The sequence below is a fragment of the Papio anubis genome, chromosome 18 (assembly GCF_008728515.1).
Source record: "Papio anubis isolate 15944 chromosome 18, Panubis1.0, whole genome shotgun sequence".
Lineage (NCBI taxonomy): Eukaryota > Metazoa > Chordata > Mammalia > Primates > Cercopithecidae > Papio > Papio anubis.
Window position 1 is genome coordinate 14,937,860 of NC_044993.1, and position 136,399 is coordinate 15,074,258.

A 136,399-nucleotide genomic window follows, 5' to 3' on the forward strand; every position below is an offset into this window, starting at 1 on the left:
GCTGAGGCGGGAAGATCACTTGAGCCCAGGAGTTCAAGGCTGCAGTGAGCTATGATTGCACGACTGCACTCCAGCCTGGGTAATAGAATGAGACTCTGTTTCTTAAAAGAAAAGAAAAGAAAGAAGTCAGACACAAAAGGACAAATACTGTATGATTACACTTATATGAGGTACCTACGACAGGCAAATTTATAGAGACAGAAATTAAAACAGAGTTACCAGGGACTGGGAAAAAAACGGATGGGGAGTTTGTGCTTAAAGGGTATAGCATTTCTGTTTGGGATAATGAGAAAGTTCTGGAAGGAGAAAGCGGTGATGGATATACAACATTGTGATGTGAGTGTATACATCAAATTTTTCTGAAGATCTTATACCAAAATTCAAAAATTATAAATTACCATAACCTATAATCTTATGGAAAGATGTATATTCAAGAATGTTCCTCACATTGCCATTTATATTTGCAAAACATTGGAAAGGATCTAAAAATCTTTTAGTGGGTATACGTAAAATAAATTGTGGTGATATGTAAGGAGAATTTGGGGAAACACTAAAAAGGATAAGGTGTACTACCCACATGGGGGTTATTTCATTGAGAAATGAAATAATACTGATCACACAAGAATATGTGGAGCGTAATCCTATTTTTGTAAAAAACTACGCATATTTTAAAAAGACTAAACACTGAACTGTACAAAGAGAATGGAGAACCCCCCACTATAACACACACACACAAGATAAACTCCCCTTACCGCCTTATGTGGAACAGCACTGACTAAGCACCATGTGTGGGGGCTGTATTTTTCAAGACCTTCTAAAATTTACAACCACATTGTCCTCTATTAATTTTCCCTGAAAAATCAAGAGAAAGTGTAGAGGGTGTTTTTGAAAAACACATTACTGACCTGGCCAGCTCATGCAGAGCTTCTAAATGTTGACACCTTTTATTATACAGTATCAAACAACTACATTAATATCACCACTGGCGGTTGGTGTGGTGGCTCATGCCTATAATCCTAGCACTTTGGGAGGCCAAGGCAGGCAGATCCCTTGAGCCCAGGAGTTTGAGACAAGCCTGGGGAACATGGCAAAACCAACTCTACCAAAAAAAAGTAAACAAAAATTAGGTGGGCGCAGTGGCATGCGCCTGTAGTCCCAGCTACTCTGGAAGCTGAGGTAGGAGGATCACTTGAGCCCAGGAGGTTGAGACTGCAGTGAGCTGTGATCATGCCACTGTACTCCAGCCTGGGCAACAGAGTCAAAAAAAACCCAAAAAACAAAAAAACGAAAAACAAGAGTTTCACCTCCTGGGTCCCCAGAAAAGGTCTTGGAGACCCCAGGGTCTGTAGATCATACTTTAAACATAGTAACAATATTATCACACATAAAAAATTAACAGGGCTAGGTGCAGTGGCTCATGCCTGTAATTCCAGCACTTTGGGAGGCCAAGGTGGGCAGATCATCTGAGGTGAAGAGTTCAAGACCAGCCTGGCCAACATGGTAAAACCCCGTCTTTACTAAAAACACACAAAAAAATTAGCTGGGCCTGTTGGCATGCACCTGCAGTCCCAGCTACTCAGGAGGCTGAGGCAGGAGAATTGCTTGAACTCGAGGGGCGGAGGTTGCAGTGAGCCGAGATCACACCATGGCACTCCAGCCTGGGCAGCAACAGTGAGATTCCATCTCAAAAACAAAAACAAAACAAAAAATTCAGGCCCAATGAATCCACATACTCAGATTGTTTGATATCTTCTCATATATATATTTCCCCTCCATATCTTTTCTTTTCTTTTTTTTTTCTGAGACGGAGTCTCACTCTGTCGCCCAGGCTGGAGTGCAGTGGCGCAATCTCGGCTTACTGCAAGCTCTGCCTCCCGGGTTCACGCCATTCTCCTGCCTCAGCCTCCTGAGTAGCTGGGACTACAGGCGCCCACCACCACGCCCGGCTAATTTTTTTTTGTATTTTTTAGTAGAGATGGGGTTTCACTGTGTTAGCCAGGCTGGTCTTGAACTCCTGACCTCAAGTGATCCGCCCGTCTTGGCCGCCCAAAGTGCTGGGATTAGAGGCGTGAGCCACCGTGCCCGGCCCATATCTTTTTTTTTCTTTGCCATTTAGTTGTTGAAAACACTGGGTTATTTATTCTAAGGAATTTTCATATGGTCTGGATTTTCCTAACCATGTTTAATTTTGTATATCAATTGTCAAAGTCAAATAAAATATAGAAATGAATCTCTAAATTTAAAATGTTTTATTTAGGGACTGGGTGCAGTGGCTCAGGCCTGTAATCCGAGCACTTGGGAGGCTGAGGCAGGAGAATCACTTGACCCTGGAGGCCAACGTTGCAGCGAGCCAAGATCGCACCCCTGCACTCCAAGCTGGGTGACAAAGTGAGACTCTGTCTCAAAAAATAAAAATATAAATAAAATAACGTTTTATTTGGGAAGCAAGAATTGCAATTTGAGGCATCCACATAGACTGGGTAGTCTTCAGTGTGTCAGAAGAACAAAGTGAAGTCTGGGAATTTTTTATTTATTTTTTATTTTTTTTTTTGAGACGGAGTCTCGCTCTGTCGCCCAGGCTGGAGTGCAGTGGCGCGATCTCGGCTCACTGCAAGCTCCGCCTCCCGGGTTCACGCCATTCTCCTGCCTCAGCCTCCCGAGTAGCCGGGACTACAGGCGCCCACAACCGCGCCCAGCTAATTTTTTGTATTTTTAGTAGAGACGGGGTTTCACCGTGGTCTCGATCTCCTGACCTTGTGATCCACCCGTCTTGGCCTCCCAAAGTGCTGGGATTACAGGCGTGAGCCACCGCGCCCGGCCGAAGTCTGGGAATTTTATGAGCAAGAGAAATACTATGAATTGTTTTGAAAGAAGCTCTCTGGTGCTAGATACGCTTTTGGGAGCTAGCAAGCTCAGACTGATGAGTGACAACAGTAGATTAAACTAGTCTTAGAGGCATGGCAGGTCACTTCAGCAGCTACTAGGTCCAACTGGTCTTAGGGTTACAGCAGATCGTTTCAGGAGCTGGCCTCACAGAAAATTTCTTTTTCTTCTTTTTTTTGACAAACTCTTGCTCTGTCACCAGGCTGGAATGCAGTGGTGCGATCTCAGCTCACTGCAACTTCCACCCTCCGGGTTCAAATGATTCTCCTGCCCCTCCTCGCTCCCTATAATATAGTCTGATCTTGCCCCTGCCTTAGCTAATTTTTATTCTTTTAGCAGGAAGTTAAGTTTCACCATGTGTGGGATAGTCTCGATCTCTTGACGACAGCGTCCGCCCGCCCTTGCCTTCCAAAGTGCTGGATTTTGTTATATGCCACAGCGCCTTTTTGAGATGGTCTTTCTCTCTGTTGTCAGGCTGAAATTACGTGCATAATCTCAAACCACCAACGTCCTCCTAGGTTTCAAGCAATTCTCCTGCTCCATGCTAACACTGGGCTCCCGCCGACAGTGGTGACACCGACCTGAGCCTGGAGGCCACTCTGTGACGTTTCTGTCCCGTGCTGCCCTGGTGGGGAGCAGAGACCGTGCCAAGGGCTGATAGGTGACAAATCTCAGCCCTCTCCCCAAACCACCCCAGTACACGTGTGCTCATCACCGAGACAGCCCTCTCGCCCCTCCCCTTCCAGCCAGCCAGCCACCCACCCACTCCTCCAGGTGGGAATCCTGCAGCAGCTGGATAGGACTCTTCTTTGATGCGCCCTCCAGCGCCTGGCAACTAGGAGGCGCTCAGCAAATGACCATTTCCCACAATCTTTTATTAAGAAAAATTCCAAACATACAGAAAAGTTGAAAGAACAAGTACACTGTTCACTGAAATACCAGTCACTGCAGATTCAACAATGAACAATTTGGCCTTATTTGCTTTGTGTATTTTGGGGGGAACCATTTGGAATTAAACTACACATTTCCTGAAGACATTCACCTATATAATTCAGCATCTATCTCCTAAGAATGAGGACATTTTCCCATGAACTTCAGTACCTTTAAATGGCTGTTAGAGGAATGGTTGGTCTTTGTGAGGGGCTCATATCTAGGAACCTCATCAAAGTGTGCTAGGCCCTTAGCAGAGTGGGTAGAACCTGCTCGCCGGCTCCCTCACGTTCTCTCCCATCCCAGAAAGGCAGAGCAGGGGCAACACAGGATTCTGGAAAGCTGTCCGGACAGAGGATCACAAACATGAGCTCCACCTGGGAAGCTCAGACAGCCCCAATCCCACCCCCACACCAAAAGCAGGCAACCTGGGTCTGGATTCAGAGGACCCCGCAGCCGGCAGAGGGCTGCAGCGTGCCAGGTAGGACTGAAGTCGCTGGGGGTGGGGATGAGCACCAGCCCCTGGAGCCTGGAATAGCACCCGGCGTGGGCTACAGCCCTGCCCCACCCAACTCACAGCTGCTCGGCTCACCCGTGGCACTGCCAAAGCAGCAGGCTTAAGCCGCCAAGGTGGGCACATTGAAGCCTCCGTTTCCAGATCCAGGGCTCAGGCAAGGAGATCTCCTTCAGGGCTGGGCCCTGCCTTGCCAGCTTTGCTGGTGGAATTAAATATAGCACAGGGAGACACAGTTGCCAGGCAGAAGCAGGAGGTGCTGTGAATAGAACAGTGCCCTTTGTGGTGACAAAGCTATGGGGAGCCTGCTGTGCATGTGCCAGGACCTGCAGGGCAGCTCCCCCGGCCCCCACAGGGACCTCTGAGCTGCATGGTTTTGTCCCCACTTCACATGTGAAAAATCTGAAGTTCAGATGAAGTCGTTTCCCCAAGATCATTCTGCCAAGTAGGAGAGCCTGAATGCACAGTCTAGAGCCCACGTTCCTGCCGTCGACTCACAACAGCCCCAAGGTCTTCACCCCAGACGGGTCCCGCGCTGAGGCCCAGGCTCTGAACCACCGAGTCGTCTTTAGTGTTTCTCCGCTGGCCCTGGCTCACGTTTGCCCACTGGCCTGTTGTGAATGCCCTTGCACACAGTAGGTGCCTCTGGAAGCATCTGATGGAGGGTGACTGCGGAGCCAGGGGCTGTGGCAGCAGGGGGGTGGTCCAGACATCAGGCGGGCCTGAGAAGGGTCAGAGCAGAGAGGCGGTGGAGTCGTCTCCCTCCACAGCTTTCCTTCGCTGGCTCTGCAGGAGGCTCTGGAACGCTGCTCCGGGAGCCCGCGGGGCATGGGGACAGAGGCCAGGCCTGCACTGCTGCTCCCTGCCCCGAGCTGCCCGCCCAGCCTGCATTTTGCCAACTTTTGTGAGCCTGAGCAGTTGGTTCTGGTTCAAGGGCTCTGAACTGGCACAGCCCCAAACCAGGGCCTCTTCCTGGGCCTCAATGAAGCATGCCCGTGAGTCAGCACTGAGATGCAAACTGAACAGGCAGGGCGAGTAGAACGTGGGATGGGGAGCAGAGGCTGGAAGGAGGGGGGCTGGGCCCACACCTGGAAGAACCCACATCCTTGCAGCCTCCAGTGGCTGCAACATCTTGGCCCCTGCAGATCTTTTCAGAGGTCCGGCACAATGACTCCACAGAGGAGGGCTGACTGGTTCCATGATGCTTAAGAGGTCAGGAAGCTTGTAGGAGGCACGCCTGACTTGCCACTCTCCCTCCACCCAGGCCTGTCTGAGGACCAATTCACACACCTGGAGCCCCGAGCAGCAGCCTGAAGGAATGCTAAGGAGGTAGGTGAGGGATTGGGGGGCAGGCCCCTGCCCCCATTCCTTGGTTGTATAACAACACCTCATTAAAATAAAATCACACAGTGTATCTTTTATTAGACATTTTAATACCATATCAAAACACCTTGACTAATGAAGAAAGCTTTTCTCCCAAGCTTTGAACATTTTTTTAAACATTTTATAAGTTTTTTTTGTATTTTAATATATAAATACAGAAACCTATCTTGCATGGGCTGATGCCACGTGTGAACATCAATGGCTAAAATGTTCTCAAACATAGTGCCTGAAAACAGGGGTAGCTGTACATATTTCTTAGTAAGTCTTTTTTTGTTTAAGTTTTCTGGAAAAAAAAATCCACAAGGGCCTAAGAATAATGTTCAGGCATTTTTGCAGGACACTTGTGATTGTTAAATCCTCTGAACTGACCGGAACCAGGAGGAAAGAAGGGAAAAAGAGATGGGATCAGTGGGAAGAAAGTTCTCGATGGGTTGTTTTTTGGCAATGAAGTCAAGATATTAGGGTCTCAAGGGGAGAAAAGAGCAAAAAACCAAGCCAGAAAAATAGAAGGAAAAAAACCAAACCCAAAGTAGACAAGTTGGTGGTGGAGAGGGCCAGTTGGGGCAGGGGAAGAGACTGTGTGCTCGCCCACCGTCAGAAGGCTGGCGGCGAGGGCTTGGCTGTGTTCGTCTGTCACTGAGTGGGTTATGGCTGGGCAGCAAACAGCAAGCTGTAAACATCACGAGGGAAAACACCAGTCGACACTAGACTTTTTTTTATATAATTTTTTTTTTGTAAACACTTTAAAGACAGACCCACAATGCCTTTCAAAGATGAAAAAGAAAATGCCCTTTCCCTCCTGGGCTGAGGGGTGAGGGGAAGGATAGCAGTTGATTCATTCTTCTCTCAAACTTGCTCTCATCCAATTTGGTGTCCTCAGGGAGGAAGGGAGAACCATGATCTGGAAGTCAGTGCAGAAGGGGTGCCCTGTTCCCGCTGGTGTCCCAAGCTCAGCTCTGCCCCAGGGTCCGGTAAGCCTCCTCCCTGGAGCAGGGGCTCTCTGTCCCTGTGTGGACCGTAATAAATAAGTCGTGCTCCGTCGGGCCGAGGGCTGGCTGCTGCATCCCAGGGCAGCTGCATCCCGAGAGGGCAGGCGGGGCTGGGGCATCTACACAGGACCCCAGAAGCCAAACAGCACATGGGGAATTTGCAGCCATGCGCCTGGGCAGGTTCTACTCCCCTGCCTCACTCTCCCCCTGGCTCTTTCTTCTCCCCTTGTCATCAGTTTTTGAGGTGAAGGTAAAAAAAAAAGCAAATGTCCCTGATTTGTCTGACATCATCAGCTGTTCTGGGAGAGTTTACTTGGAATAAATAAAATAAACCTAACAAAAGAAAACAAAAACAAGAGAGAGAGAAAGGGAGGGGGAAGAAGAGAGGCCCCAAAACCTTTGGCTGTGAGATGGAGTTCGGCTTTTGGTTTTTATGGGGGTTTTGTCTACTTGTTTGCCAGAAAAAGGAAAATGCCAGCCCAGAACTTGGAAGGGACAGGTGAGATGGGGGTCAGGGGTGGATGGCTGGCAGCAAGCGGGGTACCCCTGGGGAAGAAATGGGGAGGCCAGACCCAGCGGTGAGCCAGAGCGATGTGTGGAGTCAGCACCCAGTGCTGTGGGATGGAGGGATCGAGATCGAGTCTGGCCTGGAGGCCACAGATTCATCTGGAAGCGGCATGGGAAGAAGCAGTGGTCAAATGATAGCTGACGAGCACTTTGCAGGGAACAATGCACCGCTGCCCATGGCTGTCTGTTTAGTAAGTGCAATGTCCTTATGGCAACAGGGAGTGAGATTATCCCCGTTACCAGAGAAGAGGCAGAGACTCAGAGCTCAGCGAGGATGAGACCATGCCAGGCACAAACCCAGCGCTCAGGCTCCTTTTCCTGCCCGTGCACATTCCCAGGGGATATTCCTGAACTTTCTTTAGGAATGTAGAATGTACTGGTCTCTTCCCCAACTGATCCTAACTCTTCTGAGCCTGTTCTTCATAACTGCCCATGTTGATTTGTATCTCTTGTCCTTCCCAGGGAAAATCATTTCCAGATGACTAATTGATAAGGTTCTCCTTCCCTCTGCTCCTGCTTTCTTCTCAGTGGCATAAGGGCAGCCCTGCTCCCTAAACTGCATGCCCCCAAAGTGACCTGACCCCAAGCCTTGAGCCCGGAGCACCCCCAAACGCGGGCTCACCTTTGAGAGGAGTCAGCAAGCAAGCCCGCAGGTCAGTCCGCAGGGTGTTCCGGACAAGATCTGTTCACTTCAAACCACGAGTCTATGCAGCTGGTGGGAGGGGGCCGCAAGGGAAACCACATTACCTGCTGCCCAGGCTGCTTTGAAGGGGCTCTTTCAAAGGGCCAGATTCCTGAGCAGGAGCTTCCTAAGTCTCTTCTGAAAGGACCCCAGAGAAACACAATCATGTCCCCAGATATGGCTACTTTCTGAAGCAGGAAGAAGGGAGAACACCAAGATTAGTCTTGGCCCAGCCAGAGGCAGCGGTGGTGGGTACTGGCTCAGGGGGATCTGGTGCTGTAGGAAGGGGGAGAGTGGCCTTGAGAAGGACCAAAGCTTTCTGTGCACAGGGCCCAGGAGGATGGCAGCAGCCACCAGTGAGGTGAGAGCGGTGGACCCCGCAGGACAGCTAGTCAGCTGTCTCTAAGACTCCAAGGGCAGGGAAGTGGGAACAATGGCACGGCAGAAGGGCCATGGCTCTGGGTGCCAGGGTCCTGAAAGAGCTCCCTCCTGGGTCAAAAGAACAGCTGTGAGGCTCCCTCCCAGTGGGTGACCTCTTAGGAGAGCCCCAAGCTCTACCCTGCTCAGCCGTGATCAGCTGATAGCAGCATCTAGTCCTTACTGCAAGAGGCAGGAGGGGAGTCAGACCAGAGACAGTCAGCCCTGGTCTCCAGTGTTGACAGAGAAAGGCCCTCTGCATCAAAGAGGGAACAGAGATTGCCCCAAGACAGCTTCCTGATTTGTAAACCAACATCTGGGCATTTTCAAAGACAGGAACCAGACAGATAATTTGCATAATTCTCCCTGAGAGTCAAAGATTTCCTTTTCTGGTTCTGGTTAGTGCCTCCCTGGGACACAAGCAAGGCTCCGTGCTGGGAGCTAGACCAAGAATCTCTCCCAGGCCAGCCTTGAGCCTCCTCTGCACCAGCCATGCCGCGTGTCGTGCCTGGTTGTCATCCTGTGCAGCAGTGGCCCTGAGAGTCAGGCTTTGAAAGACCTGAGTGTCAGGAAGAAGCTCTGGGCTCAAGGATTCAGCAGGTGCTGGCCACAGGCAGCACAGTGTCCTCCTCTCTTGGGCAAGAGGATGCCTTCCTTCTGGCTGGAAACAAGGACCAGGCTCACACTGGAGCCTGAGGGTGAATCTGGGCCTGCTACTTACAACTGCTCCCAGTGCTGTGGCCCCACAGGAAATGGCTCTTCCTGCCTCCTGGCCCTCTAGGGAGAAGGCCAGTGCAAGGCAGTGGGCACACCCTCCACCTGGCCTTCCTCGCACAGATTGATGTTCTCCCCCAGCGGAGCAGAGGGCCCGTAGAAGAAGAGGCAGGGAGACAGACGGAGAACCAACCTTCCCGGTGGGATCCTAAGCTCCTCCAACCTGTGAGGCTCTACAGGCCTCCCCATCAGCTCCCACCACCTGAGTCCTCAAACCAGAGCACACCTCTGGCAACTCAGCTCTGCCCTGCGCTTGGGATGCCCACACCTTCCCGCCGGCACAATGGACACCTGTCTGACAGCCTCTGGCCTTACCCACTCGGAGCCAGAGGTTGGGGGAGAGATCATCCCATAACCAAAGGAAACAGAATGGCTGGAGATGGGGGTCTGCCCCTCTGGGAGGTGGGGTGCACTGAGCTACCCTGCCAACCCCTCCTACCTTTTGTGATAGATGCACAGGCAGGGCAGCCTGGCTATCGTGTCCCCCTGCAGCAGCTCCTCCAGGCAGATCACACACTCACCCGCATCTTTAGTCAGCACATCATCTGCAAGGGGGACAGGGGAGAGTGCAAGAGGGTTAGTCACCAGTGGACAGGTGGCACGGGGCAGGCGAGACCCTAGGAACTAGGGAACTGCTAAGCTGCCCCAAGCTGTGCTCGGCTCTGCAGGGGACACAGAAACCTAAGAGGGACCTTGACTCTCACCATGGAGATAGATAATGCGTGGACACTACATGTTAATTACCCAAAGACAAAATGGGATTAATCCCAACACGCAATTAACCAAAAGCCTAGGTGACAGTGGACAAAAAAGGCTTGGAGAAGGGTAGACACGAAGCAGGGGCAACATGAGGCAAGCTGTTTCCCTCCACAGATGCTTTCCCTAAACACACACGCAGCTGGTGCGCTGATGTCTGGTTTGGAAAAATATGGTAATGGGGAGAGTGGTAGGAGGCAAGAATGAGAGGAAGAAACTGGTCCCCAAGAAAATCCTTGTGCATGGAGGTTCACAGCAGCGTTGTTCACAACAGCCCAAAGGTGGAAACAACCCAGTGTCTACCAGCTGTGCAACGGATACACAGAGATGATGTATCCAGACGATGGAATACTACTCAGTCAGGAAAAGGAAGAACTGCCACATGCTACAACATGGATAAACGTCAAAAATATTACATAAAGTAAAAGAAACCACCTATTGTATGAACCCACTCATATGAAATGTCCAGAATAGATACATTCATAGAGAGAAAGGAGATTGGGATTGGGGACGGGGTAAACGGGGAGTGACTACTTAATGGGGAAGGGGTTTTCTTTCCCCCACCCTTTTATTTGAGGTAGAGTCTCACTTTGTCGCCCAGGCTGCAGTGTAGTGGCACTATCTCGGCTCACTGCAACCCCCGCCTCCTGGGTTCAAGTGATTCTCCTGTCTCAGCCTCCCAAGTAGCTGGGATTACAGGCGCCCACCACTACGTCTGGCTCATTTTTGTATTTTTAGTAGAGATGGCTTTCACCATGTTGGCCGGGCTGGTCTTGAACTTCTGACCTTGTGATCTGCCCACCTTGGCCTCTCAAAGTGCTGGGATTAAGGCATGAGCCACCACGCCCGACCCGTTTTTCCCCTTTTAAAAACTTTTTTGTGGTAAGACTAACATATGCTGTATCCTCTTAATGAATCTTCAAGTATACAATACAGTATTGTCAACTGTAGGCACTATGTTGTACGGGAGATGTCTAGAACTTACTCATCTTGCATAACTAAAATGTTACACCCATTAATCCACCACTCCCCTCCACGCCGCCCAGCCCCTGGCCGCCACTAGTTTTCTCCTCTCTGCTTCTGTGAGTTTGACTATTTTAGCTACCTCATATAAGTGGAATCACATCAGAGGTTTTCTTGTGGGGCAATGAAGTGTTTGGAACCAGATAAAGATGGGGGTTGTGAATGTCCTAAATGCTATTAAATTGCACATACAAAAATGGTTAATTTTATGGTGAATTTCATCTCAATGTTTAAAAAGAAAGAAACAAAAATGACCCTGCTCACCATCCCAAAAAGAAGAAATGGAAGGAAGCTACTTGCACCTGTGGGAACCCAGTGGTTTTTATTAACTCCTATGACATTCTGCGTGCTGGCGACAGTGAATAGTCGTGATCTTGGGATTCAAGCAGCTCACAGACTAGTAGGGATGCCGAACAAGGAGACCAAAAGGCACAGCATGAGGACTTCCAGGACATCTTCTGACGCACAGGCCCAGGGGCGAGGGTATGGAGAAAGAGACCTCATCAGGCTGTTCCAGGAAGGCTTTGGAGAAGGTTGAGGATGGATGAGGCTGGGGTGGTGACGGGAGATTCTGGGCACAGGGAACAGCCTTGTGTTCTGTTGTGGTGACTGGGGCTGACAACAAGGAGTGCGCAGCAGCCCTGCGTGTGCCGATGGGGGCAGCGGGGCAACCAGCAGGTGCCTGCACTAAGGGAGGGTGTCCAGAAGGAAAGCATGAGAAGGAAGGGACGGATTTTGAGTTGGGTGGGAGGAGGCCTGGCCAGCTGACGGAGACCTCCAGGAGGCTGCTGAAGCCTAGAGCTGAGGTTTGGAACAGAGACATGGGTGCCAGGCATGGATGTGGGATAAAAAGGCAGTCCGGGGAGAAAGTTCAGACCAAAATCCAAAGAAGGCAGAAGACAAACCCAGGCTGACATGAGAATTTGAAGGGCAGGTGAAAGGCGGCGTGAACAAAAGGCGACCCAGAAGTTCTCCACGCCACAGGGGAAGTATCAGGAGAGCAGTGTCTCGGCTGTGAAGAAGGCAGAGCTTGTGGCAGGATCCCTTCTCCATCACTAAAGGAGCTTAACTGTCCCGAACACTGCCAATGACAAACACGTGTGCGTGTTTTCCTTTGAGCCTCACCATATTCCAAGCTGGGCAGGTCACCCGGTATTATTCTCATTTTGCGAATGAGGATCCGGAAGCCCAAGGAAGTCACACACCTCATGAGAGGGTTCGCGGATGGTGGGGCTGGGACTGGGACCCTCTGCTTGAGAGGCCTTCTCACTGCTGTTTCTTTGTGTTCTCTTATTATTTCGGTGGAAAGGCAAACACCTGGGGCCCATAAAATGAAGATTCTTCAAGGCCCAGAAGGCTATGGCTTCCACTCCTCAAAGCCCCCTACCAGGAACCCCAAGGAAAAAGCATAAAATGGAACCGATTCGATCTTTAAGTCCCCAGGCACATGAGCTGCGAGAGAAGTCACTCGCTTCCTGGCCACCAGGACAACTTGTGGTCATTTTCTGTCTGGAACATCTGGCTAGCCTGAGGGCCCGCCTGAAAGGGCGACACAAACTGAGAAGGGAGATGGCACAGAGTCTGCTGCTGGAGTGTCTGTCCCCTCAGACTCCAAACATGGCAAGTAGTGGATGAACACATGGGCGTGATCCCCCTGCTTGAAAGCACTAGCTACCATACATATTCAAATGCGTGTGTAGGCACAGATCAAAGTCTGGAAGGATGCACACACTTTCATAGTGGTAGAGGAAAGGAGGACCTGGAGAAAAATCCTTTTATGTACTTCTGTAGTGTTCGAATGTGCACTACTTTATTTTTTTCTTTTTTCTTTTTTTTTTTTTTTTTGAGATGGAGTCTTGCTCTGTCACCCAGGCTGGAATGCAGTGGTGCGATCTCGGCTCACTGCAAGCTCTGCCTCCCGGGTTCACGCCATTCTCCTGCCTCAGCCTCCCAAGTAGCTGGTATTACAGGCGCCCGCCACCACGCCCGGCTAATTATTTGTATTTTTGGAAGAGACGGGGTTTCACCGTGTTAGCCAGGATGGTCTCAATCTCCTGACCTCGTGATCCACCCGCCTCGGCCTCCCAAAGTGCTGGGATTACAGGTGTGAGCCACTGCGCCCGGCCTCGAATGTGCACTACTTTAGTTAAAAACCCCGACAGGGAAGCATACTGGTGTTTGCATTTTACTATGAAATGCATCAGAAGGATAAGATGGGTTGGTGGATGGATAAACGGGTCTAGTACACTGCAGACTCCAGGTGGTGCCTGTGTTGTGTAACAGGGGTGTTCTCGTTTTTTTTGAGACGGAGTCTCGCTCTGTCGCCCAGGCTGGAGTGCAGTGGCCGGATCTCAGCTCACTGCAAGCTCTGCCTCCCGGGTTCAAGCATTTCTCCTGCCTCAACCACCTGAGTAGCTGGGACTACAGGTGTGCGCCACCATGCCCGGGTAATTTTTGTATTTTTAGTACAGACGGGGTTTCACCATGTTGGCCAGGATGGTCTTGATCTCTTGACCTCATGACCCACCTACCCTGGCCTCCCAAAGTGCTGGGATTACAGGTGTGAGCCATCGTGCCCCAGCAATAGGGGTGTTCTTTACACACTTTCAACTTTGCTGTACACCGGGTGCAGTGGTTCACGCCTGTAATCACAGCATTCTGGGACGCTGAGGCAGATGGATCACCTGAAGTCAGGAGTTTGAGACCAGTGCGGCAAACATGGTGAAAGCCTGTCTCTACCAAAAAAACAAAAATTAGGCAGGCATGGTGGCGCGCACCTGTAGTCCCAGCTACTTGGGAGGCTGAGGCAGGAGAATCATTTGAACATGGGAGGCAGAGGTTGCAGTGAGCCAAGATTGTGCCACTGCACTCCAGCCTGGGTGACAGAATAAGACTGTCTCAAAAAACATAAAAACTTTGCTGTGTGTTTGACATTCTTCATAATAAAACAGAGGGAAAAACCTCAACATAGATGGGAGGAAAAATGGCATAGCTTAGTGAGGGCAGAGTCATCCTGCAGACATTCTTGGACCTGTATTCCCTACTCTCTTTGTCTTGGGCACCTCATCTATGACATGAGTGTATGGGCTACAGCCCTTAGTTTCCTCTAAAGCATTCCTTCCCCTCCATACTTAAGGAGGATTTCCTGGGAACACAGCAATTACTGATTCCGAAGTAGTTTCCCTTTGCATTTTCTCCTACTGATTAGTATACTCCACTGTGAGCCGAAGGGACTAGCTAGAATTATCTGGGTCCCATACAGCTTCCCACACCAGGTGTATTCTCTCCCTATCTGTGTCAGCTCCAGGAGGGCACATGTGGTCTCCCTCATCGCCCCGCAGGAGGTGATGGATTCAGGGAAGGGACAGGCAGGTATGAGGATAAGGCTTAGGTGCTGTATAACAAGACTGTACTTCACTCTCCTTTCTTTTTGCACTGAACCTCACTGGTGGAAAGGGAAGGGGAAGGGGAAGGGGAAAGGCAGGGGGCACGAGGGCGATTCTTCTTGTCCTGGGACAGAAGGCCTGTGCACTAAAGGACTCGGACTTGAGCACAGGAAGGTTAGAGGCAGCTTTTCCTCACCACTCCACAAGGCGGTTTTATGCAGTGCAGTGTTGTGCCTTACCAGCTGGCCTGAGTCTGCGGCACTGGTGGGAAGAACTAAAATGTGCAGGCACCCCATGCAGGCTGGCACATGGCAGGGAGCACATTTCACTGGGACCAAGAGCCACTGGCTGCAAAAGGCCACCTGGAGGTTCCTGGCAATAGGGAGGAGTCGTGGGCTTCCACTCAGACTGCATGGGGAAGCCAGCAGTGCCCACACAGAGCCCAGTGCCCAGGGAGCAGCATTCTTCCACGGCAGAAGGCAGGAGGCACACAAACCCAGCAAGAGGTTGGAGTGGGCTGAGTACAACTTCCTGTCCCCACCCCTGGGGCTGTGGGAGTTAGTGGCCTCCGGATGTCCCTGGGATCCTAGCAGGGAAGTGGAAATGGCTGAAGCTGATGCTTGACTATCAACTGGTTCCTACAAGACTTCCAGAAGCATCTGACGCGAACCTGCTGCCTGCAGTCAGAGAAAAGCCATGGCGGCGGCCTTGCAGCACAAAACCCAGGATCCTGGCCCACACAAACTGAGACTCTGTGGCAGATGGAGTCAAATGTCCCCTGGTATCTCCAGGCCCCCAGAGAAGGAGTTCAACAAATGCTGCCGGATGGTCATGCGCAGTGGCTCACACCTGAAATCCCAGCACTTTGGGAGGCTGAGGCGGGTGGATCACAAGGTCAGGAGATCGAGATCATCCTGGCTAATACGGTGAAACCCTGTTGCTACTAAAAAATACAAAAAAAAATTAGTCGGGCGTGGTGGCGGGTACCTGTAGTCCCAGCTACTCGGGAGGCTGAGGTAGGAGAATGGTGTGAACCCGGGAGGCAGAGCTTGCAGTGAGCCGAGACTGCACCACTGCACTCCAGCCTGGGTGACTAATTTTTTTTTAATTTAAAAAAAAATTAAACAAACAAACAAAAAACCAAATGCTGCCGGATAAGAACACAGGAACAAAGCCAAACGTTCTGCCATTTGGGTTCTGCCCTTTTCTTACTAGCTCTCAAGCACCTCTCAAGTTTCCTGACACCACTGTACAACACCAGCCAATGTCACTGCCCAAGGGGGAGCTTGGAAGTGTGTTTGGCCTGGCCGGGGATGGTGCCAGTGCCTGTCCCTCTAACCAGACCAGGGAACCAAACCAGAATGGCAGGCACAGCCCTAGAGCCAAAACAGGAGGGAGGGATGACGCCTGTGATGGGCCAGGGGTGGGAGGCGGTGGCATCTTCTGCTCCCTCCTTGGGATCCAGGCACGGTGCTTCTGACAGCTGCTATTTGTCAAAGCAAAGATATCCAGGAGGAGGAGAAAAACAGCCTTACTTCTCTGAGCCAGCTATATGCAGGTAACTCCCCAGACACACAGATCATGACTCCTAAAGCCCCTGTGGGGATCTCCGGATAAGCTCATGCAGCTGCTAAGTGGTGATGACTCCCAAGCCCAAGTTTCTGCCACCCAGCGACCGGCCCCTTTTCCTTAAAAGACCAGTCCATAAGGGTGTCTTCCCTCGGGGCTGGAAACCACCACCCATCTCACAGGCACTTCACTCACATCTCCCTCTTTCTGTGAAGTGTGTGCAGGGGGCCCGAGGTGGATGCAGGAACCTGGTCACTGAGTGAACAGACCAGACAGGACAGACGCACACCTGCCCTCCACCACGCCAGGCTTGAGTGTCCTGCGGAGAGCTCTGGCAACACATCCTCAAGAGACCCTGGAGCTGCTAGAAGTATGGAGGGATGAGGCTCACACAGCTGCAGACACAGGTCTGCACCTGGCTGGGAGGGAAAGCTCGTGCAGCTCCGAGGCAGCAGCTGAATGCAGGAACATACCTCTCCATCTCCACTTGGGCCTGGTGGACATTACGGGCCCACAGAGAAGGAAGGTGGGAGTCAGAAGGGAAACCCCTAGCAAATGACGCAGAGGCTCAGGTTCCGCCCTCTGGCCTCATTTCCAGCCTAGGTGCGGTGGAGTGCCTGGTCCTGCCGCCTCTTCAGCATGCAGAGCTGCTGGCCCAGTCTGCCAAGGACAGGACAGGGCAGTGCCACCCATGCCAGGCCTTGTCAGCTCCCCTTTTGGGAAATCTGGGGGGCTGTGCTCTTCAGGCAATGGGGTGACCTTGAGCAGAGAGCATGGCCTACTAGCAGTGGCCCATCCAACTCCCCAGGCCTTTGAAGTGCAATACAATTGTTTTGGTGAGCTGGGTCACCCGCAATGAGGATAGTGGGGACAGCCAACTAAAGCTCAGGCCTGGAGTGCTCCATACTTTCCTACTGAGGCCACCACAGCTCCCTCCCACAGTCCCCTTTCCTGTAGCCACCTGTTTCTGGTTTCCCCACTTGTGTCAGGGCCCCGCAGGCCTGCCCTCATCGCTTTCGCTCCTCATGCACTCAGCAGCAGCCAGTCTGGCGGTTGGTACAGCTGGTCAGCAACAACTGGACACCTTGGGTGAGCGGTCACCTGCCCCTCCCTGCCCTCCTGTAGGAGGAGTAACAGGACAGACACCTCCGCAGTCTGACTCCAGCCTGTCCAGCCTGATTCCAGCCCGTATAGCATCTAACAATGGCTCTGGGCAGTGCCCCAGGCAAGGCTGGGCAAACTCCTCAGCCAGCACCCAGTTTCCCCAGGCAGGGAAAGGGTAGGGTGCTTTCATCCTGACCACAGGGTCTCTGAGAGGAGGAGACACAGGACAAAGAAGTGCCTGCAGGCACAGGGCAGGCTACAGCCGGAGCCATTTCTGCTTTTCCAGGAAGCCAGATCCTCTCACATTTTTATTTTATATTTTATTTTTTGAGACAGGGTCAAACTCTGTTGCCTAGGCTGGAGTGCAGTGGCGTGATCAAGCCCGCTGCTGCCTCGATCTCCTGGCCTCAAGTGGTCCTCTCACCTCGGCCTCCTGAGTAGCTGGGACTACAGGCGCTTGCCACCATGTCAGACAAAATTTTTATTTTTAGTAAATGGGGTCTCACTATGTTGCCCAGGCTGGTTTCAAATTCCTGAGCTCAAGCAATCTTGGCTTCCCAAAGTGTTGGGATGACAGGCGTGAGCCACTGCACCTGGCCTCCTTTGACTTTAAAAGATAGCTTGTGTGACATTTAGCATCTCAAGAGCCTTGAAGATGGGGGCAATGGCCTTTGGCAGAGGGGAGGAAGAGGGCATCATGACGTAAGAAGCTGGGCATGGGCTTCCGCCCCCCAGAACACAGCTGAAGGGAGCTCTCCTTGGTGCTGCTGGCAAATGAACCTGCTGCCCCCCAGATTCTCCCTAGGCCGAGGACCCCTAAGCTTTCAGTTAACAGCAGGTCATCTGCACAACTCCACAGGATTACGATGCTCTTCCATTCAGAGCATCGTCAATCAGACCCCCATCTCCACGCTTGTTCTGCTAGCCCAGAGACTCAGGGTAAAAATGTGAGTGCGTATTCTTTAGGGCACGGTCCCTCACTCTCAGAGTCACAAACAGAGATGTTAGAAAGGGAGAGAAATTAAAAGACCCATTCGGGTTGATCCATCTTACCCACAAAAAAGAAGCAACAAACCCCCTCCCTTCTATACATTATCCTCACCTTCCAGGAAGGCACTTAGGAGGACAGGGGGTTTAACGTTCGGTGCTCTGGGGTCGACCGACCGCCCTTCCCTGCCCCTCCAGCAGGGGCTCAGCACATTCCCAAACCTCCCCAGCCAGGTGCCTGTCCTCAGAGCATCAGGCACTGGCTAAACCAGTTAAACTAGTCTTGCCTTTCATAAGTTGTGTTTTTTCTAAGCTGGCAGGCAGCTACTGGAGGCCTTCCAACCCACCACTCAGGCCAACCCTCATAATAAGAAAAATACTACTTTCTATCTGCCTCATTTAGGAGGTTTCTACTTTTTTCCTTTGGTGGTTAACTAAATTTCATCTTATATAACCATCATAAATTTTCTAAAAATTTCTGCAATTGGTGCCAACAACCACAGAAAGTGTGTGTGTAAATGGGAAGTCTTCAGGGGAGTGACCAGGAGTTCTAGTGAATCTTCATAAGAAATCTCTTCACTCTCTAAGAAAGCCCCACCTGACCCCCTTTCCAGAAAGATTCCAAGAACTCACACCTCTGACTCTGAAGTCTTTTTTTAAATTAGAAAAGGTAACATGCAGCAGGTGAGGGTGGGATGATGACAAATCACGGAGAAAACATCGGAGCTCCCGAACCTTGGCCCACGGTCTGCTCCCTCTGAGCTGGAGCAGGCCCTGGGCGTGCCTGGGGATGCCCACTCCACATACACCCCTGGAAGCAAATGCTCTCTTCTTACCTGGAAGGTTTAGGGTCTTCAGAGAAGACAAAGACTGAACATGAGGAGTCCATACCACATGAACAGTGTCCACAGAGGGCCAGACCATTGTTTCTGAACAAAGCACTTCACCACCTTGAGACAAAGTCCACTGGAAGGACTGGAGACAACCGGCCTCTCTTTGCCTCCAGTGGTAAAGGACTGGCTTTTGCAAAAAAGATCCTTAGGTTTAAAGCCTCTAGTTTACACGCGCACACACACACACACACACACACACACGTACACATACAGAGACACACACACCCTTGAGGAGGTGGCCTGCTTCTCAATTCCAGGACAAAGGAAAAACTAGAACCAGAACCAGAGGAGCAGTGGTCATGCCTCAGGCTGGCTGGCCAACCTCCCCTTCCTCTAAGGGGGCCCTGGCTCCCAGTGTGGTTTCTGTAGCCTTGGGTGAGGCTGCCGGTGGTGGGGTATAGGGGGGTGAACCAACAGCACCAGGCACTCAAGTGCTGATACAGAGGGGGACATGGGGACACATGGTGGCGTCCCAGGCAGTTCTCTGGCAGAGGAGCTGGAGAGGCTCACCTTCCCTGTTCTCTACAGGGCAGTGGGGGTAACTCTGCATTTGGGGCATGGGGGCCCAAGAGCACTCTGTCCTCCACGGCTGCTCTTGCAAAGTTCTTGCTGAGAACCAGGTTTTCTCAGGCTGAGCCCCTCTGAGGCTTCTTTGTATTCTTCCTACAACAAACGCAGTGTCTACAGAGAACGCCCTAGCAACCCACAGGACAAACGGAGGACTTCATGAGGTCTCCACACATGTGGGAAAGAAGTGAATAGGGTTTTTGAGGCCGTGGCTGGGGAGGGCTGTGAGACGCAGGGAAGGCTCCTCTCCCTCCCTGGTCCCAGGCGGAGACGGCAAACAGGGACAAAGCCGAGCCTGAGTGTCCTGACAGCATGCACGCGACAGGACTGACGCGAAGCCTGAAGCACATGTGACAACAGACTTAGAGGCTCAGCAGCAGTCAGCCCAGGAGAAAGGAGGGGCTGTCCCCTGGGGAGGAAAGGGGCTTCCCAGACCACAGCTATGATGCCCAGGGGAGGGCCGTGCTGGTCCTCCCACCTGAGCATGGGCTAACAGACGCATAGAGCTGAGCCACGTGGGTAATATGCCCACCTGCATCCAGAGTCTTTTGGCTGAACAAGTAATTAAAAGAGAAGTTTTCAGGAGACCCGAGTGGATGCCATCAGTCAGTTACCTCCCAGGAGATGCTCTGAGACCATGATCCCTCCTAGGCTCATGCTTTGTAGGGGAAAGAGCCTTCTGGGAGTGAGGAGGCTGCAGGGCAGAAAAGAGTCTCCCCAGGAAACATTCTTGCCGGGCTGGTTGCAAGTCATCCAGTCCTCAGATGCTCTCAGAAATCCCAGAACTCTTTTTCCAACCACTACTATGACTTGAATCTGGGAAGGTGGGCCAGGACCAGGGTTGGAGCGCACTCAGGTCCACTGCCTGTTCTAGTGGAAGACGCCGTTTTCTGATGAACATGGTTTGGAGACCAGACTAAACACTAAGCATGGAAAACCAAGGGTCAGCCGTGGCATGGGCTGAGCAGCACTGAGCAGAAGTCTGTGGGCTCTGGAAAACTGCAAAAAGAAACCTATAGAAGGTCTCACATCTTTCATGGCAGCTATAACTTCCCAAGCACTGACCATGTGCCAGGCTCTGTACCAAAGAGCTTCATGTGCCATCTCTTACCCAGTTCTGACAATCCTATGAACCAAGTATTGCTATCCCCATTTTACAGACCAGAAAACTGAGGCTCCGCTAAGCTGAGATTGTAGACAGTGAGTGTACACTGCAAGACTATAGACAGTGAGTGGTAGAGGGAGATTCGAACTCACATCAGCTGAACTCCAAAGTCTTATGCACAGCATGCTAGGCAGATGTTGACAGTCATTTTGTTCCCCAGAGGCGTCCTGTTAGGTTAACTTGGGTGTTTTGAAATCCCCTGCCCTCAGGATCCTACCCACTGCGGTATTCGCTGTTCAGCTCTGAGGCAGCCTCCAAGGTAGGAGGCAACATGGCCAGGGTGGAGCAGCAAGGTGGCCCATCCGCATTTTCAATCCCCAGAACATCTCTACGTCACACATACTCCCCGTCAAGCTCTCTGGTGTGGAGTCATAGGACTAAATCAGGTGTTCGTCCGAGTTTGAACATGACAATGAGATGACCAGCCTCCCGGCACTCTGTACATGCCACCAGCACACAGCACCCACCTCCCCAAGGAGGGTGGGTGCTTGCTCTGGGCCTCTCCTCTGAGCCGTGGAGGACATCTGGCTGTCTTGGGGCCTTCCACAGTCAAGTGTGTGACGGGTGAAGGAATGGCTGCATCTCCCAGCCAAAGTCCTCAGAACTGAGTTGCAGAGAGGCAGGGGACTAACTGAGCAACCTGAGAGCCTTCCCAGGCCTCCGACCTGACCCCTGGGCCTTCCTTCCTTGTCCTGCTCCTCTTCCTCTCTGACTTGAGCAGCAAGGCTCCCTGAACAGTCCACTTCCTCACCACCACTCAAGGACACCTGCCAGAGGGCAGGGTGAAAATACGGCCCAGAGCCACCCTCGACTGGAGGCTCCCCCCAGAACTGGCCGGCTCCCCCGACGGATGCTCTGCAGGCTGGTGAGGCAAGCCAAGCCCTTACCGTTGTAGGAGAGGCGAGGTTTGCTCAAACACATTATAAAGTGCATTTCCATCTCGTCAGAAGCCACAGACTTGGAGCAAATGGGGCACTTGAAACCTGCAAGAGAGAAGAACGGGATGAAATGTTTTCTCCAGATCCAGTACATCCACAGTACATGTGGACACTCTCGAATGACAGCTGTGTGGGCTCAGGGTCAATGTAGAGGATGACCATTGGAACAGACCCTAGATCTGTCCTCCTTCAAGGACTCATTTGAGCATTTGCCTTTTTTTGTTTTTTTTTTTGAGACGAAGTCTCACTCTGTCGCCCAGGCTGGAGTGCAGTGGCACAATCTCAGTTCACTGCAACCTCCGCCTCCCGGGTTCAAGTGATTCTCCTGCCTCAGCCTCCCAAATAGCTGGGATTACAGGTGTCCGCCACGATGCCTGGCTAATTTTTATATTTTTAGTAGAGATGGGGTTTCGCTATGTCGGCCAGGCTAGTCTTGAACTCCTGACATCAGGTGATTCGCCTGCCTCAGCCTCCCAAAGTGCTGAGATTACAGGCGTGAACCACCGTGCCCAGTGGTATTTGCCGTTTTGATTGCAGCCTTTGACTGACTACCAGCTTTCACTAGGGCTCTCCCTGCCTTATGTCCCTCGTTAAGGTTTAACCAAGGTCACTGACACCTGACTTGAATTTTATTTGCTTTAGACCCTTTCTCAGAGGGGTCTGGTGGACAATGGGGTAGGAAGGCATCAAACTAAGGCACCTGGAAACTCAGCCTTTGCATAACAGTTTAACATCCTTCTGCCTCACAGCCTTTCAGCCACTTGGTTGGATCACCCTGGGAGGAATCTCATCCCTCACCCAGCTCCCAGCCTCGGCCGCCCATGCCAGGTAGCACCTCTCTCCCTCACTCACAGCCCCCTCTGCCTCCCTTGTGGCTTAAGGCCACTGTCCTTTGAGATGTGTGTGAGCTGAGGGGTGGCCCTCCAAAGTGCTCCCAGATGCCACACGAGCCTTAGCCAAATGCCACCAAGAGTAACAGCTGTTTCATGGTACCAGGCCAGTATCAGGTATTGTGATCCTGCCGTTTCATTCCCAAGGCAGTATGAACTGCTTACACATCCAAAGAGTTTCAACTGATACAGAATTGTACCCATACTGGAGAATTTTGGTTGAGAATCTTCCGAGTTGAACTCTGTTAAGCAAACCTAATCCCTTGATCCATTTTTCCATACAACACAGATGAATTATTTCTAATATTTTCCATTCTACTTTCATTGAAATGATTTTTTTTTTTTTTTTTTTGAGACGAAGTCTTGCTCTGTCGCCCGGGCTGGAGTGCAGTGGCCGGATCTCAGCTCACTGCAAGCTCCGCCTCCCGGGTTCACGCCATTCTCCTGCCTCAGCCTCCAGAGTAGCTGGGACTACAGGCGCCCACCACCTCGCCCGGCTAGTTTTTTGTATTTTTTAGTAGAGACGGGGTTTCACCGGGTTAGCCAGGATGGTCTCGATCTCCTGACCTTGTGATCCGCCCGTCTCGGCCTCCCAAAGTGCTGGGATTACAGGCTTGAGCCACCGCGCCCGGCCATTAAAATTTTTTTAATATTAGAGATGGGGTCTCGCTATGTTGCCTAGGCTGGTCTTGAACCCCTGGGCTCAAACAGTCTCCCGGCCTCAGCCTCCCAAAGTGCTAGGATTACAGGTGTTAGCCACCGTGCCCAGCCACTTCCTTATCATTTCCTTAATAACATTTTATTTTCACTCTCTTTATTGTAATACAGTATATAATACATTTATAACATACAAAATCCATCTTCATCGACTGTTTATGTTATTGGTAAGGCTTCTGGTCAACAGCAGGCTATTAGTAGTTAAGTTGTGGGGGAGTCCAAAGTTATACACAGGGCTGGGTATGGTGGTGCACGCCTGTAATTCCAGTACTCTGGGAGGCTGAGGCGGGCAGACTGCTGGAGCTTAGGAGTTTGAGACTAGCATAGGCAACATGGCAAAAGCCTGTCTCTACAAAAATTACAAAAAAAAAAAAAATTAGCTGGGAGTGGTGGTGTGTACCTGTAATCCTAGGTACTTGGGAGGCTGAGGTGGGAGAATTGCTTGAGCCCAGGAGGTCAAAGCTGCAGTGAGCCATGTTGGTGCCACTGCACTCCAGCCTAGGGGACAGAGCAAGACCCTGCCTCAAAAAAAAAAAAAGAAAAGAAAAGAAAAGAAAAAGTTATATGCAGATTTTTGACTGTGTAGGAGTCAGAGCCCCCCACGTAGTTCAAGAGTTCACTGTACTGTTGTAAAGACTGGACTCGTGTGTTCATTTTTAGTCAAATTTTCCATATGCAGTTTTAATTCACACTAGTGATAACCATCTACAACATTTCTCTTCTTTTCTTTTCTTTTTTTTTGAGATGGAGTCTCACTCTGCAGCCCAGGTTGAAGTGCAGTGGCACAGTCTCTGCTCACTGCAACCTCTGCCTGCAGGGTTCAAGAGATTCTCTCACCTCAGCCTCCCGAGTAGCTGGGATTACAGGTGAGTGCCACCATGCCCGGCTAATTTTTGTATTTTTAGTAGAGACGGGGTTTTGCCGCATTGGCTAGACTGGTCTCAAACGCCTGACCTCAGGTGATCTACTTGCCTGAGCTTCCCAAAATGCTAGGATTATAGGCATGAGTCATCCAACGTTTCCTTCTTTTTTTTTTTTTTTTTTTTGAGACGGAGTCTTGCTCTGTCGCCCAGGCTGGAGTGCAGTGGCCGGATCTCAGCTCACTGCAAGCTCTGCCTCCCAGGTTTACGCCATTCTCCTGCCTCAGCCTCCCGAGTAGCTGGGACTACAGGCGCCCGCCACCTCGCCCAGCTAGTTTTTTTGTATTTTTTAGTAGAGACAGGGTTTCACCGGGTTAGCCAGGATGGTCTCGATCTCCTGACCTTGTGATCCACCCGTCTCAGCCTCCCAAAGTGCTGGGATTATAGGCTTGAGCCACCGCGCCCGGCCCGTCCAACGTTTCTTATGAAACAGATAAAAGGCTGAATGTGGCTGGGCACAGTGTCTCACGCCTGTAATCCCAGCACTTTAGGAGGGCAAGGCGGGGAGATCACTTGAGCTCAGGAGTTCAAGACTAGACTGAGCAACATAGTGAAACCCTGCCTCTACAATTAAAAAAAAATGATAAAAAAATAAATTTTTATTTAATTGGGTGCCTAACTCTGCATGAAAAGCCGTGACTCTGGTGGCCCAGGGTGCTAAGAGACAGGAGGCTAACTGATGCACCACTTTGCTTAGAGTCCTCTCCAAATCTTTTTTTTCTCCCTTCATTGGCAGTGCTTTGAACTATGCGACCAGGCAGAAAATTCAGGGCCTGGTTAACTACAAAGTGGACACTTGACTCCATGGCACACCTCTTTCCCCAGAGATTCTTAGCGTATAAGCATCTCAGCTAAGAAGTCTTGGAAATGCTACCAATCCAAGGACTTTGGTGGAGCTCTGGGAAAGGGCTGTATTTCTAACCTCTGGGTGGTTACAAATCCATCAGTAACAAAGCTAGAAGACCAGGCCTAGTGTGGTGGCTCATGCCTGTAATCCCAGCATTTTGAGAGGCTGTGGTGGGAGGATCGCTTAAACTCAGGAGTTTGAGACCTGCTCAGGCTACACGGTGAGACCCTGTTCTCCACAAAAAGGACACAACAACAACAACAAACCCCAGAAGAAAGTAAAGAAAGGAGGGGAATTCCATCCAGTTTTCTTGCACAGCTGGATCTAAACACACCAGGCTGATTATTTTCTAACTCAGTTTAGAAATATGCAGATCCAGGATCACAGCTCGATGGGGTGGTCTCACAGACGGAAGATGCTTTTCCGATCCAGCCTAAGTCCCTCTACAGTCACATGGGGTTTTTGTCAACCCCAAAGACCAAGGTTTTGCAACCCTTTAAATAACTAAAGGACACCTGCACTTTAACCTGGGAAGGTGGCACCTGCCTGCAGGCTGAGGCTGTGGGAAGAGAGGAGGGATGTGGTCTAGGACAGGCCCTCTGCCTCCAGGCCCTGACACTCTCACTGCCTAGCGTTCAAGTGACCTGTGACTAAGAACAGAACTACACCTCATGGGTACTCACATTTCTGAGAACTCAGAACAGATTCAAGGTTATCCCTATAATAGCATCATTTACTCCCCTGTATTCCAGCGTGATTCCTTGAGTGCAGGAGCGGGGTTAAGTTACAGCTAAGGTGCTAGGAAGTAGGCCACCCAACAAGAAGGTCTATAAAGGAATGTCACCAGACACTCATGTCCTAGAAAAAAAGGGCTGAGACTCACATGTTTAGAGTAATCCCCTCACTGCCCAGATGAGGAAAGGGGCCCTGGTGAAGGCCTCTGAGTAGCACACTGTCACACTACTGAGGAGGTGCAGCTGAGACTAGCCTCAGGGTTCTGTGCTTCAAATCTAAAGTCCTTTCCATCAGGGTAGGGAGAGTTGGTCATAGGGTTTTAAGAATGAGGTAGGTTGGGAAATATTACCTGGAGAGGAAGCACCACTGGTGTAGGAAGAGGCCTGCACTTTAACTAAAACAGGGTTAGTAACACCAGTATCTACTACCTCTGGTGTTTCTGTTTTGTTTTATTTTGGCATAGCTCAAGAAATAACTCTGGGTTGGGCATGGTGGTTCACACCTGTAATACCAGCATTGTGGGAGGCCATGGTGGGAGGATCACTTTAGCCCAGGGGTTTGAGATCTGCCTGGACAACATAGGGAGACTCTGTCTCTATTAAAAAAAATTTTTTTTTTAAATTAGCTGGGTGTGATGGTGCAATGCCTCTAGTCCCAGCTACTTGGGAGGCTGAGGCAGGAGGATCGCTTGAGCCTAGGAGGTTGAGGCTGCAGTGAGCCATGATCATGCCACTACACTCCAGCCTGGCCAACAGAGTGAGACCTTGTCTAAACAAAAAACAAAAATGAATAAGTTGGTGTCTATTACACGAGTGGGAAATCGCATGACGACCTGGCTTTGCCATCCTCGGGACCATGGCAAGGGCACACTGGCCACGGGCTATGCAGAGTCCACTAGGGGGTGGCCAGCAGCCCCATCTCTGCTGGGTGCCATCAGCGTTTCCTTTGAACTTCTCGAGCACTGTACACTGTGACTGGCACTTGCCACACTGCCAACTGGAAACCAACAGTCTCTCTTTAACCTCTGCAGCACCTACTCTTGCATATGATAATAAATAATAGTTTGTGTTTATTGAGTCATTACTAAGGACAACCATGGTGCTTTATGTGTCTTCTCATATACGGTAGGTAGGTACTATCTACCATTAATGCCATTTTACAGATGAGGACATCAAGGCTCAGAAGAATACATAACCTGATCAAGATTCACATGGTCAGAAAGAGCCAGAGCTGGCCCACGACACCAAGAGTCTGCAATCTTGCTCACATGCTGTGCTACTGACTGACTAGCACAGAAGAGTTACATGGCAGAAAGAACAAAAATACTACCAGCTATTACCGAATACTCATTTATGAACCTTCTACATTGTCCCAGCAATTTCTCCTTAAGTGCCCCATGGTCCTGACTAACCTCGTAGCCTGAAACAATGGACACTTTTTTTCTTAGGAACTCTGTTAATCTGGAGTTCTGCTTTCCGTTTGGCACTGAGCCTACAGCACTGGTTGTAAGATGCTGAATCTGCAGATTACCTTTTAAACGGAAAATAAAGGGTAAAAGGTAAGAAGGACAGAAAACCACAGACAGCTAGAAAAGACTAATATCCCCACTTTCTTTCCTGAAAGGTCATCCGATGACCAAGATGGATTCTCCCACTCTGCTGCCCAAATCTTTTCCCATAAGCGTCCACTACAGCCCTACAGAATGATAAATCCTGTGACATTTATGAGCTACCTGAAGGTTAAAATATCCAGGAAATGTTGAGTCCATTTTGGAAAAAAGCTCTCACCAAATTAAAATCAGCCCTGCAAAACAAAAGTAAACCAAAGGTCTGCAAAGTCATCCAGCTCGCATGATTTTGTCAAATTTCCTAGGAGACTTTCATCAGCACTCAGAGCAGGTAAGAGATGCTTTTTATTTTCCTTCAGGAGAAAGCTGCAGGACACTCCCTAAGCCTCTGAGACCAGGCTCGGTGTGTCACACCCTGGAGGCCAGGGGGGCAGCCAGCCAGCGCTCCAGCAGCTCCCTGCACAGGGGCTGTGTCTGCCAAAAGTTTGCGACCGTCAGTGAAGGGAGATGTCACAGTTTGGTCAGGCTTGCTGGCCAAGCCTGACACTGGTTCACTGTAGGCTGTCATCTCCTCCCACCAGACAGAGGCAGAGGCAGAGGCAGAGAACGTACCCCTGGTTCCTTGTCCTTTTCTGCCAGTATCTTCAAATGAGGAAGGAACGAATGACAGAGCACTGTGGGGAATGTGTCCTTAATCACCCAGTTCTGCTCTGGGTGGGTTCTGCCAAGCAAATGCGTCTATAGGATCCCTCCACTTCCGATCAAGAGAAGCAAAGAGAGTCCTTCTAATGGAGACCTGGTTTCCTTTCTTTCTCTTGTCATTAGATCAGCTCACTGTTTACACAGCCAGAAGAGCTGAGCAGAGAGCTGGATCAGCCAGAGTCCAGCTGCTTCCTGTCTTTCAAAAAGTTCCTTAAGTGGGGAATCCTTTGCCATTTGGTTGGCTGTACCAGAGACAAAGCTCTTGAGAGAAGACAAGTCTGCACTTGCCATCTATGACCTCTTACTGTCAGGTCAAAGGGACACTCACAATGTCTGGGTAAGCCCACTGCTAGGTGAACCAACAGTGATCCCAGGAATGCTGATGTGGTCATGTGCATCAAGCATGTTCCTGGACCAGGGTAACTGGGCGTCCCTTCACCCAGGCCCTTCCATTTGACAGAGCAGCCGAGGAAGGATGGGGGCAACTGGTTCAAGCTACAAGAACTCTCCCAATCCACTACAACATTTATCATGCAATATCAACTCGCGTTTTTGTGCTCTGGAGACCGATACACTTCTCATTTTCCAAAGCTGCAACCTTTTCCTTTAAGACCTGATTTCTCAGGGCGGGACCATGTGCTGGCGGCGTGTTGCTCCAGTTTCCCTCCCCAACCCTCCCTTCTCCCCCTCCCCATGCTGATGCGCTATTTTAAAGGCTGCCCCAGTTCTGCCTGTCTCTGGGATCACCTAAAGGTAGAAGAATCAAAGGAAGCAACCAGGGTAAAGAAAGCCACGCCACACAGATGGGAGGTCCTGGGGCAGACGGGCAGATGAGGGTACCTCTTGGCCGAGGAGCTCAGAGAGCGCCCACCCCTTGACTTTGTCCTTAGCATTCAGTTCTTAGTTTCCAGCCTCAATCTTTCTGTCACATCCTCATGGTGCTTAGTGTCAATAAAATGGGACTTGAATAAACTAATTTTAATAAATGGGATTTATTACAAATAAAGATCAAGGGGTAACCCTGATGATTTTCTTTTACATTTCTAAGCTGTAGGTATTACATTCTTCACCCTCAAAGACACAGACTCCCTCTCTGTCAACACAGAAATAAGTGAAAACCAATGCACAATTTATCAGTTGCTGAGGTGTGAGTCAGTCTCTCCTAGAGAACATTCTCGACTGGGAAAGGCCCAGGAATTCTGGCTTTTGCCTCTTCCAAAACCTCTCTTCTGGACTCAACCTCTGCAGTTCTGTTCTGGGGCCTGGAGGTTCACCTGTTTCCCCAGAAATTTCTCATAAGCAGACATCAGAAGAAGCCATACTGACAATTAAAGTTTAATGTATCTGTGTGTGTGTGTTTACATACCTGTTGTGATAGGTCAATTTGACTGGATCATGGGGTGCTCAGATTATTTGGCTCAACATTATTTCTGATGTGTCTGTGAGGGTGGTTCCAGATGAGATCAACATTTGAAACCACAGACTGAGTGAAGCGGACCGCCCTCCCCAAGGTGAGCAGGCCTCATCCAATCCACTGAGGACCTGAATAGGATCAAAAGGCAAAGAGGAGAAATTTCACTCTCTCTCTGCCTAACTGCTTCAGGTGGGACACAGGTCTTCTCCTGACCTTGAACTAGGACGTACACCATCAGCTCTCCTGGTTCTCAGGCCTTCAAACTCGAACTGCAACTACATACTCCACGAGTTTTCCCAGGTCTCCAGCGTGCAGATGGCAGATCATAGGATTTCTCAGCTTCCATAATCATGTGAGCCAATTTCTTATAATACATCTCTACACACACACACACACACACACACACACACACTCACTCACTCTGTTGGACCTGTTTCTCCAGAAAACACTGACCAATAAATCTGTCTATTAAAATACCAAACAAAAACTTTAAAGGACTAGCAACATCAGATGTTGGTAATGCTGGTGAAGATGTGTAGCAACCGGAACTCTCACATGTGTTTGAGGGAATATAAAATGACACAACCACTTTGGGGAAAGGTCTAGTAGTTTCTTACAAAACAAACATACACCTAGCCTATGACCCAAGCAATTTCTCATCTATGTATTTACCCAACAGAAATGTCAACATATGCCTACAAATAGTCATTTACAAGAATGTTCATCACAGTTTTATTCCTAACAAGCAAAAACTGGAAACAATCCAAATGTCCGTCAACAGAATGGATATAGAAACTGTGGTACATCCATGGAATAAAATGAAACACTACTCAGCTATAAAAAGCAATGAATTACGGATACACGCAACAACATGGATGAATTAAAACATGCCAAGTGAGGGACACAAAAGTGCACACATGATTCTAATTATATGAAGTTCCAGAAAAGGCAAAATTAATCTACTGTGGAAGAAATCAGAACAGTGGTTGTCTCTAGGGGTCAGGGTGGGAGTGGAGATACACTGAGAAGGTAATGAGAGAACTTTCTGGGATGACAAAAATATTCTGTATCATGAGGAGGGTCTGTGTTACACATGTGCATGTGTTTGTCAAAATCGACCAAATACACACTTAAGATTTGAGATTTCATTGTTTGCAAATTTTACCTCAACCAGAAAAAAAACCTGTAAGCAAGTGTGGAACTATAGTTAACGATCTGTATCAGGGAAGTACACTGATGTCTGCAATAAAATGAACAAAAAAATAAGATGCATAAGTTAAACTTCTTCCAACTTTTCCAAACGTTTGAAATTTTAATAAACATTGAACAAAGTGTCAAGCAGTGAGCTGTGTTGTGAAGAAAAAGCCAAGCAGAGTGGGTGAGGGTGCTAATTTGGATACAGCGGTCAGGGACAGCCTCTGAGGAGGTGACAGGTGTACAGAGCCCTTGAGGTATTAGAAGAACAGTGAGGGCAGAGCATCCAGGCACCGCAAGGACAAGGGCAGTGGGTGACAACTGGGGGCACACTCTCACTCTCAATCCTTGTATATGCTCAAATACCTTTCTTTCATTCTGACAGCTGAATGGATAGCTTGCCTGGGTACAGGATGCTTGAGTTGCATTCCTTTTATCCCCGTGGTCTGTAGATGAAATTCCAGCATCTTCTAGCTTCTTGGTGTTGCAAATAGGAAATCTGGTGCCAGTGTGACTCTTTTTCCTTAATAATTTGTTCCTTTGGCTTCTGAAAGCTTGAAGATTTTTCTCTTCATCCTAAGAGTTCAGAAATGTTACCAGGACATGCTTAGAGTGTCTTCTCTTATCAGTTTTACCTTTCATTATGCAGACTCAAGTCTTCCTTCTTTAGGGAAATGTTCTTCTATATGTTTCATTACTTCCCCTGGTGGTAAGTCATCAATGCTGTTCACCAAATATTTCTAGCCTTCCTCCTTTCATCCATATATAACGACTGCATGTGCCCGCTCTCTTCGAAGTTAAGAGTGGGTCTGTAATTTGCTTTGGCCAATGAAATGTGAGTGAAAGAACGTGCACACACCCAAGTGGACTTTAAGAGCCAGGGCATGACCCGCCATTCTACCTGATTGCTGCAGGGACCGGGGAGCAGGTGTTGTGAAGAAGCCTCTGCTGGCTCAGGTCCCTGAGTAACAACAGTGAGCAGAGTCCCCACTCTGGACCTGCACTGTCTGCGGCAGCATCGGGAAGAAATCAATGTGCCGAGCTGAGCTAGCGAGCTTCTGGGACCGTGTATTATGACAGCATAAGCTAGTCCTGGCCAGTCCTGCCTCAGGCACCCTTCCTCTAACCTTCTTTCTAGAACTCCTGCTGCTTGTATGTCAAATCTCTTGGTTCTATCTTCCAGGTCTCTTATCTCTTTCTCCTAACTTCTCTTTGCATTTTCTCTGGAGCTCAGCCTTTCTAACTTTGCCTGGCCCTCAACTGCCTCCCCCATGCTTGGCTCAAGGAGGTAAATGGTTGGCACTAGGAGTCAAGGAGTTAGGATATTTATATTCTGCTCTTTACAAATATAGGCTTCCTTGTATCAACTACAATCTAGGTACTTGTCATTTTCAATATTTGTATTCCATATGATAATCTAGTAATATTGTGCCTAGCCACTTTCTTCTGTTAGGTGTTAGGATTCTCAATTTTTACCAACTATAAAGATCCTCTTAGTATTGATCTTCATTTTCTACTCTAAGCATGGTATATTCCACTCCAATATATTTCTGCTGTTTCTGAATTATACACTGACTGGTATGGAAGAAAGAGAATCAGACTAGGCATCAGAAGAAAACAGGCTTTCCCAATCACTAGCCAGATGGCCTTGTACGAGATACTTAGTAATAGTCAAGTAGTGCCCTTCCTATTCCAGAATTGTTTTAAAGTCCAACCAAGGATGGATGTGTGAATGCTCTGTGCAGAGTAAACCATTTTATCGGTTGCATCTGGTACTGCTCAAATATACTGAAGCTTGCTGGTAAATCTGTCCATTCGAGGAAATTCACAAATTCTTCAGGCAAAAAAAGTGAAAAATGAGCTGAACTTACATAATGTATTTTGTGGACTCCAAGATGCCATCAATTGTAAGAGGCACCATTATAAAACTCCAAGAAAGGGAAGAAAAACTGCCAACAATTTTTTTCGATATGGTATTCCACAGATATTTATAATTTTAAGATGTGATTACATGACAAATCTCGATTTTAAAGTTGTTAAATTGTGAAGTGTCTGTGCCTTAGAATCAACGAACATATGAAAATACATATATGAATATTTGAAAAATCATACAGACTGAATTCCAATAATAGACCCAATGAATTTATTCCTGACCGGGTGCAGTGGCTCATGCCTCTAATCCCAGCACTTTAGGAGGCCAAGGCGGGTGGATCACTTGAGCTCAGGTATTCAGGACCACCGTGGGCAACACGGTGAAACCCTGTCTCTACCAAAAGTATAAAAATTAGCCAGGCATGGTGGCACGTGGCTGTGGTCCCAGCTACTTGGGAGGCTGAGGCGGGAGGATGGCTGGAGCCTGTAAGTTGAGGCAGCAGTCAGCCTTGATTGGGTCATTGCACTCCAACCTGGGTGACACAGCAGGACCCTGTCTCAAACTTATTCCTTTCCACTTACTGCAAACCAGAAGAGCCTGAGTGAAGACATTTGTCTACAGCTAGGAACAAAAGGAAGGACTGCACAGTGTGTGCATGGAAGTGAGCATGAGGACATCAAACCCACCCTGCTGTACAGTAAGTCCAGGCTACAGCCTGCCAGGTGGAGCCTCAGCAACAGCATTCCAGTCACATGAAGAATGGGGAAAGCATCTACCAGGAGCAGGAGCTACGGCCATTCATTGGTCCTCTTCCCTTTGACCCTCTAGCCCATTTCTTCCAAAGAGAGGCCCTTAAAGGGCTACTTAGGAGGGAAATGACGGGGAAGTAAGGGCAGGGACATGATGGTCCAATGACCTGAGTCTGAGCAGATACAAAAAGCTGAAAATTGACCAGGTGCAGTGGCTCACACTTGTAATTCCAACACTTTGGGAGGCTGAGGCAGGAGGATTGCTTTAAGTCAGGAGTTCAAGACTGCCAGCCTGGGCAACATAGTGAGACCCCCATCTCTACCAAAAAAAAAAAAAAAAAAAAAGGCAGCAGCAGCAGTAGTAGCAGCAGCTGAAAATGTCAGCATAAGTGTGAAATGTGAATCAAGTCTCTAACTACTGTCTAAGAAAGATGAATATTGATTTATAACTCCTTGTCACCTGGCTACCACGCCTGGGCAAATTTAGGGGCATTCAATTATGACTCAAACAGTGTGGATGTAAAGTCTCCAGGGAAACACTTGGCTTGTATTTTGGAGATGTCTTATTTAAAGGATGGACCATCTGTTGAAAAAGGAGATCCTCTTCCTCTTGGTGCAGTAGCCCAAGAATTTCTTCTAGTTCTTAGACATTAGGGATTACCTACAAGCTAGGCAGTAGGATAGATAGGTCTGGTCAGGAAATGCCTGGTCATTCGAATGAACATCACGCTCTCCTTGCACATGGCTGCTCCACCTCTGTTTCCACCGCCGACACACTGCACACCTACATCCCTTGGACCCAAAACCCACTGCTGCTGTGGTGTGGACTTTCCAGCATTTGGGCAATGCCAGAGAACACTCCTAAGAGTGGGATGAATTCCTCTGCCTGTTCCTCATAAAATCAGCAACAACTGGAGCCAAGGACCACCTTCCCTCAAGAAACAAAAACAAAAGCAACAACAAAAACTGCTCTCTAGGTAAAAACGGCAGTTACCACTCCCAAGGGATTTGTGGGCTGTCTACACAGCAGAAGAAAGTGTCACTTCCTCCACCTTCAGAAGGAACTCTGTCCAAGTAGGACCAGCCATGCAGGTCAGGCTTCACTCTTGGCAGATGCCCTCAGAAGATCTTCCTAGAAAAACAGGACTGGCCTTGGAAACGCCCATTTGCAGCTTGCTTCTTCCCTGGATATAGACTGTTTTCCAAGTCCTGGAGTCTTTATTTTTGTTTATTTTTGAGATGGAGTCTTGCTCTGTCCCCCAGGCTGGAGTGCAGTGGCGCAATCTCGGCTCACTGCAAGCTCTGTCTCCCGGGTTCACGCCATTCTCCTGCCTCAGCCTCCCGAGTAGCTGGGACTACAGGTGCCCGCCACCACGCCCGGCCAATTTTTGTATTTTTAGTAGAGACGGGGGGTTTCACCATATCGGCCAGGCTGGTCTCAAACTCCTGACCTTGTGATCCACCCACCTCAGCCTACCAAAGTGCTGGGATTACAGGCGTAAGCCACCACACTCGGCCCTGATTTTTTTTTTTAAGAGACAGGGTCTCCCTCTGTTGCTCAGGCTGGAGTGCAGTGATGGGATCTTGGCTCACTGCAACCTCCACCTGCCGGGCTCAAGCAGTCCTCCCACCTCAGCCTCTCAAGTAGCTGGGACTACAAGTGACTGCGCCACCACGCCCAGCTGGAGTCTATTGATGTCATTAGAAATCCCAACCTCCAACTAACTTTCCTTTTTTTGTGGAGTGTGTGTGGGGTCGGGGGAGGTGTTTAGAGGGCAAAAGGGAAAAAAGAGTTAGGGAAGGGAAAAGGACAATGAAGGAAACTTTCACAGAGAATCTATACGGGACCAATAGTTGATTTCTGGGCTCCTAAAGGCATCGTCTACCCTACTGTCCACCCTACTGGCTGATAGGAATTTTTCGCCAACAAGAAAGGAAATGCCTGAACACGCTATTAGATCATCTTCAGCACAGCATCTGACTCACCAGCGAACGAACAAGACACTCACATCTAAGTGACTGCTCATATGGAATGAAACCATTTGCCTTGTACTATGTAACTTATAACAGTTGATGGCAACAGCCCAGCCTTTCTGTCACTGGAGGTCTGTAAGAAGGCTCCTTGCACGGCTCCCAGTATAATCCTGGGATGCAGAATACGTGTGCTGCTGTATTCATTTCATTAAAACAATCAGCTCGCCCAGGCACAGTGGTGGAAGGGAAGGGGAGGGGAGGGGAGGGGAGGGAAGAAAGAAAGAAATGTATGGAAGAGAATTTAAAAAACAAGCAGCCAAATATAATGGAAAAACATGGATCTGGGCTCAGAACTCCAGCATTCAAGTGCTGACTTCTCCACGCACAAGTTATGTGACCAAGGGCAAGTCCCTGAACCTCCCTGAACTTCCATTTTCTCATCTGTAAAACAGGAATCATTTTACCACCCCAGCCATGACATGGGAACATGTGTGTAACCAGCTGTACAAAGATGTGGTAGGCAGAATAATGGCTCCCTAAACAAGTCCACCTCCAAATCCCCAGAACCTGTGAATGTTTTATCTTATGTGGCGAAAATAACTTGGCAGATGTGATGAATACAGGACCTTATTCAGGTGGGTCCGATGTAATCACAGGGTCTTTATTACAGAAAGAGAGAGGCAGAGAAGAAGATATGACTATGGAAGCAGACAGACAGAGATTTGAAGATGCTTTGCTGCTAGCTTTGAAATTAGAGTAAGGGACCATGAGCCAAGGAAAGCGTGGCCTCCAGGAGCTGGGAAAGACAAGGAAATGGATTCTCCCCCAGAGCCTCCAGAAGCAGCACAGCACTGGCTGCAGACACCTTGATTTCAGCCCAGTGAGACCACTGCAGATTTCTCATCTCCAAAAATGCAAGAAAATACATTTGTGTTGTCAAATTTGTGGATATTTGCTACAGCAACAATAGGAAATGAATGTAAAACCTTCTAAGAGGAATGGCTGTTCTTCAACAACTTTTTTTTTTCCTTTTTTTTTTTTTTGAGACGGAGTCTCGCTGTGTCGCCAGGCTGGAATGCAGTGGTGGATCCTGGATCCACCTCCCAGATTCGAGCAATTCTCCTGCCTCAGCCTCCCGAACAGCTGGGATTACAGGCATATGCAACCACGCCTGGCTAATTTTGTATTTTTAGTAGAGAGAGGGTTTGTACATGTTGGTCAGGCTGGTCTCAAACTCCTGACCTCAGGTGATCAGCCTGCCTCGGCCTCCCAAAGTGCTGGGATTGCAGGCATGAGCCACCGCCCCCGGCCCCAGCTACTTTTTTGTATTTTTAGTACAGATGGGGTTTCACCATGTTGGCCAGGATGGTCTTGATCTCTGACCTCGTGATCCACCCACCTCAGCCTCCCAAAGTGCTGGGATTACAGGCTCAAGCCACCACGCCCAGCCTGGATCAACTCTTAAAGGAGAGCAGCTGGGGTTCCCTGGCTCTGCTGAAAATTATGAAGCAGGATATCTTAGTCAGTTTGAGCTGCTGTAACAAAATACTGAAGGCTGGTGGCTTAAACAATAAACATTTCTCTCTCACGGTTTTGGAGACTGAGAAGCCCAAGATCAAGGTGCTGCCAGGTCTGATGTCTTGTGAAGGGCCTCTCCCTGATTTGCGAATGGCCACCATCTTGCTGTGTCTCACAAGCTGGAGAGAAAGCGCTGGTGTCTCTTCTTCTTTTGGGGGCACTAGTAATTCCATCACAAAGGCACCACACTCACGACCTCTTCTAAACTCACTTATCTCCCAAAGTCCTCCTTCAAATACCATCACATTGGGGATTAAGCTTCAACACATGAATTTTGGGGGAGTAGGGGGATAAAACACATTCAGTCCATAGCACATGGCATCCTCTCTCGGGAAACCATTGAAAACTGTGCCCCAAGAGAGGATGCCACGGGCTATGGACTGAATGTGCCACACTTAATAGGATAAGCAGCCAAATCAGTCAGTCTATCCATTAACATGTATTCTAGTTATTAAGTTGTAACGAAAATGGCAAAACAAATACAATTTCTCCCTTCAGTGAACTGATGACCCATTAGGGGAGAGGAGAAAAGACAAGGCCACAGAGTTCTCATTTCTTTCACATCCCGAAGTGGCTGTCTAGTGAATGTGTCCCACACACAGGCTCTTGACCTGAAACCAACGGGGATGGACATCAGCAGATCCATCAGCCTCCTGAAATAAGATGCCACATTCTAAGGGAGATTCATAGAGTTAGATGTCAAAAGTGTTTGGGCTCAGAACCCGAAAGTTCAGAACCATTTATATGACAAGAGAAAGATTATAGACAGAAGATCAAAACACATAATAGGTATTTCAGTAACAATCCAAATATTTGTGATTTACTTTTAGCATGGAGAAGATGGGACTCTGAAGGAAGAGGAAAACTGAATCAGCCCCTCCAGGGCTCTACATCTCATGATCAGGGTTGTTTGATATTTGCTAGGGCATACAAAAGGGCCATTCAGAACAAGTTCCGTTAAGCATATTTTTCCTCTCTCCTGCGTCCGCATATGTAAGCTATTCTCTACCTCACACAGCGCTCTCAATCCCACCTACACCTGCAGCAACTGCCCCAGTTCCAATGAAGCATCTCCAGTGGCCATCTTCACTTCCTCTCCCAGCTCCTCTTGAACCTGCTCCAATCTCTAAAACCGTCCTTTCCACAGTTGCCAATGACCTCCACATGATAGCATCCTAACATCGATTCCTGAGCACTCAGCAGCCATGTGAGAAAGGCGGCCCTCCTCCTCCACCTTTGCTGCACCTGCTGTCTGTGGCCCCCTTACAATATAAGCCCCTTGAAGGCAGAGTCTGTTTATTTTACTGCTGTAGCCCCAAAGCCTGGCATATGATGGGCTCTTGAAAATATGTGTTGGATGAATGAACATCACACTTCATGGAAATGTGTGAAAAAGGCCCAGCTGTACAACCGGAAAGAGATAACAAATTAAGGGCAGTCAGTCTGCTGTCTGAGTCCATTCCCAGCAGAGGCTACCTTCTACCAGTCAAGGTTCCAGTAACTGCCATACCACAGCGAGGGTTAAGTAGGACAGTGAAGCGTGTGTGAGACAGAATGTCGGTTAGGAGCCCACTGCGGTCATGCTGCTTCCTGCCCAACCCGCGGTTCTGATAAGGGGTGCAGATAACAATCATGTGTGCATGTGCACAGACTGCGGGCGCCCCGCCACTATGCTGTGGTGTGCAGTGGGCATGAAGGGAGCTGCTTCGGCTGCCACCTGGACAGGTCTTGACAGTGCCCAGAGACACTTCCAGGGGGGAAAAGCAGCCAGCACGGTGACCTGGGCTTATGACCCCAGGCAGGGGTTGGCAAAGGACCCAACAGCCATTTCCCGGACAGCGGGAACTTCTGCACTCTGATAGAAACATTTCCTTAATACATTTATTCAATATTTTTTAATTATTACTTTTTATAGAGACAGGGCCTTGCTATGTTACCCAGGCTGGCCTCCAACTCCTGGCTTCAAGTGATCCTCTTGCCTAGGCCTCCCGAAGTGCTGGGATTATAGGCATGAGCCACTGCAATGGGCCTAAAAAAAACTTTATTATGGAAATTTTCAGACGAACAAAAAAATAGAATAAAGTGAGCTCCCAGGTACTCATCACCCAGCTTCAACAATGATCAAATCAGGGTCAGTCCTATCTGATTTTCCCCTGAGGTGTCCATGTCTTCGTTTGCTGGAACAACCCCCGTTCAAGCTTGTCGTCTTGGTGTAATAGCTCCCTCTTTCAGTTTCAGACATGCCTGGGACTGAACGATAAATTACATGGTCATCTGATCTTTATCCCAACTCACTCTCCCTGATCCAGATTATTTTGAAGAAAATTCCAGACACTAAATAAATCCACCCATGAATATTTCACAATGTGATAGTAAAGGCTTAAATACAGCTCCACACCCTTTAGACACCCACTTATGCAGCACTGTGCCCTCTCCTCTCAAGGGGCTGTTGGAAGGGTCACCCACTAGGCTCTGTGCCACATGCTGGCACATGGAGCTCCACCGGGTGGCAAGACCCCAGCTTAGGGATGGGGCTGATACACATGCAGAGAAGAGACTTATGCCAGCCTGACTCCACTGCATCGCCTCCTTCCATGGCACCACACTGCCTCCATACAGGAGGTCTAGAAATGGTCACGGACAGCAGGAGAGCAGAACAGACCAGCAGTCTGTGGCTCATTTTACACATGCACACAGAAGGAGCAGCACGAGTTTCAATCATTCAGAGTGAAAAAATGCAAACCTCAAACCAATCCACAGAGAATAAAATCCCAATCTTTATCTCTGTTCTCTGGGTGGTATCACTGTAAGATTCCAGAGCTAGGCTGACAGGGTATTTTAAGCAACCTACCTTCCTGACATTTACGACAAAACAGTGAGAGAAAAGGGATATAATCATGTTTTCTGAGTCCTCAGAAGTGAACCGCAAAGTTCACTGGTCTATGATCCGGCAACCCTATTTCTGGGTATATTTCCTAGCAAAATCCTCACACAGGTCAATCAGAAGACAGCACAAGGATGTTGGCCACAGAACCATGTCAGGTAGCAGATGAGCCCCACGGGAATGGGCAAGGTCCCTGCAGAGCATGTACACGATGAATACTATGCAGCAGCCACAAGCAATGGATTCAATGTGCACACTGGACAGATCCAAAAATAGTGCTGAGAGAAAAAAAGAAACAAAAGAATCCGTAGCACCAGGCCATTTGTGCCATTTTACCTAAGTTAAAAACATATGCACACAACGAAAACCCTAGATTAACAAAACCATACACACAAAACCCATGTATGCACAGAAATCAGCAGTTAATAATAAACCAATACACCAAACATATTCAATTGGCTATGGCAGGGAGGGGAATGGACAACAGGAATCAAAGAACATATCAATGTATGAATGAATAAAACCAAGACAGCAGCCTTGTCAAGACCAGTGAGACCAGCAATAGTGTGTCACACATGTAATAGCAGTAACTCAACACCATGCACTGGAGGGAGGTCTAAAAAGAAAGGAAAAATAAAAGATATTAATAAAAACTAGCAAGCAATCAACGATTGTTCAAAAAAAATTTGCCTCAATTTTATATTTATGTAATACATAAATATACATAAATACACGTATATAGTGTGTATATATATATACATTGTGTGTGTATGTGTATGTGTATATACAGAGAGAGAGAGAGAGAAAGGTGGGGGGGAGATGGGGTCTCACTTTGTTACCCCAGCTGGTCTCTTAACTCTTAGGCTCAAGCACTCCTCCCACCTTGGCCTCCCAAAGTATGGGATTACAGGCATGAGCTACCGTACCTGCCTGGCCCCTCAGTTTTTTAAATGTTTTCTTTCACCAACTAGACAACCGGTTGAGTGTGATGAACAGTAGCACTGGGGCCCATCACTATACCAACACAGTACCTGCATCTCAGAGGTGAAGATGGAGGGGCTCAAATGGAGGCCTTCACTGTAATGCCTCCCTTGCAGTGAGGGCCTGGGATTGCTGGTCACAGGGCCACCTGCTTCCAATTGGGTGAGCCATGTCACAGCTCTGTTTACATTTCTTACTTGCAAAAGGAGGGGTTCAATGGGACAATCTACACCTAAAATTGCTTCCTGCTCTAACACTTGACACTTGCACAAGTGTACATGTGTTTGTGTATACTACAACATAGCTAATCCTATGTTCTAAACTGTGTTAATGCTTAATTTTGTGCATATGTTACTGTCTCTAGTGGGTGGACACTGAAGGCTGAATCCACTTTCTCCATTTAACTGCAGGTTACTCTGTGTCGGGCACTGGACTGGACACTGAACAGTACAAGGGGCGGTTTCAGCTCCTTTCTGGAGCTTAAACCTAATGAGGGATCCAAACAAGTAAACAAGCCAGAGTACTACCTTGTGATCAGCATTATGACAGGGACAGGACAAGGTCCCAAAAGGAACAAGGAGTGGGGCCTGCACTGCCATTTTGGGGCCAGTGGGTTCAGGTGACAGTGATGTGAGGAAAGCATTCTTTTAAGAAGGGAAATTTAGGCTGAGACTAAAAGACAAGCAGGCCAGGCATGGTGGCTCATACCTGTAATCCCAGCAAATTTGGGAGGCTGAGGCAGGAGGACTGTTTGAGTCCAGGGGTTCGAGACCAGCCAGGCCAACATGGTGAAACCCCATCTCTACAAAAAATACAAAAAATCTGACTGCATACCAAGTATCTGATAATTTAAAAAAAAAATTAACTGGGCATGGTGGCATGCACTTTGTAGTCCCAGCTACTCAGGAGGCTGAGGTGGGAGGATCGACTGAGCTCAGGAGATTGAGGCTGAAGTAAGCCATGATCGTGCCACTGCACTCAAGCTGGAAAGACCTTATCTCAAAAATAATAAAAAATAAAAGATAAGCAAAAGCTAGCCAGGCAGACAAGGGATACCCCAGGTGCAGGAGTCAGGGGTGAAAAGGAAGGAGTTCCAGGTTGAGGGGACATCCTGTGCAAAGCCCCGGGGTGACAGGGAGATTGTTCTTTCAAAGCACTGGAAGAGTAATGATGTGGTTGGATCAGAAAGGTAGACACCTCAGCAGCTGGGGGTACAATAGACTGTATTTTCCTCCAACAGTCCCAGGACTATTTCCTGTCCCACACGCACTTCCAAAACCTTGCCACCCTTCATCAAGCGCTGGGGTCTGTTTTCCCTCCCCTTGAACCTGGGTGGGCCTGGGACTATTCTGACCCAGAGTACAACCAAAATGCTATGACTTGTAAGGCTAAGTCACACAAAAGATGCAGCCTCTGCCTAGCTTTCAGGACCCTCACCCTTGAAAGCTTGCCACCATCCTGTGAGGAAGCCCAGGCCACATGGAGACACCACCGTCAGTATTTGGATTGATGGCCCTTGCTGAGGTCTCTGTGGAGAACCAGACATGTGAGGGAATGAGCCATCAAAAGATACCTGTGGCCGGGTATGGTGGTTCACAACCGTAATGGGGAGGCCAAGGTGGGCGGATCACTTGAGGTCAGGAGTTCAAGAGCAGTCTGGCCAACATGGCGAAACTCTGTCTCTACTGAAAATATAAAAATTAGCCAGGTGTGGTGGTGGGTAATCCTCCTGTAATCCTAGCTACTTCTGAGGCTGAGGCAGGAGAATCGCTTGAACCTGGGAGGCGGAGGTTGCAGTAAGCCAAGATCGCACCACTGCACTCCAGCCTACGTGACAGAGCCAGACTCTGTCCCCAAAAAATAAAAAAAGGCCGGCGCGGCGGCTCAAGCCTGTAATCCCAGCACTTTGGGAGGCCGAGACAGGCGGATCATGGAGGTCAGGAGATCGAAACCATCCTGGCTGACAAGGTGAAGCCCCGTCTCTACTAAAAAATACAAAAAACTAGCTGGGCGAGGTGGCGGGCACCCGTAGTCCCAGCTACTCGGGAGGCTGAAGCAGGAGAATGGCGTAAACCCGGGAGACGGAGCTTGCAGTGAGCTGAGATCCGGCCACTGCACTCCGGCCTGGGTGACAGAGCGAGACTCTGTCTCAAAAAAAAAGAAAAAAAAAAAGAAAAAAACAAAAGACACCTGTGCCTGGCCTTCTAGTTTTCAGCTGAGGCCCCAGACATCATAGGCTAGCAGAGACTAGCTGCTTCTGCTGTGCCCTATGCAAATACAGTACCTGACCCACGGAGTCCATGAGCATAATAAACAGTTGCTGTAGGTGATCGAGTTCGGGGGTATTTTGTTACGCAGCACCAGTACGAGAATAAATGGATAAAGCATATTTTATTCACACAATGGAAAACTATTACAGCAAGGTGATGAAAACTCTACAACCATACAGAACAAGATGGGCGGCTCTCACACACGATGTGAATGAAGGAAGCAGACATATGAGTGCACGGGGATCACTATCTGATCTGATCTACTTAAGATACAAAACAGGCAAGGCAAGTCCATGCTGTTACAAGTCAGGAAAGCAGTACCCGCCATGGGAGCTGCAACTGGGAAGGGGTATGGCGGGCGGGGTGGGGGGAGGGTTCCTAGGATGCCAGTACACAGAGGTGTTTAGTTTGTGAATGCATCAGGATGTATGCTTATGATGTAATATAAGCACTCCTTTGTATGGAGAGTAAACGGCAATAAATAGGTTTCCTTTTAAAAAATGCTGACAGAGTGGCAAAAAAATGTGCACGTGGATGCTAAAGAGGAAAGCAGGATCAGTGGGCAAGGCCCATTGAGGGTTTAGGTGCATCATTCCAGAAACACTGCAGAACTATCGAACAGTTCAGAGGTGGCTTCTATTTCAGAAATATTACTTTGGCCACAGTGCAGTAAATGGATTGGGAGGGGTTGAAAAGCTTGCAGAGCAATTGGGAGTTACTGCAGTCATTCAGGCTATTGGTGGTGTGAATGGAGAGGCCAGCCTGGGCTAGGCGGCCCTGCTGCCCTGCCAAACATGAAGGTCCCTATGCTCCTGGGGCCCCTGGGCTAGCTGCCCAATGGGCCATCTGCTGGACTTAGAATCCAGAAGGGACATCTGGTCAACTCGACTCTGAACAATTATTTGTCTTGATTACTGAGTTTTTTGGCATCCCCTTATATTTTCTGCCTGGGTCTGGCAGAAAGTGTATGGATTAAAAAGATTTTTAAAGGGTTTACTCTCTTGGACATGTTATTAGCTTAGAAGTCAGAGAATTAGGGGTGTAGAAGTTAATGATATTCAAGCGGCTTGCTTGGGCAATTGGGTAAATGGTGGTTTTCGCGGAGACATGAACTCTACAAGGGGAATGGGCTGCTAGAAAGGGGGCAGGGGTGAAAATGATGGTACAGTTTGGGGCATACCAAGTTCTAGGAATGTGAAAAACATTTAAGTGGAGATAGCTGGTTTATCTGGTGTGAGGGGCTGAGGCCCAGAGGGAAGATCTGGACTGGAGATACGGATTAGGATACAAACAGTTTTAAAAAGCCTGGATGAGGCTGTGCACAATGGCTCACACCTGTAATCCCAGTACTTTGGGAGGCTGAGGCGGGTGGATCACGAGGTCAGAAGTTCGAGGACAGCCTGGCCAATAGGGCAAAACCCCATCTCTACTAAAAATACAAAAATTAGCTGGGCGTGGTGGTGCCCGCCTGTAGTTCCAGCTACTCGGGAGGCTAAGGCAGGACAATCGCTTGAACCCGGGAGGTGGAGGTTGCAGTGAGCCTACATGACGCCACTATACTCCAGCCTGGGCAACAGAGCGAGACTCTGTCTCAAAAAACAAAAGCCCAGATGAGCCCACTCCAGGAGAATGTACAAAGATCCAAGACTAAGTCTGAAGGGAAACCATTTAAGGGAACAGAGTTAAACACTTGGGCAAAGATGGTGGATACACGAAATAGAAGAGAGCAGTGAAGAATATTTACAGCAGGGTCAGAGGAAACAAACACCAAACAAATGATATTCCCAAACTGGAGATGTCTATGTGCAAAGCAACTCTTCTTGCCTTCCTTTTTGTTTTTTTTTTTTGCCTTTTCTGAAAAGGCAATAGTGCTACTAAAAGATTACCTCCTAACTTTGGTTGAACAACTCAGATCTTTACAATGATGAGCCAATTAACCCTGTTCACCCCTTTGGCTAAAAAGCAGCAGAAAGTACCATTTTTCTGACTGTCTTGGGTCCCTTTGATGTTCCTCGGGCATCAACTTGATTCCATTCATTTTCTGAATGAAGCAAGGGACGACGGGTTGGGACCCTCATATTTTTTAATGCACCCAAAATAATTGAGTGAGAAACTTCTGGCCCATTTCCAAGAGGAAAAAAAAAAAAAGACTCAGACAAGTAAAGGAATAGATGTTGGGTGAAAAGGGAAGTGTGTTCTCTGGCCTTGGCTACTAGGGCCAAATTTTAAGTGTGGATCAGGGCGATTTCATTTCGTGCCTTAGAGGTGGTGGGCTGCGTGTCTACAGAAGTGGTGAGGAGCTTGTTGCACAGATGCTAGACCCCAGCGCCAGCTCCAGCCCTGCTCATCCACTGTGGCAGCTGGTCTCAGAGGCCCTCACATGCACCTGGGGTAGTCTTCCTCCAAAGGTCCTGCTATACAGCAGGATCACTGGGTCTGTAGCTTTTTGGACAAATATTTGAGTTTGGCTTTAATAGGCAAAACCAATTAACTAGACAATCCGCGAAAAAGGAGCGGTAGGTATGGATCAGAACCCACTCCCCACTCTGCTGCTGGAGGAAGGGATTGGCCACAGCAGCACAGCTGCTCCACTGCTTGTGCCCCCCCGCAAACTGAGACCCTGGCCGGGCCAGGGTTAATTGGTTCATGATTTTTTTGAGACAGGGTCTTGCTCCGTCAACAAAGATGGAGTACAGTGGCGTGATCACAGCTCACTGCAGCTTTGACCTCCAAGGCTTAAGCAATCCTCCCACCTCAGTCTCTGGAGTAGCTGAGACTACAGGTGCATGCAACCATGCCCAGCTTTTTTTTTTGCTTTTTTCTTTTTCGTAGAGACAAAGTCTCGCTCTTCCTGGCCAGGCTGGTCTTGAATTCCTGGCCTCAAGTGATACTGCCACCTAAGCCTCCCCAAATGCTTGGATTACAGACATGAGCCACTGTGCCTGGCCCTTTCATACTATTTTAAAATTTTTCCGAATGAAAGTTTTTATAATGATAGTTTTTTTAAAACTGCAGTGAATTATATGATATTCACATTAAGCTGGATAAATAAATAATTATAAATAGCTTCACCTCAGCTCAAGTTTTGCTGCCATGTGGGTTAAGAAAAAGCATTTAGTTTTCAGAGCTTTCTGGATTTCAGATTTCTAGATAAGAGATGTATTAATTTTGTGGTGTTACCATTCTCATTTAGGTCTTTAACCCCTTCTAGAGTATACCATTGTGTATAATATTCTGTGCAGATCCAGTTATGTTTCTCCATTTTAATTAGTCAATTCTCCTAACATTTTCTATTAAGCAGTCCATCCTTTTCCCATTGATTCCTGGTGCCCCCCTTTATCATATATTAAATTCCCGTATATATATGGGTCTTCCTCTGAGATCATTATTCTATTTCATTTGTCTATTACCTGTTTTTGCGCAGATGGCTTGGAAGGTTAAAGTTTCCTTTTCTCTTCTTTCTAAAGTTTAACTTAGGTAATCCAAATGCATTTAAAAATAAGATTTCTTCAAAAAAATCCAATTAGAATTCTGAATGGGTTTTACTTGTAGCAGACTGTATTTTCCAAAGATAGCTGCACCAATATATATCTCATCCCACATGACCTTCTTACAGAGTGATATTAACACTCCTCTATCAAGACATGGGGTCTATGTTCCCTTGTACCTAGAGTGACCTTCCCACCTGCCTCAACCAACGGAATGTGGCAGATGCTGTGTGACTTCCAAGGGGCAGTCAGAAAGGCAAAATGGCTTCTACTTGGTTCTCTTTTGGGCCAAGGGCTGTGGGAGCCCTGAGTCAACATGTACTTAGTGCAGTGACCCAGAAGGCACCACATTGGAGAGATCACATGGAAAACGTACACATAAACAGATGACGGAGAACTGCAGCTGTCCCAGCTCCAAACTGCTTGAGTCTTCCCAGACCAGGCATCAGGCATGTGAGTGAAAAGCCTTTGAGATGGTCGCAGCCACAGCCACCATCTGACTGCAACCTCAAGAGAGGCTTCGAAAGCCAAAAAATGCCTGGCAGAGCTGCTCTCAAGTGCTTGGTTCACAAAAAGTGTGAGAGAGAATGATTATTACTGTTTTAAGCTATTAAGTTTTGGAGTAATTTGTTACCCCCCAGTTACTGAAATAGCATTGAATTTCTAAGTAAACGAGAAAGGAAGATTATCATTTTATAATACTAGATCTAGGCTGGGCGTGGTGGCTCACGCCTGACGCCTGTAATCCTAGCACTTTCGGAGGCCGAGGCGGGTGGATTACCTGAGGCTGGGAGTTCGAGACCAGCCTGGCCAACACAGTGAAACCCCATCTCTACTAAAAATACAAAAATTAGCCAAGTGTGGTGGCACATGCCTTACAGCTACTCGGGAGGCTGAGACAGGAGAACTGCTTGAACCCGGAAAGTGGAGGCTGCGGTGACCCGAGATCGCACCAAGGCACTGCAGCCTGGGTGACAGAGCAAAACTCTGTCTCAAAAAAAAAAAAAAAAATCTTCCATTGAATGCAATGTTTGCTGTAGATTTCTGGTACAGGATTTTAAAATCAAATTAAATGTTCCTTAGTCAATATTTTATTGAGAATGTTAAACATAAAATGGTACTGAACTCATCAAATTTGTTTTCTGCATCAAATGAGATAATCATATTTTCCCCTCCTTTGGTCTATTGATGTAACAGGGTCTCTGATGTTGAACCAGTCTTGTATTTTGGGGGAAAACAGTATTTGTAATATATGTCCTCAATACACTATTAGGTCAGTTATCTGACTTTATTTGGGGTTTTTGTAACAGAGGTACCAGGGGGCTGTTTCATTTGTGATTAAACATTAGTATCTCTTTAGTCTTTTTTCTGTAGTGTTCAGTTTCTTCAAAGAGCAAGCCTCCAAACTCTTGTCTCTACCCCAGAACTTCTGGAACTGAATGGGAAACAAGTTTGGAGCCCAGCTGCAGAGATGCCTTCTGACCCTGCGGTTTGGCATTGCACTACTACCTTCCCTTCCTGGTGCTTGGCCAAGTCCACACACTCCTGCTCTCCAGAGGAGCTCTCCCAACAGGTGCAGGACTCGGAAAAAGTCACCTGACAAGAGGAGCAGCAGTGGCTTCCACATGCAGGACTTTCCAACAGTCCTCTTGTCTCTAAGGTTAATCGTGATCTGGCTAATAATTGGTGGAGTGTCCACAGGAGGGGTTACCGGTAGCCCCCAAAAGGGTAAAACTTCCATATACTGACTTGTCCACAAATTGAATTAAAGGGAAAAAAAGCAAGTTACAGACACGAAGAATGTGACACCCTTAGCAAACAAAACCCATTCCTGCTTGCATACGCATAAGGAAGGATACACTTCTGAGCACACACACCCATGTTTTCACAAGGGCTACCTGGTCACCCAAGAGCAGGGAGACCAGGGCAGAAGAAGGGATAACACCTTTAGCTTTAAGCTCTCTATATTGTTTGATTTTGTGATGATGAACTCAAATTACTTTTATAATTAATTAAAAACAAGTCGCCCCACACCCTAATCCCTACCCTAATTATCCCTGGATCTCAGCTAAACGTCACAATAGTTGGCACTGCTACTACAAAGGCATAAGTAACAAACGGCTAGAGCGTGGCTCTGGCCAGAACAAAACAACAAAACCCTGGAGGAGTTGAGGCGTTGCTGTCCACAGCAGTGGTCTAAGGTATCCCCGTCTCAGGGAGGTGCTAACACGTCCAACTCTGCAACACGCAGGGCTGACCTGCCAACCCCAGTGCAGGAGCCTCAGCCGCAGGCGCCCCTGGGTTGGGTGACTATACTAGAGTAAGACGTGAACAGCCTCCCCCAAGCTTTCTTACCATTTTTGCTTTTCGTCGTCTTCAGCTCTGGCTGCCAGATATCACTTATAATACTACAATTACCAAGGCAATGGAATTAGTATAATTTCTCGTTCCATGAAAACACATTCCCTTTTTTCCTTATTTGAACATACAAGAGTTACTTAGCAAGGATCACAGGGACACGGCCTATCTCTCAAGTGAAGTGGGGCGAGATAGCCCTACTCTACATTCCTGCAAGACCATGTTTGCAACCCCATGCACCTGCTGGTTTGCTGGGCCCTGTGAGGGGCAAAGGACGGCACACCCGCTGCTGAGGGAGCAGCAGGGAGAGCTGGGGCAGGGCCCAGCAGTCGGTTCTTCCGAAAAGCCCTCTCTGGCTTTCCTTGATACAAGACACACAGGGTGTCAGGTATTATAAGAAGGGCCAGGGGCAGCCTGAAAAGGTCTCTATTCTCTCCACAGCAGCTCTGAGTCCACTGCTCATTTAGATCTTCCATGGAGCGGGGCGGCTGAGTAGGAGGAAGAAAAAACCAGAGCGGCAGGCCACATTTCTAGAGCCACTCCTATGTGCCAGGCAGGTTTCTGGGAGATTTATTTACATTGTTGCATTTAATCCCATGAACCTCTGGCTCTAAGCATCTTTTTTTTTTTTTTTTTTTTTTGAGACGGAGTCTCACTCTGTCACCCAGGTTGGCCTGACCTCAGGAGTTTTCTTACGTATTTAATTATTATTATTATTATTATTATTATTATTATTATTTTTGAGATGGGGTCTCACTCTGTCACCCAGGCTAGAATATAGTGGCACAATCTCGGCTTACCACAATCGCAACCTCCCCGGCTCAAGTGATCCTCCCAACTCAGCCTTTCGAGTAGCTGGGACTACAGACAAACACCACCACCCCGGCTGTTTTTTGTATTTTTGGTACAGATGGGGTTTCACCATGTTCCCCAGGCTGGTCTCGAACTCCTGAGCTCAAGTGATCCACCTGCCTCAGTCTCCCACAGTGCTGGGATTTACAGGCGTGAGCCACTGCACCAGGCCAAAATCCTGTCTCTTGAAAAAGAAAAGAAATATCAAGAATGAAGCCCTGTATTTTAACAAAAATCCTAAGCCAGGAGACTATCTCCAATAATTCTCTAGTGCCGCCTAGCATGAGGGGGGCAGACACACACAGGGAGGTCACAGCCAACCCAAAAGGCCACTTTTTTCTCCTCATTGCTGAACAAAGGCAGCGACTGTGCTGTGCCTGGAGTTTTCCCTCCTCTCATTCCTTCTCTGAGTCTTCCACTTACAGACCTTAGTGGCGGGTGCACGTCTGCAAGGTGCTAGCAAGCATTCACCTCCCTTGACAGCCACTGAATTTCAGAGTTCACACAGTAACTTCACAAACATCATCACTCACTCTAGAAACTACCAGCAGTGTCTTCCTTGATTTATTAATTCAAATACTTTTAAGAGTAGATCAAGGTCTTTGGGCTAAAATTAAAAACACGCCAACAAAATATCACCATGTATTTTTCCAAAGCTAAATGCCATGCACACCTATCCACAGCAAACACTGAATGCAGCGCCCTGGATGCCAAGCAGGATGGAGGTGGAAGATGTCAGAGATGAAGGGAGATAAAGTAAAACAGGTGGGGCCTGGCTGGTGGCGCCCACCCCAAATCTAGGCTGGAATTAAACCCTCACCTCCAGGAATGTGCACACACCACAGGCAGGCTAGAGGGTCTGCTCGGGCCTCGCTGAAGGCACTCCCTGAAGATCAGGGTGGGAGGAATGACCTGGGGCTTTCCAGAGTCCAGCTGTGAACACCCAGCTTGCTGCTGGCGTGGCGCAGGGCAAGCGGGGCTACGTGGGGAGCTGAGAGCAGGTACGTTTTCATCCAGGCCTGTCCCTAACCACTCGCATGACTCTGCACAAATCTTAGCTTTGTCTCCTGTTTTCACTTGTAAAGTGAGGCTTATGCCTCTAAGTTTCCTTCCCATTATAAAGCCTCTGGAAAGTTAGAGATTATTGTCATGTTTCTTTCCTACCACAGGTCTCCTCAAGGGGAAGTTCCGGAAGAACCCTGGGTTCTTCCGCTCTGAAGAAAGGGGGCACTATCTCCAGGTGAGCAAAAGGAGCTGGGAAGCCCCAAGGCCTCCCACGTGGTAAATGTTCTATAATATTGTCAGAACTGACACCTCACTTAAAAAAAGTCTGTTTTAGAAAAGGCAAGGGGGTACTTGCTATTCACACACAGCCTATAACTTAGAAGATTCCTCCTCTTTCCTCCCATGTGTGGCATACGGCCAGGCCCTCCAGACGTCTCTCCTAGCAAGCACCAGCCCCACCCGGTATGAGCCTCCATCACCCACAGTGGCGTGACGTACGGAGGCTCTCACAAAGACATGAAAGACTGAAGACCGCAGGAACATTCATCTTGCTGCAGGCGGCCAAGAGAAGCCTGATAAGGGGGCATCCCTGCTCCTCCTGGGTAACCCTGCTATACACATAGATGACAAAGGGAGCTGGGGGGCATGCGGCCAAAGCTGCTGTGGAAAGGTAAAGACAGTCCACATTTGCACTCTCTTTGACTTAGCTCTTTTTTTTTTTTTTTTTTTTTGAGACGGAGTCTCGCTCTGTCGCCCAGGCTGGAGTGCAGTGGCCGGATCTCAGCTCACTGCAAGCTCCGCCTCCTGGGTTCACACCATTCTCCTGCCTCAGCCTCCCGAGTAGCTGGGACTACAGGCGCCCGCCACCTCGCCCGGCTAGTTTTTTGTATTTTTTTAGTAGAGACAGGGTTTCACCATGTTAGCCAGGATGGTCTCGATCTCCTGACCTCGTGATCCGCCCGTCTCGGCCTCCCAAAGTGCTGGGATTACAGGGTTGAGCCACCGCGCCCGGCCTGACTTAGCTCTTTTAATTGACTCTTTCTGATAAAGAATTCATTTCACTTCAGCAACTGCCAACTTTAGCAAAAGGTCAGAGCACTGGCCATGAGCCACTGTCGATGGAAACTTCTCAGCTGCCTTCAGAGATGCCTTGAGAGGCTGGTGCTCGATGGGCATGGGCCTCTGCTACCTTCATCTCCCGGGGCTGTGCTCCACGCTGCTTCCCAGGGAGACGACGACCAGGCGTTCCCTTCTTCTGACATGCTCTTGAACGCAGAAGGTTCTAAGCATGTTATTACAAATGAGCTGGAACAGCTCTGTCAAAGCAAGTTCTGTAAGTTGTCTCAATTCTTCTGAAGTGATTGAACAACCATTTGCTTAGATTTCTCACTTGGCTTAGATCTTGCAGCATAACAACGAGAACATGAATATTTTTTCATTGACACTTTGTCAAGTCAAAAGTGTAACCTAATTTTAAGCTTCTCTCACAGATTACCTTGAGGGAAATACAATATAAACCACCATCTTCTACTGTCTCGGCAGCAGGTTCTTGGGCAAGGGAGCCTCTCCCAACTCTACTACACCTGGCCCAACTGTCAGTAAAAGGTCTCGGCCAGGTCAGAAGCTGACGCAAAGCACCTGGTTCCTCAGATGAGCACCTTAAACCAAGCTGGTGGCAAGACGACTCATGTTAAGAAACCTGGAGGAGTGAAAGTCATACTGTGGTGCAGGGATGAATTGAGAAGTTCCATACTTCTTATGTCTTCTTCCCTAGGTAACTTCGCCATCACACACACATGCTGGCAAAAATATCAGAGCTGTCCATCAACAGATGAATGGATAAAGAAAACATGGTACATATACACTATGAAGTATGATTCACCCATAAAAAAGAGTGAGATACAGTCATCTGCAACAATATGAATGGAACCGGAGATCATTATGTTAAGTGAAATAAGCCAGGAAAAGAAAGACAAACATTGTATGTTCTCACTTACTGGTGGGATCTAAAAACCAAAACAATTGAATTCATGGACACAGAGAGTAGAAGGATGGTTACCAAAGATTGGGAAGGGTAGTGGGGGTGTAGGGGGAGGCGGGGATGGTTAATGGGTGCAAAATAATAGAAAAAATGAATAAGACCTACTATTTGATAGCACAACAGGGTGACTATAGCCAGTTAATAACTTAATGGCATATTTTAAAATAAAGAGTGTAACTGTTTCGTAACTCAAAGGATAAATGCTTGAGGGGATGGATATCCCATTCTCCATGACCTGCTTATTATTTCACATTGAACGCCTGTATCAAAACATTTCATGTACCCCATAAAAATGTATACCTACTATGTACCCACAAAAATTAAAAAAAAATTTTTTTTTAATCAGAGCTTCATATTAGGGTCTGACTTCGTTAGTGTCCCGTGAAGGGGAGTCGCCACTGCACAGCCTTCTTGAGAACATCCTTCCCCATTTTCTTAGCCTCCTCCTCCTCCTCATGCAGTTATAAAACTCTAGTACCCTGATAGTACAGGGGAAAAACAGAGATGACCTCAGAAGTCTACCATTAAAATCAAAGGTGCACCCAAGATTAAAATCCAAGTTTCCGGCCGGTTGCAGTGGCTCACGCCTGTAATCTCAGAACTTTGGCAGGTCAAGACAAGTGGATCACTTGAGGTCAAGGAGTTCAAGACCAGCCTGCCCAACATGGCGAAACCCCATCTCTACTAAAAATACAAAAATTAGCCGGGCATGGTAGTGTGTGCCTGTACTACCAGCTACTTGGGAGGCTGAGGTAGGAGAATCACTTGAACCCAGGAGGCAGACATTGCAGTGAGCCGATATCGTACCACTGCACTCCAAGCCTAGGTGACAGAGTGAAACTGTCTTAAAAATATATATATGTATTTTCTGAGTCTGGTATGCTAGGGTCGATTTGACGGTCATGGTGCTCAAATGTAGAGATAGGATATATTTCCCTGCTCCTGCCACAGGCAAGGTGGGACTACCCTAATTCAGAAAACTGTCAGCCGGGCACAGAGGCTCACGCCTATAACCCCAGCACTTTGGGAGGCCGAGGTGGGTGGATCACGAGGTCAGGAGTTTGAGACCAGACTGGTCAATATGATGAAATCCCGTCTCTACTAAAAATACAAAAATTAGCTGGGTGTGGTGGCATGCGCCTATAGTCCCAGATACTCGGGAGGCTGAAGCAGGAGAATCTCTTGAACCCGGGAGGCGGAGGTTGCAGTGAGCCGAGATTGTGTCACTGCACTCCAGCCTGGGTGATAGAGTGAGACTCGTCTCAAAAAAAAAAAAAAAAAAAAAAAGAAAAGACAAGAAAACTGTCACATCACCTTGGTTTATAACAGCAAGTCCAAGTGCTCCTGGGTTTCCTACAACTGAGAGAAGCTCCTAATATCCTGGGCTGTACCAAATAATCAAACCAGGCCTAGTCATAAAATCCAGCCAAACTGTCTGTCTCATCCCCTAGACTTTGCAAAGGAGTGAAGAGAGAAATGAGATGAAGGAACATAAAGAATGTGACTTCAAGGGTCAAATGAAACAAAGCCAGCCTGAAGGAGAGAAAAGAGCAGTCAAATCCATCAGCCTAAGACCTTTAGTCCACGTTTAAATTGATTTATACAATTTCCAAACATTACAGGTAGAGTAAAAACTTTGAACTTTTGGCTCCAAACACTGCTCACATTCAGAAATGGAAGGATCAGATAAGACCTCAGAACAAACTCCAAGAGATAGATGTGAGTCTTTTTGAGGGCTGAAAAACCGGTTCCTAGGAGATATGAGCCATTTCACCACAAACAAAAGTAAGAAAATGGGTAGTTTTCTCTGATATCCCCACTGCATCTGAGATTTCTTATGCTTGATCAGAATTCATCATGCTGTTCTTTTTGAAAATCCAAGATATCCAACCTGGCCAACATGGTGAAACCCTGTCTCTACAAAAAATACAAAACTTAGCCAGGTGTGGTGGTGCATGCCTGTAGTCCCAGCTACTTGGGAGGCTGAGGTGGGAGAATCACTTGAACCGAGGAGGTGGAGGTTGCAGTGAGCCAAGATTGCGCCACCGCACTCCAGCTTGCCTGGGGGACAAAGTGAGACTCTTTCTCAAAAAAAAAAAAAAAAGAAAGAAAGAAAAGAAAAGAAAGGTAAAGAGAAGAAAAAAGAAAATCTAAGATATCTGGGGCCAAGCCTACAAGGGTGAAGGGTAGCTGCAAAGTCCTGACAGCTACTCTGAAAACAGTCCTAATGGTGGGCAGTTTCTTGGGCTCTTCCTAGAGCAGGCAGACCTGACACATTCTGAGGCTTCCTTCACTGCTCCCAGATGCTCACACAGCTGGGGATCAAGGCCAGTATCTAGTTGTTTATACTCAAGTATGAAAAGCCTAGCGGGTAGCAGCCCCTTGAAGGGGAAACGTTTGGCAGCAGCTCAACAGTCCAAGGAAAACACAAGGTGGTCAAACACTCTCAACTAAGGCACACAAAAAGCCCAGCTCATATCCTGGGGCGTAAGACCGATTTATTTAAAGGAGAAATGGAAAGGAACCACGAGGATGTGAAACAACTCTCCTGAGTCCAACCAGCAGAGCAAGATGAGTACCAACATCCACTGCCATCTACCCTCTGCCTCGTCTGTCATCAGGTTACCAAATTCAACCCAAACCCCTTTTCCAAAGCAGCGCGATGAGGTTTGCTGCTTACTTTCTGCCCAAGTGCTGGGAGCCCTATTGTCCAGTAGGGCTCTGATTCCCCTTTAATTGATCCCCACTATGGCAGTCATTTCTGGTCTAGAGTAGTTGTCCCATCTTTAACAATTTATCTCATTCTTTCGAGAGGCCTTGGCCACTCTGTTCTTCCCCTTAGTTCCTGCTGCCTACAACAGTGTTGGGCCAGCAGGTTTAGGGAAATAATCCTTGGGTCTAACAGTTATTGTTATTCTTAGAGGGCTCCTTGCAAGCAAAGCTACTGAAAGCCAAAGTACAAAAAGTTGCACATAATGGATGAGAACAGCCCACCTCAAGGGACCAGCCACAGCACTCCTCAGATCTAAATGCTCCCACACAGAAAGCAAAGGAGCGGCCATTGTGGCACATGCTTGTAGTCCCAGGGAGGCTGAGGTGGGAGGACTGCATGGGACCAGGAGTTCGAGATCAGCCTGGACAATAGAGTGAGACCCCCATCTCTAAAAGAATAAAATAAAATAAAATAAAATTTAAAAAAGAAAGAAAGCAAGAAAGCAAGCAAACAAGAAAGAAAGCAAAGGAAAAAGGGCAGGTCAAGTATCAGTGTATTTAGAGGACCAGAAAGGATGGAATAGGGTTCTGTCTCAGGCCTCTTATTTGTTGAGAAGGTTTACAATAGCAGTGGTCCCTACTTTTCTCCACACACAGCCCATGTCTAAACAGCAGTTTCTGGCCGGGCATGGTGGCTCACACCTGTAATCCCAGCACTTTGGGAGGCTGAGGCAGGTGGATCACCTAAGGTCAGGAGTTCATGACCAGCCTGGCCAACATGGTAAAACCCTATCTCTACTAAAAATACAAAAATTAGCCAGGTGTGGTGGTGCACACCTGTAATCCCGGCTACTCTATTCAGGAGGCTGAGGCAAGAGACTCGTCTGAACCTGGGAGATAGAAGTTGCAGTAAGCTGAGATTGTACCACTGCACTCCAGCTGGGGTGACAGAGCGAAACTCTCAAAAAAATAAAAATGAAAAATAAATAGCAGTTTCCAAGGCAGAAGGAAAGAACCAATTCCATCGACTTCCTTGCAAAGCAGCAGTTATGACGATACTGAGGCCAGGAAGATGAATCCCTTATTTATAAAAATGAAAGAGGTCAAGATAGCACCTGAAAGACCAGAATGAATCTGGTCACTCTGCCATACCAAACAGGCCAAGCCCCTGGCTAAGGAATAAATTGCTCCTTAAGAAGCTTTTCTTAATCTAGCACCTCTTCATCCAGGACCAAATCAATACGTTAAAAAAAAATCTCCAAGTGTTAATCAAACCTGGTGATTCTAGCAGAGCAAAGAAGAAAACAAAACTGTGTTGCCATCTGTATTTGTATTAGAATAACCTTACTAAATTCCATTTAGATTAGAAATCTGGCATGAATAAGCAAGAAACAAGCATGTGAACTATACTGCAGTCAAAGGAGCAGGGACATGCAGCAGGATGGCAGGGTGGCAGTATTTCAAGATGCCCTGGTGGTACCTGATTCTGAATGAGAGAAACCCCCAGGAGATTCTGAACAAATCTGAAAGAAAATGCAACAGCATCACGGTACTCTGTATGGAGAAATGTCCATCAAAACAAGAATCTAAATCTGTAATACCAGCTATCCAAGACACTGAACTGGAGGATGCCACAGGCCTGAATGCATCAGGAGAGGAATCTAGTGGCATTAAAAAGTCTTTTCCTGGCCGGGCACGGTGGCTCAGGCCTGTAATCCCAGCACTTTGGGAGGCCAAGGCGGGTGGATCACATGAGGTCCTGAGTTCAAAACCAGCCTGGCCAACATGGTAAAACCCCATCTCTACTAAAAATACAAAAATTAGCCAGGCGTAGTGGCACACACCTGTAATCCCAGCTACTTGGGAGGCTGAGGCAGGATAATCACTTGAACCCAGGAGGCGGAGGTTGCAGTGTGCTGAGATCATGACATTGCACTCCAGCCTGGGCGACAAGAGGAAAGCTCCATCTCAAAGGAAAAAAAAAAAAAAAGTATTGCCCATGAGCCAAGTCCTCAGAATGAAAATGAAGATCTATCCTCTCACATCATGATACTTGTAAACTTCAGTATCTGTAACTTCAGTATCTTGGTCCAAACATATAGTTTCCATTCTTGTCAGAGGACCAATACCAGATCAACATCACACATAACATCAACATCATACATAATATTATACTTGACTTTCAAACCTATTCTTTTCAGAACCACTAGAACTTATGAGCAGTACTGTCACTGAAAACGATGGACTCCTCCACCATACTCAACCCTTTCAGGGCCTCTGGCCAGAGCTGCCTGATGAAAATGTGAGTGAACACACAGTCACTTGGCTAGCAAGCTGGGCTATATAGAATGAAAGAGATCCTTTTACAGTTCAACTTCCTTAAGCCCATAACTCTTAAAAAGAAGATTCCAATTCATCTTTATGTATCCTTAAACTTCGAACTGTATATGAAAAGGAGTCTTAATGTGATATGGGGAGGGGCACCTGCAGAACTGACCATCAGCTATTAATGGCTAAAATGATTACGGTCCTCAGAATTTTCTCCAATGGCAAATATGCCCGATTACATAGAAATGCAACATGCCTGCTCAGCAAAGGAAATGAGCTAAATTCTCAGCAGCTTAGGTCAGGCTTGGGTCACTGGTTGGCAAATGTCTTTACTGAGGAAACACTGGAACAGAAATATTGATGGTTTTCTTAGAAGACCCTCTTGGTCCTTCAAGGATGTGCCCAGTTGGAGACAAGGCCAGCTTTCCCAGGTAATGCTACTTTTAGTAGGAAAGGCAATAATTACCCCCATAAGACTGAGTATTTATGCTGTTTTTCTTCTGTAAAATCAAAGACCTTTAATCTCTAAGGTCACTTGGAAAGCATGGTAGGGTCCCGAGGTCAAGTCTGCAGCATTCTTATGCCTTTCCAGCAGAAATGAGACTCCACAGGCTGGTAGGCAGGAGCTCCTTCTTCCAGGCAGGCAGCTGGTGTGTCCACAATGATCTGTGGGCAAAGGAAGGAAAAGGCCTCTCACAGGGAGACGAGCAATGTCTGTCATCAGGCCTGCAGTCTACCCAAGACTCCAATGTTCGAGGACAGAACACAACCTACTCCTGGGCTGGTAGTATGGAAAGTGCTGGAACGAAGTTCTTCACAACAAAGACATCCAATAACTTAAATCAGGGCACTGGTTCTGCTGCAAGAAGGTGAGATTCTAAATCATATGTTGGGGACTGGAAAGACAGAACGAATACGTACAAATGAAGGAGTGGTTCTAAATTCTAGTAAGCCTGGGCGATAAAGCAAGACTCCGCCTCAAAAATAAATAAATAAAAATAAATAAGTTCTAGTTAGCCAGTGTTGCCACTTTATTTAAACCTGAGAAACAGTTCCTTTAGAAAGCATTAAAATGGGAGCAATAGGAAGAGTCCAAATGACGTTCCCACACTTCTCAATTCACTTCCTCCATCAATGCAGCATGGGGTGATGCCTGGCTCTGCTTGTTGGGAGAGGAAAGCCATCTCTTTACAAACGAACGCTTGCCCACCCACTCTGCCTGTTACAAAGGGCCTTCTTTCTGAATTTGCTCTGGAAAGCTGATATGATCACAGTAACAGTTTCATCAAGACACCCTGCTCCTTTAATTTCTGCTCTAAAACAAGAAAGCTATACAGGAGAAAAGACCAAGAAGAGAGTCAGATCCTTCTGTCTGGACTTGACCTGTAAAAAAGGTTACACAGAGACAAGGAGGCCTGGGATGGTCCCAGTGATGTGGGCAGTGAAGGCCAAAGCACCATCACCATGGAGCAGTTCCCACATTCCTGGAAACGTCACACTCCACGTGAATAGGCAAGGCCAATTCCCAGGGCTGGATTAGTATCAGGGGAGAAATCAAGTAACGCCACCACAGAACTTAGCTTGAGAAAACAGCCAGGGGAGCACAAAGTGCCAGTATTACCTGATGGCTAAATTATTAAATTGCTGCTTAGGGTAAAAAGCAATGATTCCTTAGACCCTGAATTAAAGGCACCTGACACAGACCAGCATGAGAACTGAGAAGCCCACATAGTGATCTCCCCTCTGGCCATACCCAGCTTTCCCCCACTTCCCTGCAGACCCTACGGAGAAATTTGCCCAGAGAATCAGGCAGGAAAAGATGAGCCAGTGCCTAGCTTGTCCCTTGAGCCACCAAAGTCAACAAAGCAGACAGAACAGGCAGGGTGCCAGGGAGGCAAAGTGGCGTCAGCTTCTCCCAGCAGGGCCACCCCTTACCACAAATGGACTTTTAGAACAAGAGTACCCTACACTCACAACAAAGGTCACTGCATTTATTTTCCTTCTCCAGAGCAAAACGGCTGAAGCCAGGAACTGCACTTCTGGTCAACACAGTTAAGGTCCTTCCCACTCTGGAAGACAAAACGCACTCTGCTTGTTGAAACACAACAGGATGAGGATTTTCCACACGGGCTTCTGCCTTTTTCACAGGAACCACGAAACCAGAGGGAACTAAGGGTCCTTGCTTAGGGCCTTGTAGGAGTACAAAGGCAATTGTCAACAAGGAAGGAAGAACTAATCTCAAATGGGATCAGTCCTATTCCCTGAAGGAGAAGATATACAGTTCATACGAAAAGTAAAGTTTTGACCAGGGCTTGGGAAGACTCCCATCACCAAAGGGAATATGTAACGAAGAACTTGTGTGGCCACAATGAGCCAAAGCCAGCAGAGGTGACCTGAACGGGGAGTACAGGAGCCCAGGAACAACCTGGGAATACCCTAAAGGCTCTTTTCTAAAGTCTAGACTTTCTCCAAAATGTGACGTGTACATACCAAAGTACAAATGAAGAGACATTTTCCGAGTTTGTGAGGAAATTACTACTTACATGAGTCCACTCTGCTTATTGAATAGGTGGATGTGTTTTACAGCATGGAGCACATCTATCATGGGCATCAGGGAAGCTCACAAATAGCCACTGGACACTGGCGAATTTCTTTCTTTTTTTTTTTTGAGATGGAGTTTCACGCTGTCGCAGATAGCTGGAGTGCAGTGGTGTGATCTTGGCTCACTACAACTTCTGCCTCCCGGGTTCAAGTGATTCTCCTGCCCCAGTCTCCTGGGTAGCTGGGACTACAGGCGTATGCCACCAGGGTTGGCTAATTTTTGTATTTTTAGTAGAGACGGGGTTTCACCATGTTGGCCAGGCTGGTCTTGAACTCCTGACCTCAGGTGATCCACCTGCCTTGGCCTCCCAAAGTGCTGGGATTACAGGCATGAGCCACCGCGCCCAGCCATTGGCGATTTTTATGTTTTTAGCTGGAGTCCTCAAGTTAGAGAACAGAAATGTTTTTCTGACCCTCTATTCCCACCTCATATGTATATTTAGATAATTGGTGTTTAAGGTTCTAGCCACCTACCTGAACCAATTTTATTAAGTGGGGTGGGAAGTGAGATCAACCCCCCTAGATTTCCTCTGCGGTCTATAAATAGAGCTTCGGGAAGGCAATCAGCCTACCTAGGGCAGGAATTTCAGTCCATTTCCTCAGGAGGCTCCTCCCTCACTTTCAATCCAGAGGCCCCATGGAGCTAAGTCAGAGGGTGCCGATTCACATCATGTCCGCAATGGCAGCAAATGAAAAGGTTCAGATTCTCCTCATTTTCACATGGGTTGCCAGCCTTGCTTTAACTCTGTAAGTCTGTGTTCCTCAGAGCAAAATCACAAAAGAGATCATGCAATGATTAAGAGTGCATTTGGTGAAATGCATCACAACAGTAAGCTGGACAGACAGAGGATGGAGGGAAGGTTCTATAGACAGTTTGTGATAAAGCAATATAGATAATGTTGGCTGAGGTCAAGGTGGTGGTTATATGGGTGTTCACTGAGCAGTTCTTTCTATTTTACTGTCTGACACACCTGCCTGCTGGAAATGGAGGTGGCCTTGAAGAAGTGAGAACGGCAGTCATAGCCCTGAGGTCGGAGGACATGGCCTCACCTTAAACAAGCCTGCTGACCTGGAGGAGGACTTTCGCATCCCCAAGGTTCTTTATTTAAAAGGGTAGTGGTCAAAATCAGGGACCTTTTTACAAATGTCTCATGTTTGGGCCCAACTGCAAGTCTACTGATTCACAATGTGAGGCAGGTGGGGTAACGTAACATTATCTTTTTTTTTTTTTTTTGAGACAGGGTCTGGCTCTGTCACCCAGGCTGGAATGCAGTGGTGCCATGCTGGCTCACTGCAACCTTTGCCTCCTGGGCTCAAGCAATCCTCTCACTTCAGCATCCCAAGCAGCTGAGACTAGAGGTGCACACCACCACACCCAGCTAATTTTTTTGTATTTTTGGTAGAGATGGGGTTTCACCATGTTGCCCAGGTTGATCTCGAACTCCTGGGTTCAAGCAATCCTCCAGCCTTGGCTTCCCAAAGTGCTGGGATAATAGGCGTGAGCCACCACGCCTGGGCATATTCTCTATCTTGATAGGGTTTTGGGTTTTGCTGACGCATGCACTTGTCAAAACCCAGTGAACAGGCCAGGCGCGGTGGCTCAAGCCTGTAATTCGAGCACTTTGGGAGGCCAAGACGGGCCGATCACGAGGTGAGGAGATCGAGAACATCCTGGCTAACATGGTGAAACCCCGTCTCTACTAAAAAATACAAAAAACTAGCCGGGCAAGGTGGTGGGCGCCTGTAGTCCCAGCTACTCGGGAGGCTGAGGCAGAATGGCGTGAACCCGGGAGGCGGAGCTTGCAGTGAGCCGAAATCCGGCCACTGCACTCCAGCCTGGGCCACAGAGCGAGACTCCGTCTCAAAAAAAAAAAAAAACAAAAAAAAACCCAGTGAACATGTACTTAAAATGTGTACATTTCATTGTATGTAAACTTTCCATCAAGAGGAAAAGCTATAAAGAAATACTTAACACCAGTTAATGATGTACATATCGAAATATTTAAAGATAAGTATACAGATGTCTGCAGTTTACTTTGAAATGTGTACAAAATAAGAGGTGGATAGATACATAAAGAAGTGGATAAGCCTGTAATCCCAGCACTTTGGGAGGCCAAGATGGGCGGATCACGAGGTCAGGAGATCGAGACCATCCTGGCTAACCGCAGTGAAACCCGTCTCTACTAAAGTACAAAAATAGCGAGGTGGCGAGGCCTGTAATCCCAGCTGCACAGGAGGCTGAGGCGAGTCGTGAACCGGGGAGGCCGAGGCTTGCAGTGAGCTGAGATCCGACCACTGAACTCCAGCCCTGGGCTACAGGCAGACTCCGTCTCAAAAAAAAAAAAAAAAAAAAAAAAAAGAAGTGGATAGATGAATAGATACATGATGATTAAACAAACATAGTTTAAAAAAGATGGGCTGTCTTTATTGGCTCACGCCTGTAATCTAACACTTTGGGAAGCGAAGTAGGTGGATCATGAGTCCAGGAGTTCAAAGACCAGCAGCTAACATGGTGAAACCCATCTCTACTAAAAATACAAAAATTAGCCAGGTGTGGTGGCACACACCTGTAGTGCCAGCTACTCAGGAGGCTGAGGCAGGATAATCGCTTGAACCCGGGAGGTGGAGGCTGCAGTGAGCCAAGATCGCGCCACTGCACTCTAGCCTGGGAGACAGAGCAAAACTCCGTCTCAAAAAAAAAAGGGAAAGATGTAGGCTGGATGTGGTGGCTCACGCCTGTAATCCCAACACTTTGGGAGGCCAAGGCAGGCCAATCACTTGAGGTCAGGGGTTCGAGACCACCCTGGCCAACATGATGAAACCCCTTCTCTACCAAAAACATAAAAAATTAGCCGGGTGTGGTGACATACACCTGTAATCCCAGCTACTGGAGATGCTGAGGCAGGAGAACTGCTTGAACCCCAGAGGTGGAGGTTGCAGTGAGCTGAGATCTTGCCACTGCACTCCAGACTGGGCGACAGAGTGAGACTCCATCTCAAAAAAAAAAAAAATGTATTTGGAGGTGGGTAGTAGTGGAGGGGGTGGTCTGTCATCCATACAGTGCAATCATAGCTCACTGCAGCCTTGAACTCCCAGGCTCAAGTGGGCCTACTGCCTCAGTCTCCTGAGTAGCTGGGACTATAGGCATGTGCCATGACACCCAGGTTTTTTTTTTCCTTTGCCCAACACCAGCCTGGGCAACGAGGTCTCACCATGTTGCCCAGGCTGGTGTTGAACTCCTGAGCTCAAGCAATCCTCCTGCTTCAGCCTCCCAAAGTGCTAGGATTACAGGTGTGAGCCACGGTACCTGGCTACAAGTATTTTTATTTATTTTTTTAATATCAGGAATATACTACTGATTGACTGATTGACTGCTGAGACAAGGCCTGGCTCTGTCGTCCAGGCTGGAGTGCAGTGGCACAATCTCAGCTCACTGCAACCTCTGCCTCCCAGGCTCAAACCATCCTCTGATCTCAGTCTCCCAAGTAGCTGGAACTACAGGTGTGCACCACCAAGCCCAGCTAGTTTTTGTATTTTTCGTAGAGACAGGGTTTTGCCATGTTGCCCAGTCTGGTCTTGAATTCCTGGGGTCAAGTGATCCTCCCGCCTTGACCTCACCAAATGCTGGGATTACAGAAGTGAGCCACTGTATCCAGCCACAAGTATTTTAAAAAGATCCTCGGATGGATTAAACAAACTGTGGTCCATCCATACCGTGGACTACTACTTAGCAATAAAAAGGAATGGACTATTGAAATACACAAGAGTTTGGAGAATTACGGTAAGTGAAGAAAGCCAATCCCAAGAATTACATGCCATATGATTCCATTTATATAGCATTACCGAAATGATGAAATTCTAGAGCTGGTGAAGAGACTAGTGGCTGACTGGTATTAGGGATGGGGAGGATGGAAGAGAAATGGGTATGACTATAATGGGCAGCATTAGGGATCTGTGAGGTAGTGGAACAGTTCTTTATCCTGATTGTGATGTTGGATACATAACCCATATATGTGATAAAACTGCACTAAACCACACACACGCACCCACAAATGGGTGCATATGAAAGTGATGAGATCTGAATATGGTCTATGGATTGTACTAACAGCACCCATGCGCATTTCCTCATTTTCCTATTGCACCATAATTATGTAGGATGTACCACTGAACAAAACTGGGCGAAGGTACAAAGGACCCCTCTGTGGTCTAGTCTTACTGTACAGAAGTAAGTAGAAGCAGCGAAAAATTTTTTTTGTATTTTTTGTAGAGATGGAGTTTTACCATATTGCCCAGGCTGGTCTCTAATTCTGGAGCTCAAGTGATCTGCCCATATCTTGGCCTCCCCAAGTGTTAGGATTACAGGTATGAGCCACTGCACCCAGCCCCTACAAGTATTTTTAAAAATTATCCAGGTGTGGTGGTGCACACCTGTGGTCCCAGCTGCTCAGGAGGCTGAGGCAGGAGAATTGCCTGAGCCTGGCAGGCTGAGGCTGCAGTGAGCCACAATCGTGCTACCGCACCCAGCCTGGGCAACAGAGCGAGACCTGGTCTAAAAAATTTTTAAAAGATTAAAGACATAAGAAAAAGGATTCGAGGCCGGGTGTGGTGCTCACGCCTGTAATCCCAGCATCTTGGGGGGCCAAGGCGGGCAGCTCACCTAAGGTCAGAAGTTTGAGACCAGCCAGGCCAAACCCTGTCTCTACTAAAAATACAAAAAGAAGCTGGGCGTGGTGGTACACCCCTGTAGTCCCAGCTATTCGGGAGACTGAGGCAGGAGAATTGCTTGAACCCTGGAGGCGGAGTTCGCAGTGAGCTGAGATCGCACCATTGCATTCCAGCCTGGGCGACAGAGTGAGACTGCCTCAAAAAAAAAAAAAAAAAAAAGGATTCCGAATTCCAGCAAATAAAATACTAATAAAGAATGGAAGGAGGGAAGGACAAAGTAGACAACAAAAATAACTAAACAATTTCTAGAAATGAAAAGAATAGTCATTAAATTTTTTTTAATTCAATGAATGTAAGGATTATCCATGGGTTGGATAGGAAGAATCAGTATCGTGAAAATGGCCATACTGCCCAAGGTACTTTACAGATTCAATGCCATCCCCATTAAGCTACCAATGACTTTCTTTACAGAATTGGAAAAAACTGCTTTAAAGTTCATATGGAACCAAAAAAGACCCGCATTGCCAAGACAATCCTAAGTCAAAAGAACAAAGCTGGAGGCATCACGCTACCTGACTTCAAACTATACTACAAGGCTACAGTAACCAAAACAGCATGGTACTGGTACCAAAACAGAGATATAGACCAATGGAACAGAACAGAGTCCTCAGAAATAATACCACACATCTACAGCCATCTGATCTTTGACAAACCTGAGAAAAACAAGAAATGGGGAAAGGATTCCCTATTTAATAAATGGTGCTGGGAAAATTGGCTAGCCATAAGTAGAAAACTGAAACTGGATCCTTTCCTTACTCCTTATACAAAAATTAATTCAAGATGGATTAGAGACTTAAATGTTAGACCTAATACCATAAAAACCCTAGAAGAAAACCTAGGTAATACCATTTAGGACATAGGCATGGGTAAGGACTTCATGTCTAAAACACCAAAAGCAATGGCAACAAAAGCCAAAATTGACAAATGGGATCTCATTAAACTAAAGAGCTTCTACACAGCAAAAGAAACTACCATCAGAGTGAACAGGCAACCTATAGAATGGGAGAAAATTTTTGCAATCTACTCATCAGACAAAGGGCTAATATCCAGAACCTACAAAGAACTCAAACAAATTTACAAGAAAAAAACAAACAATCCCATCAAAAAGTGGGCAAAGGATATGAACAGACATTTCTCAAAAGAAGACATGCATACAGCCAACAGACACATGAAAAAATGCTCATCATCACTGGCCATCAGAGAAATGCAAATCAAAACCACAATGAGATACCATCTCACACCAGTTAGAATGGCAATCATTAAAAAGTCAGGAAACAACAGGTGCTGGAGAGGACGTGGAGAAATAGGAACACTTTTACACTGTTGGTGGAATTGTAAACTAGTTCAACCATTATGGAAAACAGTATGGCGATTCCGCAAGGATCTAGAACTAGAAGTACCATATGACCCAGCCATCCCATTACTGGGTATATACCCAAAGGATTATAAATCATGCTGCTATAAAGACACATGCACACGTATGTTCACTGCGGCACCATTCACAATAGCAAAGACTTGGAATCAGCCCAAATGTCCATCAGTGACAGACTGGATTAAGAAAATGTGGCACATATACACCATGGAATACTATGCAGCCATAAAAAAGGATGAGTTTGTGTCCTTTGTAGGGACATGGATGCATCTGGAAGCCATCATTCTCAGCAAACTATCGCAAGAACAGAAAACCAAACACCGCATGTTCTCACTCATAGGTGGGAACTGAACATGAGATCACTTGGACTCGGGAAGGGGAACATCACACACCGGGGCCTATTATGGGGAGTGGAGAGGGGGAAGGGATTGCATTGGGAGTTATACCTGATGTAAATGACGAGTTGATGGGTGCAGCACACCAACATGGCACATGTATACATATGTAAGAAACCTGCACGTTATGCACATGTACCCTAGAACTTAAAGTATAATTAAAAAAAAAAAAAAGGATTATCCATGGGTTTTAAAAACCACTGGTCAAAGGTCACTGGGAAACAAGAGCTGCACACCATTTCAGACTTGGCAGCTGCAGATCACCTTTGCCAGCAGAGACCACCTGAACCAAGCCACGGACAGACGGACATCATGAGCTTCCTGACAGGATGCAGTGGGAAGGACACATCATCATCTGTGCAGTCCTTCTGCCAAAAATGCTTAACTGGCAAAGGCAGGCCCTAACGGTTCTATTCTTGAGAGCCGACAAGTTACAAAAGGGAATTTCTTTAACTCGGTGAAAGTATCTAGAAACTGACATCAACTGCCACTTGTAATGGCGAAATTTTAAGAGCATTCTCTTTAAAATCTCTCTATGGTCAGGAACAAAACAAGGATGCCCACTTTCATTGCTTTAATTCAACGGTGAATTAAAGAGCCAAGTCAGCATTATTCAATGTTAGGGGCTGAATAGTGTCCCCTCCCAAATTTATATTTTGAAGTCCCAACCTCCAGTACCTCAGAATGTGACTATATTTGAAAATAAGGCTTTTAAAGAGGTAATTAAGTTAAAATGAGGTCATCATTTTAACTTAGGTGGGCCTAAGTTAATTAGGGTGAGCCCTAATTCAATATAACTGGTGTTCATATAAGAATAGGAGATGAGGGGCTGGGGCTGGCTCATGTCTGTAATCCCAGCACTTTGGGAAGCCAAGGCAGGCGAATCACTTGAGTCCAGGAGTTTGAGATGGGCCTGGGCAACAGGGCAAAACCCCATCTCTACAGAAAATAACAAAAATCAGCCAGACGTGGCGGTGTGCCTGTAGTTCCAGCTACTTGGGAGGCTGAGGCAGGAGGATCCCCTGAGCCTGGGGAGGTTGAGGCTATAGTGAGCCATGATCACGCCACTGCATGCTAGCATGGGCGACAAAGCCAGACCCCTGTCTTAAAGAAAAAAAAGAATGATTAGGACACAGACTCATACAAAGGGAAGACCATGTGAGGACAGAGACCACCATCTGTAAGCCAAGGAAAGAGGCCTCAGAAGAAACAACCCCACTGATACCTTGATCTCGGCCGTCATGCCTCTAGAACTGTGAGAAAATAAATTTCTGTTGTTTAAGCTACCCAGTTGGTAGTACAGCAGCCTTAGCAAACTAACATGGTAGGCAAAAGATGTAAGGGCTAAAAAGGAGGAAACAGCTGTGATATGACTATCTATATTAGGAAAGGCAAGAAAATCTACAAACGGCAATAACTAAAACAAGTTCAGCAAAGTTGCTAGACACAAGATCTACACGCACAAAAGTCAACAGCACTCCTCCACATGCCAATAACAATTAGAAAACAGTCACAAAAGTGTTCATTGTGACTCTATTTCTAACTGCTAAAACGTGAAATTAAATTAACTGCCCCTCGCTATGAATACAAATAAATAAATTGAGCCAGGCACAGTGGCTCATGCTTGTAATCCCACTCTCTGGGAGGCCTGCTTGGGGCCAGGAGTTCGAGACCAGCCTGGGCAACATAGCCAGACTCCATCTCTACAAAAAATTTAAGAATTAGCTGGGCATGGTGACATGAACCTGTAGTCCTAGCTACTTGGGAGGCTGAAGCAGGAAGACTGCTTGAGCCCAGGAGTTCAGGGTTACAGTCAGCTGTGATCATGCCACTGCACACCAGCCGGGGTAACAGAGTGGGACCCATCTTGTAAAATAAATAAATACATCTGTTGAGGTATATTTATCCACATATTAAAGGAACACTATAAAGCAGTTCAAATGAATGGGGTGGATCTGTATGAAAACATCTCAAAAACATAATGCTTAATTTTTGTTTAATGGCAATAGACAGATACATTATATCCATTTTTAACATACACACAAAATTGTGGGGATTCATATAAGTGGTACAAATGCAGAGAAATCCACAGAAATAATAAAATATAAACATTTCATTTTGGTGATAACACATAGATGTTTGCTATATTATTTTTCTGTACTGTCCTGTATACTTGAAATACTTCATTCTGGGCATGGTGGCTCACACCTGTAATCTCAGCACTTTGGGAGGCCGGAGTGGGCAGATCACCAGGTCAGGAGATGGAGACCATCCTGGCTAACACGGTGAAACCCCATCTCTACCAAAAATACAAAAAAACAAAAAAATTAGCCGGGCGTGGTGGCGGGTGCCTGTAGTCTCAGCTACTCGAGAGGCTGAGGCAGGAGAATGGGGTGAACCCAGGAGGTGGAGCTTGCAGTGAGCCAAGATCGCGTCACTGCACTCCAGCCTGGCTGACAGAGCGAGACTCAGTCTCAAAATAATAATAATAATAATAATAATAATAATAATAATAATAAAAGAAAACAGCTGGGTGTGGTGGCGCACGCCTATAATCTCAGCATTTTGGGAGGCCGAGGCAGGCAGATCACCTGAGATCAGGAGTTTGTGATCAACCTGGGCAACATGGTGAAACCCTGTCTCCACTAAAAATACAAAACTTAGCTGGGACTGGTGGCGCATGCCTGTAATCCCAGCTACTTGGGAGGCTGAGGTACGAGAATCACTTGAACCCAGGAGGCAGAGGTTACAGTGAGCTGAGATTCTGCCACTGCACTCCAGCCTGGGTGACAGAGCAAAACTCTGCCTCAAACAAAACAAAACAAAACAAACCCCCAACTCATTGAGGCCTATATAAATGCAAACACTTGGCTGGGCGGGTGGCTCACACTTGTAATCCCAGCGCTTAGGGAGGCCGGGGCAGGTGGAGAACAACCGGGTCAGGAGTTTGAGAACAACCTGGTTAATATGATGAGACCCCATTTCTACTAAAAATAAAAAAAATTAGACAGGCGTGGTGGTGCGTGCCTGTAATCCCAGCTGCTCGGGAGGCTGAGGCAGGAGAACTGCTTGAACCCAGGAGGTGGAGAATGCAATGAGCTGAGGTCGCACCATTGCACTCTAGCTTGGGCAACAAGAATGAAACTCCATTTCAAAAAAAAAGCAAACATTAAATTCTAAATGACAGCTGGACACAGTGGCCTGCAGTGCCAGCTATTTGGGAGGCTGAGGTGGGAGGATCACTTGAGCCCAGGAATTCAAGACTGCAGTGAGCCGTGATCATGCCACTGCACTCCAGCCTGGGTGAGCTGGCCCTGTCTCTTGAAAAAAACAAAAAAAACAACAACAAAAAAGAAGATTCAGCTGAGCAAGCCACGTTTACTGGCACCAGATGAAGGTTCACACTCAAAGTCAAGACCATGCTATGGCCATGGCAGGAGGATCACTTGAGCCCAGGAGTTCCAGTCCAGCCTGGGCAACACAGCAAGACCCTATCTCTTAAAAAAAAAAAAAAAAAAAAAAGACTATTACTATGGATAGCTCAGATAAAGCCAGTGATTGATACTGTCATAGCATCTTCATTGCTAAGTTAAAAAAAAAAAAAAAAAAAAAATCTCGCACCCAGCACAATTTGCACTGGTCCCACCTCCACTTATTAGTAGTAATCTTCACAGCTCATCCATCCCCTCTCTGTGCCTAAGGTAATGACTTAAGCTTCTCCTTCCCAGCCTTTTCCTAAGAGAAAAAAAATGGTCAAGAGTATCTAACAAAAAACCATAATGCAAATGCAAAAGGGCAGGCAGAGTTCATGCATTTAATTTTAGGTCTGTTACCAGGTTTTTCTTGAGCCCTGGCCAGGGTTTTTCTGGTCCTGGCATAGAGAACATGGTTTGCATGGGTGTGGGTTAAATTAAAAACAAACAAACAAATAAAACTCTCACATCAAGTGCTCAAAGAACATGTCCCTAGGCCGGATCCTTGAGGCAGCCGGACAAGCACCACCCACGATCCAACCAGGATGCCTGCCAGAAGTTTGTTTCCCATATTACAGAAAAGGGACAGGGGCAGCAGCTAACATCATCATTATTTCAAATACTCTACCACCTCCTTCTTCTGGTGGAAGTATTATGCAACATTAGAGAAAGGAATTCCATTTTTAATAGGCCCATGGGTGACACAGCACCATACTAAGCTCTCCTTAGGGAATTATATTAAATAACAGGTAAGCTGCTTAAAATACTATGTTACTTCACTTTTAAGTATGTCACTCATGGTTCATTTGTTATAAATGCAGTCCCTTTTCCAAGGCAAAGGGGTATGCCCATCAAATAACTTAATTAAAAACTATGGCCACACTGCCTTGTGAAATTAGTGAGAGAAAAGTCAACAGGACGAGGAAGCCTAAAAGTCAAGAGCTTGGGCCGGGTATGGTGGCTCACACCTGTAATCCCAGCACTTTAGGAGGCAGGCTCGTTTAAGGCCAGGAGTTTGAGACCAGCCTGGGCAATATAGCAAGACCCCCATCTCTATTTAAAAAAAAAAAAAAGGTCAGGTGCAATGGCTCACGCCTGTAATCCCAGCACTTTTGGAGGCTGAGGCGGGTGGATCACTTGAGGTCAGGAGTTTGAGACCAGCCTGGCCAACACGGTAAAACCCAGTCTCTACTAAAAATACAAAAATTAGCTGGGCATGGTGGTGCATGCCTGTATGCCTGTAGTCCTAGATATTTGGGAGGTTGAAGTGGGAGGATCACTTGAGCCCGGGAGGCAGAGCTTGCAGTGAGCTGTGCAACTCTAGACTAAGCAACAGAGAAAGACACCGTCTCAAAAAATAAAATAAATTTTAAAGAAAGTCAAGAGCTCTACCTGTCCTACACCTAGGAAAGGTGACATCTAAACCACTGTAAGAAATTCCAAAGTTTAAATTCTGAAAGTCAAGATCACATTTTAAAAGTACAAAGCAGCTGGGCATGGTGGCTCCCGCCCATAATCCCAGCGCTTTGGGAGGCCGAGGTGGGTGGATCACCTGAGGCCAGGAGTTCAAGACCAGCCTGGCCAACACAGTGAAACCACATCTGTACTACAAATACAAAATTAGCTGGGTGTGGTGGTGCATGCCTGTAATCCCAGCTACCTGGGAGGCCGAGGCAGGAGAATTGCTTGAACCTGGGAAGCGGAGGTTGCAGTGAGCGGAGATCGTGTCATTACACTCCAGCCTGGGCAACAAGAACAAAACTCTGCCTCAAAAAAAAAAAAAAAGGTATAAAGCAAGAATGGCTGGTTCCTGATTTGCAACAGGTTTCTTGGAAAACCAGTACTCCACCCAGCCAGGGATCCCCCATGTCTCTTAGATGCTATCTTCTATACCTATCTGTGTATATATACCATACACTGTCTCTTTTATCAGATTTTATCAGATTGTGAGCTCTATGAGGGCAATAACCATGTCTTATCCATTTCTGTGTATCTATCAGGACTGAAAATGATTCCTTGCATATACTATAGTTTATTTTATTATTATTATTATTTTTTGAGACAGAGTCTCGCTCTGTCGCCCAGGCTGGAGTGCAGTGGCGCGATCTCGGCTCACTGCAAGCTCCGCCTCCCGGGTTCACGCCATTCTCCTGCCTCAGCCTCCTGAGTAGCTGGGACTACAGGCACCCGCCACCTCGCCCGGCTAATTTTTTGTATTTTTAGTAGAGACGGGGTTTCACCGTGGTCTTGATCTCCTGACCTTGTGATCGGCCTGCCTCAGCCTCCCAAACTGCTGGGATTACAGGTGTGAGCCACCGCACCCGGCCGCATATACTACAGTTAAATGTTCAGTAAGTATTAGCTGTGTTTAAGTGAATCCAGCACAAAAAGGCCTGGTGAGGTAGAAGCAAGATAAGAACTGTACAGTTTTGGAAGGCAGCCTGTTCAAAAGAAACACATGTCTAAAGAACATGCCAAATTTTGCAAGAAAGAGATAAAATGTTCCCTCAAAGTAAAACTGAGGAAGGGAAGCACCAGTTTCCTCTCACAAGCTTCCGAAACGATAAAAGCATGTCTGGTTTCAGTGATAATGTGTTACAGGCTTAGGCAAGAACAGGTGAAAAAAATCTGATAAATGCAATCAACCACGAAGCTGGCCACAGCTCAGGCTGAGGGAACCAGACTCGGCCAGGCTGCTTAAAAACTCACTGGTATAAACATGGCTTTAAAACAAGGGAGGCTCAAAAAGAGGAGGGATGATAAAAGCATCAGTCTCAACTTGTTCTTTATTGTAGACAGTCTCCCACTTCTATTGAAGTATTTTTGGAGTGCCAACTACCAGTGGTGGGATGACACCAAGTATAACACCAAGGGAAGCACTCGAGGGTCATCTTTACCGTTCTGGAGCTGGCCTTGGCCTGCGTTCCCACTGGCTGTTAAACCCAACATGCCAAACCCGGAAGAACACCGACTCATCACGCACTGATGTACAGCAGGCCTTCGCTTATTATAACCTCTCAAAGAGCAGTGAGCCAATTTCAGGCCCTCTGTGAGAGGTCACAAGAACCCTTGAATGAAAAAATATCAGGATTCAAAAACCATTCTGCAGAAATTAACAGGCTGATCCTAAAACATACATGGAAATGCAAAGGACCTAGAATAGTCAAAACCCAACATTATTTTGAAAAAGAGGAAAAAAATGGAGACTGTACACCACCCAATTTCAAAACTTACCATAAAGTTACAAGTAACCACAAGAGCAAGAGACACATAAATCAATGGAACAGAATTGAAAGTCGAGAAATAAACCACTACATTTATGACCAGTTGATTTTGCCAAGGGAATTCAGGGAGAATGGATGGTCTTTTCAACAAATGATGCTGGTACAACTAGACATACGTGCGTTTACAAAAAAAAAAAAAGAAAAAAGAAATAGACACTCCCTCCCTCATACCATATTCAAAATTAACTCAAAATGGAACACAGACATATGTAAGAGCTAAAACTATAAAACTTCTAGATGAAAATAGGAGAAATTTTTGTAAATTTGGACTAGACACTTTTTTTTACATATGATACCAAAAGCATCATCCATAAAAGCAAAAATTGATAAATTAGACAATCAAAATTAAAAACATTTGCTCTTCCAAACATACCATATAAGCAAATAAAACCACAAGTCACACACTGGGAGAAAATAGTTGCAAATCATATCTGACAAAAGATATATTCATAATACATAAACTCTTACAACTTAGTAAGAGGACAACTCAATTTTTAAAAATGATGATATACAGAAAATCACTGGACCTTCCTCTTAATTTTGCTGTGAACCTAAAACTGCTCTATTAAAATAATTACGTCTTTTTTTTTTTGAGACGGAGTTTTGCTCTTGTTGCCCAGGCTGGAGCACAGTGGCATCATCTCAGCTCACTGCAACCTCCGTCTCCCAGGTTCAAGAGATTCTCCTGCCTCTGGCTCCCGAGTAGCTGGGATTAGAGGCATCCGCCACCATGCCCAGCTAATTTTTTTTTTAATACTTCTTTTAGTAGAGATGGGGTTTCACTATGTTGGCCAGGCTGGTCTCGAACTCCTGACCTCGGGTGATCCACCCACCTCAGCCTCCCAAAGTGCTAGGATTACAGGCATGAGCCATCACACCTGGCCCAAGAATTAAGTCTTAAAAACAAAAAACAACAAGCAAGCAAAGATTTGAATCGACATTTCACCAAAGAAGATAAGTGAATTGTTAATAAATACATGAAAAGGGATCATCGCTAGCTAAGGAAATACAAATTAAAATCACAGTGAGGACTGGGCGTGGTGGCTCACGCCTGTAATCCCAGAACTTTGAGAGGCTGAGGCGGGCATACCATTTGGGACAAGAGTTGGAGACCAGCCTGGTCAACATGGTGAAACGCCATCTCTAACAAAAAATACAAAAATTAGCCGGATATGGTGGCATGCACTTGTAGCGTAGCGCTGGAGGCTGAAGTGGGAGAATTACTCTGCCAGGAGGCAGAGGCTGCAGTGAGCCAAGATCGCGCCGTTGCACTCCAGCCTGGGCGACAGGGTGAGACCCTGTCTCAAAAATAAATTAATTAATTAATTAAAATCACAATGTGGTACCACTATATACCTACTAGAATGACTATAATCCATAAGTCAACAATACACGGTGTTGGCAAGGATGTGGCAAAACTGGAATTCTCAACCATTGCCCATGAAAATGTGAAATGTACAGCCACTGTGGAAAAGGCTGTCAGTTTCTCAAATGTTTAAAAACAAACTTCTCATATGGAATCTTATGTCCACATGAAATCATGAACATGAATGTTCACAGCAGCATCATTAATAATTGTCTTAAGCTAGAAACAACCCAAAAGTCTATCAGCTGGTGAATGGATAGACTGAGTGTGGTAAATTCATATAATGGAATACTATTTAGCAATAAAAACTACTGATATCAGCACAAACTACTGATACATACTCAACACATATGAACTTAAAAACATGGTGAGTGGGCCGGGTGTGGTGGCTCACGCCTGTAATCCCTGCACTTTGGGAGGCCAAGGCAGGTGGATCACCTGAGGTCAGGAGTTCAAGACCAGCCTGGCCAACATGATGAAACCCCCTCTCTACTAAAAATACAAAAAATGAGCTGGGCATGGTGGCACACGCCTGTAATCCCAGCTACTCAGGAGGCTGAGGCAGAAGAATCACTTGAACCCGGGAGGCAGAGGTTGCAGTGAGCCAAGATCGCACCACTGCACTCCAGCCTGGGCAACAAGAGCAAAACTCCATCTCAAAAAAAAAAAAAAAAAAAAAAAACCACACACAAAACAAAAACAAAAACAAAAACAAAAACATGGTGAGTGAAGGACACCAAATGGAAAATAACACATACTGTATGATTTCATGTATATGAAATTCCCAGAAAAGGCAAATCTAGAGAGATAGCAGTTGCCTGGTAGGGAGCAGAGACTGACTAAAAACAGAAGGGCCGGATGTGGTGGTTCACATCCATAATCCCAGCACTTTGGGAGGCCAAGGTGAGAGGATCGCTTGAGCCCAACAGTTTGAGGCTGCAGTGAGCTACAGTCTCACCACTGTATTCTAGCCTAGGTGGTAGAACGAGATCCTCTTTTTAAAAAAAATAACAATAAAAAAAGAACTTTTTGAGAGATAGAAGTGTTATAAAATTGGATTTTAAGCCATATGTGGTGGTGCTCGCCTGTAGTGCCGGTTACGTGGAAGGCTGAGGAAGGAGGATTGCTTGAGCCTAGAAGGTCAAGGCTGTGGTGAGCTATGACAATGCCACTGCACTGTAGCCTGAGTGACAGAGTAAGACTCTATCTCAAAAAAAAGAAAAGAAAAAAAAAAAAGATTTTAGTGATGGTTGCATAACTCTGTATGTTTACTAAATATCATTGTACATTTATAATGTATGGATATTATGGTATGTCAACTATACCTCAGTTTCAAAACAGTAACCACCAATATCCCACAACATCTGGAGGATCCCTAACTGCAGGTTCCTATATACAGTGAAAACCTTTTGGAAAACTTTCTGGTAGAACTGTGGTTTTCTGGCAAAGAACTATGAAAGGGATTTCTCCATTAACGGTGCTTCTTCAAAGTCAGCACATGTAAGAATCACCTGGAAAACCTGTTGACAGACCAGCCCCTCTCCTCCCATGTGGATTTAGTAGGTCTGGGGTGTGGCCCATAAATCTGCATTCCTAAAAGCTCCAGGACCAGTCATTAAAAACAGATATTTCAAAGTCCCACCAGGTATCTATTATATCCAAATCTCTAAGAAAGGAGAACCTGGGAATCTGTACCTCTTACAGGTATCAGGGAGAATCTTATGATTGATCTCATGGTTTAGTACTCCATGAGCTACAACACTCTCATATACCATTAACTCCAAGGATTTTTATAAGTGGTTTCAAGAGTAAAATCTGTGTGTTCCTGGGTTGAAAATGACTAAGTAAATTATCTGTATTTTAAGTGGTTCTAAGTCTTTAGGATTCTGCCTTAGGCCTTTCTAAATAAAGCAATTTGCAGGAAAGCAACTTATATTTATTCACAATATTCTAAATATGCTATCACATTAAAAAAAAGTTTTCCAAACAAATTAAAAGTAATAAAAAAGAAAGTTTTTGCCATTAAAAACGTTTAGGCCACTTTTCAAGTTTAGTCTAATTTTAAATCTGTTCATTTTAAAACAGGGGTGTGTAATTGTTAGATCTATAGGAACTATTAATTCTATACAATTCTGATAGGCACTGATAACAGCAGCAACCGTGCCATTTTCAATGGTTCAATTCAAGGATTTACCACATACCTACTGGAATCTAATGCTGTGCTTAACACAGAGGTTAAACACGGAAGATATGGTTCTTACCAGGAATTCACCAGTGATTATAAAACAATAGTACTCAACGTCACTGTATACTGGAGCAGATGGGGAATTTTTACAGAAGTAGGACTGTGTCCTAGAAAAAAAAAATAACAGCACTTATATTATTTTCAATTTCTCTTATCAGTATGGCTCAAAGGAGTAGGAGGACTCATCGTCTTGCACACTGGAATGCCATGTTGTATGAAACAGAAAGAGCCAGACTGCAGATCGTGCTTAGAAGAACACACACACAGGACTTCCCGGAGAGCATCTTACTGTTTCTTCAGAGATTCTTATTTAACTGGCTTAGAGTGGGGCTCAAGCTCCCCAAGGAAAGTGTTCTGTGGTAAATTATGTTTCTAAAGATAGTTGCAACAATGGTGTCCATCTCATCAGCTCTTCTGCAATGTCCCCTCTCCTGCCCTTCCCCTTGTCACAGTGCCAAACCAAATTCTTGTTTTGACAAACAGAACATGCAGAAAGCCACACCATGTAACTTCCAAGGCTAGTAGGCCCCAGGAGAATTATAGCTTCTGCCTCTGCTGCCTGGTATGCTCACTTTTGGAATTTAGCTGCCAAACAACAAAACCCAAGCTAGTCACAACTAGAGAGACAGTCACAACTAGAGAGACAGCCACAGCAAGACAGAGAAGGTTTTGCCTCCTCGTCATGCCCACCAACTTGCCAGATGTGTGAATGAAGCCATCTTAGCCATTCCAGTCTCTATTTGACTACATGTCATGAGATACCCCAACTGTTAGTCACATAGAGAAGAACCATCCAGCTGAGCCCTGCCTGAATTCCCAAGTCAGAGAATTATGATCAAATATAAAATAGACGTTGTTTTAAGCCATTAAGTTTTGAGGTAGGTTTTGTTGCCTAACAACAGACAACAAAAATAGGCTTCAAGTCTGCTCTAGAACATTATTCTAGGTAAATGATATACAGATCATGGCCAACATATATGAACTTGGTCACTACACCTCAAGAGTGAGAAAAGCTTGAAATCTAGCTACCAGAAGGAAGAAAATAAGTGTTCACAAGCAAGATCAAATCCACTTCCTTATCATAGACTTTTCCACATTTGTCAGCAAAAGGTTTTGTTGCTTCCCAAATTTTGTATTAGGAAAGCAGGTTATATGAGTGCTTTAACTCCTTTCTAAAGGCCATGCTAGGCTGGGTGCGGTGGCTCACGCCTGTAATCCCAGCACTTTGGGAGGCCGAGGCGGGTGGATCACGAGGTCAGGAGATTGAGACTATCCTGGCTAACATGGTGAAACCCTGTCTCTACTAAAAATACAAAAAAATAGCCGGGCGTGGTGGCAGGCGCCCGTAGTCCCAGCTACTCGGGAAGCTGAGGCAGGAGAATGGCATGAACCCAGGAGGTGGAGCTTGCAATGAGCCTAGACTGCACCACTGCACTCCAGCCTAGGCGACAGAACAAGACTCCATCTCAAAAAAAAGAGGCCATGGTAACTAAAATCAGTGGTTAGTGAGATGTTTTCAGCTCAGTACTCTTCTTCCTCTAAGCACATTCTATTCATAGATTTGGGTTCCAGAAACCATTTTTTACAATTTTAAAGGAGATGGAAGAAAAGGTGAATTGAAGAGAAGGTCTGGGGTACAGGATATTTACCCACAAACAAGAAGAGTGGGCCAGAAGTAGTGGCTCATGCCTGTAATTGCAGCACTTTGGGAGGCCGAGGTGGTGGATCACCTGAGGTCAGGAGTTCCAGACCAGCCTGGCCAACATGGTGAAACCCTGTCTATACTAAAAATACAAAAAATTAACCAGGCGTGGTGGTGCACGCTTGTAATCCCAGCTACTTGGGAGGCTGAGGCACAAGAATCGCTTGAACCCAGGAGGCAGACACTAGATCATGCCACTGTCCTCCAACCTGGGTGAAAGAGGGAGACTGCCTCAAAAAAAAAAAGAAAAGAAAAGAAAAGTGAAGACCAAGTGACATTAAAACTGAGTATTTCCAGGCTGCCTTGTTTAACGAAACAAATGAGGCACAGGACTGGCATTGCACACCTATCTACCGATGTGTTCCAATCTTAAGAGTATGCTGAAACAGGAGGAAGAAAAGATCCTGGCTGGATACAGATCTCAACAGTATCATCCATTCTGCTCATTATGAAAGCTTCAAAAGATGATGCTGGAATCGACAGATTCAAATTCGAGCTCTGTCAATTCCCATCTGTAACATGGAAATAGTTTCTTTCCACCTCTTGGGATTGCTGTGAGGGAAAAAATAAGAGCATGTGTAAAGTACTAGCCCAGTGCCTGGCACAGAACAGGCACACAAGAACTGTCAAGTTCACGCTTACTTTCTCTCTTCTCTCCCAAATCAACACAACTGGACCTATAAAAGGGCTGCATAGTCCAAGCATCTTCTTGAATATACTCTAAGCAAACACAATTAAGAAATGGAATCACACATGGCTCAGTTCAGAGTGGCCAAGGGAATTAAACATATGTATGTATACATACATATATACAAACATATACCATCCAGGTGTAATCTGGACAAATCTTTACCCAGTTATCACACAGGTATTAGTATCCCTTTTAAACATTTAAAATTTGAACAGCTGAGAAAGAAAATGAATGAAGTTGCTTCTACATTTAGACAGGTTGTCTAAAGTTCTTTGGATGAAAGAGCAGATAACATAAATGCTGGAGAACAGGGCGGGCTTGTGTAGAGATGGATCCTTAAAAGGAGAATTGTGGAGGTGAGCTCTGAGCCCAAGGCAGCTAAGCAAGTCTGAATGATCTCAACTCCTGAGAGCTGGCTAGTGAACACTTTAATGATTGTAATTAACAGAGCCTTGAATCTACCACCACTTGGGAAAGAGAAGCTTAGTTCTCCTAGGATTAAGAAGGAGACTGAAGACTCCCAGTATGATCCTTCTCAATTCTTATATAAGGTAGTAAGTGGAATCTGCCAATCTAACTGGCATTAAACTGATAACAGGCCTAAATGGCCTATTATAGCCCAACCTTTACCTGTCTCTGTACACTATAATTTCCCTCACTATTTAGCCACTTGAACCACAGAACCAGAAAAATGAGACTGTATGTACTTTTCAGGTGTCAGCTTCACATAGCTCAAGATCTTACGACGTCTGCTATATGAACTGTGAATTCTAGATTTTATTATTTAGGGGCTACTCATTCACCTTCCTCTCAGATACAGTGATAGAATTTGAGGCGATGGTAGTGGACTTAGAGATCTGCTGAATGTGTACTTCTGAACCCATTTAAAGCCAAATTCACCTGGGTAAATAATAAAAGACTTTTTCTTAAATTTAAATTTTTTTAAAGATAACTGTTTAAAGCAAAAGCAAAAACAAAAACCAAGCCCACCTGCCAAAAGAAAAAATGTATTCTGAGGTTGAGCATGCACATGCCTGTGTGGGTGTATAAAATATATGACAGCAATGTCCCAGAGGTTAGGAGGAAGTAAATGTAAGAATATTGTTGCCGGGCGCGGTGGCTCAAGCCTGTAATCCCAGCACTTTGGGAGGCCGAGACGGGCGGATCACAAGGTCAGGAGATCGAGACCATCCTGGCTAACCCGGTGAAACCCCGTCTCTACTAAAAAATACAAAAAACTAGCCGGGCAAGGTGGCGGGCGCCTGTAGTCCCAGCTACTCGGGAGGCTGAGGCAGAAGAATGGCGTGAACCCGGGAGGCGGAGCTTGCAGTGAGCTGAGATCCGGCCACTGCACTCCAGCCTGGGCGACAGAGCGAGACTCCGTCTCAAAAAAAAAAAAAAAAAAAAAAAAGAATATTGTTGCAAGGTTCTTACACTATACATGAAGTGGTATAACACTAACTGAAGGCAGACTGTGATAATAAGTTAAAAGACACACACTATAAAACCTAGAGCAACTACTATTTTTTTTAAGCCAGAGGCAAAGCTAATAAACCTGTAAGTAGAGACAAAATGGATTATAAACTTTTATTGTGCTCGCTTCGGCAGCACATATACTAAAAAAATTGGAACGTACAGAGAAGTTTAGCATAGTCCCTGCACAAGGATGACATGCAAATTCATGAAGTGTTCCATATTTTAGAAAATAAAATACATTTAATTAAAAAATTAAAACTTTTTTGTTTTGAGATGAGGTCTCCCTCTGTTGTCCAGGCCGGAGTGCAATGGAGTGATCTCGGCTCACTGCAACCTCCACCTCCCAGGAGCAAGCGATTCTCCTGCCTCAGCCTCCCGAGTAGCTGGGATTACAGGTGCCCACTAGCATGCCAGGCTAATTTTTGTATTTTTAGTGGAGATGGGGTTTTGCCATGTTAACCAGGCTGGTCTTGAACTCCTGACCTCAAGTGATCTGCCTGCCTCAGCCTTCCAAGGTGTTGGGATTACAGGCATGAGCCACTGCGCCCAGCCAAAAAAATAAAAAACTTTTCTTAACCCAAGGGAATGCCTCAAGTGGGCACATGCACAATTTCAGGAAGCACACTGTGCATGCGGCCCCTCCCAAGTGTTGGTGGCCACTGCACATGCGGACAGCCAACCCCAAGAGAAGAATCAAGGGAGAAGTAACACAAGACCCTGAAAGCATGCCAACATATAAAACCCCAAGTCAAAGGGTCAAACTATGCATCTGATCTCTCAAGTCGCCCACGTGGCCCTCTTCCAAGTGTACTTTACTTCCTTTCTTTCCTGCTTTAAAGTTTTTTAATAAACGTTCACTCCTGCTCTAAAATTTGCTTCAGTCTCTACTTCTGCCTGTGCTCCTCAGTTGAATTCTTTCTTCTGAGGAGCAAGAATTGAGGTTGCTGCAGAGCCATTCAGATTTGCGGGTGGTAACAAGATCACATCACTGCACGATCACTGCATTTGGGTGACAGAGTAAGATGTCTGAAAAAAGAGAAAAATCAAATTATATACTTTTTTTTTTTTTGAGACGGAGAGCGAGACCCTGTCTCAAAAAATAAAAAAAAAAAAAACTATAAAACAATGATGAGAAAAATTAAAGAGTACTTAAAAATGAAGCTAGAGAAATACCATGGTCATGAATTGAAAGTTGCAATATTGTTAAGATGTTAACTTTCCTCAATTTTATCCTTAAATTCAACACAATCCCAATCAAAATTCCTGCAAGCATTCCTTTTTTTTTTTTTTGGTAGAAATAGACAAGGTGATTCTAAATTTTATATGGAAATTTGAAAGCCTGAGAATATGCTAAATAATTAAGAATTTAAAAAAAGAATAAAGAAATCAAATAATATTTGACTTCAAGACTTATTATAACACCACAGTAATCAAAGGAACATGGTATTGGCATAAGGACAGACAAGAAAGAAAAACAGAATAAAGTCCAGAAATAGATTCTACATGTATTGCCAATAGTACCCTTAAAGCTTCCATGGTAATTCAGTGGAGGAAAGGACAGTCTTTTCAATATGTGACACTGGAACAACCGGGGGAATAATGAACTTTACAAGGAAGTGCAAGACTTGTAGCACTGAAAACTACAAAATATCACTGAAAAAATTAAAGAAAATCAATAAGTCGCACACCTGTAATCCTAGCACTTTGGGAGGCCGAGTTGGGCGGATCATTTGACGTCAGGACTTTGAAACCAGCCTGGCCAACAAGTGAAACCCCGTTTCTACTAAAAATACAGCTACTTGGGAGGCTGAGGCGGGAGAATGGCGTGAACCCGGGGGGCGGAGCTTGCAGTGAGCCGAGATCGCGCCACTGCACTCCAGCCTGGGAGACACAGTGAGACTCCGTCTCAAAAAAAAAAAAAATAAAAAATAAAAAAAAAATAAAAATACAAAAAAATTAGCCGGGTATGGTGTAACCCCAGCTACTTCAGAGGCTTAGGCAGGATAACTGATTGAACCCAGGAGGCAGAGGTTGCAGTGAGCTAAGATCACGCCACCGCACTCCAGCCTGGGTGACAGGACGAGACTCCATCTCAAAAAAAAAAAAAAAAGAAAGAAGAACACCTAATAAACGGAAGCAGCTGGGCGCAGTGGCTCACACCTGTAATGTCAACACTTTGGGGCGCTGAGGCAGGCAGATCGCTTGAGCCCAGGAGTTGACCAGCCTGGGCAACGTGGCGAATACCCCCTCCCTACAAAAATTACAAAAATTAGCTGGGCACGGTGGCCAACGCCTATAGTTACAGATGCTTGGGTGGCTGAGGCAGGAGGATTGCTTCAGTCTGGGAGGCAGTTTGCAATGAGCTGAGATCCAGCCATTGCACTCTAGCCTGGGTAACAGAGCGAGACCCTGGCTCTAAACAAACACACACACACACACATAGAAGACTTCCATGTTCATGGCATCCCATTTTAATACTGTTAAGATGGCAATACTCTCCTAATTGATCTAGAGACTCAACACAATCCCCATCAAAATCCCAATTGTCTTTTTCAGAGATAGATAGATATAAGCTGATCCCGTTCCAAAATTCATATGCAACTGCAAGGGATCCGAAATAGCCAAACAATCTCCAAAAAGAAAATCAAAGATAAAAGACGCATACTTCCTGGTTTTGATATTTACTACAATGCTATGGTTATCCACATAGTGTAGAATTGGCATAAGATAAACATATAGACTAGTGCAATATTAAAAGAAATTGAGAGTAAGGAAATAATCACATACATCTATAGTCAACTGATTTTCAACAAGGGTGTCAAGGCCATTCAAAGGAGAATGAACACTGTTTTCAATAAATGCTACTGGGACAACTGAATTATCTACATGCAAAAGAATGTGGCTTGGACCCCCAACCTCATACCACATACAAAAGTTAATTCCAAATGGATCAAAGACCTAAATATAAGAACTGAAAGTATAAAACTCTTAGAAGGAAACATAGGTGGAAATCTTCTTGACCTTGCATTAAACAACAAATTCTTAAATACGACACCAAAAGCAAAAGCAACAAGAGACTTAAAACAGATATCATATTAGCTTTCAACAAAATTAAAGACTTGGCCGGAAGTAGCAGTGGCTCAAACCTGTAATCCCAGCACTTGGGAGGCAGAGGCCCAGGGTGGATCTGCAGTCAGGAGATCGAGACCATCCTGGCTAACATGGTGAAACCCGTCTCTACTAAAAATACAAAAAACAGCAGAGAGGCCGAGGTGGCCGAGCCTGTAGTCCCAGCTACTCGGCGGAGGCTGTGAGGCAGAATAAGTGAACCAGGAGGAAGTGAGGAGCTTGGTGAGCGAATTAAGCCACACTCTCAACCACAGAGCTGTGAGACTTCGTCTCAAAAAAAAAAAAAAAAAAAAAAAAAAAAAAGACTTTTGGGGCGAGCAGTGACCATCATAAATCTGCTGGGAGGCGGCCCGGGGATCCTGAGTCAGCCACCCTGGTAACATGGTGAAACTGTCTCTACACAAAAATACAAAAAATTAGCTGGGCATTGTGGCCTTGGCGCTGAGTCTAACTACCGGGAGGCTGAGACAGGAGAATGCGCCCTGAACCGGGAGGTGGAGGTTGCAGTGTGAGCTGAGATCCACGCCATTGCACTCCAGCCTGGGCAACAAGAGTGAAACTCTGTCTCGAAAAACAAACAAACAAATAACACAAAAAAATTAAAGACTTCTGTGCTGCAAAGGATACTATCAAGAACATAATAAGACAACTTACAGAATGGGAGAAAAAGTTTGCAAATCATGTTCTGATAAGGAATTAGTATATCTAAAATGTATAAAAATGTCTTAACTCAACAACCAAAAGACAAACAATTCAACTAAAAAATTTAAAAGGGCCGGGCGCGGTGGCTCAAGCCTGTAATCCCAGCACTTTGGGAGGCCGAGACGGGCGGATCACGAGGTCAGGAGATCGAGACCATCCTGGCTAACACAGTGAAACCCCGTCTCTACTAAAAATACAAAAACTTAGCCGGGCGAGGTGGCAGGCGCCTGTAGTCCCAGCTACTCGGGAGGCTGAGGCAGGAGAATGGCGTGAACCCGGGAGGCGGAGCTTGCAGTGAGTTGAGATCCGGCCACTGCACTCCAGCCTGGGTGATAGAGCGAGACTCCGTCTCAAAAAAAAAAAAAAAAAAAAAAATTTAAAAGGACAAGGTGCAGTAGCTCACGCCTATAATACCAGCACTTTGGGAGGCCAAGTCAGGAGGATCACTTGAGACCCAGACCAGCCTGGGCAACACAGCAAGACCCTGCCTTTACAAAAATTAAAAATTAGCTGGGCATGGTGGTGTATGCTTGCAGTCCCAGTTACTCAGGAGGCTGAGGCAGGAGGATCACTTGAGCCAAGGTGTTCAAGGCTGTAGTGAGCTATAAGCATGCCACTGCACTTCACCTGGGTGACAGAACAAGACTCTGTTTAAAAAAACAAAAAAATTGACAAAGGACTTGCATAGACATTTCTCCAAGGACTATATATGAAGAGCCAATAAACGCAAGAAAAAGCCAGGTGCGGCGGCTCATGCCTCTAATCCCAGCACTTTGGGCGGCTGAGGTGGGCAGATCACCTGAGGTCAGGAGTTCAAGACCAGCCTGCCCAACATGGTGAAACCCCAACTCTACAAAAATACAAAACTTAGCCAGGCATGATGGCGGGCGCCCATAATCCCAGCTACTTGGGAGGCTAAGGCAGGAGAATTGCTTGAACCCAGGAGACGGAGGGTATAGTAAGTCGAGATCGTATCCCTGCACTCCAGACTGGGCAACAAGCAAGACTCCATCTCAAACAAACAAACAACACACACACACACACACACACACACACACACACATAAAAGATGCCCAACATCCTTTGCAAATCAAAACTGTAACGAGATACCACTTGAGAATCACTAAGATGGCTACTATCAAATAAGACAGGTAATAATAAGTGTTGGAAAATATGTGGAGAATCAGAATCCTTATATACTGTTGGTGGGAATGTAAAATGGTGCCACTGCTTTGGGAAATAGTCTGGCAATTCCTCAAAAAGATCCAATTAAAGTTACCCAGCAATTCTACTGGGTAGATCCGGTAGAATGGACCCGACCCAGTAAAATCGACCAAGCAATTCAACTTGTAGGTATATACAGCTGGGTGCAGTGGCTCATGTCTGTAATCCCAACACTTTCAGAGGCCAAGATGGGGAGAATGCTTGAGGTCAGGAGTTCGAGAACAGCCTGTGCAACATGGAAAAACCCTGTCTCTATGGAAAATACAAAAAATTAGCCAGGCATGGTGGCACGCACATGTAGTCCCAGTTACTTGGGAGGCTGAGGTGGGAGGATCACTTGAGCTTTGGAGGTCAGGCTGCAGTAAGCCAAGATAGCACCACTGCTCTCCAGCCTGGGGGACAAAGTGAGACCCTTTCTCAAAACAAACAAATAAAAAATCTTAGAGAAAAAAAAAATTTTCTTAAGTAAAACAAGAAAATGTCTACACAAAAACTTGGATATGGCTGGGCACGGTGGCTCACCTGTAATCCCAGCGCTTTGGGAGGCTGAGGCAGGCAGGTCACGAGGTCGGGAGATCGAGACTATCCTGACCAACATGGTGAAACTCTGCTTCTACTAAAAATACAAAAATTAGCTGGGTGTGTAATCCCAGCTACTTGGGAGGCTGAGGCAGGAGAATGGCTTGAACCCAGGAGGCGGAGATTGCAGAGAGCCAAGATAGTGCCAGTGCACTCCAGCCTGGGCAACAGTGAGACTCCGTCTCAAAGAAAAAAAAAAAAAAAAAAACCGGTCAGGCGCAGTGGCTCACACCTGTAATCCCAGCACTTTGGAAGGCCGAGGCAGGCAGATCATGAGGTCAGGAGTTCGAGACCAGCCTGGCCAACATGGTGAAATCCTATCTCTACTAAAAATACAAAAATTAGCTGGGCGTGGTGGCATGCACCTGTAGTCCCAGCTACTTGGAAGGGTGAGGAAGAACTGCTTGAACCTGGGAAGCGGAGGTTGCAGTGAGCCGAAATTGTGCCACTGCACTCCAGCCTGGGTGACAGAGCAGGGCTCCGTCTCAAAAGAAAAAAAAAAGGAATAAAGTACTGCATGCTACAATATGAGTGAACCCTGAAAACATCATGGTAACTTAAAGAAACCAGATGCTGGCCGGGCGCGGTGGCTCAAGCCTGTAATCCCAGCACTTTGGGAGGCCGAGACGGGCGGATCACAAGGTCAGGAGATCGAGACCATCCTGGCTAACACAGTGAAACCCCGTCTCTACTAAAAGTACAAAAACTTAGCCGGGCGAGGTGGCAGGCGCCTGTAGTCCCAGCTACTCGGGAGGCTGAGGCAGGAGAATGGCGTGAACCCAGGAGGCAGAGCTTGCAGTGAGCTGAGATCCGGCCACTGCACTCCAGCCTGGGCGACAGAGCCAGACTCCATCTCAAAAAAAAAAAAAAAAAAAAAAAAAACCAGATGCTAAAAGCTATGCATTATATATTATTCCATTTATATAAAATGTCCAGAATAGGCAAGTTTACATAGGCAGAAAGTGGATTAGTGGTTGTCTTGGGTAGGGGAAGATGGAGGAAAATAGAGCTCCTACTAATCGTTATGGGGTTACTTTTTGGAATAATTTTAAAAGGTTCTAAAATTAATTATTTTTCTTCTGTGTTGCTTGTGCTATTGGTGTCATATTTAAGAAACGACTGCCCAATCCAAGGTCAGTAAGATTTCCAACTATATTTCCTTCTAAGAGTTTTATAGTTTTTTCTCTTTTTCTTTAAATATTTCTTTTTTTTTTTTCCCCAGCTACCGCAGATCAAAGTTTTAGTTCTTATATTTGGGTCTTTGATCCATTTGGAATTAATTTTTGTGTATGTGGTGTGAGGTAGGGGTCCAAATCATATTCTTTTCCATGTGGATATTCAGTTCTCCCAGTACCATTTATTGAAAACACTATTCTTTCTCTATTGAATGGTCTTGACACCCTTGTTGAAAATCAGTTGACCATAGGTGTATGTGTTTATTTCTGTACTGTCAAGAGTGCAGTAAGTGTGGTGATGGTTATACAATTCTCAGAATAAACTAAAAAACATTCAACTGTTTACTTTGAATGGGTGAATCGTATTGTATGTGAATGTTTCAGTAACAGTTTTTTTTTTTTTTTTTTTTTTTTTTGAGACAGCATCTTGCTCTGTCACCAAGGCTAGAATACAGTGGTGCCCTCTCAGGTCACTGCGACCTCTGCCTCCTGGGTTCAAGTGATCCTTGGCCTCCCGAGTAGCTGGGATTACAAGTATTCACCACAACACCTGGCTAATTTATTTTTTTTCTTCACCTGGCTAATTTTTGTAGATTTAGTAGAAATGGGGTTTCACAATGTTGGCCAGGCTGGTCTCGAACTCCTGACCTCAAGTGATTGGCCTGCACCCAGTCTCAATAATAGTTTTTTTTGTTTGTTTGTTTTGAGATGGAGTCTCGCTCTGTTACCTAGGCTGGAGTGCAGTGGCGCGATCTCGGCTCACTGCAACCTCCACTTCCTAGGTTCAAGCAATTCTCCAAGCTCAGCCTCAGTCTCAGCTGGGGCTACAGGCACATGCCACCATGCGCGACTAATTTTTGTATTTTTTTGTAGAGATGGAGTTTCAACATGTTGGCCAGGCTGGTCTTGAACTCCTGACCTCAAGTGATCTGCCCACCTCAGCCTCCCAAAATGCTGGGATTATAAGCGTGAGCCACTGTGTCCAGCCAATAATAGTTTTTTTGTTCTGTTTTTTAAAAAAAGGTCAGCTAGGCATGGTGGCTCATGCCTGTAATCCCAACACTTTGGGAGGCCGAGGCAGGCGGATCACAAGGTCAGGAGATCGAGACCATCCTGGCTAACACAGTGAAACACTGTCTCTATTAAAAATACAAAAAAAATTAGCCGGGCGTGGTGGTGGGCACCTGTCGTCCCAGGTACTCAGGAGGCTGAGGCAAGAGAATGGTGTGAACCCAGAAGGCAGAGCTTGCAGTGAACTGAGATTGCGCCATTGCACTCCAGCCTGGGCAACACACCAAGACTCTGTCTCTCACAAAAAAAAAAAAAAAAAAAAAAAGGCTAAGATTGCAGTCAAGCTGGAGATGTAGCCAACAACAAAAAAAAAGGTCATGATTGCAGTCAAGTTGGACATGTAGCATACACACTGTATTTACAACCACTAATATTAATGACTTCACCAAGTTTGTGATATATAAAAAGATGAGCATTGGTTCAAGGACTAAGTTTTCATGCCTTTCAACATTTGAGATAGAGAGAAAGGAGATAAAACCAATGAGAGAGGTAGGAAGAAAACTAAGTGAGCATGGTATTCTAGAAGCAGTGAAGACAGTGTTTCAAGGGGAAGGGAATGACCAGTTGGGTAAAATGCAGCCATTTTTCCCAAACTGAGAACTGACAACAGGCTACTGGATTTAGTAATACAAAGGTCCTCAGTGACCTTGATAGGAGCGGTTTCAATTGAGTGATGAGGGCAAATACCTGAGTGGAATAGATTTAAGAAGGATGGAAGAAGAAAAATCAGAAAACCAAGAAAAGAGAATTATTGAGAACTTTTGCTGTTAAAAGAAGTAGCAGGGGCTGGGCACGGTGGCTCATGCCTACAATCCTAGCACTTTGGGAGCCCAAAGCCGGTGGATCACTTGAGGTCAGAAGTTCGAGACTAGCCTGGCCAACATTGTGAAACCCCATCTCTACTGAAAATACCAAAAATTAGCCAGGCGTGATGGCACATGGTTGTAATCCCAGCTACTTGGGAGGCTGAGGCAGGAGAATCACTTGAACCCAGGAGACAGGTTGCAGTGAGCCGAGATCGCGCCATTGCACTCTAGCCTGGGCGACAACAGTGAAACTCTGTCTCAAACAAATAAACAAACAAACAAAACCAGAATAGGCTAGTATCTCTAGGGGAAGTAGAATCACAGTAAGTTAATTTGTTATTCCTGTTTTCAAGATGGAAGCAACAGCAGCAGTTAGTTAGTATGCTGATAGGAATGTACCACTAGAGCAGTAATATTTAGCAGAGAGCAGAGGAAGGTTGAAGCAGTGCTCTGGATGGACTCAGGAAGTGGGAATGAAATTTTGCTTGCAAATGGAGGCACTGGCCCTTGCAGTGAGCATGTACAGCTTATACCTAGTTACAGGAAAGGGGGAAAAGGCAGATAAAAAAGCACATGGGTGGATATGGTGGAGAGTGTCACTGTTTTCTCAATGAACTAGGAAGGTCATCAACAAAGGCTAAGAAGGGAGTTTTGAAAAGAGAGGAGAAAGTGTGGAAGAGTCCTCTAGGAGGTTGGAGAATGAAGGAACTATGGAAATACAGTAGGATTCCCAGACAGCATTAGGGGCCTGTTTAAGGTTAGTAATCATGAATTAAGAGTGAAACCAGCAAACGTGCTCAGTGTTTCTTCTAACCCAGGAGCACACCCACAAAGTAGGCAGAGATTTGGATTTAACCAGAGTTGTGACTTAGCCAAGCAAGTGTGACAAGGCAAAAGAGCGGAAGAGGACTGAAAAGTGTAGTACATGAGGCAGTGATTATGATGACTGACCATGGAATTTAAGTTATTTAAGGAGAAAAGTACAGGCATGAGGGTGTGAGGGAAAGGGAGAAGAAAACAGGATCAATGAGCTGTAGTTCCTGCTGGAGTCAAAGATGGCTGAAAGGACTGATATTATAAACAGCAGATAAATGCAGACACGAGGGCAACTCTTACGGCTGACATGGTAAGAAAATGTATTTTATTCCTCCACCATTTTACGAAACTACAAAGAATGTCATAGGCCCAGCTATAGGGCTAAAAAGGATTCCCACAATTCAATTTTTGATGGCCAAACTGATTGCAATTTAATAACAACAAGAGATACCATTATTAGAGCCATAGCACTTCTTTTTTTTCTTTTTTTTTTAAGAGACAGGGTCTTGCTATGTTGCCCAGGCTGGAGTGCAGTGGTGTGATCACAGCTCATTGCAGCCTTGACTTCTTGCGCTCATGCAATCCTCCCACCTCAGCCTCCCAAAGTTCTGGGATTACAGGAATGAGCCACTATACATAGCTAGAACCACACCACTTTCTAGTTATGTAATACTGGCTGAGTTCCCTAACCACTGGGTCTTAGTTTCCTTATCTGTGAAATAGGAATGTTAACAGTAATCACCTCAAGGAGTGAGGATTCAATAATTGAATGTTAAGCATTTAGAACTGTGCCAGGCACTTAGTAAGATGAAATAAATGTCTGCTATTAGTGATATTCTTTTTCTTTCTTTTTTTTGAGACAGTCTCGCTCTGTTGCCCAGGCTGGAGTGCCACCTCCGGGTTCAAGCGATTCTCGTGCCTCAGCCTCCTGAGTAGCTGGGATTACAGGCACACTCCACCACACCTGGCTAATATTTGTATTTTTAGTAGAGACGGGGTTTCACCACGTCAGCCAGGCTGGTCTCGAACTCCTGGCCTCAAGTGATCTACCTGCCTCAACCTCCCAAAGTGCTAGGAGCCACTGCGTCTGGCCAGCAATATTCTTATTACATACTACTGTTACAGTCTACTTTGTTGTATATTGTTTTTAATGCCATAACCAACAAAAACTGCCATGAAAGCAAGAGTCTCAGTAGGGAAGAGTTCAAACACTGAAATATTAAGCCTGGCTAAGGCTCAAATCATTACAGAATTTTTCCAAGTACTTTTCCTAACCCGCTCCTGTTTCTCCACTTTCTAGAGGCATGGGGGAAATGACACATGTCATCCAAAAGGACTCTGAGCTCAGGGGAGCGCTATAAACACTGACCTTGCTGTTGGGTAATGGGTTCAACTTCATTCTAAACTCTGTTTCCAGGTTCTATGCCAGTTCCTTTACTCGTGCCCACACAGTTGCTCAGTCACATGTACTAGCAACAGCTTAAAAAACAAAAACAAAATAACCTTAGAATGTTTTTCTTATTTAGGAATATTTTAAATGTTTATTTAAACACAGATGAGAGTTCTTTTACAACTCAAATAAGATGCTTAGTTATTGGTCACTGGATTATTCTGCAGATCACTGGAGGAGGGAGGAAAATTCGGGTCCTTGCTGACCTGTCACCTGACTCAAACCATGGGGTTATTGGACCAATCCCACACAAGACCCCTCTGTGGGATCCTATCCCAGACAGATGTATAGGCCTCACCAGCATGCTGCCTATTTGACCGTTTCTGTTGGCAGCATCCCAAGGAAGCAAAAGCACCAGGCTGAGTGCAGACCCATGACTAGCTGCCTCTTGCAGGCCTGACTTGAAATCCCACCCACCCCATCCCCCCACTGCCTGGTGTTTTCTTTCAGAGCTGCTCAGATGTGGATCCAAGATAAAAATTTCTTACAGTCTAGTCTAGCCATTGGCAGAAGCAATCACCCCGTCGGAAAGAAAAATGGAAAGAAACAGTGAACTCTGGAACAAGTTAGACACATTCAGACTCTTCAGAACAGAGGGCTGGGAAAGAGAAAGTGGGGCTCCTACGAATCCCCTCTTACGAAATGTCCTCTGCAGTGGGTGCCGAGCTCTTGGCTGGCTTATAATTTAATTTGTCCCTAAGAACACACTAAGTTTACAGGAGGGGCTATATGATCTTTCCTGTGGTAGTCTTAAAACAACTTATGGAGAAATTTTGGCCAAATGGTAGATATGGTCTCTAGCAAAGAGCTAAACGGGTATAAGCATTTGGGGGCACAATTTTTGGGGGAAGGTCAGAGAGAGGTGTGCTGTGAATAGGTTTCACTTCCAGGTACAAGTTTCCAGAAATTACAACAGAAACAAAAACAAAATAAAATAGGCTGGGCGCGGTGGCTCACACCTGTAATCCCAGCACTTTGGGAGGCTGAGGTGGGTGGATCACAAGGTCAGGAGATATCTGGAGACTATCCTGGCTAACACGGTGAAACCCTGTCTCTACTAAAAATACAAACAAATTAGCCGGGTGCGGTGGCGGGCGCCTGTAGTCCCAGCTACTCAGGAGGCTGAGGCAGGAGAATGGCGTAAACCCAGGAGGCGGAGCTTGCAGTGAGTGGAGATGTCACCACTGCACTCCAGCCTGGGCGACAGAGCGTGACTCTGTCTCAAAAATAAATAAATAAATAAAATAAAATAATAAAATCCACACATGTACATGGAACAACATGAAACAATGAAGAGGACATTAAATAAGAAACAGAAGTTGTGAAACAAGCATAACGTGCTTTCCACTGCTTTCCACACACCCGTTCATCTAGAGGCGAAAATCTGGAGACATACACACCAAAGGGATCATGGGGTAAACTTCCGCTTTCTACATTAATGTTTAGAATCTTTACAGTGAATATTCTGATTATTTTTGTGACCACGAAAGAAGTAGGAAGAACTTTCGTTTCCAGATTTGCTTAAAAGACAGAAAATACTGGTTTGGAAACCACAAAGGTCTGTTTCTGCACAGTGCGTGCGAGTTCAGCCTTTCCAACTCCCTCACCTGCTCCAGGGCTTTTTGTCTTTTGTAACTTCTTCCTCTTCCTTCTACAAATGCTGCCTCTTTCTAAACCTCTTCCTGTCATCTTGCAAGCCATCTTTTTTGTTTGAGATTAATTTCCTGCAGAAAGTCAATCCCAAGCCACTGCTGCCAACTCTACAAAAATCACCAGAAAGAAGTAACCCAACTCTTTTCCAACATGAACTACCTTTATCTTTACTCCTGTGATAACTGTACTTCTTCATGTGTATATTTACTGAACTTTTATTAGGCACCTAATTTCATATCATAGGTAATAAACACTCACAATTGTCTTTTTAAAAAAACATTCTCAACTAACACATTTGGCTCATAACAAGTACTCTGCAATCAGCAACAATATGCCCTCTCTTAATAGCAAACTCCGAGCCTCAATTCCCTAAGCCAAGAACTCCAGCAGTTAGTATGGACTGTGGGCACTTGGAGTACTGTATTAAGAAGGATTCTGGGCTGGGTGTGGTGGCTCACGCCTGTAATCTCAGCACTTTGGGAGGCCGAGGCTGGTGGATCACCTGAGGTCAGGAGTTCAAGACCAGCCTGGCCAACATGGTGAAACACCATCTCTACTAAAAATAAAAAATTAGCCAGGTGTGGTGGCACGCATCTGTAGTCCTAGCTACTGGGGAGGCTGAGTCAGGAGAATCACGTGAACCCAGGAGATGGAGGCTGCAGTGAGCCAAGATCACACCACTGCACTCCAGCCTGGGTGACAGAGTGAGACTCTGTCTCAAAAAAAAAAAAAAAAAAAAAAAAAGAAAAGGATTCTGAGTCCCTGAAGGGCTCCATAATAAACAATGAGGTAAATTATAACAGTGTCAGCCATGGGCAAAGAACAAGGTTGGGGGTCAGTGACTCTTCCCTCATACATAGCCTGTTGGGGCCCAGGCTAATGTGATCTTTTTTTTTTTTTTTTTTTTTTTGACAGAGTTTCGCTCTTTCACCCAGGCTGGAGTGAAGTGGCACAATCTCAGGTCACTGCAATCTCCACCTCCTGGGTTCAAGAGATTCTCCTGCCTCAGCCTCCTGAGTAGCTGGGATTATAGGTGCCCGCCACCACACCCAGCTAATTTTTGTATAGTAGAGACGGGGTTTGGCCATGTCAGTCAGGCTGGTCTTGAACTCCTGACCTCAGATGATCTACCCACCTTGGCCTCCCAAAGTGCTAGGGTTATAGGCATGAGCCACTGCATCCGGCCCTTCTTAACCTTGGTATATCTGGAGTCCAGTCACTGTAAAATAATGCTTTATGTAAAGAAGGTGTGGGTATGTGAATGTGGGGGGTGGGGTAGGAAGGTATCTTTTCTTGAGAATCTTTAACTGTTCTATAGCAACTCAAAGGAGAATGAGATGGCAATTTAAGGGGGTGGAGAGAAAAGATGACTTAATTACAAGGAATTTCCAACTTGAGTCAAATTTCAAGTCATAAGAACTTAAGCTGTTTTTCTCCAGTCACCCCACAAACCCATCCTCTCTAGTCTCAGATTAAACACAGCTGCATAAAATCAATTTAGAAATTTTTCTCCATTTTCCTCAAAGCTTATTCAACATTGGGGGTTCCTGCTTACCTGGTTTCTCCTCTTCCCATGGTACCAAATTACAGGCAAGACAAGTAAGCTTGGGATCACCAATGATCCCATAAATCATCTAAAAAAAAAAAAAAAAAAAAAAGAATGCAACACCCTCTCTGAATTCTTCCTAAACATAGATGATGCAGAATGGTGTGATGCTAAAGAGAGCCTCCTAGACTCTCAGCACTAGGGCAAGTTCTTTGATCCATTTTTTGAAATTAAACATTTGCCGATTCTCTCTATACTATAAGACCACTAGGGAAGAGTTTCGAGCAGCACTGTCCAACAGGACTTTCTGCAATGATGGAAATGTTCTTCGTGTATGCTGTCCAATTATAGCAGTCACTAACCATTTGTGGTTACTGAACACTGAAAATGTGGCTAGAGTAACTCAGAAATTGAATTTAAATTTTGTTCATTAATTTTCACTAATTTAAATTTATTTATTTATTTTAATTAATTTTTTTTCTTTCTTTCTTTTTTTTTTTTTTTTGAGATGGAGACTCGCTCTGTCGCCCAGGCTGGAGTGCAGTGGCGCGATCTCGGCTCACTGCAAGCTCTGCCTCCCGGGTTCACGCCATTCTCCCGCCTCAGCCTCCCCAGTAGCTGGGACTACAGGTGCCCGCCACCACGCCCCACCAATTTTTTTTTATTTTTAGTGGAGACGGGGTGTAACCATGTTAGCCAGGATCGTCTCGAGCTCCTGACCTCGTGATCCACCCGCCTCGGCCTCCCAAAGTGCTGGGACTACAGGCGTGAGCCACCGCGCCCAGCCAATTAATTAGTTTTTTAAAAATTTTTCGAGACGGAGTCTAACTCTGTTGCCCAGGCTGGAGTACAGTGGCACAATCTCGTCTCACTGCAACCTCCGCCTCCTGGGTTCAAGCGATTCTCCTGCCTCAGCCTCCCGAGTATCTGGGATTACAGGTGCCCACCACCATGCCAGCCCACTCCAGCGTGAGCAACAGAGAAAGACAGATGGATGGACGGACGGACGGATTAGTGTACTGAAAACAGAGATAAGGAATTACCCATAGTAAAGCATATAAAGAACTGGAAAACATAGAAGAGTTTAAGAAATAGGAAGGTAGAAAGAAGGCCCAATATATGACTTCTAGGATTTTCAAATGGAGGGATGGAACAGAATAAAAGCTAAAATCTGAAGAGACAACTAGATGATAATTTCTTAGGTGCCCCGAAACACATGAAATTTGATATTCAAGAACAAATAGCAAATATATATATATAAATAAATTAAATCTGGAACATATGACAGTAAATTTGGAGAGCACCATGAGTAAAGAGAAGATAAAGCAGCCAAGAGAAAAAAACGTTAACTCTAAGAGTTGAGAAGACTTTTCAAATGCAATAATATCAAAAGCTAGAAGATAATGAAACACAATAACATCATCTAATTGCTGAGAAAAAGTAACTGCCAACTGGACTTTTATATCCAGCTAAATTATTCAATGCTTATGACAAACAGAAACGAAAGAGTTTAGCACTAGTAGACTCTCACTAAAAAACAGTGTTAAAGCCTACCTCTGGAAGAAGGAAATTTAACTCTAAAGGATGAAGTATGATAAAAGAAGGGAAGGCAAAGAAGTTGGCAAGCAAGTGAGTGAATTCAAATAAGCAGATTTCATCAAATAAGAATAGCAACAACTAATTCCAGGGTATAAAAACAAAGTGGAAGGCCAGGTGCCTGGCTCACGCCTGTAATCCCAGCACTGTGGGAGGTCGAGGTGGGTGAATGACCTGAGGTCAGGAGTTCGAGATCAGCCTGGCCAATGTGGTAAAACCCAGTCTCTACTAAAAACACAAAAATTAGCTGGGCATGGTGGCGCACACTTGTGATTCCAGCTACTTGCGAGGCTGAGGCAGGAGAATCACTTGAACCTGGAAGGCGGACGTTGAAGTGAGCTGAGACCGCCCCACTGCACTCCACCCTGAGCAACAAGAGCGAAACTTCATCTCAAAAAAAAAGAAAAAAAAAAAAAAAACCAGACAAAACAAGGTGGAATTGTAATACTGATCCACCGCAATGTGTAAGACAAACTGTGGGTTTCTATTTGGGGAGAGAATAGAGACATTGATTTAACTGTAAGATTTTACTGAAGTATGCAAGCCAAAAATTTAAGAGTAGCCTGTAACAGAACTGAAAGTTTCCAAATGGTACAATAAAGAAACTCTTTCTAAGAAAAGACTGAAAAGGAGAAAAATGCAAACAAAACATGGTCAATAGCACAAAGTAAGATATGAAATAACAATGTATTTAATGATATTAAATAATAAATTACATAAGGTATTAAATGAGATATTAAGATAATATACAATTGTAATCATAATACTTTTAAATGGGTTAAACATGCTAATCAAGAGACAGAATAGACTGGAAAAAAATCTAACTATATGTCATTTACAGGAGATACACCTAAGACATTAGGACATAGAGAAAAAGAAAAGGGATAGGAAAAGATGTACCAGGCAAATATTTACAAAAAGAAAGATAGCATTAATATCAGACAAAAAAAGACCAAGAGAAAAAGTATTGTTAGGGATAAAGATGCTCTCTACAGTTCTCCAGGAAACAATTCTAAGCAACTATTCACTTAAGAGAACTTCAAATTATATGCAGACACGTTTGACAAAATTATGAAGAAAAGTTGACAAATGCAGTCATTTAAAAAAAACGTTAACATAGTTCTCTCTGGAATCGTTAGATCAAGAACACCCAGCCGGGCGCTGTGCCTCACACCTGTAATCCCAGCACTTTGGGAGGCCAAGGTGGGAGGATCGCCTGAGCCCAGACTGGGCAACATGGTGAACCCCCATCTCTATAAAAAATACAAAAATTAGCTGGGTGTGGTGGTGTGTGCCTGCGGTTCTAGCTACTCGGGAGGCTGAGGCAGGAGGATCACTTGAGTCCAAGAGTTTGAGGCTGCAGTGAGCTGTAACTGCGCCACTGCACTCCAGCCTGGGCAACAAAGCAAGACCCTGTTTCAACAAACAAACAAACAAAACAAAAAACAAACAAAAAAATCAAAAGTTGGTAAGATATGGAAGATTTGGACAACATAACTGATAAACTTGATATAAGGATATACAGAATAAAACTTCACCCAACATTTTTATTTTTCTGTGCTCCCCGACCCCCTCACCCAACAGTTGTTATACAAACTTCTCAAGCATAAATGAAATATTTATGAAAACTGACTGTGTAGTATGCCACAAATTAAGTATCAATAAAAACCAATCAATCAGTATCATACAGACTGTTCTGTGACTATAATGCAATTAAGTTAGAGGCCAACTTAAAAAAAAAATTGAAAATATTACGATTACGCCTTTGCACTCCAGCATGGGCAACAGGGGAAGACCCTGTCTCAAGAAAATAAATAAAAGGCTCTATTTTGGCCAGGCATGGTAGCTCATGTTTGTAACCTCAGCACTTTGGGAGGCCAAGGTGAGAAGATCACTAGAGACTGGGAGTTCACGACCAGCCTGAGCAACATAGTAGTCTATACAAAAAAACCCATAGTAGACTCTACCAAAAAAAAGGCTATATTAATCTTTTTGTTTGTTTTGTTTTTTGAGATGTCTTACTCTGTCTCCCAGGCTGGAGTGCAGCGGCGCCATCTCAGCTCACTGCAATCACTGCCTCCGGGGTTCAAGTGGTTATCCTACCTCAACCTCCTGAGTAGCTGGGATTACAGTCATGCGCCACCATGTCCGGCTAATTTTTATATTTTTAGTAGAGACAGGTGTTTCATCATGTTGACCAGGCTGGTTTCAAACTTCTGATCTCAAGTGATCTGCCCGCCTCAGCCTCCCAAAGTGCTGGAATTACAGGCGTGAGCCACCACGCCTTGCCTTATTAATCTTAGTAAGAGAAGAAAAAGACAGTATAACAAAATTATGAGTGAAATTTTATCACTTGCAAAAATCCAAAGGAGAATATTAACGTATTAAATCTGGAAATGTATAAAAAAAGAATACATCATAACCAAGAAGATTCATTTCAAGAATATAAGGAGAATTTAACATTAGAAAATCTATTAACATAATTCAAATCTTTTACAACTGAAAGGAGAAAGACCAGATGATCATCTGAATAAATACAAGGAAAACTTGATAAAATTGCTGTTTGTGATAATTTAGCAAAATAGGAATAAAAGAGAATAAAGGCAATCTACCGAAAACATATGTGATGCTTCCAAAAGCAGGAAACATTCCTTTTAAAAGCAGGAGAAAAATAAGGATTTCCATGATCACAGATTCTAATACGGTTTTTACTGGAGGAACTAGCCAGCAATCCTTAAAATAAGAAAGAGAAGTGACACAAAAGAGGATTACAAAAGAGGAAATAGGCCGGGCACGGTGGCTCAAGCCTGTAATCCCAGCACTTTGGGAGGCCGAGATGGGCGGATCACGAGGTCAGGAGATCGAGACCATCCTGGCTAACACAATGAAACCCCGTCTCTACTAAAAAATACAAAAAACTAGCCGGGCGGCGTGGCGGGCGCCTGTAGTCCCAGCTACTCGGGAGGCTGAGGCAGGAGAATGGCGTAAACCCGGGAGGCGGAGCTTGCAGTGAGCTGAGATCCGGCCACTGCACTCCAGCCTGGGCGACACAGCCAGACTCCGTCTCAAAAAAAAACAAAAAACAAAAAACAAAAAACAAAAGAGGAAATAAAACAGTCATTATTTGCAAAGGGTGTGATTCTCTGAATTTTCTGTCGATATTTCTCATTAAAACTATGAAACCTACAAGAGTTCAGCAAGTCTGCTGAATATAACAAGAAACTCAAAACAATTATAAAAAATTTTAAAAGCTACTATTGACAGTAAGGACCAAAAAACTATAGAGTATCTAGTGATAAACCTAACAAAAGGAATTCAAGATCTTCAAAAAACCACAAAGCTTTATCCAGTGACATTAAATATTAACAGCTTACATTACTGATCACTTACTACCTGCTGGGCACTGTTCTGAGTGATGTGGATATGCTACAAACTCATTTGATTCATATAAGAGTCCTATATGATAGATACTGTTATTATTGTTAGCTTCACTTTAGAGGTAAAGAAATTAAGGCATAGGTTGTGAGGTCACTTGCCCAAGGTTCCAAAACTAAAAATTAGCAACACTGGGATTCACACTGAAGACAGTCTGGTGCCAAGCCTGTGACCTTAATTACTACCCTATACTGTCTCTCCCAAGAGAGGGTGTCCCATTCCTGCAATAAAGGCATCTCTGGCTCAGCTGAGCCAAACTTCCAGAAGTCATTCTTGTGTCATCCTGATGCCGACTTGATTTGAATTATCTAGCCTACAACTATCTAAGAAGCCCCTCTTTCAACAGACTGGATCTTTCAAGCACCCTGGGAGCAGAGGGTGGCAGTGGATTTATTTCTGTTCACATAAGGATACAGATCAACAATGATTAAAGGAGATCTCAGTCTTACGCCTAGCCTAAGTGACACCATGTCACTTTTAAGATCACATGGCTCTCCAATTCCCAGGAGAAGATCAATATAGATTTCTTAAACTTGAGAAGTTGTATTTATTAAGATCTTAAGCTGCTTTCCAGAGTCAAGAAAGCAATGGATGTCAACGATTTCTCTTTCTGATAACCTTTGAGAATTCTGAGAGATGGATATGTAATATTTATTTGTATAAGTTCTGCAACTTTTCTGTAAGTCTGAAATTATTTCTAAAAAGTTTAAATGTAAATAAAATGTTTAAAATTTTTATTTTTGCCGGGCGCGGTGGCTCAAGCCTGTAATCCCAGCACTTTGGGAGGCCGAGACGGGCGGATCACAAGGTCAGGAGATCGAGACCATCCTGGCTAACCCGGTGAAACCCCGTCTCTACTAAAAAATACAAAAAACTAGCCGGGCGAGGTGGCGGGCGCCTGTAGTCCCAGCTACTCTGGAGGCTGAGGCAGGAGAATGGCGTGAACCCGGGAGGCGGAGCTTGCAGTGAGCTGAGATCCGGCCACTGCACTCCAGCCTGGGGGACAGAGCGAGACTCCGTCTCTAAAAAAAAAAAAAAAAAAAAAAAAATTTTATTTTTATATCTGTAAATCAATTCTATCAGATTCATGGATAAGCCCAAATTTACAAAAATGGCTTACTGATAAACTCAATTTAATTCTAATAAATATCCTAACAGTTTTTTCTCCTCATAGAAAGTTAACAAAGCTGATTCTAAAATTTATCTGGAAGCACAGAGTGCCAAAAATAGCTAACCAGTTTTTGTTGTTTTTACCGTTGTTGTCTGTAACATACAGAACTGTTTATTCTGCTGTTTGCAATACAAAGACATCAGGAAATGTTATTGTTTCTACAATATAGTAGGGAAAAAAATTGTAACTGCCCATTAGGGTGGGTTTGCCAGATGTCCTGTCATTAAAAAAGAATACCCGCTTTAAACAGAGCAGTTCCTGCTACTCTGTACTTCATTGTGCTGATTCTATCTGGATTCCCTTATTTGTCCCTTAGAAAGATTCAGTTAGCCAACACAGTTTTGCCCTTCCACGTAGCAAGACCTATTACAAAACCATAGTAAATAAAAGAGTAGGCTGGCCACAGTGGCTCACGCCTGTAATCCCAGCACTTTGGGAGGCCGAGGCAGGTGAATCACCTGAGGTCAGGAGTTCGAGACCAGCCTGACCAATATGGTGAAATCCCATCTCCACTAAAAATACAAAAAAAAAAAAAAGCCGGGTGTGGTGACAGACGCCTGTAGTCCCACCTACTCAGGAGGCTGAGGCAGGAGAATTGCATGAACCTGGGAGGCAGAGGATGCAGTGAGTCGAGATCACGCCACTGCACTCCAGCCTGGGTGACAGAGCGAGACTCTGTCTCAAAAAATAAAAACAGGCTGGGTGCAGTGGCTCACGCCTGTAATCCCAGCACTTTGGAAGGCCAAGGCAGGCAGATCACTTGAGGTCAGGAGTACAGGACCAGCCTGGCCGACATGGTGAGACAACGTCTCTACTAAAACTACAAAAAATTAGTAGGGTGTGGTGGTGTGAGCCTGTAACCCCAGCTACTCAGGAGGCTGAGGTGGGAAAATTGCTTGTACCCGGGAGGCAGAGGTTGCAGTGAGCTGAGATAGCACCACTGCACTCCAGCCTGGGCAACAGAGCAAGACTCTATCTCAAAAATAAATAAATAAAAATAAAAGAGTATTAGTACAAGGATAGATGACTTTACTACTCCTCAAATGCTGCTGAGAGAGCTGGTTATTCGTATATGGAAAAAGAAAAATATATCCCTATTTTGCCCCATGCAAATTTAATTATAGGCTGGGAGCTGTGGCTCATGCCTATCACCCCAGTACTATGAATTAGTCGGATATGGCAGTTGCGCACCTGTAGTCCCAGCTACCCAGGAGACTGAGGTGGGAGGATTACCTGAGTCCAGGAGTTTCAGGCTGCAGATCGCGCCACTACAATCCAGCCTGGGCAACAGAGTGAGATCCTGTCTTGAAACTAAAGAAATAAATAATTTTTTTTTTTTTTTTTGAGATGGAGTTTCACTCTTATTGCCCAGGCTGGAGTGCAACGGCACAATCTCGGCTCACTGCAACCTCCACCTCCCAGGTTCAAACGATTCTCCTGCCTCAGCCTCCCGAATAGCTGGGATCATAGGCATGCACCACCATGCCCAGCTAATTTTGTTTTTTTAGTAGAGACGAGGTTTCTCCATGTTGGTCAGGCTGGTCTCGAACTCCTGACCTCAGGTGATCCACCGCCCCCCCCTCCCCCTTCCTCTCAAAGTGTTGGGATTACAGGCGTGAGCTGCCATGCCCGGCCAATAAACATTGGTTTTAAATTACCCATGGATTAAGGATTTAAATACAAAAGGCAAATTTTTAAAACTTTTAGAAGAAAACATAACATCTTTATGACCTCAGGTAAATAAAATATTTCTTAATACATAAAATGTATAAGCCATAAGAGAAAATACTTGAATATTCAGTCATATTAAAATTAAATAACCATAAGAAATCACAAAAAGAATAAAGAGATAAACCACAAACTGAGAGAAGACACATCTACATTACATATGACAACAAAGAAATTATTATCCACAGACAAAACAAAACCAGTAAGAAACAGTTAAACCACCCAATATGAACATGAGTCAGACATGAACAAGTATTTCACAGAAGAAACAATGATTAAACATACAATATTAATACATTAATTATAGATAAATATATATTATGAAATATATAACAAATAAAATCACAACAATATACCATTTACACCCACGAGAGCTTGCCACAACTTAAGGTATGACAATATCAAATTTTGGCAAGGACACAGAACAAGCAAAAATATGTTATTTCAGGAGTGTAAATTGGTATAAGTACATTGGGGATTTACTGGGCAATATTTATGTATGAGTTAAAGATATATACACACACGTGCACGCACACACACACCCTGTAACCCCACTATTTCATGATTAAGGATGTACCCTAGAATAACTCATTCACGTATGTAAGGAAACAAAATTTTCAAAAACTAAAAATAACTTTAATATCCATTGATAACAGATCAAAAGATCAATAAATATATCAATAGAGTACCGCTGTGAAAATAAATGCGCTATAGCAATAAGTAGTAAAATGAATTTATATACTACCTCCATTTTGAGGTAGTGTATATACACACACACCCCTCATAATATCTTTCTCCTTCCATGTCTGTAGAGTTTACATAAAGTTTATGGAAAACAAATGCTGTTTTGGATAGCTACAAGGAGCAAAAGCATGAACACATATGGCGGGAGAAACACGAGTGACGGCAGTCGTTTCCTTTGGAAAGGGAAGAAGAAAATGGGAATAGGCCAAGGTACATACAATTATATCTGTAATGTTTTAGTTATTATAATCTGCTTGGTAAGGTGAGTGTATTATCTCTCTTGAATGCGTGGCGTGGCGGCTCACGCCTCTAATCCCAGCACTTTGGGAGGCTAAGGCGGGCGGATCATCTGAGGTCAGGAGTTCAAACTCCACCTCTACTAAAAATACAAAAAATTAGTCAGGTGTGGTGGCGTGTGCCTATACTCCCAACTACTCGGGAGGCTGAGGCAGGAGAATTACTCGAACCTGGGAGGCAGAGGTTGCAGTGAGCCAAAACCATACCACTGCCCCTTAGCCTGGGCAATACAGTGAGACTCCATCTCAAAAAAAAAAAAATAATTAAAAAAAAAAAAATAGGCCGGGCGCGGTGGCTCAAGCCTGTAATCCCAGCACTTTGGGAGGCCGAGACGGGCGGATCACGAGGTCAGGAGATCGAGACCATCCTGGCTAACACGATGAAACCCCGTCTCTACTAAAAAATACAAAAAACTAGCCAGGCGAGGTGGCAGGTGCCTGTAGTCCCAGCTACTCGGGAGGCTGAGGCAGGACAATGGGGTAAACCCGGGAGGTGGAGCTTGCAGTGAGCTGAGATCTGGCCACTGCACTCCAGCCTGGACGACAGAGCCAGACTCCGTCTCAAAAATAATAATAATAATAATAATAATAATAATTCCAAGACACCAAAGAGTTCCCATTCAGAGTCACACTACTATTTGAGTTCCTGAAATGTGCAAGTGAAACCAAAATTGAAACAGCACAAACCTCTGTGACTTTTCCATTTAGTAATCGCAGGACGAAAACTCAGAGTTCATTACTAAAAGTGAATGGACACGCTGGGCTCGGTGGCTCACGCCTGTAATCCCAGCACTATGGGAGACCAAGGTGGGTGGATCATGAGGTCGAGAGATTGAGACCAACCTGGCTAACATGGTAAAACCCCGTCTCTACTAAAAATACAAAAATTAGCTGGGCATGGTAGTATGCACCTGTAGTCTCAGCTACTCAGACTGAGGCAGGAGAATCGCTTGAACCTGGGAGGCGGAGGTTGCTGTGACCTGAGATCATGCCACTGCACTCCAGCCTGGGTGACAGAGCGAGACTCTGTCTCAAAAAAAAAAAAAAAAAAAAAACAAAGTGAATGGACAGAAAAAGTAAGAGTCAGGGCTCCAGGCTGGAACTCATGATAAGACTTACCCTGTGGGCCCTCAAGTAAAGAGACAGAGAAATAATTGTTACTCCTTTATAAAGGTGATCATCACTTTTCTCTGTAAGTGTTCTGAACTCCTTAGTCAAAAGATACTTTATAATTACTTGTATGCCATCATATAAAAGTGTTGAACCTCTACTACATAACCTAAGAAAAACTGGTCCTTTTCTGAACAGAGGTTCCTAATTGCTTTTTCCTTGTTTGAAGGAGTTAAAAGTTATTGTTGAAGGATATGCCTGTAATCCTACAGACCTGATGCCTTCAAGAAAACTCTCTCCCACAATTCTCTCTCCTGGTTCCATGCCTGTGCCCTTTATTATGTTTTGCTAGCTCTTATGCATCAAATGCTCACTTCCTGTTTCCTCTTTATTGAGCTCTGGAGACCTGGAACCGGTAACAGGCTTTGAAGAAAAGTACAAAGCCAGGAAAACACAGAAGACAGCCATGACTTTCCAAAGGAAAGCAAATCTTAACACGTTTCTAATAACCTTTCAGCCTTTCCCCCTGTCTGTAGCTTACGTAAGATACTGGTTCAGACATGAGTCCCGAGAAACTGTAAATCAATGAAGTTAAAAACAGTTAAAACTCAGGCTAGGTTGGCAGAAAAGTTTAAGACAGCCAGCTGAGATTTTATATCATAATCCTGGCTTGTTCTAAGCTCTCAGCATCCCTAAATGTTTCCTTTTCATTATCCCACAAGGAGGCTGACTGGGTGGCGTTTCCTCTGGGAGCCGCTCTAAATGCTTTAGACCTAAAATCTTAGAAGAGCACAGATGACCTTACATGAATCCACTCTCTGTAAAGTGTGCCATGATGACTGCCAAGCACCAAGCTGACCACATAGAAAAGGGGGGCACAGACAGTAAAGAAATTCCCCATGACCTCTAGATGCTCATCATTAGGTCCACAGCCATCCTTTAATCCAGAAAGCTGATGTTCTGCCTATAAATGGCTTCTGGCTCTCTAACTCAAGGCCTCCCTCCATCTCATGATCCTTTTACACTACAACGGTGTTTTAATTGAAACTCCAGTCTCACTGGTCATGCTACTGCAGCGATTCACTGGGCACAGCCTTCTCTGTTCTATTCTGCTGTCCTGCACTTTGAATTCAGGGCTTGGTGTCAGCATGGAAAGCACCAGTGTTATGATATGGCAGCCTTTGGTTATGTTCCCCCCAAGGGATTTATCATCCACAACCTACTCAAATCCCTCCCCCAACAGCTACCAAAAATTCCCCTGGTGAGAAATGCTATTATGAGAAGGGGTGGCTGCTTTGTGACTCACACTGTTTCATTAAAAAGATTTTTTTTTTCAAACAAATTTTCAGTAGAGGAATCCAAAGGTTTTCCAAAGCCACAGCAAAACAGAACAGCTCATAATACTATTTCTCAAAGGTCTGCCACTTCATAGGAGATTCCTATACCTCAAAATACTGGAGACATTTAGATTCACTATCCTTTTGTGCTGCACTTGGCCTCTGGGTTGAGAAAGTAGGTAGGAAATGGATGAATTAAACACAGCCAACATGACTGGGCTCGTCAGATATTAAGATGGACGGCAGCTAGCTTGCAAGTCAGCCCTCATCACAGGTCTTAAGAATTGCTTATAGCTTTCCAGGGCACTGGCTGCAATGGCATGAATGTTTCAGTCATAGCTAACCAGAGTTGAGGAAATCTAATAATATATGATGTACATGGGTATTTAGGGACACTTGTTATAGCAGCAGGCAGAGCTATAAAAAAGTGTCTTTGGCCAGGCATGGTAATGTGTGCCCACAGTCCTAGCTACTCAGGAGGCTAGGGTGGGAGGATGTCTTAAGCCCAGGAGTTCATGTCCAGCCTGGGCAACACAATGAGACCCCGTCTCTGAAAAGTTTGTTTTTAATTAAAAAATAAAAGTTTCTTTGAAAAGCTGACTTACACTGCTGTTATATTTTTTATCCTAAATGGTGTTACACCATTTAGATCGTTTACACAATATAAATGGACTAGAACAATATTACAGAAAACTAATTTGTTAGGTTGGAATCCCAAGGGCTCCCCCAAATCCTTGTAGGATTCCCAGAATACTCAGGCAGGCAGCAGGATAAAAGAATCTTAATGGTTCTCTCCAAAAAAGGCACCTTCTCCACAGGGAAAAAGTTATTTAAGATGGAAACAAACGAAAAGATCTCCAAAAAGCTAAGAAGTATGGGCAAAATGACCATGTCAGATGAGGCCTGTGATCTTGGGTTTTCCTACCTCTGTTCCTGAATCCAGGTTAAAGCTTCTCCTGGGCTGGGCTTGGTGGCTCAAGCCTGTAATCCCAGCACTTTAGGAGGCCGAGACGGGCGGATCACGAGGTCAGGAGATCGAGACCATCCTGGCTAACGTGGTGAAACCCCGTCTCTACTAAAAAATACAAAAAACTAGCCAGGCGAGGTGGCGGGCGCCTGTAGTCACAGCTACTCGGGAGGCTGAGGCAGGAGAATGGGGTGAACCTGGGAGGCGGAGCTTGCAGTGAGCTGAGATCTGGCCACCGTACTCCAGCCTGGGCGGCAGAGCGAGACTCCGTCTCAAAAAAAAAAAAAAAAAAAAGCTTCTCCTAGCCGGGCATGGTGGCTCACGCCTGCAATCCCAGCACTTTGGGAAGCCAAGGCAGGCGGATCACTTGAGGTCAGGAATCCAAGACCAGCCTGGCCAAATGGCGAAACCCCATCTCTACTAAAAATACAAAAATACAAAATTAGCCGGCTGTGGTGGCACATGCTTGTAATTCCAGCTACTTGGGAGGCTGAAGCAAGAGAACTGCTTGAGCCTGGGAGGCAGAGGTTGCAGTGAGTGGAGATCGTGCCACTGCACTCCAGCCTGATGATAGAGCGAGACTCCTCAAAAAAAAAAAAAAAAAAAAAAAAGTACAGAGGTAACTAATTTCAGAACAACTCTTCATGAAGTATGGATTAATTACTTTTCAGAGGGCTCAAGCTACTACCAACAAGAAAGCTGGAGCACTGACTGCTATGACAAGTCTGATTCACCAAGACCAAGATGAGAGACCATACATACCTAAATACGAGGTGAAATTTCTCTAAAAATTATCCTTCTGAAAGTAAGGCACTACCAAGAGCCAAGGTACTCATAAAATCTCTCGGCATGAAACAATTCATTAAATTCTTTATTTTGAGCAAAATGTACTCAAATATAACACAGATTTATTACTTATTCCCGAGGGGAATACATTACAGTGTTGGCTATCATAAACAAGGCTTTAAAAAGTTTCTTAAAACTACACTAAAATCAACAATAAAGAAAAAAACCACCCAGGCTGGGCGCGGTGGCTCACACCTGTAATCCCAGCACTCTGGGAGGCTAAGGCGGGTGGATCACCTGAGGCCAGGAGTTCCAGACCAGCCTAGCCAATATGGTGAAAACCAGTCTCTACTAAAAATACAAAAATTAGCCGGGCATGATGGCAGGCGCCTATAATCCCAGCTACTCTGGAGGCTGAGGCAGGAGAATCACTTGAACCTGGGGGGTGAAGGTTGCAGTGAGCTGAGACTGCACCACTGCACTTCAGCCTGGGCAACAGGGCAAAACTCCGTATCAAAAAAAAAAGAAAGAAAGAAAAAAGCAACCTGATTCAAACGTGCATATACAAATAGGTATTTCTCCAAAAAAGATATACAAATGGCCAATAAACACATGAAAAGATCCTCAACATCACTAATCATTAGAGAAATGCAAATGAAAACTATGGGATACTACCTCACATCCATTAAGATGGCTACTATTAAAAAAAAAAAAAGAAACAGAAAATAACAAGTATTAGCAAGGATGTGGAGAAACTGGAAGGCTGTGCACTGTTGGTAGGAATATAAAATGGTGCAGCTGCTGTAGAAAACAGTATGGTGGTTCTTCCAAACATTAAAAATAGAATCACCAAACGATGGAGCAATTCCACTTCCGGGTATATCCTCCAAAGGACTGAAAGCAGGGTCCTGAAGAGATACTAAGAAATTCACATTTCTAACAATGAATTACAGCTATTTACAACAGCTAAAATGTGGAAGCAACCCAAGTGTCCAGCAACAGATGAACGGAAAGTGAAATGTGGGAGACAGACAATGGAATACGTACGATTCAACCTTTACAAGAAAGGAAATTCTGAAACATGCTACAATGTGGATGAACCTTGAGGACATTATGCTAAGTGAAATAGGACAGCCACAAAAAGACAAACACTGTATGAGTCCACTTACATGCAGTATTTAGAGTATCACTAAACTGTACACTTAAAAACGGTTAAGATAGTAAATTGTTACATGTATTTTATGACAGTTTAAACAAAAAAAAACTGGGGAGGTGGGGGAGAGGGGAACCAGCACAGAAGTGTACATGTTATGAAGCTCAGAGACATAGACTTATAATACCAAGGAGGAAATTTCCTTCTGGGTATTTGTGGCTTGGGATAAATTTTACAGAGACAGATTTAAAAAGTGGTGAATCATGCTTCTAGAAAATAGTGTTCAATGACCAGAAAGAAAAGTGGCTCTAGGGATGACAAAGATACTGAAATCAAAAATGCAGATGAAGAGTTTGAAAATCAGTTTTTCTTTCGATAAAAACTGATTTTTATGAGAGGACAGAGGATCCCTTGTACTAAGACATATGAGGAATTTCTTGATGGGTTCTTGGCTGGAACCACAAAGAAAAGATCACCTGCCCCAACCCAGAAGTAGGGCTTTGGAAAAAAATGAGTGAAGAGAAGAAGTATATACCCTCGCAGCAGCCTCATGGACAAACACCTACTTTTATCTGTTTATTCAACAGAGGAGCTGATGAAAAGGTGAAATCTCCCAGAAGCTAAAATATACTGACTCTTAAGGAGTGAGGAAGCAAAGATTCTTGGAAACAATAAGTTAATCGCTCTATAATAAATATATATATTCTCAGCACCTACCATAGGTCCTGGTATCCCAGATGCTATCAATGGAATAAATGAATGTTTTTGTTCAACAGATCGTCACACACAAAGAAAAAAAAGTCTTATATTTTTAGGTCAGTCAGAGAAAAGGAAAAACAGGTCTTCCAACCTCTTTAAAGCCTGGATTCATCCTAAGCTCTTGACTTGTCTAGCTGCCTGGCTGGGGATGTAGGAAAGAGGGTAACTCAGGAAGCCCTTCTGTAGCACCAGCAGCCAAAGAAGAAAAGTCAGGAGGAAGACAAGTCCAGAAGGAAAGGGGACACTGACACAATTACCTTCTGTTCAGAGCAAATTCAATTCTCAGACCAAGGCGAATTGGCTTGGGCCTATATGCAGGCAATAATGCTTAGTCCCATGTAAAAGAAAACCATCAAATAGCCAACAATGTTGTTCCTGGTTGAACCTACCCTCTGGGAGCTGTAGAGATTGCTTAGCAAATATCTGACTAGAAATACTGAAAATAAAGGCCAGGCACAGTGGCTTCACACTTATAATCCCAGTGCTTTGGGAAGCTGAGGCGGAAGGCTCACTTGAGGCGGAAGGCTCACTTGAGGCCAGGAGTTCAAGAGCAGCCTGGGCAACGTGGTGAGACTAACTTCTCTACCAAAAAAAAAAAAAAAAAAAAGTAAAAAAGTTATCTGGGCATGGTAGCATAGCATCTGTAGTCCCAGTACTCCAGAGGCTAAGGCGTGAGAATTGCTTGAGACCAGGAGTTCCAGGCTGCAGAGAGCGTGATCTTGCTATTGCACTCCAGTCTGGGCAAGAGAAGAAAAACCTTTCTCTAAAGAAAAATAAAAAGAAAAAATAAATAAAAAGAAAGCCAATGAATACATCAAAAAAGCATTCAGAGTTTATTTCTGTGTTTGGGGAGAGAAAAACTAAATGCTTCGTGGAGTTGAGTTTCAGATGCAGAAGTTCTTCTCACTTGCTTTCAGGTTCATTTGTTAAAAACTCAGATTCTCGGGTCTCCAGCTCTAGTGAATTCTGGGAGTGGGGTCCAGTCATCTGCATTGTTAACTACCTCCCTAGAGAATACTGGGCACCATTAAGTTTAAGAACCCTTTCGAATCATTCACAGAAATCAGGAGAGCTCTTGCTGTATCTGCCTCCTTCTTGTTATAGATCCACGAGTGCACTATAAATTCTCATCATGCCTCCCCTAACTTGGAGTTTACAGGGATCCAGTGAACTCTTCCTTCCTCCTTTCTCCCAACAGAGGAAAGCTGTGTGTTCAAGACTAACAGTTCTAGGGAGGTCTCAAGGTAAACAGTCTCATCAGTCTAGAAACTATTTCAGCTGCTGCTTTAGGATTAAATTTGGGGTCTGGCATGGTGGCTCACACCTGTAATCCCAGCACTTTAGGAGGCTGAGGCAGGAGGATTGCTGGAGCCCAGGAGTTTAAGACCAGCCTGGGCAACAAATGGAGACCCCATTTACACAAAATTAAAAATTAGCCAGGTGTAGCGGCATATGCCTGTAGTCCCAGCTACTCAGGAGGCTGAGGAAGGAGGAACGCTTCAGCCCTATAGGCTGAGGCTGCAGTGAGCCATGATCGTGCCACTGCACTCCGGCCTGAACTGAGCGAGACCCTGTCTAAAATATATATATATATAAAGGACAGAAACCCAACTGCTGGATTCAAGGATAAACCTGTGTTCAAGTGAGAACCTAAGATTCAGAAGTGAAAACTGCTGGGTCTCTAAGAATCCCCTTCTCACACTCAAGACTAAATCCATGGTAATTACTATGAACCATCTGATTCAGACTAGGCCATGAGAAAGCTTGGAAAAGAAACAGACTGAAATTTATATGTAACCATCATCCTAAAAGACTGAGGTGGCCAGGCGCAATAGCTCATGCCTATAATGCCAGCACTCTGGGAGGCCGAGGCAGGCGGATCACCCGAGGTCAGGAGTTTGAGACCAGCCTGGCCAACATGGTAAAACCCCGTCTCTACTAAAAATACAAAACTTAGTCAGGCATGGTGGTGTATGCCTGTAATCCCAGCTACTTGCGAGGCTGGGGCAGAAGAATCACTTGAACCTGGAAGGCGGATGTTGCAGTGAGCTGAGATCGCGCCACTGCACTCCAGCCTGGGTGACAGAGTGAGACTCTATCTCAATCAATCAATCAATCAATCATCAGTCAATAACTGACTGACTGAGGTTAAGATTTAGGTTTTGAGCTAACTTCAAGATTCTAGAACCACAACCTCAGTGATCCACTGTCATTAAAAACACCCCTACCTGAGGATGAGGAGGAGCAGAATCAATATCCCATTTAAGTTACCACCACTTCCCTATGAAGTTTTTCCAATTTTGAAACTGTCAAAATTGAAGCTTAGTTTTATAATTGAGTATACAGCAGTACCCCTTGTCCAAGGCTTCACTTTACATAGTTTCAGTTACCCGTGGTCAACAGAGGTCTGAAATATTAAGATACCTTCATGCACCGCCCAACATGCATGGGTCAACAACCAACTGCATACATGATGGTGGTCCCGTAAGACTATATACTGCACCTTTTCTATGTTTAGACACACAAATACTTACAACTGTATTACAATTGCCAACAGTGTTCAGCACAATTACATGTTGCACAGGTTGGTAGCCTAGGAGCACTAGGAGCAACATATAATCTAGGTATGTAGCAGGCTATACCACCTAGGTCCGTGTAAGTATGCCCTAAGATGTTTGCCCAGTGACAAAATCTCTTAATGACCCATTTCTCAGAAAGCATCCCTATCATCAAGCAATGCATGACTGTACTTTGAGACAGGGAGAGAGAAAACACATTCATATAACTTTTATCATAGCATATTGTTATAATTGTTCTATTATTAGTTACTGCTATTGAGTTTTTATTGTGCCTGATTTATAAATAAAACTTTATCAAAAGTATGTATATACAGGAAAAGACACAGTAGATACAGCGTTCAGGTTAGGTACTATCCACAGTTTCAGGCATCCACTGGGGGTACTGGAACGGATCCCCTTTGGATAAGGAGGAACTACTACACTCAAATTTCTGTGCCCAACATGCTTGGGATGAATACCACATATGTAAAATATAAAGCATGTTCCTTTTCCCGAAAGGAACTAGAGCTTGCTTCCTTTCTTTGGCTAAGAGTGGCCTAACTCAAAGTATTCCTTGTGACATGACATATTGAGGTGCATCCTTGTTTAATATCAAAATGTACATATCCTATAAAACAAATGCTTTAAGAGCTAAGCCACTGTTTCTTACAACACCATTCAAACCTCAGTAAGCAAGAGTTAACTATGACCTTCAAGAAAGTATCTTTGCCTCGGGGTAACTTTTCTATTTTAAGCAAATAAGCCCTCATGGTAATAAAGAGCTAAAAATTCTGCTTTTTAAAAAAAGTTTTCATTAACAATAGAAGTTTTGTAGGGCAGGAGACCCATCATGCTCTTTGGAGACCACAGAATGCTTTTCCTTCTCCAGAAACCAGGTGAAGGCCCATTACTTCTAGCACACCTATGGCAGGGCACAAAGGCTTTCTGATCCACTCCAAGGGAGCTGGCAACTCTCCCCCATTAGCTAACAATAAAAGAAAATTAAATCACTTGAGAACCCTACAGTGGCAGCAAAATAGAACCCAAGAGATATCCTGCTAGCATGTTCAAAGACTTATTAAAAGGCACCTTGGGCCAGGCATGGTGGCTTATGCCTATAATCCCAATACCTTGGGAGGTTGAGGTGGGAGGATTGCTTAAAGCCCGGAGTTTGAGACCAGCCTAGGCAACACAGTGAGACCTCATCTCTACAAAAGATTGTATAAAAATTAGCCAGGCGTGGTGGTGTGCACCTAAGTCGCAACTACTCTGGAAGCTGAGGTGGGAAGATGGCTTGAGCCCAGGAGTTTGAGGCTACAGTGAGCCATGATTACACCATGGCACTCCAGCCTAGGTGACAGAGCAAGACCCTGTCTCAAAAAAAAAAAAAAAATAACAAAAACAAAACACAATCACCTTGTATCAGTCTCAGTTGATGGCTTGATGACAATAAAGAACAGTTTAGACTTTTCTGAATGTGTGTGTATATATACATATATATATACACACACATACACATATGACTAAGAAGTTGAAGTGAAGCCCTCAATGGCCAGCCCTTTTATAGTAGAACCTAGAAAACAGCAACTTCTTTCGACATGGTGAATCCTGCATGTTTTGTATCCCACATTTGGAAATCCATACTCTGAGACAAACAGAGCTACTGAAAGAGAATGACCAGACCTCCAGAATAGCACCGAGGCAGCCATCAGGAGTTATAGCAAAACTTACATTTTAACGTGGAATGGTAGGGACTCACTCTGCTTCTAGAAAGCAGCCCTTATCAGCGGCATTATGAGTAAAAGCAGCCCACCAATGCAGGTCAGACTTTAGGACACAGAACCAGATTCCATTTGGGGGCTACAGCTAGCACAGCTGTAAACCTCTCCACCCATCAAATTCTGAGACGATTAGGCCAGGCACGGTGGCTCATGCCTGTAGTCCCAGCACTTTGGGAAGCCAAGCTGGGAGGATCATCTGAGCCCAGGAGTCTGAGACTGCAGTGAGCTACGATCTTGCCACTGCACTCCAGCCTGGGTAACAGAATAAGACCCTGTCTCAAAAGGAAAAAAAAAAAAAATCTGAAGTGACTGAAGGCAGACAACTATAAGAGAGTGCCCCCATTGGAACTCCACCACTCTCCATTTAGATGTCCTTTGGCTTTTGTGCACATTATCTCATGAGACCCTCACCATGACTCTGAGAGGTAAGCAGGACAGGTGTCTTCTCCATTTTACTGATGAATAAATTGTGACTGAGGTTAAATGACTCACTTGCCCAAGGTCACAGGTCATGCAGCTAATCAGCTGTCTAACCAGGAAATGGGCCCAGCACTCTGACTCGCAGGCCAGCACAATCTCCAGGACACCACGCGACTTCCTAATGTTTTCAGATAAGAGGCAGAAGAGGGTACTGGTTAAGAGCCCAGGTTCTGGCACCAGCCAACCTGCATTCCGATCCCATCTCCACCACCTACCAACTGCCTGATCTCGTGTGAGTTCCTTAACCTCCCCCAAACCTGTTTCCTTACCTGTACAATGGGGGTAGGGGAGAACAGTCTTACTTCATAGAGTTATAGTGATGATTAAGTGAGATGATGAACATAAAGCACTCAAATTCAGGTACTCAAAAAATGTGAGAGGAAGGCACAGTGCAGGACCCACAGCAGAGATCAAGGAACACAGTCCTGCTCTCATGGAGCTTAGACTTTAGGCAAACTGTACGCAAAAAAAGTAAAAGATAAAATGTTTACAAAGTATGTTAAGAATGATTAAGGTGCAGGGCGCAGTAGCTCACGCCTGTAATCCCAGCACTTTGGGAGGCCGGTTCAGGCAGATCACCTGAAGTCGGTAGTTTGAGACCAGCCTGATAAACATGGAGAAACCCCCATCTCTACTAAAAATGCAAAATTAGCCCCAAGCTTATTAGGCGTGGTGGCGCATGCCAGTAATCCCAACTACTCCGGAGGCTGAGGCAGGAGAATTGCTTGAACCCGGGAGGCGGAGGCTGCGGTAAGCTGAAGTCATGCCACTGCACTCCAGATTGGGCAACAAGAGTGAAACTCCGTCTCAAAAAAAAAAAAAAGAATGATTAAGGTAACAAGTGAGTGACTGGAGAGAATAACAGGAGGGGCCAATTTTTAAGAGTGGTCTCTAAGCCCTAAGGGATCAGAAAGAGGATTGCGTGTGAAGAATGGACAGAAAAGCACTCCAGGCATAGGGAATGGGATACGTGGGGGTCACAGCACAGGGAAGCCAGGAACCTAGAGAAGACAAATGTGACTACAGCGCTTCCTCTCCCGGGATTTGCAGAGCAAGGCTGGAGCTCATGAGGATGACCACAACTATCTTAAAAACGACAAAGATGAGGCTCGAGAGAGGGGATGTATCTTGCCCAAGGTCACAGCTGCTCAGAGGAGGAGCTGGGACCAGGGCTCTTCCGTATTCTACCTCTAGACTCAGCCTAAGCCCACGCTCTCTGAGATGGCCTCGGATACACTGAACTCCCCCATGTATTTCACTGACAACTGTTTTCTGTACCCATGAAGAGTTGCAAAAGCACCTTGAAAACACAAGGAAACGCATCATATCAACTTCCAGGCATCTAATCAATTGTGCACCAAAATCTTTACCCTTCTAATCTTACAACACAACAGCAAAAGCTGCTTAGACCTTACTCAAAGGCTCCAAAGCAGAAACAAGTTTTGCTTCTTGCAGCAATGAGCAACAGAGGAAACACGTCCTGGAAGATCCCATGGTCTGTTTCAGGTGAGATGGAACAGATGCTGCACACGAAGGTTCATCTCAAATGAACTGCACAGGAAAAGTTAATGACTTTATGTAAATAAAAGAATAAATCCCTAAAGCAGTGGTTCACAACCAGAGTGATACCAGCCACACCCCAGAGGGCATTTGGGAGTTCTTGGGGACATTTTGGGGTGACACACTGAACTGCTGGATGCTATCAGCATTTAGTAGGTGGGGCCAGGTATGCTCAATGTCTTGCAGAAGGACATGATGGTCCTACACAGTAAGGAACAGATTACCTACAATATTAATAGCAGCCTCCCATACACGCTTTTGACACCCTTCCCCAAAGGATTAATGTGCTCCAACTTTCCTGTCCCCACAGTTCAGTGGCTCTCCCTACTCTCACCATAACAGGATGAAAAAAAATAAGCTTTCACAGCTTAGGACTGAAATTCTGGAATCCAATTGTAAGCTCATAACTTTAGCATGGAACCTGGCAGTAGCATAATAAATAAATTTTTAGTAAGAGACAGACTTAAGAAATTTCAGCAAAAAAAAAAAAAAACTCCCTTTCTCCCTCCCTACATATCTCATGTTTTTCAACACACAAAATTCTGTGATTTTAGAGAAACTTCGTATAGTGCTTTTAAGTTCAAAACCAGATGCTCATTACAGTTCTTTTAAACACCTAACCAGTCATCTCAAAAATATGGCTAACTCTCTGAACTAAATTTCATAGGAAAGATTATTAATTTCAAAATGCCTAATTTTGATCAAATGCCTGAAAGAGCCAAAGGCAATCATGTTTTGCATCTCATTCAGGTCAGAGTTCGATGAGGTCAGAAAAGCTCCAATGATATCCGGAGGTCTGTTCAGAGATTAAAATATCATCCTAACAATTCACAAGCTACTTCTAAGGGTTACCCTAAATTAGTCACTAACAGTTCGTCCCCCAACTCTATTTCACATAGTTTATAGAATTGACAAAAAAAACGAACCAAATGAAAACAAACCCCAGGCTATTTGCAGGGAGGGGGAAAGCGATACCCCAAAAGTCAACCCTATTTCACAGTGGGTAAAACAGTGATCCACAAGATATTACCCTCCATAAAGTACCCTAAAGGCAGGAGCAATCTTTCCCCTACACAATATCTAAATTTTCCCAACTCACCCAAAAGAACCTTAAGATGTAACTTATTCACTCAACTTGCCAATTAGCAAACAGCGGCCCCATACACCTTTAGGCCAATTTTCTAGAAGCCTGACCTAGCAGACAGACCTGTTTTCCTCCTGCCAGGCCTTTTTTGCCCTCCCACTAGGAGCCTGGGAAATCCCCCTCCAACCTTTTGCTGGCCTGTCACCAGAAGTTCATAAAATGAATTCATCCAGATTCTCTGAATCCTCCTTTTCCCCAGTCATGTGCCAACAGTCAGGCAATAATGCCCCACCTTGACAGGCTCCCTGTTACAAAAAGATGCAGATTCACGGGAAGACCAAGCACTTAGCATGGAGCAGAAGAAAAAAGATGGAGGGAGGTGAGAGTCGTGGAGCCAAGTCTGCTGCATGCAGTACGGGTGACCAGAGCCCTGGTCCTGCAAAGCCCCCGCGAGACTCGCCGGCTGGGCCCTCCGTACAGCAGCCACACCTGTCTATGCCAGCCGCCTGCCGGCTGCTCCATTTTAAACATTTCAAACAGATCTCCAGCAGGGTGGCAAAACTGGGCACCTCTCTCTCCCAGCAAGAGTGAGAGCCCTAATCCAGGCATCACTTGCCCCTAATTTTATTTCATTTTCATACTCTCTGTTTAGGAGACACTGCTTGCTCCAACTGGCTCCATCTCTCCGTTACTGGTGAGGCAGACACAGTGCTGCAGTGGCAGAATGGAAGCACCCAGGCTGACTTGCTCTCAGCCAGAGAAGACCTCTTCTCTGAGGAGGGAGACGCCAATAAATCGGACTCCAATAGGTAGGCTTCGCTCTGCCCTTCCACAAGTGAACACACGCCGGGAGTCCTACATCGCCAGGCTCCGCAACCTTGCAGAAAGCCTAGTTTCCAGAGGGTAGGTATCCCATTCATCCCTTGGCATCGGGAACCAAAGGGAAGGCAGACAGATCCCGGTCGTGCACTATATTCCCAAACCTTGGCACGCACGCGAAGGCTTAGGGGCGCCCCGGCGCGCCCTCCCTCCTAGGCCTCCACCACCGTGGACTCACCACTGTGCGAGCTGAACCACCTGGGTGCGATGTGCAGAGGTAGAGCATCCGCCAGCGAGGCTCGGGAGCCCAGGTACAGCATCCCGTCTCTATGGTGACTGCCGCCCGTCTCCTGGTAACCATTGCCATGGGCATAGGTGGAGTCGGACGCGGACCCTCCGCCGCCGGGCGCCCTCTCAGAGTCGCCGGTGCCCCGGGAGGCGGGGGTGTAGAGGCCAAAGGGCACCCCCCCGGCTGTGCTGGGGTCCATGCCCATGCCTGCCACCGAGCTGACCGAGCGGCTGCGCAGCCCCATGGCCCCGCCGCCCGTCCGGTAGTGCCCGAAATGGGGCGCCCCTCCCGGCGGCGGCACGGCGCTGTCATCGGTGGAGACCCCCGGGAAGGGGCCCCGGGAGCGGGCCGCCGTGCTCTGCTTGCCCCCCATGCTCGCCCGGGCCCCGGTGGGGCGGGAACCTGGAGGCCGAGACCCTCCCCCACTTCTCAGCAGCGGGGGGAGGGCTGGGCGAGCATAAAGGGGGAGGGAGTCAAAAAGGAGACCCGAAGGGAGAAAAGAAAAAAAGCAAAAGAAAAAAGGAAAAAACCCGCGGGGCGGAAGAGGCAGGCGGGCGGGCGGGGATCCCAAACTCAGAATTTCAAACGATCCAAGCCAAACGCATGTTTCCCCTCAAGGTCCAAAGAGGCGCAGTCCGGCGCGGGCTCCGCGCGCCACAGGCCGCCCCCGGGCTCCGAAAGCCGGGGGAGCCGCAGGGAAAGAGGGAGGGAGGCGGCGGCGAGAGGCAGGCGGGCGCGGGGAGGCGCCGGAGGAGGCCGCCCGCCCCGCGGGAGGAGGCGGAGGACCGGGGGCGCCAGGCGCGTCCCCCGCCTCAGGACGCCGCGACCATGGACGGCGGCCCGGACCTCTCCAGGCCTCGGGCGGGCCGCGGCGCTGGGCGGCCAGGCGCAGCTCGGGAAGCCGCGGTCGCGTCGCGTCGCGCTCTCGCTTCAGTCGCCGCCGGCCCCGCCAGCCGCGCCACCCCGCTCGGTCCCGGACAGCGCTTGCCGGCGCTCCTCGCCGCCGTGGAGACAATGGAGGGCGGCAGAGCGCAGGCGCGGCCCGCGCCCCCGCCCCCTCCCCCCGTCGGGTTAACCCTTTCGCGGCCCCTGCGGCGCCCGGGCAGCTGACGCCCCAGCAGTCCCCACCCACCGCCCGCCCCCGGCCGGCCTGTGACCTAGGCGGCCTGAGCCACTGGGCGTTAGCCACAGAAACCAGATGTCTTTGAAAAGCAAACACTTCTTAAGTCCCTGAAAATGGCAAATTATTCAGGGGGAACCACGTATGGGGGAGGGGCAGCAATGGTTCGAGGGGGTGGGAAGGAAACACCGGGAAGAAGGAGATTTACTCCTTACGCCTACCTGGCTCTGAGGGTCACCAGTCGAGCTCCCCTCCTGGCACAAATTTGCCCCCACAGCACCCTCTGGTGGACGTGATGTCCATTCTTTCGGGGGTTCCCCATCCAAGCACCTCTCAGGTCCGGAATCTCAACATTTGGCGGGGTTTCGCTATTTGGGGGTAAACAGCGCCATGGGGACACTCGTGAATCCGGAGTGTTGCTGACACTAGGTCAGAACTTCCTATTTTGGGCTTAAGCAAATGAGTAGATTCCTTAGCTAAAATGTAATTTTCAGAATCAATAGAGGTACCATAAAATGTGAATAGATATGGATATGGAAATAAAACAACGTAGCTAGAAGTGATCATAGAAACCTTCTGTCCAAGGTTGGAGCCTTGTTTTGTTTACTATGTTCTGTGTTTCAGCCTACACCACGGCCAAGGACACGGTGGGTACTCAATAGGTGTATTGTTGACCAAGCCTGCATCATTTTGCAAGGGAGGGTTCCTTTGATACCTCAGTCCGTCTTTCTCTCCTATATTCACATTCATTCACTGAACAACTGTTTTTCTTTTTCTTTTTTTTCTTTCTTTTTATTTCGAGACATAATCTCACTCTGTCACCCAGGCTGGAGTGGAGTGGCCTAATCTCGGCTCACCGCAACCTCCGCCTCCCAGGTTCAAGAGATTCTCCTGCCTCAGCCTCCCGAGTAGCTGGGATTATAGGCGCGTGTCACTGCACCTGGCTAATTTTTTGTATTTTTAGTAGAGACAGGGTTTCACCACATTGGCCAGGCTGGTCTTGAACTCCTGACCTCAGGTAATCCACCCGCCTTGGCCTCCCAAAGTGTTAGAATTACAGGCGTGAGCCACCACACTTGCCCTGTTTTTCCTTTCTTTTTTTTTTTTTTTTTTTTTTTTGAGATGGAGTCTTGCTCTGTAGCCCAGGCTGGACAACCTCCGCTTTCCAGGTTCAAGCAATTCTCCTGCCTCAACCTCCTGAGTAAAAGTCTGTTAAAAATTTGAAAATCAGGCCAGGCATGATGACTCGCTTGTAATCCCAGCACTCTAGGAGACGGAGCGGGGGCGTGGGGAGGGGGGATCACCTGGGGTCAGGAGTTTGAGACCAGCCTGGCCAACATGGTGAAACCCTGTCTCTACTAAAAAAATAAAAATAGAAAATAAATACATTAGCCAAGTGTGGTAGCTCATGCCTATGGTCCCAGGTACTTGGGTAGCTGAGGCAGGAGAATGGCTCGAACCTGGGAGGCAGAGGTTGCAATGAACCGACATCACATCACTGCACTCCAGACTGGGCAACAGAAAGAGACTGTCTCAAAAAATATATATATGTACATACATTCATATATAGTAGAGATGGGAGTTTCCCTATGTTACCCAGGCCGGAGCTCCTGGCCTCAAGCAGTCCTCCCACTTCAGCCTCACAAAGTGCTGGGATTACATCATGAGCCACTGTGACAGCTAAACAACTGTTTATCAAGTGCTAGGTGCTGGTTGTGAGGATCACACAGTCCCTGGCTTAACTGACTTCCACCTATTAAATGATCCCAGATACTTCTAAACTGGGGGGCCAAAACAGGGTGTAGAGAAATATTAAAAGAAAACCAAAAGAGCAAGGCTAGCCTGTCACAGATATTGATTGTTCCAGTGTGGCTAGCCTGGAAACAGGAGGAAAGCTATTTGCAAGCATGAAATACCTGGAGGTGAGCAAACAGCCTTATAGAAGTAAGAGTTGTTTGCTAAAGAAATAAAAATAGGAAGAAACAAAATGTGCCAACATCTAATAAATTATCTGTAGGTGCCTATATGAGTATGTGTATACCTAAAGAGGAAAAACAAGAAAGCTTAAATTTAATCCAATTTCCTTGTAGAAGAAAGACTATGGTATCAGAAGAGTGGTTCAGTACTATACTAACAACAAAAGAAAAGGTATTAGACCCCTTGGAAGATCCCTATTAGAGAGATAAATACATGATACCCATTGTAACTATCCAAATAGCTTTTGATTTATCCATTCACTCAACAGTTTTTTAGTGTATTTAACAAAATATTTAGTATGTGATAAATTCCAGGCACTGTAGTAGGTTCTGGGATACAGTGCTGAACCAGACAGATGGAGTCCCTGTTCTCATAGAACTTCAGAAGAAACATTTCACACCCACTTGAATGGCTATAATCAAAGAGAAGGGCAATAGTAAGTATTGATGAGAGGTGGAAAAATTGGAACCCTTGTACCTTGCTGGTGGAAATGTAAAATGGTGCAGCTGCCTTGGAAAACAGTCTATCAGTTCCTCAAAAAGATTAAATATGGAGTTACACGACCCAGCAATTCCGCTCCTACCTAGGTATAGTTCCGAGAGAAAGCAAAATATATGTCTACAGAAAAATGTGTACATAAATGTTCATAGCAGCATTATTCAAAAGAGCCAAAAGGTGGAAACAACCCAAATGCCCATCAGTTGATAACAAGGTAAACCAAAGGTGGTGTATCTATACAATGAAATATTATTCAGCCATAAAAAGGAATAAAGTACTGATTCATACTACAACATGGATGAATCTTGTAAAATCACATTACAGGCTTAAGTCACCGCACCCCACCAATACTTATTGATCTATATTGATCAATACTTATTGATCTATATGGAAGCCAGCCATAAAAGACCATATATTGTATGATTTCACTTATATGAAATGTCCAGAATAGGCAAATCCATGGAGACAGAAAGATTAGTGGTTGCCATGGCTTCGGGGAGGGGAGAATGGAAAATGACTACTAATAGGTTTCTTTCTGTTTTTTTATTTTTATTTATTTATTTATTTTTTGAGATGGAGTCTTGCTCCGTTACGCAAGCTGGTGGACAGTGGCATGATCTTGGCTCACTGCAACCTCCACCTCCCAGGTTCAAGTGATTCTTCTGCCTCAACCTCCCAAGTAGCTGGGATTACAGGCACATGCCACCATGTGACTCTAATTCTTTTTTTTTTTTTTTGAGATGGAGTCTTGCTCTGTTGTCACCCAGGGTGGAGTGCAGTGGTGCAATCTCAGCTCACTGCAACTTCCGCCTCCCAGGTTCAAGCGATTCTTGTGCCTCAGCCTCCTGAGTAGCTGGGATTACAGGCGCGTGCCACCACACCCGGCTAATTTTCGTATTTTTAGTAGAGACCGGGTTTCACCATGTTTTGTCAGGCTGGTATCAAACTCCTGACCTCGTGATCTGCCCACCTTGGCCTCCCAAAGTGCTGGGATTACAGGCGTGAGCCACCGTGCCTGGCCGCTAATTCTTTTTTTTGAGACAAGTCTTCCTCACATGATCCACTTGCCTCGGCCTCCCAGAGTAGCTGGGATTACAGACATGAGCCACTGCACCCGGCGTCTTTCTGTTTTTCTTGTTTTTTTTTTTTTAATTTTTTAATTTTTGATTTTTGTGGTTACAAAGTAGGTGTCTTTCTGTTTTATTCATTTATTTATTTAGAAACAGAGTCTCACTCTGTCACCCAGGCTGGAGTGCAGTGGTGTGATCTCAGCTCACTGTGACCTCTGCCTCCTGGGTTCAAACAATTCTCACGCCTCAGCCCCCTGAGTAGCTGCGATTACAGGTGTGTGCTACCATACCCGGCTAATTTTTTTTTTTTTTTGTAAAGATGAGGTTTTGCCACGTTGGCCAGGCTGGTCTCGAACTCCTATAGTGGCATGAGCCACTACACCTGGTCTTGTTTTTTTAAATCACTTTTTTTTTTTGGTAATTGAATGAATTTCTTTTTGAAGTGATAAAAATGTTTGGGAATTGGGTAATGGTGATGCTTGCACAGACTTGTAGATATACTAAGAACCGCTGAATTATATACTTAAAAGGGTGAATTTTAGGGCATCTGAATTACACAACCATACCATATAGATCAATAAGTATTGGTGGGGTGCAGTGACTTAAGCCTGTAATCCCAGCATTTAGGGAGGCTGAGGCAGGTGGATCACTTGAGGTCAGGAGTTCGAGACCAGCCTGGCCAACATGGTGAAACTCCTCTCTACTAAAAATACAAAAATTAGCCGGGCATGGTGGTGCACGCATGTAATCTCAGCTACTCGGGAGGCGGAGGCAGGAGAATCGCTTGAACCAGAGAGGCAGAGGTTGCAGTGAGCCGAGATCAAACCACTGCACTCCTGCCTGGGCAACAGAGTGAAACTCCGTCTTAAAAAAAAAAAAAAAAGTACTGAAGCAGGTAATGACAATACAGTATGATAGGTAAGCCTAGAATGGTGCCTGACTTGTAGTAGGCACTCAGTAAATATTGTTGAACTAATGAACGAATGAATGACTAAGTGGTATGAGAGAGAAAGAGCATGGTGCTGAAAGGAAGGCAAGAGACAGGAATAGACCATTCCAAGCCGATGCCTGAAACGTGAGTTGGAGATTAGCCAGGCAAGGAGGCAGGGTGGGGAAAAAAACTGTGTTTCAAGAAGAGAATACTGTTCCAGGCAAAGGAAACAGCCCAGATGTGAGAGAACATGGTATATTCAAGGAACTGAAAGAGGCTATAGTGCTGCAATACAAGGGGCAAAAGCAAAAGATGAATCTGGTCCTCAGGAGTAGGCAAGGAGTGTGGACCACATCCCAAGGGCATGGGGAGCTGGAAAGCCTTTTTCGGTATCATTAGAAACTGTCTGTCTAGCACCAGCATCATTGGTACTATCATTAGCAGAATGGTCTCCCAGCACTTTGGGAGGCCGGGGCAGGCAGATTACTTGAGCCTAAGAGTTCAAGACCAGCTTGGGTAACAGCAAGACCCTGTTCGATAAACAATACAGCAATTAGCCAGGTCCCAGCTACTTGGGAGGCTGAGGTGGGAAGATCACCTGAGCCCAGGGAGATTGAGGCTGCAGAAAGCCATGATCTCAAAAATAAAATAAATAAAAGGAAAAAAAATTTTGATAGATGATAGATAAAACATACCACATGCACATTAATGGTCACACAGCTAGTAAGAGCAGAGCTGGGCTCTTAAGTTTCACGATGAACATGCTCATCAAGGAATTTTTTTTTTTCTTGAGACAGGGTCTCACTCTATCGCCCAGGCTGAAGCACAGTGGTACAATCTGGGCTTATTGCAACCTCTGCCTCCCAGGCTCAAGGGAACCTCCCACCTCACCCTCCTGAGTAGCTGGGACCACAGGTGCGTGCCACCATGCCTGGCTAAGTTTCGTCTATTTTTAAAGACAGGGTTTTGCCATGTTGCCCAGACTGGTCTTGAACTCTTGGGCTCAAGCAGTCTTCCCGTCTCAGCCTCTCAAAGTGTTGGGATTACAGGTGTGAGCCACTGCACCCAACTGAGGAATTCTTCAAATGACAATTTTGTTTTCTCTGTATACTTTCCAAAGCGGTGAAAAAGACTAGATCTACTTAACAACTGTATTTCTTTTTATGAATTAATTATTTGGCCTTAAGGTTTATATTCCAGTGTGCTGATTATTATAAGTCCACCTCTCTCATAGCTGGCACCACTGAACAGCTGAGATCTTGCACTGCAAAGGTGAAGCCCCTGCCCTCTGGAATGTGATTACACTCAGCTTAGATGCCCTGTGGGACCCCGAATGGTAGCCTTTCTCAGAAAACCCCCTGTTATGAACGGGCGCAGCAGCTCATGACTGTAATCCCAGCACTTTGGAGGCTAAACCGGGTGGATTGCTTGAGGACAGGAGTTCAAGACCAGCCTGACCAACAAGGTGAAACCCTGTCTCCAGTAAAAATACAAAAATTAGCCAGGCATGGTGTCAGGTGCCTGTAATCCCAGCTACTCGGGAGGCTGAGGCAGGAGAATCGCTTGAACCCCGGAGGCGGTGGTTGCAGCAAACTGAGATCGTGCTACTGCACTCCAGCCTGGGCAACAAAGTGAGACTCTGTCTCCAAAAAAAAAAAAAAAAGAAAGAAAGAAAAGAAAATGTCCTGTTATCTTGTTTTGTACTTACTCACAATAAACCACTGATCCACTTACCACAACAGTCAGGGGGAAGAGCTGATAAAATTGTTGCTGCCAAAGCCCTTTGCAAATGCAAGTGCATATCTATTCTATTGTAGAAAGTCTGGGACTTGCACTGTTCAGAAAATAGGGGAAATGGCTTGTTAGGGCCTACTCCGGAGAAGTAATGGGGAACTCCCGTCCACCTCCCTGTCTCTCCAAGCCAGAGGAAGGCGAGGGTTTCCCACAGCTTTGGAGGGCGACCCCAGCACCCCCATCACCCCCACTGGGGCTGGACAAATGCCTCTCAGTGAGAAACTTCCTCCTAGGACCTCTCGGAGCTCTTTAAATTTTATTGTTTTGCTTGAAAAGAGACAGCTTAGGGAAATCAAGATAATGAGTAACCAAATACACATGGCCGGGAGGCTGAGCACGGGACCATGTTCATAAATATTTGTTGATTGATGAAGACAGGGAAATTATTACTGGGGCTCAGGGCAGGGGTCCAAGGTTCCCAGATGTAAACGAACTGAGTAGTCAGCTAGCTCCAAATTCTGCAGAAGAGCAAACAGAAGAATAGAAAGATAAAGGATCATATTCAAATTGCATGGCTCGTTGCTGATAAGAGCCCAGCCCAGGCCCTGGATTTCTGGGTTTGCTCTGTACCCTGCTTTCCTGTGGCTTGGCTAGCAAGTGTACTGAATAAACACGGTTTCACGATAAATCCCCCTGTGGCCTGGTCAGCAAAGTGGGATCTACTTGACAAAGGACCCTCAGTGGTCCCCAGCCTCTGATTCAGATGCAAAATCCTAAGTCCCCCAACTGACAGAATGGACCACCCTGGCCACCCCCCCGGGCCAAGGGGACCCCAGAGAAACCTGAAAAACTGAATTTCTGGCCGTCATGAGAAAGAAGGTCATTCTACCCCCTACCTTTTGGAGTTTAGGCACAACTGACCAGCATTAAGGTAAAACTAGAGATCATAAGACTGACAGAACAGACGCTTTGTGGCAATAAAATACCAAATTCCAACCTGACTGGTATAGCATCGTATAACAGATAGTAGACCCTGAAGAAAATAAAAGTATTTTACCCCAAAATATATTTCTTTGACATATTTTGAAATGGCTCTTGAAAGCATTCTGTTGTGGGGGAAATTTTGTATCTATAGAGAATGCAGCTGGGATTTTCCTGGATTTAAGACAGATTAAGAGGTCAGGCGTGCTGGCTCACACCTGCAATCCCAGTACTTTGGGAGGCCAAGGGGGCAGGAGGATCTCTTGAGCCTAAGAGTTAGAGATCACCCTGGGCAACGTAGTGAAACCCCATCTTAACTTTTTTTTCTTTTTTCTTTTTTCTTTTTTTTTTTTTGAGACGGAGTCTCGCTCTGCCGCCCAGGCTGGAGTGCAGTGGCCGGATCTCAGCTCACTGCAAGCTCCGCCTCCCGGGTTCACGCCATTCTCCTGCCTCAGCCTCCCGAGTAGCTGGGACTACAGGCGCCCGCCATCTCGCCCGGCTAGTTTTTTGTATTTTTTAGTAGAGACGGGGTTTCACCGTGTTCGCCAGGATGGTCTTGATCTCCTGACCTCGTGATCCACCCGTCTCGGCCTCCCAAAGTGCTGGGATTACAGGCTTGAGCCACCGCGCCCGGCCTACAACTTTTTTTTCTTGAGACAAGGTCTCGCTCTGTCACCCAGGCTGGAGTGCAGTGGCACCATCTTGGCTCATTGCAACCTCTGCCTCCCGGGTTCCAGCGATTCTCCTGCCTGAGCCTCTCGAGTAGCTGGGACCACAGGTGCATACCACCATACCTGGCTAATTTTTGTATTTTTTATAGAGATTGGGTTTGGCCATGTTGCCCAGGCTGGTCTCAAACTATTGAGCTCAAGTGATACACTCACCTTGGCCTCCCAAAGTGCTGCTCTGTAAAATATTTAAAGAGGTTTAGTCTGAGCCCATATGCATGCCACATGAGTGACCATGGCCTGGGGGACAGTCCCAAGAGGTCCTGAGAAAGTGTGCCCAAGGTGGTCAGGGTATACATTGGTTTTGCACATTTTAGGGAGACAGGAATTGTAGGTAAAATCGTAAGCCAACACATGGAAGGTATACATTGGTTCAGCCTAAAGAGACAAGGTATCTTAGGCCGGGCGCGGTGGCTCAAGCCTGTAATCCCAGCACTTTGGGAGGCCGAGACGGGCGGATCACGAGGTCAGGAGATTGAGACCATCCTGGCTAACACTGTGAAACCCCGTCTCTACTAAAAAAATACAAAAAAACTAGCCGGGCGAGGTGGCGAGCGCCTGTAGTCCCAGCTACTCGGGAGGCTGAGGCAGGAGAATGGCGTGAGCCGGGGCCGGGGCTTGCAGTAGGCTGGTCAAGCCACTGCACTCCAGCCTGGGAGTGACAGAGCAGAGACTCGTCTCAAAAAAAAAAGAGACAAAATCTTGAAGCCAGTGGATTTACAGGTCATAGGTGGATTCTAAGATTTTCTACTGATTAGCAGGTGAAGTTAGGAGACCAACTGTGTCCTAAAGACTTGAAGTCAGTAGAAAGAAATGTTGAGTTAAGATGAGGGAGGGAGGCAGGGCATTGGCTCCAAGCCTGTAATCCCAGCACTTTGGGAGGCAGGGGCGGGAGGCGGGATCCTGCAGAGGTCAGGAATCAGGAACATACAGCAGAACACGGTGAAAACCCGTCTCTACTAAAAAGCACAGAAAACTAGCCAGGCTGAGGTGGCGGAAGCCTGTAGTGCTCAGGGAGGCAGAGGGCAGGAGAATGCGTGAGCCGAGGAGGCCGGGCTTGCGTGAGGCAGAGATCTGACACACTCCAGCCTGGAAGCAGAGAAGCTGAGAGACTCCGTCTCAAAAAAAAAAAGATGAAGTTAGCTTAAGCCTGGGAAGTTGAGGCTGCAGTAAACCGAGATGGCACCATTGCCACTGCACTCCAGCCTGAAATTCAGTCTCCAAAACACATACAAAAAGTTTGATTTTGTTTGATTTTTTTTGTCAACATGGAAAGAACATTTACATGGGGATCTCAGGGGTGAATAGCAATGAAGAAGCAGCCAGAGAGCTCTGGATGTTGCTCCAGAGTCCCCACTTTCTTTTTTTCTTTTTTATTTCTTTCTTTCTTTTTTTTTTTTTTTTTTTTTTTTTTTTTGAGACAGAGTCTCACTCCGTCGCCCAGGCTGGAGTGCCGTGGCTCGATCTTGGCTCACTGCAACCTCTGCCTCCTGGGTTCAAGTGATTTTCCTGCCTCAGTCTCCCGAGTAGTTGGGATTGCAGGGCACCTGCCACCACACCCGGCTATTTTCCCCAAGGGGGCAATTGGAAAGGTTCTCCTGTTCCCTCTCCCCGAAATTATGCTGGGCCTTTTTCCTACTTAAGAAAAGAAAAAAAAAATTGGAAGAACAGAGTGCACCAAGGACTTGAAAACCAAAGTACTATCTTTGCCTATGAACCATGACAGGCAGATTTTGAGAACTAGATAAATATGAACTAAAGAGATGGGAGTGGGGGAGGGTTGCAGAAATGCTCAGGCACGATGATCTTAGATCCCACTCATTTTGGTGGGAAGCAAATTACCAAGCTATGTATACACAGACAGAGAGCTTTAGAAGAGCTGTGTCTCTATCTGTATCTATGTCCAAAGTAAAACTCAAATGCCTAAGCAGGACTCTTTTTTTTTGAGACAGAGTCTTGCTCTGTTGCCCAGGCTGGAGTGCAGTGACCCTATATCTGCTCACTGCAAACTCCACCTCCTGGGTTCAAGTGATTCTCCTGCCTCAGCCTCCCGAGTGGCTGGGATTACAGGCACCCGCCACCATGCGGGGCTAATTTTTGTATATATATATATATTTTGAGACAAAGTCTTGCTCTGTTGCCCAGGCTGGAGTGCAGTGGCTTGATCTTGGCTCACTGCAACCTCTGTGTCCCAGGTTCAAGAGATTCTCCTGCCTCAGCCTCCCAAGTAGTTGGGATTACAGGGCACCTGCCACCACACCCGGCTATTTTTGTATTTTTAGTAGAGATGGGGTTTCACCCTGTTGGCCAGGCTGATGTCGAACTCCTGACCTCAAGTCATCAGCCGGCCTGGGGCTCTCAAAGTGCTGGGATTACAGGTGTGAGCCATGGCACCTGGCCAGCAGGGCTCTTCTTAGTCAGCCCTTTTCAACTTTTCCAGTTGTTCTTCTTTGTTTCTTTTTTATGTTTTATTTAAAAAAAAAAAAAAAAAAAAAGATCAGGTTCCACCATTTTGCCCAGGCTGGCCTTGAACTTCTGGCCTCAAACAATCCTCCCTGCTTGACTTCCAAAAGTTCTGGGATTACAGGTGTAAACCACAGTACCTGGCCTGTTAGTCAGTTATTCAACAGATATTTATTTATTTATTATTTTACTTTAAGTTCTAGGGTACATGTGCACAATGTGCAGGTTTGTTACCTATGTATACATGTGCCATGTTGGTGTGCTGCACCCATTAACTCGTTATTTACATTAGGTATATATCCTAATGCTATCCCTCCCCCCTCCCCCCCTCCCCCCACCCCCTGGCAGGCCCCAGTGTGTGATGTTCCCCGCCCTGTCTGCGTCCATGTGTTCTCATTGTTCAATTCCCATCTATGAGTGAGAACATGCAGTATGTGGTTTTCTGTCCTTGTGATAGTTTGCTCAGAATGATGGTTTCCAACTTCATCCATGTCCCTATAAAGGACATGAACTCATCGTTTTTTATGGCGGCATAGTATTCCATGGTGTATATGTGCCACATTTTCTTAATCCAGTCTATCATTGATGGACATTTGGGTTGGTTCCAAGTCTTTGCTATTGTGAATAGTGCCACAATAAACATACGTGTGCATGTGTCTTTGTAGCAGCATGATTTATAATCCTTTGGGTATATACCCAGTAATGGGATGGCTGGGTCAAATGATATTTCTAGTTCTAGATCCTTGAGGAATCACCACACTGTCTTCTACAATGGTTGAACCAGTTTACAGTCCCACCAACAGTGTAAAAGCTATTTATCCATATCCTCTCCAGCACCTGTTGTTTCCTGACTTTTTAATGATCACCATTCTAACTGGTGTGAGATGGTATCTCATTGTGGTTTTGATTTGCATTTCTCTGATGGCGAGTGATGATGAGCATTTTTTCATGTGTCTGTTGGCTGCATAAATGTCTTCTTTTGAGAAGTGTCTGTTCGTATCCTTCACCCACTTTTTGATGGGGTTGTTTGATTTTTTCTTGTAAATTTGTTAAAGCTTTTTTGTAGATTCTGGATATTAGCCCTTTGTCACATGGGTAGATTGTAAAAATTTTCTCCCATTCTATAGGTTGCCTGCTCACTCTGATGGTAGTTTCTTTTGCTGTACAGAAGCTCTTTAGTTTAATTAGATCCCATTTGTCAATTTTGGCTTTTGTTGCCATTGCTTTTGGTGTTTTAGTTGTAAAGTCCTTGCCCATGCCTATGGCCTGAATGGTATTGCCTAGGTTTTCTTCTAGGGTCTTTATGGTTTTAGGTCTAACATTTAAGTCTTTAATCCATCTTGAATTGATTTTTGTATAAGGTGTAAGGAAGGGGGGCCGGGCGCGGTGGCTCAAGCCTGTAATCCCAGCACTTTGGGAGGCCGAGACGGGCGGATCACGAGGTCAGGAGATCGAGACCATCCTGGCTAACACGGTGAAACCCCGTCTCTACTAAAAAATACAAAAAAAAAAAACTAGCCGGGCGAAGTGGCGGGTGCCTGTAGTCCCAGCTACTCGGGAGGCTGAGGCAGGAGAATGGCGTGAACCCGAGAGGAGGAGCTTGCAGTGAGCTGAGATCCGGCCACTGCACTCCAGCCTGGGTGACAGAGCAAGACTCCGTCTCCAAAAAAAAAAAAAAAAAGGTGTAAGGAAGGGATCCAGTTTCAGCTTTCTACGTATGGCCAGCCAGTTTTCCCAGCACCATTTATTAAATAGGGAATCCTTTCCCCATTTCTTATTTTTCTCAGGTTTGTCAAAGATCAGATGGTTGTAGATGTGTGGCATTATTTCCGAGAGCTCTATTCTGTTCCACTGGTCTATATCTCTGTTTTGGTACCATTACCATGCTGTTTTGGTTACTGTAGCTTTGTAGTATAGTTTGAAGTCAGGTAGCGTGATGCCTCCGGCTTTGTTCTTTTGGCTTAGGATTGTCTTGGCAATGCCAGCTCTTTTTGGGTCCATATGAACTTTAAAGTAGTTTTTTCCAATTCTGTGAAGAAAGTCATTGGTAGCTTGATGGGGATGGCATTGAATCTGTAAATTACCTTGGGCAGTGTGGCCATTTTCATGATATTGATTCTTTCTCTCCATGAGCATGGAATGTTCTTCCATCTGTTTGTGTCCTCTTTTATTTCGCTGAGCAGTGGTTTGTAGTTCTCCTTGAAGAGGTCTTTCACATCCCTTGTAAGTTGGATTCCTAGGTATTTTACTCTCTTTGAAGCAATTGTAATGGGAGTTCACTCATGATTGGGCTCTCTGTTTGTCTGTTATTGCTGTATAGGAATGCTTGTGATTTTTGCACATTGATTTTATCCTGAGACTTTGGTGAAGTTGCTTGTCAGCTTAAGGAGATTTTGGACTGAGACGATGGGGTTTTCTAAATATACAATCATGTCATCATTATTCAGCAGGTTTTTATTGTGCACCTACTACATCCTGGTGTTGACCTAAAAGGGGGAAGCTGAGGCAAAATGAATATAAGCAGAGAATTTATTTGGACCAAGCTTGAGAAAACAATGTAGGAGCATAGATTCAAGTTGCCCTGAATACACACTCCAGTTAGCAACAATTACAGTCGGTTTCTTTTTTTTTTTTTGAGACAGAGTCTCACTTTGTCACCCAGGCTGAAGTGCAATGGCGTGATCTCGGTTCACTGAAACCTCTGCCTCCTGGGTTCAACCAATTCTCCTGCCTCAGCCTCCCGAGTAGCTGGGATTACAGGCACGTGCTAGCATGCCCTGCTAATTTTTGTGTTTTTAGTAGAGACAGGGTTTCACCATGTTGGCCAGGCTGGTCTCGAACTCCTGACCTCAAGTGATCTGCCTACCTCCGCCTCCCAAAGTGCTGGAATTACAGGTGTGAGCCACTGCACCTGGCCTAATGTGGGTTTCTAAAGAAAAAGAAGGGGCAGCTCCTAAGGTCTTTACTAAGAATTTACATCAAAATAACAAGCTACTGATTGGCTATACGTTGTTCTTTGTATCACAAATTCCAGAAACATGAAGATAATGGATGAGGTAGCTAGTCAGGAATAAAATGACTTTATTTTAATTTTAAATTTTTCTCAGAGATAGGGTTTTGTTCTGTCACCCAGGCTGGAGCACAGTGGCGCGATAGTAGCTCATTGCAGCCTCAACCTCCCAGACTCAAGCAGTTCTCTCACCTCAGCCTCCCATGTAGTTGGACTACAGATGCATGCCACCACGGCTGGCTAATGTAAATTTTTTTTTTTTTTTTTAGAGATGGGGGTCTTGCCATGTAGTCCAGGCTGGTCTCGAACTCCTTGACTTAAACGATTCTCTCAAATAGCAGGTGTGAGCAAACATGTCCAGCCTTTGTTCACACTCTTAATGGTGAGGTGTTTTTTTTGTTTTGTTTTGTTTTTGTTTTTGTTTTTCGTAGTGTACCATATCAATATCTTAACATTATACTGAAAAGCTCAGATGTTGGGCTGGGCACGGTGGCTCAGGCCTGTAATCCCAGAACTTTGGGAGGCCAAGGTGGGCGGATCACGAGGTCAGGAGATTGAGACCATCCTGGCTAACATGGTGAAATCCCATCTCTACTAAAAATACAAAAAATTAGCTAGTTGTGGTGGCGGGTGCCAGTAGTCCCAGCTATTTGGGAGGCTGAGGCAGGAGAATGGCATGAACCTGGGAGGTGGAGCTTGCAGTGAGCCAAGATCGCGCCACTGCACTCCAGCCTGGGCGATAGAGCAAGACTCCGTCTCAAAACAAACAAACAAAACACAAAGAAAAAGAGGCCGGGCGCGGTGGCTCAAGCCTGTAATCCCAGCACTTTGGGAGGCCGAGACGGGCGGATCATGAGGTCAGGAGATCGAGACCATTCTGGCTAACACGGTGAAACCCCGTCTCTATTAAGAAATACAAAAAACTAGCCGGGCCAGGTGGCGGGCGCCTGTAGTCCCAGCTACTCGGGAGGCTGAGGCCGGAGAATGGCGTGAACCCGGGAGGCGGAGCTTGCAGTGAGCTGAGATCCGGCCACTGCACTCCAGCATGGGCGACAGACCCCGCCTCCAACCCAAAAAAAAAAAAAAAAAAGGAAAAGCTCAGATGTCATATTCTTCAGGATTTCAAGATGCCATTTCGGGTCGCCCATTCAGACTCTTCTCTCCTGCCATATTGCCTGCAAGTCTATTATAATATACAAGTCATTCTGCCAAGCACATTCCTATTGTAGAATAACCAATTGTCCCAGTTTGCCTGGAAATTACAGGTTTCCTGGGATGCAAGGCGTTTTGGTGATGCAGTGCTAAAATATGAAAAGGGATCAGGCATGGTGGCTCACGCCTATAGTCCCAGCTACTCCAGAGGCTGAGGCTGGAGGGTCATTTGCTTGAAGTCACTAGTTTGAAACCACCCTGGGAAACACAGCAAGACCATCTCTAGAAAAAGTAAAAACAAACAAACAAACAAACAAAACATAGCTGGGCATAGTAACACATGCCTGTAGTCCCAGTTACTCGGGAGGCTGAGGCAGGAGGATTGCTTGGGCCCAGGAGTTGGAGGCTGTGGTGAGCTATACTCGCACCACCGCACTCTAGCCTCGGTGACAGAATGAGACCCTGTCTCCAAAAAAATAAAAATAAAACATGGAAAAGGTCCAGGCAACAAGTTAGTCACCCTAATTCAAGTCTGTCTTCCCCCTTACACCCAATACTCCAGGTGGGAAGAGACCACACTTTCTTATCTCTATTCATACAGTGACTTGCACATACAAATAGTGATAACATTAACAACAGCAACAGTTTTATTTTATTTTTATTGATTTCCTGGCTTCTAGAACTGAATTAATAGTTCACAGTTGAGCATTTTCTACATCCCAGGCCCCGTGCTTAGTTCCCTGTAACAACCGAAAGAGGTAAACCATTTTTCCCTTTTATAGGGAAACTGAGACTAAACCAGTTAAATCAACATTTAAGAGTGTGGGGCTGAAGAAGAAACTTCATCATCATCCACCATGTTAGTACAGTGGTTCTCAAACTTTTTGATCTCGGAATCCCTTTACTCTGCTGTTAAAAATTACTGAAAACCCCAAAAAACTTTTTTTTTTTTTTTGAGATGGAGTCTCGCTGTGTCGCCCAGGCTGGAGTGCGGTGGCGCAATTCGGCTCACTGCAAGCTCCGCCTCCCGGGTTCACGCCATTCTCCCGCCTCAGCCTCCGAGTAGCTGGGACTACAGGCGCCCGCCACCTCGCCCTGCTAACGGGGTTTCACCATGTTAGCCAGGATGGTCTCGATCTCCTGACCTCGTGATCCACCCGCCTCGGCCTCCCAAAGTGCTGGGATTACAGGCTTGAGCCACCGCGCCCGGCCAAAAAACTTTTTTTTTGACAAGGTCTTGCTCTGTCGCCCAGGCTGGAGTACAGTAATGTGATCCTAGCTTACTGCAGCCTCCTGTGCTCAAGCCATCCGTCGTCCACCTCAGCCTCCCAAAGTGCTGGGATTACAGGCATGAGCCACTGCGTCCGGCGCCCAAAAACTTTTATATGTAGTATACAGAATTTAAAAAATATATTTATTCATTATTTCATTTAAACATTAATTCACATGAATACCTTTTAAAATGAAAAAGAACCATATTTTCCAAAACAAAACAAAAAATTCTGGCAAATCTGTTTTAATGTTAGGCTTATTAGAAAATAGTGGCCGGGCGCGGTGGCTCACGCCTGTAATCCCAGCACTTTGGGAGGCCGAGACGGGTGGATCACGAGGTCAGGAGATCCAGACCATCCTGGCTCACACGGTGAAACCCCGTCTCTACTAAAAATACAAACAAATTAGCCAGGCATAGTGGCGGCCGCTTGTAGTCCCAGCTACTCTGGAGGCTGAGCCAGGAGAATGGCGTGAACCCGGGAGGCGGAGCTTGCAGTGAGCGGAGATCGCGCCACTGCACTCCAGCCTGGGCGACTAAGCGAGACTACGTCTCAAAAAAAAGAAAAGAAAAAAAAATAAAAATAAAATAGAGCTGGATTGCTAGAGGGGGTATAGCTCAGAGGTAGAGCATTGGATCAAGAAAACAGCTGGATTCTCACAATTAAATCTACCTTCATTGTTACGGGAGGCGCTGCTGTATTGTATGAAACAATAAATTGCACA

General features: G+C 45.9%; 1 protein-coding gene and 1 non-coding gene across 4 annotated transcripts; one reads left to right on the forward strand and one right to left on the reverse strand.

The window, feature by feature from the left end:
- Positions 1-3,739: 3,739 nt before the first annotated feature.
- ZNRF1 (zinc and ring finger 1) lies at positions 3,740-119,756 on the reverse strand. Of its 3 annotated transcripts, none has more exons than XM_003917177.4 (5): positions 118,690-119,756; positions 21,477-21,572; positions 9,579-9,684; positions 7,889-7,978; positions 3,740-6,716 (listed from the first exon to the last, which is right to left on the reverse strand). In XM_003917177.4, the coding sequence occupies exons 1-4, from the start codon at positions 119,111-119,113 to the stop codon at positions 7,921-7,923; spliced, it is 684 nt and encodes a 227-aa protein (XP_003917226.1). In that variant the 5' UTR covers positions 119,114-119,756; the 3' UTR covers positions 3,740-6,716; positions 7,889-7,920. The 3 variants fall into 3 exon arrangements, with proteins under 3 accessions (XP_003917226.1, XP_009195128.1, XP_009195129.1); XM_009196864.4 differs by having other exon boundaries at positions 3,740-5,049; positions 118,690-119,738; XM_009196865.3 differs by lacking the exon at positions 3,740-6,716 and adding an exon at positions 6,825-7,032 and having other exon boundaries at positions 118,690-119,738.
- LOC116271417 lies at positions 81,053-81,161 on the forward strand. Its single transcript, XR_004179971.1, has one exon. It is a non-coding gene; the product is annotated as a U6 spliceosomal RNA (small nuclear RNA).
- Positions 119,757-136,399: the final 16,643 nt, after the last annotated feature.

Excerpts from the sequence above, each read along its gene's own strand:
- ZNRF1 (XM_003917177.4), bottom strand. The coding sequence starts at position 119,113 with ATGGGGGGCAAGCAGAGCACGGCGGCCCGCTCCCGGGGCCCCTTCCCG. Across the intron at positions 21,573-118,689 it reads GTGGTTCAGCTCGCACAGTG|GTTTCAAGTGCCCCATTTGC; the intron begins GTGAGTCCACGG and ends TCTCTCTTGCAG. Across the intron at positions 9,685-21,476 it reads ACCTCGCCTCTCCTACAACG|ATGATGTGCTGACTAAAGAT; the intron begins GTAAGGGCTTGG and ends TCCCCCTTGCAG.